We start from the raw sequence: 138,041 nt of genomic DNA, 5'->3' as shown, positions 1-138,041 counted from the left end.
GCAGAGGCAATCAAATACCATCAAAAGAAAGCTCTATTTGTGGGAAGAAAAGGACGCAAATTTCGTTTGGGTGCAATATTGCATGACCGCGCAATTACCAGTTAAAGCAGCGCAGTGCGAAATTGCAAAAACACCTCTGGTCCTTAAGGTATTTATTGGTCCGGAGCTGAAGTGGTTAAGCAGTTTGAGCCTTTTTCCATGAAACAAAGTTGCCTTTTTATTAATTTAGATCAGTAGCCTGCAAACTGTGGCCTGGGGGCCAAATGCTTGCATTTATCCGGCCCTTGGGACACTATTCCTGCCACTGATACAACACACTGTTCTTCCATCTGACACCAACAATGGGACATCATTTCTCTCACTGACACCAACAATAGGACATCATTTCTCCCACTGACACCAACAATGGGACATAATTTCTCCCACTGACACCAACAATAGGGCATCATTTATCCAGCTGACACCAACAATGGGACATTATTTCTTCCGCTGACACCAGCAATGGGACATCATTTCTCCCACTGACACCAACAATGGGACATCATTTCTCCCGCTGACACCAACAATGGGGCATCATTTATCCCGCTGACACCAACAATGGGACATCATTTCTCCCACTGACACCAACAATGGGACATCAATTCTCCCGCTGACACCAACAATGGGGCATCATTTCTCTGGCTGACACCAACAATGGGACATAATTTCTCCCGCTGACACCAACAATGGGACATCATTTCTCCCTCTGACACCAACAATGGGACATCATTTCTTCTGCTGACACCAACAATGGGACATTATTTCTCCCACTGACAGCAACAATGGGACATAATTTCTCCCACTGACACCAACAATGGGACATCAATTCTCCCGCTGACACCAACAATGGGGCATCATTTCTCTGGCTGACACCAACAATGGGACATCATTTCTCCCGCTGACACCAACAATGGGACATCATTTCTCCCTCTGACACCAACAATGGGACATCATTTCTTCCTCTGACACCAGCAATGGGACATCATTTCTCCCACTGACACCAACAATGGGACATCATTTCTCCCGCTGACACCAACAATGGGGCATCATTTATCCCGCTGACACCAACAATAGGACATTATTTCTCCCACTGACACCAACAATGGGACATCAATTCTCCCGCTGACACCAACAATGGGGCATCATTTCTCTGGCTGACACCAACAATGGGACATCATTTCTCCCGCTGACACCAACAATGGGACATCATTTCTCCCTCTGACACCAACAATGGGACATCATTTCTTCTGCTGACACCAACAATGGGACATCATTTCTCCCACTGACAGCAACAATGGGACATAATTTCTCCCACTGACACCAACAATGGGGCATCATTTCTCCCGCTGACACCAACAATGGGACATTATTTCTCCCGCTGACACCAACAATGGGACATTATTTCTCCCACTGACACCAACAATGGGACATCATTTCTTCCTCTGACACCAACAATGGGACATCATTTCTTCCGCTGACACCAACAATGGGACATCATTTCTCCCACTGACACCAACAATGGGACATCATTTCTCCCGCTGACACCAACAATGGGGCATCATTTATCCCGCTGACACCAACAATGTGACATTATTTTTCCCGCTGACACCAACAATGGGACATCATTTCTCCCACTGACACCAACAATGGGACATCAATTCTCCCGCTGACACCAACAATGGGGCATCATTTCTCCAGCTGACACCAACAATGGGACATCATTTCTCCCGCTGACACCAACAATGGGACATAATTTCTCCCACTGACACCAACAATGGGACATAATTTCTCCCGCTGACACCAACAATGGGACATAATTTCGCCCACTGACACCAACAATGGGACCCAATTTCTCCCTCTGATACCAACAATGGGACATCATTTCTCCCGCTGACACCAACAATGGGACATCATTTCTGCCGCTGACACCAACAATGGGACACTATTCCTCCCCCTAATACCAAAATGTGGTGATGTTTATTTCCACTGATGCAAGGAAAATTTACACTCCCATTGGCCACATCCCCCCCCCCCCAAAGAAAATATCATGGATAATAAACAAGACCTTTAGAGACCCCTGATTTAGATTATGAGAATAAATACACCATGTCATTTTTATGTGTTGCTTGTCCAACTATATCACCTTTATCCCTTGGCACTATTTCAAAACAATCTAATGTTAGGTTGTTCAGATATGTGAAAACAAACAAAAAAATAAGTAAAAAAAATTCCATGGGGTGTACTTTCTTTTTTATGCAACTGCATGTGGTTTTCAGAATTGTATAATGAATGACCTAACGGGTTCCAAAAACTTTAATCTTTAATAAAAGGTCTCACTTAAAGGGACACCAAAAAATACAAAGACTAAAATCAAAAAAAATTATAATTATGACTAACAATGCATAAATACTATAAAACCCATAAAACTACCTGATTTATTACAACTAAAAAAATACATAAACATTGCAGTTGTATGTTTTAATAAAATATGTTTCCACCAAGAAGTGCCTAGAGAAGTGAACAACTACTATAAAATGTGTTACAATACCAATTCCAAAACAAATATTGCACAATGTAATGATTACAGTGATATAAAAAGCACTACAGTGTTCTATAAACCACAATTAGTAAATCACATGTAACACAGCGAAAAACAAAGCAAAAGCCACATCCGAAATAAGCAAGGTTTGGCAAAGCTATTCACACCATATTTAAAACAATTAATAAACCATGACATCTAGATGACGGACACTCACAATTAACTGAAAAACAGTAGAAACGCTACAATGGCGTCACCGGCGTCTCTATCCATTTCTTGTATCATGTACTCAGTCTCTAACCATCTCTTGTATCATGTCCTCTGTCCCTAACCATCTCTTGTATCATGTTCTCTGTCCCTAACCATCTCTTGTATCATGTCCTCTGTCCCTAACCATCTCTTGTATCATGTCCTCTGTCCCTAACCATCTCTTGTATCATGTCCTCTGTCCCTAACCATCTCTTGTTTTATGTCCTCAGTCCCTAACCATCTCTTGTATCATGTCCTCAGTCTCTAACCATCTCTTGTATTATGTCCTCAGTCTCTGACCATCTCTTGTATCATGTCCTCAGTCTCTAACCATCTCTTGTATCATGTCTTCAGTCTCTAACCATTTCTTGTATTGTGTCCCCAGTCTCTAACTATCTCTTGTATCATGTACTCAGTCTCTGACCATCTCTTGTATCATGTCCTCAGTCTCTGACCATCTTTTGTATCATGTCTGCAATCTCTTACTTAACCACTTGCCGACCGCCGCACGACGATGTACGTCGACAGAATGGCACGGGCAGGCATAAGGGCTTACATGTACGTCCTTGCCTGCCCGCGGGTCGGGGGCCCGATCGGGCCCCTGCCCGGTGCCTGCGGCGGTCGGTATTCGTTCGGGAGCGATCCCGGACGAGGGGACGGCCATTCATTCATGGCCACCCCCTCGCGATCGCTCCCGACGAATGAAAATGTCCCGTGACATCACTTCCTCTCCTGTAATGTAAACACAGGAGAGGAAGTGATGTATTCTCTCCTCCGTGTCGGTATTTTTCGTTCCGGCACCGAGGAGAGAGCATCGGTGAGTTGCACAAGCACTACACTACACAGTAGAACATGCCAGGCACACTCACACCCCCCCTTTACCCCCCGATCACCCCCCAATTACCCCTGCCCCCCCAGTCACAGTGACACCAATTGCTTTTTTTTTTTTTTTTTGCATTGGTGTCATTTGTGACTGTAATAACTGTTAGGGCAGTTAAGGTTAGCCCCCTTTAGTTCTAATGTACCCCCTAACCCCCCCAATAAAGGTTTAACCCCGTGATCACCCCCCGTCGCCAGTGTCACTAAGGCTGGGTTCACATTGCAGCGGTTTATGAGAACGAATGTGATTTGCACCGCACTGCAGTGCAAATCACATCCGATCTCTGTGCGATTCGAGTTCAGCCATACAGATAGTATGGCTGAATTCGTGTCGCACCCGCCGCAAATTCGCACGGGACCCTTTTTTTGGCCCGCAGCAGAATCGGATCGCATGGGTGTTCACACCATGCGATCCGAGTTTGCAGATTGCACTGCGATATGCGAACTGATCTGGGGGTGTCATTAACATTTCACTGACACTCCCAGCAGTTTGCATAAGGCAGTGTGAACTGCCGCCGGGAGGCATGTGATGCTGGAACCCGCCGCGCATTCGTGGCGTTCCCACATCGCTCCAGTGTGAACCCAGCCTAATAAGCGATAGTTTTTCTGATCGCTGTATTAGTGTCACAGGTGACGCTAGTTAGGCAGGTAGGTATTTAGGTTCGCCGCAGCTTTTTATAGCACCAGGGACCCCCATATACTACCGCATAAAGCCCCCTGATTGCCCCCTAGTTAACCCTTTCACCAGTGATCACCATATAACTGTTACAGGTGACGCTGGTTGGTTAGTTATTTTTTTATAGTTTCAGGGCACCCGCCATTTATTACCTAATAAAGGTTTAACCCCCTGATCACCCGGCGGGTGTCATTTGTGACTGTAATAACTGTTAGGGCAGTTAGGGTTAGCCCCCTTTAGTTCTAAGGTACCCCCCTAACCCCCCCAATAAAGGTTTAACCCCGTGATCACCCCCGTCGCCAGTGTCACTAAGGCTGGGTTCACATTGCAGCGGTTTATGAGAACGGATGTGATTCGCACCGCACTGCAGTGCAAATCACATCCGATCTCTGTGCGATTCGAGTTCAGCCATACAGATAGTATGGCTGAATTCGTGTCGCACCCGCCGCACCCGCCGCAAACTCGCACGGGACCCTTTTTTTGGTCCGCAGCAGAATCGGATCGCATGGGTGTTCACACCATGCAATCCGAGTTTGCAGATCGCACTGCGATATGCGAACTGATCTGGGGGTGTCATTAACATTTCACTGACACTCCCAGCAGTTCGCATAGGGCAGTGTGAACTGCCGCCGGGAGGCATGTGATGCTGGAACCCGCCGCGCATTCGTGGCGTTCCCACATCGCTGCAGTGTGAACCCAGCCTAATAAGCGATCGTTTTTCTGATCACTGTATTAGTGTCACAGGTGACGCTAGTTAGGCAGGTAGGTATTTAGGTTCGCCGCAGCTTTTTATAGCGCCAGGGACCCCCATATACTACCGCATAAAGCCCCCTGATTGCCCCCTAGTTAACCCTTTCACCAGTGATCACCATATAACTGTTACAGGTGACGCTGGTTGGTTAGTTATTTTTTTTATAGTTTCAGGGCACCCGCCATTTATTACCTAGTCTCACTAGTGTACCCCTAAATTTAGGGGTGTCTACTTTCCAAAATGGGGTCATTTGGGGGGGGTTTGTGCCATCTTGGCATTTTATGGCCTTCAAAACTGTAACGCCCTTAGAAATCCTGAAGGCAGTGCTTGGTTTTCGGGGCCCCGTACGCGGCTAGGCTCCCAAAAAGTCCCACATATGTGGTATCCTTGTACTCAGGAGAAGCAGCAGAATTTATTTTGGGGTGTCATTTCACATATGCCCATGGCATGCGTGAGCAATATATCATTTAGTGACAACTTTGTGAAAAAAAAAAAAAAAAGTTTGTAATTTTCCCGCAACTTGTGGCAAAATATAAAATATTCCATGGACTCAACATGCCTCTCAGCAAATAGCTTGGGGTGTCTACTTTCTAAAATGGGGTCATTTGTGGGGGTTTTGTGCCATCTTGGCATTTTATGGCCTTCAAAACTGTAATAGGTAGTGAGAAGTGAAATCAAAAATTTACGCCCTTAGAAAGCCTGAAGGCGGTGCTTGGTTTTCGGGGCCCCGTACGCAGCTAGGCTCCCAAAAAGTCCCACATATGTGGTATCCCCGTACTCAGGAGAAGCAGCAGAATTTATTTTGGGGTGTCATTTCACATATGCCCATAGCATGTGTGAGCAATATATCATTTAGTGACAACTTTGTGTAAAAAAAAAAAAAAAATTATTTTTTGTCATTATTCAATCGCTTGAGGCAAAAAAATAAAATATTCAATGGGCTCAACATGCCACTTATCAATTTCCTTAGGGTGTCTACTTTCCAAAATGGGGTCATTTGGGGGGGTTTTGTACTGCCCTGCCATTTTAGCACCTCAAGAAATGAGATAGGCAGTCGTAAACTAAAAGCTGCGTAAATTCCAGAAAACGTACCTTAGTTTGTAGATGTGACAACTTTTGCGCAAACCAATAAATATACAATTATTGACTTTTTTTTTACCAAAGACATGTGGCTGAATACATTTTGGCCTAAATGTATGACTAAAATTGAGTTTATTGGATTTTTCTAATAACAAAAAGTAGAAAATATCATTTTTTTTCAAAATTTGCGGTCTTTTTACGTTTATATCGCAAAAAATAAAAATCGCAGAGGCAATCAAATACCATCAAAAGAAAGCTCTATTTGTGGGAAGAAAAGGATGCAAATTTTGTTTGGGTACAACATTGCATGACCGCGCAATTACCAGTTAAAGCAGCGCAGTGCCAAATTGTAAAAAGACCTCTGGTCATTTACCAGCAAAATGGTCCGGTCTGAAGGTGGTTAAGCACACTGCTAATAGTATTAGAAAAATGTCCATTTGGTGCACCTCTAGCAGGCATGATACAGGAGATGGTCAGAGACTGCAGACATGATACAAGAAATCAATGCATCCTCCCAGTGTCCATCAAATGCAGCTTTACCAGTGCCTGTCAGATGCAGCAGCCTGCCTGTGCCCATCAGATACAGCCCGCCAGTGCCCATGACATGCAGCCTGCAAATGCCCATGAAATGCAGCCCACCAGTGCCCATGACATGCAGCCCACCAGAGCCCATGACATGCAGCCCACCAGAGCCCATGACATGCAGCCCGCCAGTGCCCATGAAATGCAGCCTGTCAGTGCCCATGACATGCAGCCCGCCAGAGCCCATGAAATGCAGCCCGGCAGAGCCCATGAAATGCAGCCCACCAGATCCCATGAAATGCAGCCTGCCAGTGCCCATGAGATGCAGCCCGCCAGTGCCTGGCAGCGCGATCTCGCGCTGTGTGTCAGAGATCTGAATCGCCGTGCAGCTGCTCTAATGATATTCTGCCTCCTATGACACACGGCACAATGATTCCCGGAATTGGATCAGTGTGCCGTCTATCACAAGAGGCAGTCTAGGAGGCGGAACATCGTTACAGCGGCTGCACAGCGATTCAGATCTCTGACACACAGCGCAAGATTGCGCTACCAGGCACTGGGGAGGCTGCATCTCATGACACTTATGAAAAGAGCAGGAGGGAGGGGGGACAGGGCACGCCAGGATGATACATGTGTGACCCGTCCCCTTTTCAGCTTCATTATTGGCACTTTATTTTCTTTCAACCGCCAGCCGAAAACACAGTTTTCAGCCGATATGCTTCAGCGCACCACTACTTGTGACCATTTTCTTCCTGTCATCAATTGAGCTTTGTGTCCATTTTTTTCCTGGCATCTAATGACTTTTGAGCCCAGTTTTCCCTTACCATCTGGTGGTTTTTGTCCATATTTCCCCTGGCATCTAGTCATTTTGTGCTTATATTCTCTTTGACATTTGGGGGCTTTTGTACCCTTATTCTTCATAGTATCTAGTTGTACCCATATTCTTCCTGGCATCTGGTGGTTTTTATGCCCATATTCCCCCAGACATCTAGTAATTTTGTGCCCATATTCTTAATTCAATAACTTTTGTGCCCATTTTCCCTTTAGCATCTGGTGACATTTCTGCCCATATTCTTCCTGGCACCTAGTGGTTTATTCACATATTCCACCGGGCATCTAGTCATTTTGAGCCCATATTCCCTTTGGCATCTGGTGGGTATGTGCAAAAATTCTTCCTGGTATCTATTTTTTGTGCCTATATTCTACTTGGCATCTGGTAGCTTTTATGCCCATATTCTTCCTGGCATCTAATGACTTTTATGCCCATTTTCCCTTTGGTATTTGGGGGCTTTTGTGCCCATATGCAATTGGCACCTGGGGGTTAGCCCATATTCTCCCAAGCATGTAGTCATTTTGTGCCTGTGTTCTCTTTCGCACCTGGTGGCTTTTGTTCCCATATTCTTCATTGCATCTAGATGTTTTGTGCCCATATTCTGCCAGACATCTAGTAATGTGCCCATATTCTCCTTTGCATCTGGTGGCTTTTGTTCCTGTATACTTACTAGTATGTCTAGTTGTTTTGTCTAGTTGTCTACTTGTTTTGTGGCCATATTCCCCTTGGCATCTGGTGGCTTCTCCCAGGCATCTAGTCTTTGTAACCATTTTCTTCCTTGCATCTGGTGGCTTTTGTGTCCATTCTCTTCCTGGCATCCAATGACTTTTGTGCACATTTTTCCCTTAGCACCTGGTGTTTTTTGCCTATATTTTCCCTGGCATCTAGTCATTTTGTGCCTATATTCTCTTTGGCATCTGGTGGCTTTTGTGCCCATATTTTTCATAGAATCTAGTTGTTTTGTGCCCATATTCTTCCCAGAATCTGGTGGCTTTTAGGCTCATATTCCCCCAGGCATCTAGTAATATTGTGCCCATTTTCTTCATTCAATAACTTTTGTACCCATCTTCTCCTTAGCATCTGGTGACATTTCTAACCATAATCTCCCTGGCACCTTGTGATTTATGTACATATTCCACCAGACATCTAGTGATTTTGTGCCCATATTCCCCTTGACATCTAGTGGGTATGTGCCCATATTCTTCCTGGTATTTAGTTTTGTGCCTATATCCTACTTGGCATTTGGTAGCTTTTATGTCCATATTCTCCCTGGCATCTTGTGGTTTATGTACATATTGCACCAGGCATCTAGTCATTTTGTGCTCATACTCCCCTTGGCATCTGGTGGGTATGTGTCCATATTCTTCCTGGTATCTAGTTTTTGTGCCTATATTCTACCTGGCATCTGGTAGCTTTTATGCCCATATTGTCCTTGGCATCTAATGATTTTTGGGCCCATATTCTCCTTAGTATCCAGAGTCTTTCCTGTTTATAATCTCTCTGGCACCTGGACGCTTTTGTGGTCATCCGCTCCCTGGCATATAATGTATTGTGTGCCCATATTCTTCTTGCCACCTATTGGATTTTGTGCCCATATTCTGCCTGACACCGCAACCCCATTCATTACTGAATTCACCACCGGCCCAGAATTGGTCTCTATTCACACCTAGTACCCAGCTAGCAAGCAATTGTGCTTCATAGGGATGAGCCGAACACCCCCGGTTCGTAGCAAAACTTGCGAACAGACAAAAAATTTGTGCTAACATGCAAACACCATTAAAGTCTATGGGACACGAACATGAAAAATCAAAAGTTCTAATTTTAAGGCTTATATGCAAGTTATTGCCATAAAAAGTGTTGGGGACCTGGGTCCTGCCCCAGGGGACATGTATCAATGCAAAAAAAGTTTAAAACAGCCGTTTTTTCAGTAGCAGTGATTTTAAGAATGCTTAAAGTGAAACAATAAAAATGAAATATTCCTTTAAATATTGTGCCTGGGGGGTCCCCTTAGTCTGCCTGTAAAGTAGCACATTTCCCCCATGTTTAGAAAGTACTGCAGCAAAATTACATTTCTAAAAGAAAATTGTTCACTGCTGTAATGTGTTGCCAGATCCTGGTGGCACAGTGGTGTAGTGGTTAGCACTCTTGCCTAGCAGTAAGAAGGGTCCCTGGTTTGAATCCCAACCACAACACTACCTGCCTGGAGTTTGCATGTTCTCCCTGTGCCTGCAGGGGTTTCCTCTAGATTCCTCCCACAATCCAAAGACATGCAGGTAGTTTGATTGGCTTCTGTCCAAAATTGGCCCTAGTATATGAATGGGGACCTTGGATTGTGGGCTCCTTGAGGGTGGGACCAATGTGAGTGTGCAATGTACAGGGATAGGGGCAATTGTAGACACTCACTCAGGTTGGACTGGTGTCTATATTCAATCTTACAAACTATGAAAGTATAAAACATAAAAAAATCATGCCCCCTCCACTCTATACCAGGCCCTTCAGGTCTGTTATGGATATTAAGGTGAACTCCATGCAGGTTTTGGGTAGTATAGGTGGTATAGTGGCAGGTTTGGGTGATATAGTAGAAGGTTTGGGTGTTATAGTGACAGGTTTGGGTTGTATAGGTAGTATAGTGGATGGTTTGGATAGTATAGGGACAGGTTTGGGTAGTATAGGTACTATAGTGGCAGGTTTGGGTGGTATAGTGGAAGGTTTGGGTATAGCCCTCCTGTAGGCTCTTGACAACCTGTGTCAGGCCTGCTAGATGTAAACAAAGTTCATCCATCGGAGAGGCTCCCTGCTTGGGCTCAGACATGGCTGTCTGATACTGTCACCTACCTAGTAGATGAACCCGATATGCAGAGAGAGGCTTCTCTTATGCCCCTGATAGAGTGAACAGGAGTACAAAGTAGCACGAGTGCCTGGCAGGATCAACAGCTGGAAGATAGGTCTGGAGTTCCAGTGGATGCTGTAGCTGGGGGTCAGCAGACTGGAGACAGAAAACTTGGCTGAAGACTGGAACAGGCTTGTATCAGGAAGACACTCACAGGATACAGAGAGGAGGTTCCAGGGACTGGAAGACAGAAAGGTCAGGCAGGCCGGGTCATACACAGACAGACAGTACTGGAACAGATGCAGGAGACAGAAACAGAGTCACTGGACAAGCCGGGTCGGTAACAGGCAGGCACGGATGGACCAGAGGATAAGGCAGGTGTGAGGTCGGGAACATGCCGGGGTCAGATGCAGGCAGATAGCAGAGGTAGTCACAGGGCAAGCCGGGTAATCACAGGAACAGATCAGATAAGCAAGTAACTCACAGAGAATGCTGTAGATTAGACAGCAGAGCTTCGGTGTAACAGCTGAGGTTAAATAGCCCGCCTGGTGCAGAGGATCGCGGGCGCTCACATGTGCACTCGCGCATGCACATATGCACCCGCAATCGCGCACCAGCTTATGTAGAACTACTGCTCCCAGCAAGCATTTCCTGACAGTTTGGGTAGTATAGGGTGTTACAGTAAAAGGTTTGGGTGGTATAAGTGGCAGAACCTGGACTTGAACCCAGGACCTCAGCTGTGTCTGGCAATGAATCTTCTCTCTGAGCTATCTGAGATGCGGGACAGTTCCTTGTCAGATCCTTTAGACAACCCTGCCTTGTACCTTCATTTCAGCTGAACCTTGAACTCTTTGCTCCTCCCATGAACTTCCTGATATAAGCCATGTCTCTGCACTTCCTCCTTGCCAGAATATTGTGCTATCTCCAGCCTGTAGCTCGCTCCTGTCTTCCCTGCTGCCGCTTATATTTGCTACTGCTCGTTATCGACCCTTGGCTTGTTCCACGACTACGCTTCTGCCTGATCCCAACCTGCAACTACTCGTTACCGACCTTTTGGCTTGCTTACTGACCACGCTTCTGTTTGATCCTTACCTGCTCATACGCTACTGAACCCCGGCTTGCTCACCTCCTGGTGGGGTGATCCTGAGGACCGCGACCTGGTACTAACACGCAGCTAAATCCATCTCCACCATCTGGAGCTCTGGTGAAAACCGGTTAGTACTTAGACTCCGCACCTCAGGTGAGCCTGTGTCATCTGCCAGGGTGACTGCCTGCATTCCTATCCTGCTGGTTAGTGGTAGTCCTGCAACTGCTATAGCAATTGGTCTTCGAGCCTGAACCCTGATCGTGACAACAGGGTGGTATAGTGGCAGATGTGAGTAGTACAGGGTGGTATAGTGGCAGATGTGAGTAGTACAGGGTGGTATAGTGGCAGATGTGAGTAGTACAGGGTGGTATAGTGGCAAATGTGGGTAGTATAGGGTGTTATTGTGGCAGATGGGAGTAGTATAGGGTGTTATTGTGGCAGATGGGAGTAGTATAGGGTGGTATTGTGGCAGATGGGAGTAGTATAGGGTGGTATTGTGGCAGATGGGAGTAGTATAGGGTGGTATTGTGGCAGATGGGAGTAGTATAGGGTGGTATTGTGGCAGATGGGAGTAGTATAGGGTGGTATTGTGGCAGATGGGAGTAGTATAGGGTGGTATTGTGGCAGATGGGAGTAGTATAGGGTGGTATTGTGGCAGATGGGAGTAGTATAGGGTGGTATTGTGGCAGATGGGAGTAGTATAGGGTGGTATTGTGGCAGATGGGAGTAGTATAGGGTGGTATTGTGGCAGATGGGAGTAGTATAGGGTGGTATTGTGGCAGATGGGAGTAGTATAGGGTGGTATTGTGGCAGATGGGAGTAGTATAGGGTGGTATAGTGGCAGATGGGAGTAGTATAGGGTGGCAGATGTGGGTGGTATAGTGGCAGTAACAAATGTATGTTGGCATAGGACACACCCCCAGCCACACCCCCTTAAAGGAGAATTAACCAAAAAAAGTTAATTAAATCCACAAGGTCTTCTTTTTTTTTTTTTTTTACCACTACTATTCCTTTTATATTGGCTTTTAAAATGTACAAATGCAGCAATTTAGAAATCAGATGAAAGGTTTAGCACTGGGAAACACTTTTTGAAAGATATAAAAAGTGCATTTTATATACAACTATATAGATCAGACCAAATTAGGGGGAAATAGGGAAATTGCTCCAAATCAGGGACAGCTATGCTCTCCCCCGAAAGACAAGTGTAAAGTAGCATCTCACAGTGCGTTATGATCTTTAGGCCTCATGCACAGATGTGTGTTTTATTTTATTTATTTATTTTTTACTGCTTCCAAACGGCAGAAAAAAACCCCCAGGGCCCGTGTGTCCAGGAGCAGCAGCATTTTGGCTGAAAAAATACTTGACACGTGTAAATGTGATGCTTGAAAAAGTGTCTAATGCTTTTACAAGCGTTTAGGTGCGTTTACAGGAATTAATGCCCACGTGCTTGATGCCTCTAAAAGCATTAGACACTTTTACGAGTGTCAGGCTTTTTTCTGCCATGAAGCTAATGTCAAGAGGAGGAGCATATTTTAAACATCCTGTGTGCATTCGGTCTTATCGCTTTAGGATAATCATCCACACAGGACAGCAAGTGCCTGGTGGCTTTGTCAAAGTGTGTCACATGGCTGTTGGGTGCTGACTTTGTTCATTTATAGCTGTACTATGCGATACCGATTGTAACACACATTACATCCACAGCAAAGTCAGCACCCAACAGCCATGTGACACACTTTGACAAAGCCACAGAGCACCTGTTGTCCTGTGTGGATGATTATACTAAAGCTATAAGATGGTAAAAGGCACTGCAAGGACTTTGGATGATTGTATTAGGATATCACAACCGGTGTGACACCTCACTCACTGTGTGCTGCTCAGTGCCTGCTGCGCTACCCACCGCCGCTGCTCCGCTCTCACATCAGTTCCGGCACCTGAAAGAGCAGAGCAGCTGCAGCACTTTACAGATCACTCTGCCAAACACTGACACCAGGGAAGAAAGATAGCAGCCGGGAACTCTAGAGCATGCGGCTGGGCGCAGGATGGTGTACCTTCACCCCGAAAATGAAAAAATAGCCTCTCAGCTCCCCCTCCTGGGCCCCTCTATTGAACTGATGGGGTCCAGAAAATATATTTATTCACCACCTAAGCAAAAAGGAGCTGGGGAAGGAGCAGTACATGTTTATAAGGGGACAGGTAAAGTGCAGGCCCCCCCCCCCATGCAGCTGGGGCCCCTGGGCAATGCCCAGAGGTGCCCACTCATTAAGACGGCCTTGCTCCATTGTAGTGCTTACCCTAAAACCCCCCCAAAATATGTCCAAATGTTATTGTTGACCTTAAATTCATGCAGAGTGCAAGAGGCTTTTTTTGGGGGGCCAAAACTCATTTGGAACTCTCCCTCCCCCCCCCAACCACTAGTTAACTGATACCAATACTCTATATGCTGACTTTTCCAAACCCATACACACTATACCTATCTATTTTGTGTTCATATTTATGGATGAATTCACAAAAGCATGTAGTGCAAGGGTCTGCCTGAATACTTTCAAATGGTACTGTTTAAAACGTTGTTCTCCTATTATCTTGATAAGTAATTGCAGAATGTAAAGTGTGCTTCAATTTGGACAGTGTGTATTCATATTTTTGGATTATGATACTTCTTTCCTGTCCAGTGGGTTGACAATAGTGTAAGTAAGGAGGGGCTGGCCAAAGTAACACACGTTATGTATGCATTCAGCTCTCAATGAAGTGGAGAGGGTTACCTGTCCAAAACATACCCCCCCCCCCCCCCCACCTAAAATTTTTACAATTGGCCATCAGAGGGGGTGAGGAATCTGATAAGTGGACCTTATAATTTTAACTTTTAAATACTCATTTAAATAAATGTTATACTTATGTTGGCCAAGAATGTTTGTGTCTAATCTGCTTGCAATATTATGTTCAAAAGTACTCATTTTGATTTTCTTGTTTGGCTCCACAGTTTCCTTCCAACCCACAGGAATGGCAGACTGTGGCCTCCCAATTCGCCCAGCAGTGGGACTTTCCCAACTGTGGTGGTGCGATAGATGCAAAGCATATCTACATCGTCCCACCCTTTCCAACTCGGGGTTGTACTACTACAACTACAAGGGGTATAGTAGTATTGTGTTGTTGGCAGTGGTGTCTGCAACTTATGAGTTTCTCTATGTGGAAGTGGGGAAGAATGGCCGTATGTCGGAGGGTGGAGTCATCACCCAGACTGAATTCTACAGATGGCTCCAGAGTGGCAGCTTGGGCTTGCCACCTCCAGCAGACAACATGACGGGCCTCCCATTTGTGTTTGTGGCAGATGAGGCATTTGCGCTGAGGACCATCTGATGTAGTCATTCCCAATGATGACCCTCACCCAGGAGCAGAGGGTTTTTTAACTACCGGCTGGCCAGAGCCAGAAGAGTAGTGGAAAAATGCCTTTGGCATAATGGCCAGCCGGTTCCGGTTATTCCTAACGTCCAAAGATATGGCTGAATACAAACTAATATAATTTTATGCTGCTGCATTTTGCACAATTTTATGAGAAAAATGCAGCCAACTATCTGCCCCCCCCCCCCCCCCCCCCAAAGTGCCTGCGAAGTACGGCAAAGCTATGTGGAGTACTTTGCAGGTAGGGGGGCAATTTCTATGCCAGATCATTTTTAAAAGCTCTTTAAAATAAATTTGTTTGGAGAAACTGAACTCATATTTCATTCGGTTTACTGCTTGTGTTTCTTATCTGTCTCCTAGGTTCTCCAATGGCCTTTTATTTTTGCCCATTTTCATCAATGGTGCAATCATAACTTATTTTATACATGAAGTGACCATCTCTTCTTCCGCTATTATGCTCTGTTGTGCTATGTTACACACACACACAATGTTTTTGTTGTTATTGTATGTAACGCGTTAATGATAAAAATAATCCATCCTTTTCAACTCCATGAATTAATTGCTTGGAGTCTCTTAAATGGCCTGATTGGGGCAAATTGTAGAGTACAGTGGGGGTTATTTACTAAAGGCAAATCCACTTTGTACTACAAGTGCACTTGTAGTGCAAAGTTGATTTGCCTTTAATAAATACCCCCATTGTCCCTGTAACTACACCAACTTACTAAAAAAAAAATGGTATTGAGCATTTAAAGAAGAAGCCACACATTGCTGAGTATAAAACATTTTACTCCAAGCACATTCACATGTGCTTTATAAAAGGGTTTTTAAACAAACCAACATCTTTGGTGTATAACATATATGTTTGACAGTAGATATAGCCTTTTTTGTGGCTAAACAGGCATGTTTAAAAACATAACATCCACATCCCCCAACTAAGGAACTTACAAAGTTCAACTTTGATAAAGTGAAGGCCATATGAGATATTAATATGTCAAAACTGTTGATTTTGCCTTCATCAGATGGGGTGATGTCACCCCTGTAAAAGCCAAATTTTGAAGACTCGAAATGTTGATTTCCATCATGATCCCATACCTAAAATGTGTGTCTTTTCCCTACATCTATTTTGATAAAGCCACAAAACACACACTGTCTCACCATGTGCCATCTACCATCATGGAATATCAATGTACGCCTTTTGTGGGTGCAACCCCTTCCTCACAACTAATGTAGGTGAGAGGAAGGGGTTGCACCCCCGAAACACGTCCATTGATCCCCCATTATGTGAGCTAGCACCTGTTGACACACTGGGCCTTATTTCAGAAAGGACAATCCACTTTACAGTACAAGGCCCAGTGTGTCAACAGGTTCTAGCTCACATAGTGGGGGATCACCTACTTTAGTTGTGAGGAAGGGGTTGCACCCACAAAACACGTACATTGATATCCCATGACGGCAGATAGCACATGTTGACAGTGCTTCAGGCTCGTACTTGATTCCTCACATGCGTGAACTTTTGTGCACGGACTTGTGTACACACGCTCGGAATTTCCATCAACATAGTTTTGTCGGTGAACATTTGTTGAAAGTCCGCCAACAAATGTTCGATGGAGTATACACACGGTCGGACTTCCTAACAACAAGCTCAAATCGGACCTTTCCCTTCGGAAAGTCCGACTGTGTGTACGTGGCATTACTCTTTCCAAAATGTAAAAAAAAAAGTTTTGCCTGTAGTTCTACTTTAACCACTTGACCACTGGGCACTTAAACACCAGACCAATTTTCAGCTTTCTATACTCTCACATTTTGAATGACTCAGTCATGCAACACTGTACCCACATAAAATTTTTGTCCTTTTTTTCACACAAATGGAGCTTTCTTTTGGTGGTATTTAATTACCGCTGGGTCTTTTTTTGTGCTATAAAAGAAAAAAGACCGAAAATTCTGTAAAAAATTAATTTTTCTTTGTTTCTGTTATAAAATTTAGCAGATTAGTAATTTTTCTTCATAAATTTTGGCCAAAATTTATACTACTACATATCTTTGGTAAAAATAAGTACAAATTGGTGGATATTATTTGGTCTTTGTGAAAGTTATAGAGTCCACAAGCTATGGTGCCAATATCTGAAAATTGATCACACTTGAAGGACTGACGGCCTATCTCATTTCTTGAGACCCTAACATGCCAGAAAAGTACAAATACCCCCCAAATGACCCCTTTTTGGAAAGAAGACATTCCAAGGTATTTAGTAAGAGGCATGATGAGTTTTTTGAAGTTGTCATTTTTTCCCACAATTCTTTGCAAAATCAAGATTTTTTTTTTTCCTTTTTTTTTTTCACAAAATTGTCATATTATCAGTTTATTTCTCACACACAGCATATGCATACCACAAATTACACCCCAAAACACATTCTGCTATTACTCCCGAGTACGGCGATACCACATGTGTGAGATTTTTACACAGCGGGGCCACATACAGAGGCCCAACATGCATGGAGCACCATCAGGCGTTCTGGAGCACCCAGGACAATTCTGACATTTCTCTCCTACATGTAAAAATCATCATTTATTTGCTAGAAAATTACATAGACTCCCAAAACATTATATATGTTTTTTTTTTTTGTTTTTTTTTTAGCAAAGACCCTAGAGAATAAAATGGTGGTCATTGTAACTTTTTATCTCGCACGGTATTTGCGCAGCAATTTTTCGAACGCTTTTTTTGGAAAAAAAAAAACAGTTTTGTGCTTTAAAAAAAAAAAAAAACAGTCTGTCTCCGGAGTCTAGGCGAGGCGGGCCTATACCAAGCCTCACACTACAGTTCAGGAGGGCGCTGGAAACCAATGGCGGACCTCATGGACCCTACGGGCCCGTTTGGCCTGGATTTTCTGAGGACTCTCCAATTGTCACATTTTCTTTCCACAATTCCGCCTCCCAATGTGGACGCCCAGACGCTTACGGCCCTGGAGGTGCTATGCACTGACACGGGTACCATACCTCACACACTTTCGCTGACATATAACCTTTTAAATGCCCCCTCAGTAGACTTTGCACCCCCGGGATTACTTAATTGGGAAAAAGAACTAGTTTGCCAATTCAATGCCTCCATGAGGCACCGTATTCTTAGATTTACGCACAAATCCTCAATATGTGCCAAGATCCAGGAAACCAATTACAAAATCCTTTCACGTTGGTATAGGACTCCCTCGTTACTCCACCAGTACTACCCAAATACACCGGACCTGTGTTGGCGTTGCCACACCGATAAAGGGACAATGTTGCATATCTTTTGGTCATGCCCGAAACTAGCGCACTTCTGGAAAGTGGTGCGTGAGACCGTACAACAATTCATAGACCAGCCCATCACAGACGACCCAGCATTTTTTCTCTTACACGCCTCCAACATCCCTGAGAGGAAATATCAGAAATCGGTGATTCGCCACCTGCTTGACGCAGCTAAAGCCTGTATACCACTTCAATGGAAATCGGCTCTTCCGCCGACCATTGACCTCTGGCTTCGCAAGGTGGAGGACATCAGAAAAATGGAGGACCTTATCCTCACAGCACAACATAGAGAAGAGGCCTTCACTAAAACCTGGCAGGGCTGGACTGTGTTTATATATTCAGCTGCGGGCCAGGCCCTGAGAGGGTCTGACACATAATACTGCGGAACGAACCGATAGTAGGCTGAGCTAAGGGTTCGTAGATATAGATCCCGTATATGCGCATCTGATCAGATTTCCGCACGCTCTATGTTCGTGTGTCCCACCGCTCCCCACCTTTTTTCCTTCCCTTCACCCCCCACCCCTCTCCCGCTACCTCTCGCATACTTTCTGCTCTCCCGCTCCTCTCCTTTCCACCTGCCCCCCCCGTTTACCTCCTTTTTTCTTTCTCTCTCCTTCTCGCTCTATTCCCCCCCCCCCCCCATATAACCGAGTAGAGGCTCCTTTAAAATGACCTTGGGAGGTGTGCCCACGAGACAGTGATAATCTGCTGAATTCCACAAAATTGGTATTAACGGTTTTTGATATTGATATTAATGTTAGCAGAGACTTGTTGTTGTACCACCTGTTTTGCCTGCTACTCTGTTAGACACGTGGAATGTTTGTATCTTGTTGGTCTATGTGGACCCATCTCCTGTTATAAATAAACAATTTAAAAAAATAAAAAATAAAAAAAAAACAGTAAAGTAAGCCCAATGTGAAAGATGAAGTTACGCTGAGTAAATAGATACCTAACATTTCACCCTTCAAAATTGCACATGCTCGTGGAATGGCGCCAAACATCGCTACTTAAAAATCCCCATAGGCGACGCTTTACTTTTTATTTTTTTACTGGTTACATGTTTTGAGTTACAGAGAAGGTCTATGGCCAAAATTATTGCTCTCGCTCTAACGTTTGCAGCGATATCTCACATGTGTGGTTTGAACATTGTTTTCATATGTGGGCGGGACTTGTGTATGCGTTCGCTTCTGCATGCGAGCACATGGGGACTGGGGCGCTTTTAAAAAAAAAAAAAGTTATTGTTCATTTTACTTTATTTATTTTAGTTTGACATTTTTTTCCCAAAAATAGATTTTTTGATCACTTTTATTCCTATTACAAGGAATGTAAACATCCCTTGTAATAGGAGTATGGCATGACAGGTCCTCTTTACAGTGAGATATGGGGTCAATAAGACCCCACATCTCACCTCTAAGCTGGGAAGCCTAAAATAAAAAAAAAATAAAAAAAAAAAATTCTGTCTTTGATCGTATTGGTGAGTCGGTAGAAGCACCAGAGGGCGGCAGAAGGTGGGGATGTCCCCTCTCGCCTCCTGTAAGAATGATCAAGCAGTGGAACAGCCGCTATGATTGTTGTTATGGTGTAGACTATTGCCGGCTGAAAAAGCTGATATCTGAACGATGCCTGTAGCTCCACCCATCATTCAGATATCCCCGCACAAAGTCAAGGACATCATATGACGGCCAGCGGGCGGGAAGTAGTTAAAATGCATTTTTTTTTTTTTTTTAACACAAAGTTGTCCATTTATACAATATTTGTAACGCATAGCAAAAATGACACCCCAAAATAGATTCTCCTACTCCTCCTGAGTACAGCGATAACACGTGTGTGTGTGTGTGAGACTTCCACAGCCTGGCAACATACAGAGGCAGAGTACAGCCAAGCATGGTTGAGCATGGCTGGGTATCACCGGGTATGGCTGGATATTACAGACTATGGCTGGGTATTGCAGAGTATTGCTGAGTATGGCAAATTTATGGCAGGGTATTGCAGGCTATTGCAGAGTATTGTCAGGGCATTGCAGAGTATTGTCAGGGTATTGCAGGGTTAATTGTCAGTGAGCAGCGCTGTGGGCACTACAGATCCAACCCACAGCGCTACTGGCACCGATCTCTCCCCTCTCACTTTACCGATCGGTACAGAGAGGGGAGAGAGGAACCGGCGTCATAACATGACACTGGTTTGTTTACAAATGACTGCTCCGTCATGGAGCGATCACAAGGTAAACGGCCGCGATGAGCGGTCACGGATGGTCTCGAGTGCGTGCCCCAGAGCGGAATTCTGGGAGGACGTCATATGACGGCCTGCCAGAGTTAAGCAACCGCCCTGTAGCCGTCATTCCTCACTCTGTGAGGCCAAAAACAGAACTAATTAAAAGCTTGTGTACCTTTTTGGGCTTGTTCACACGGACGATAGGCGGCTGAGCCACCATGGTGGACCTTTACCTTTCCCTGCATCCCCCCCCCCCCCCACATTTGGAGATATATATCTATATATCGTGTGTGTGTGTGTGTGTGTGTGTGTGTGTGTGTGTGTGTGTGTGTGTGTGTGTGTGTGTGTGTGTGTGTGTGTGTGTGTGTGTGTGTGTGTGTGTGCCACGTGTTCTGCCACTGTGGGGGGGCCCCCAGACAAGCATGAAAGACTTCCGGTCCGGCGCCTGATGTACTGACCGCAAGGATGGTGAGCTCTAACACCGCCGGTAATGACTTCTGGTAGTTGCTCCAGTGACTGGCTCCAGGCTTGTGTGAGAAGTTTCAGGTCTCCAATGCTACGATTACCCTGTATAGCAGCAGCATCTCTCCCTCGTCCTGCCTCACATACAGATTAAAACTCCCTTCCCCCTCTGCCTCGGCTTGGCTGTCACAGACAGAAGGGGGGGAGAAAAGACACAGCACTCAACGGGATGGGACATGCTGATTAAGGTTCGTACTGACTCTGAATGCTCGGCACTTGCAGGGAAGGAGGGGCAGGGAAGGGAGCTAGTTGTCAAAGGAGGATGCTTGCTGGGTGCATTGTGAAGTTTGCACTAGATGGTTACAGTGCAATGTGCAGTATGCAATGGATGGGTACTGCTGTGCAACAAGCAGCATGCACTGGATGTGTGCTGTGTGACAGGCAGTGCACTTTGGATCAGGGCAGTGTGCACAAGAGTGGTATATTGCAATATGTAGTGAGCACTGAATGTGCGATGTGCACTCGATGGGTGCCATGTAATGTGCAGTGCGCACTGGATTTGTGCAGTGGATATGCCATGTGCACTGAATGGGTGCACTGCGCACTAGTGTGGCAGTGTGCTTGGATTTGTTCAAGTTGTGAGGGAAGCATACTTGCAGTGATTCGGGGGGATACGATGATGCTGTATGTGCAAGGGGGCACTTTGGGAGCAGACAGAACTTGTGCTAGAAGGGGGGTTAAATAAAAAATATGACCCCCCCCCCCCCCCCCAGCACCAGTTCTCTCTGCTCCTAAAATGCCCCCTTGCACATACAGCATTCTCTTATCCCCCCAAATCACTGCAAGTATCCTTTTCTGACAACTTTCTCCCTCCCCCCTTCAAAGAGAGTCTGTCTGCTATTGAGGAGATGATCATGGTTTCTGGGATTCCGGGCACCTTGCTAGAGATTTGGGGTAATCACTGCAGGACTCAAGGCCAGTTCACACCACGAATCACAAAGGAACGCACTCTGCATTTTTAAGCCATACACATGCCTTCCAGGTGCTGTGCGATTTCAACCCTTTAATTTGAATAGGCTAAAATTGTGTTGGTCTGCACCAAGAGCTGTCCATGTGCTACTTTACAAAACGCACTGCAACTGGATTGCATGGTACTGCTGGCCATACAATATGGTGCAGGCATTTGCAACCGGCATTTGGGGAGTCATTAAGTTGACAACCTCTGCAGATCGCTTTGGCAGTGCATTTTGAATGCAGTGTGGGAAACGCAGGTTTCCCTCAAGGCATTCTGGTGTGAACAGACCCTTAGTCCAGACACACAGGATTTCATTTGTATCTCAGGAAGGTCACACCAAAACCGGGACAGTTTAGAAGTATGGATTTGTATTAGAAGTAGAGAGGATTTGTGTTTTGGGGGGTTTGTACTGGGAAGGGGGATTTGAGTAGTAGGATTTGTGACAGAACTGAGGAGAATACTTATGCTGGCATGGAGGGAAAGAATTTAATGCTGGGGGAGTTTGACCCAGGATGGTGGGAAAGGGTTGTACTGGAAGGGAGGACCTGGGGGACAGGATCTGTGCTAGAAATTTGCGAGAGGATTTTTGCAGAGAGGGTGATTGGGTGGGGGTGGATTTGTACGCGTTGCACCCCATCACAAATACAGGCGTAATGTCAAAGAGGTTAGAATGTGAAGTGAGGGTGGGGGGTTGCATTGTGGAGGGAAGAGGGGTGGCAGGGCTTCAAAAATCAAAATGCACCTTCGCCTTTGTAGCCAAAAATTCTTGCATTGGCTCAGCTGGTACTGATAACCGCTGCCCAACTTGCCCCCCGCCACTCCCCATTGCTGCTAGCCCAATGCTGCCAGTCTGACCTTCCATCCTCCATTAGTGCCCTTAGTGTGAGCCACTTTCTGTCAGAGCTCTCCTCCTGCACCACTGTGGGTCATGTTCCTGGGGTCAGCAATGGATATGCTGGTTCTCCTGTCATGGGTGATCTGCTGAGGGTCCGCTCACTGAGCCTGTCAGTAACATCCTTTTTAGAAGCCTTTCAAATGCTGGCAGTGCAGCTCTTACATACCAGTAAAATCAATAACATTTTATGACACTACCTAAATACAGGTGGTACACAATGGCAGATCTACCAGGGTCACAAAGGTTGCACTTGCGACCCTGGTGTTCTGCCACGGTGGGGGTGGGCCCAAGATGGCAGAAAGGGGGCAAATGTGGGACCGTAATAAAGGGCCCCGGGACGAGAGGTGGGGGGGCCCTTCACGATTTCTTGCATCGGGGCCCTGAAGGTTGTAGTTACGCCTCTGTGTGTGTGTGTATATATGTATGTATATATATATATATTTCTCCAAATCTATATAGATATAGATAGATAGATAGATATATAGATCTGCAAAATGTGCCCTATGGCCAGTCTGAGCCTGCCTGACACCCATAAGTGGCGCTGGTCTGACACCCTCCCAATGTGTGGCACCCAAGGTGGACCACCCCCACGTTGGTACGCCATTGCTCCCACACCATTATACCCCCACCACCAGCCTGAAACATTAATATGGCAGGATAGATCCATGCTTTCATGTTGTTTACACCAAATTCTGACCCGACCATCCGAATGTCGCAAGCAATGTTTTTCAGACCAGACAATGTTATTCCAATCTTTTATTGTGCAATTCTGGTGATCCTGTGAGATTTGTAGCCTCAGTTTCCTGGTCTTTGCTGACAGGAGTGGCGCCCGGTGTGGTCTTCTGCTGCTGTAGCCCATCTGCTTCAAAGTTCGATGTGTTGTGTGTTCAGAGATGGTATTCGGCATACCTTGGGCGTAACAAGCGGTTATTTGAGTTAATGTTGCCTTTCTATCATCTTGAACCAGTATGCCCATTCTATGACCTCAACAAGGCATTTTCACTGGATATTTTCTCACCATTCTCTGTAAACCATAGAGATGGTTGTGCATGAAAATCCCAGTAGATTAGCAGGTTTTATAATACTTGGACCCAGGGCCGTCTTTAATATTGATTGGGCCCTGGGCAAAAATTTGCTTGGGGCCCCCCTCCCCCCATGCAGTTTCGCTCTCCACCTTCTCTGAGACATACAATAAATAGCAGCTAGACTTAAAATCAGTTTACTGTATCAGATCAGGCAGCTATTGCGATTGGTTGCCAGAGGTTACAGCATATCATTACTGCTTACTGACTGGTTGCTAGAGGTTACAGCACATGATTTTGGCTTGTTGATTGGCTGCTAGAGATTACTGTACAGTAATACTGCTCACTGGTTGCTGTAGGTTACAGCTCATCATCTCCTCACTGCAGGGGGCATGATATACATATGAATGCTGCCTTATTTACATATCAATGCAGTTGGCCTCAGCTATTTACATATGCATGTCACCTAGGGTTGCCACCTGTCCAGGATTCACCCGGACAGTTCGGGTTTGGAATCATGCGTCCGGGTTTTAGACTGCCTGAAACCCGGACACATTATTTAGACTGGACTATGGCTTCCCAGCAGGGTTGCTGGCTGCAGTTGTCTAGGCTGAGAGTGTCTGTTACACTCTTTCACACTGCCCAAAGTCAGCACTAACAATCCACCCCCAAACACACACACAGACAGGAGAGGAGAGAGGGCTCGATCAGCACCTCATCCCCCTACCCCTCTGTGTCTGCCCACACTCCAAACCCCGGTGATGTGCCTCAGAAAAGGAAAGTTGGGGCCAGAAATTTAAATTCAGCAGCCTCGGATACATCTGGATGAGAGGTGCTGACTGCCAAGGGGTGAGTGAGCTCACCATCCATCCCTGTCTGTCACTGAAGTCTCCCCCCTTCTCTCTCCTGCCTCTGAGTGAGTACATTAAGGTAAATCAGGGTTCTCAGAGCACCCCTTGTATCACAGTTCCCCTTTACACCAGAAGCCACAGTGTTCCCCCTTACATTAGAGTCCTCTCTGTACATCAGAGTTCTCAGTGTTCCCCCTTAAATCAGAGCTCTCAGAGAATTGCTTATGTTAGAGTCCCCAGAGTTCTCCCTTACATCAGAGTCTGCAGAGACCCCCCTTACAGTGAAAGAGAACTCTGCGAGTTCAGATGTAAAAGGGGAACTCTGTGGACTCTGATGTAAAGAGGGACTCTGCAAGTTCAGATGTAAAAGGGGAACTCTGTGGACTCTGATGTAAAGAGGGACTCTTGTTATTAACTTCATATGATTAGAAATGTTATTTAATGGCAAAATATATATAAAGTTTATACTATAAAAAAAAATTGGCGTGCTCCGCTAAAGTGTTCGGATTTGACTTGAAGAAAAGGTGGCAACCCTAATGTCACCGCTATTTACATATGAATGCTGGTTATTTACATGTAAACACAGGGTCTGCAGGTGAGTCACCTGTACACAACAACAGGACTAAAAACCTGAAGGGACAAGGGCATGTAAACTGGGATAGTTGGCAAGTATGAGGCAGCTGCTTTGGGCCCCACAACAATGACAGGGCCCAGGGCAGCTGCCCCTTTTGCCCTGCCTTAAAGACGGCCCTGCTTGGACCAGCCCGTCTGGCACCAACAACCATGCCACGTTCAATGTCACGTACACCTCCTTTCTTCCCCATTCTGATGCTCGGTTTGAGCTTCAGCAAGTCGTTTTCACCATGTCTAGATGCCTAAATGCATTGAGTTGCTGCCATGTGATTGGCTGATTAGCAATTTGTGATACCAAGCAATTGAACATATGTACCTACCTATACTAGTACAGCTCTCCTATAGATGATGGGTATGGTGAGTATGGTGGGTGATATGCTCCCCAGTACAGCTCTCCTATAGGAGGATGGAGATGATGGGGATGATGGGTGACATGCTCTCCTATAGGAGGATGGGGATGATGGGTATGGTGGGTGACATGCTCTCCTATAGGAGGATGGGGATGATGGGTATGATGGGTATGGTGGGTGACATGCTCTCCTATAGGAGGATGGGGATGATGGGGATGGTGGGTATGGTGGGTGACATGCTCTCCTATAGGAGGATGGGGATGATGGGGATGGTGGGTATGGTGGGTGACATGCTCTCCTGGGTATGGAGTGTGTCTGAGCAGATCTATGTGAATCAGCGCTTCAATCACGGCTGTGCACACAGGTAATCTGAGCCTGACAATAGAGGGGAGGAGACACGCCCTCTGTCTACTCTCTGCCCCGCCCCTCTCCGCACACCTCTACAGCGACAGGCCGGGTGCCGCCCCGCCTCTCCCTCACGCCCGCGCACGCCGCCCAGCCTCCTCGGGAGCGCGCCCCAGGCTGTGCCGAGCACTTGTCAGTGTGCGGGGCTCGGTGTGCGGGGTGACTGAGCGCGCTCTTTGTTGTCACCCGAATCCAACATGGCCATCGCCCACATCGCCACCGAGTACGTCTTCTCCGACTTCCTGCTCAAGGAGCCGCCCGAGTCCAAGTACAAGGGGCTGAGACTGGAGCTGGCCGGGGACAAGATCGTCTCCTGTATAGGAGTGGGGCTCCCCCTCCTCCTCATATCACTGGCCTTCGCCCAGGAGATCACCATGGGTGAGTGTGACACCCCCCTGTCATCTGTCATCCCTGTCCTCACCTGTCATCCCTCATCCCAGTCCTCACCTGTCATCCCTCATCCCAGTCCTCACCTGTCATCCCTGTCCCCGGTGTCACGTCCCCCTGTCATCCCTGTCCCCGGTGTCATGTCCCCCTGTCATCCCTGTCCCCGGTGTCACGTCCCCCTGTCATCCCTGTCCCCGGTGTCACGTCCCCCTGTCATCCCTGTCCCCGGTGTCACGTCCCCCCGTCATCCCTGTCCCCGGTGTCACGTCCCCCCGTCATCTCTGTCCCCGGTGTCACGTCCCCCCGTCATCCCTGTCCCCGGTGTCACGTCCCCCGTCATCCCTGTCCCCGGTGTCACGTCCCCCCGTCATCTCTGTCCCCGGTGTCACGCCCCCCCATGTCATCCCTGTCCCCCGGTGTCACGTCCCCCCATGTCATCCCTGTCCTCACCTGTCATCCCTCATCCCAGTCCTCACCTGTCATCCCTGTCCCCGGTGTCACGTCCCCCTGTCATCCCTGTCCCCGGTGTCACGTCCCCCTGTCATCCCTGTCCCCGGTGTCACGTCCCCCTGTCATCCCTGTCCCCGGTGTCACGTCCTCCTGTCATCCCTGTCCCCGGTGTCACGTCCTCCTGTCATCCCTGTCCCCGGTGTCACGTCCTCCTGTCATCCCTGTCCCCGGTGTCACGTCCCCCTGTCATCCCTGTCCCCGGTGTCAAGTCCCCCTGTCATCCCTGTCCCCGGTGTCACGTCCCCCTGTCATCCCTGTCCCCGGTGTCACGTCCCCCTGTCATCCCTGTCCCCGGTGTCACGTCCCCCTGTCATCCCTGTCCCCGGTGTCACGTCCCCCTGTCATCCCTGTCCCCGGTGTCACGTCCCCCTGTCATCCCTGTCCCCGGTGTCACGTCCCCCTGTCATCCCTGTCCCCGGTGTCACGTCCCCCTGTCATCCCTGTCCCCGGTGTCACGTCCCCCTGTCATCCCTGTCCCCGGTGTCACGTCCCCCTGTCATCCCTGTCCCCGGTGTCACGTCCCCCTGTCATCCCTGTCCCCGGTGTCACGTCCCCCTGTCATCCCTGTCCCCGGTGTCACGTCCCCCTGTCATCCCTGTCCCCGGTGTCACGTCCCCCTGTCATCCCTGTCCCCGGTGTCACGTCCCCCTGTCATCCCTGTCCCCGGTGTCACGTCCCCCTGTCATCCCTGTCCCCGGTGTCACGTCCCCCTGTCATCCCTGTCCCCGGTGTCACGTCCCCCTGTCATCCCTGTCCCCGGTGTCACGTCCCCCTGTCATCCCTGTCCCCGGTGTCACGTCCCCCTGTCATCCCTGTCCCCGGTGTCACGTCCCCCTGTCATCCCTGTCCCCGGTGTCACGTCCCCCTGTCATCCCTGTCCCCGGTGTCACGTCCCCCTGTCATCCCTGTCCCCGGTGTCACGTCCCCCTGTCATCCCTGTCCCCGGTGTCACGTCCCCCTGTCATCCCTGTCCCCGGTGTCACGTCCCCCTGTCATCCCTGTCCCCGGTGTCACGTCCCCCTGTCATCCCTGTCCCCGGTGTCACGTCCCCCTGTCATCCCTGTCCCCGGTGTCACGTCCCCCTGTCATCCCTGTCCCCGGTGTCACGTCCCCCTGTCATCCCTGTCCCCGGTGTCACGTCCCCCTGTCATCCCTGTCCCCGGTGTCACGTCCCCCTGTCATCCCTGTCCCCGGTGTCACGTCCCCCTGTCATCCCTGTCCCCGGTGTCACGTCCCCCTGTCATCCCTGTCCCCGGTGTCACGTCCCCCTGTCATCCCTGTCCCCGGTGTCACGTCCCCCTGTCATCCCTGTCCCCGGTGTCACGTCCCCCTGTCATCCCTGTCCCCGGTGTCACGTCCCCCTGTCATCCCTGTCCCCGGTGTCTCGTCCCCCTGTCATCCCTGTCCCCGGTGTCTCGTCCCCCTGTCATCCCTGTCCCCGGTGTCTCGTCCCCCTGTCATCCCTGTCCCCGGTGTCTCGTCCCCCTGTCATCCCTGTCCCCGGTGTCTCGTCCCCCTGTCATCCCTGTCCCCGGTGTCTCGTCCCCCTGTCATCCCTGTCCCCGGTGTCTCGTCCCCCTGTCATCCCTGTCCCCGGTGTCTCGTCCCCCTGTCATCCCTGTCCCCGGTGTCTCGTCCCCCTGTCATCCCTGTCCCCGGTGTCTCGTCCCCCTGTCATCCCTGTCCCCGGTGTCTCGTCCCCCTGTCATCCCTGTCCCCGGTGTCTCGTCCCCCTGTCATCCCTGTCCCCGGTGTCTCGTCCCCCTGTCATCCCTGTCCCCGGTGTCTCGTCCCCCTGTCATCCCTGTCCCCGGTGTCTCGTCCCCCTGTCATCCCTGTCCCCGGTGTCTCGTCCCCCTGTCATCCCTGTCCCCGGTGTCTCGTCCCCCTGTCATCCCTGTCCCCGGTGTCTCGTCCCCCTGTCATCCCTGTCCCCGGTGTCTCGTCCCCCTGTCATCCCTGTCCCCGGTGTCTCGTCCCCCTGTCATCCCTGTCCCCGGTGTCTCGTCCCCCTGTCATCCCTGTCCCCGGTGTCTCGTCCCCCTGTCATCCCTGTCCCCGGTGTCTCGTCCCCCTGTCATCCCTGTCCCCGGTGTCTCGTCCCCCTGTCATCCCTGTCCCCGGTGTCTCGTCCCCCTGTCATCCCTGTCCCCGGTGTCAGGTCCCCCTGTCATCCCTGTCCCCGGTGTCAGGTCCCCCTGTCATCCCTGTCCCCGGTGTCAGGTCCCCCTGTCATCCCTGTCCCCGGTGTCAGGTCCCCCTGTCATCCCTGTCCCCGGTGTCAGGTCCCCCTGTCATCCCTGTCCCCGGTGTCAGGTCCCCCTGTCATCCCTGTCCCCGGTGTCAGGTCCCCCTGTCATCCCTGTCCCCGGTGTCAGGTCCCCCTGTCATCCCTGTCCCCGGTGTCAGGTCCCCCTGTCATCCCTGTCCCCGGTGTCAGGTCCCCCTGTCATCCCTGTCCCCGGTGTCAGGTCCCCCTGTCATCCCTGTCCCCGGTGTCAGGTCCCCCTGTCATCCCTGTCCCCGGTGTCAGGTCCCCCTGTCATCCCTGTCCCCGGTGTCAGGTCCCCCTGTCATCCCTGTCCCCGGTGTCAGGTCCCCCTGTCATCCCTGTCCCCGGTGTCAGGTCCCCCTGTCATCCCTGTCCCCGGTGTCACGTCCCCCCCCCCCCTGTCCCCCGGTGTCACGTCCCCTCCCCCCCCTGTCCCCCGGTGTCACGTCCCCTCCCCCCCCTGTCCCCCGGTGTCACGTCCCCTCCCCCCCCTGTCCCCCGGTGTCACGTCCCCTCCCCCCCCTGTCCCCCGGTGTCACGTCCCCTCCCCCCCCTGTCCCCCGGTGTCACGTCCCCTCCCCCCCCTGTCCCCCGGTGTCAGTTCCCCCCCCTGTCCCCCGGTGTCACGTCCCCCCCCCCTGTCCCCCGGTGTCACGTCCCCCCCCCCCCCCTGTCCCCCGGTGTCACGTCCCCTCCCCCCCTGTCCCCCGGTGTCACGTCCCCCGGTGTCAGTTCCCCCCCCCTGTCCCCCGGTGTCAGTTCCCCCCCCCCGTTCCCCGGTGTCACGCCCCCCCCCCGTTCCCCGGTGTCACGCCCCCCCCCTGTCCCCCGGTGTCACGTTCCCCCCCCCCCCCCCCTGTCCCCCGGTGTCACGTTCCCCCCCCCCCCCCCTGTCCCCCGGTGTCACGTTCCCCACGCCCCCCCCCCCCTGTCCCCCGGTGTCACGTCCCCCCCCCCCCTGTCCCCCGGTGTCACGTCGTCCCCCCCCTTCATCCCTGTCCCCCGGTGTCACGTCCCCCCCTTCATCCCTGTCCCCCGGTGTCACGTCCCCCCCTTCATCCCTGTCCCCCGGTGTCACGTCCCCCCCTTCATCCCTGTCCCCCGGTGTCACGTCGTCCCCCCCCTTCATCCCTGTCCCCCGGTGTCACGTCCCCCCCTTCATCCCTGTCCCCCGGTGTCACGTCGTCCCCCCCCTTCATCCCTGTCCCCCGGTGTCACGTCCCCCCCTTCATCCCTGTCCCCCGGTGTCACGTCCCCCCCTTCATCCCTGTCCCCCGGTGTCACGTCCCCCCCTTCATCCCTGTCCCCCGGTGTCACGTCCCCCCCTTCATCCCTGTCCCCCGGTGTCACGTCCCCCCCTTCATCCCTGTCCCCCGGTGTCACGTCCCCCCCTTCATCCCTGTCCCCCGGTGTCACGTCCCCCCCTTCATCCCTGTCCCCCGGTGTCACGTCCCCCCCTTCATCCCTGTCCCCCGGTGTCACGTCCCCCCCTTCATCCCTGTCCCCCGGTGTCACGTCCCCCCCTTCATCCCTGTCCCCCGGTGTCACGTCCCCCCCTTCATCCCTGTCCCCCGGTGTCACGTCCCCCCCTTCATCCCTGTCCCCCGGTGTCACGTCCCCCCCTTCATCCCTGTCCCCCGGTGTCACGTCCCCCCCTTCATCCCTGTCCCCGGTGTCACGTCCCCCCCGTCATCCCTGTCCCCGGTGTCACGTCCCCCTGTCATCCCTGTCCCCCTGTCATCCCTGTCCCCGGTGTCACGTCCCCCTGTCATCCCTGTCCCCGGTGTCACGTCCCCCTGTCATCCCTGTCCCCTGTCATCCCTGTCCCCGGTGTCACGTCCCCCTGTCATCCCTGTCCCCCGGTGTCACGTCCCCCTGTCCCCCGGTGTCACGTCCCCCTGTCCCCGGTGTCACGTCCCCCTGTCATCCCTGTCCCCGGTGTCACGTCCCCCTGTCATCCCTGTCCCCGGTGTCACGTCCCCCTGTCATCCCTGTCCCCTGTCATCCCTGTCCCCGGTGTCACGTCCCCCTGTCATCCCTGTCCCCGGTGTCACGTCCCCCTGTCATCCCTGTCCCCCGGTGTCACGTCCCCCTGTCATCCCTGTCCCCCGGTGTCACGTCCCCCCCCCCCCTGTCCCCCGGTGTCACGTCTCCCCCCCCCCCTGTCCCCCCGGTGTCACGTCGTCCCCCGGTGTCACGTCCCCCCCCGTCATCCCTGTCCCCCGGTGTCACGTCCCCCCTGTCATCCCTGTCATCCCTGTCCTCAGTGTAATGATAGAGGTACATATGGATGGGAGTGAACTGTGCAAGACCCAGAGGGGCCCTCCCTGTACCCCCCCATGTCATCTCTGTCCCTGGTACAATGATGGGGGTACTTCAGAGCTGGGAGTGAACAGAGCCAGGCACAAACAGGGCTCTTAGATCTTTTTCTCTGTCATGTCTATCCTGGGCACAATGATGGGAGTACTCTGGTGCTATTCTGGATCCCCACTGTGTGCCTCCTGTCATCTCTATCCTCAGTGTAATGATATGGGTGCTCTAGGGCTGGGAGTGAACTCTGCCAGACACAGAGGAGTCCTCCCTATACACCCTACATATTTCTGTCCCTGGTACAGTGACAGGGTACTCGAGAGCTGGGAGTGAACAGAGCCTGGCACAGTGGGTGGCACAGTGGTGTAGTGGTTTGCACTCTCACCTAGCAGGTCGAATCCCAACCACGACACTACCTGCCTGGAGTTTGCATGTTCTCCCTGTGCCTGTGTGGGTTTCCTCTGGGTGCTCTGGTTTCCTCCCACGCTCCAAAGACATGCAGGTAGGTTAATTGGCTTCTGTCCAAAATTGGCCCTAGCATATGAATGGGGAGCTTGCATTGTGGGCTCCTTGAGGGTAGGGACTGATGTGAGTGTGCAATGTACAGGGATAGGGACAATTGTCATCTCCATCCTGGGTGCAATGATGGGGGTACTCTTGTGCTGGAGGTGTGCTATGCTGGGTCTTCTCTGTGTGCCAACCCATCATCTCTATCCGCAGTGTAATGGTGTGGGTACTGTAGAGCTGGGGGTGAACTGTGCCCGATCCAGAGGGGTCTTTCCTGTGTGCCCACCTCTCATCTTTGTCCCTAATGATAGAGATACTGCAGAGCTGGGAGTTGGCTGCGCAAGACCCAGAGGGGCCCTCACTTCTCATCACTGCCCCTGGTAAAGTGATGGGGGACTCTAGTGCTGGGAGTTAGCAGAGCCAGGCACAAAGGGGGGCCCTGGATCTTTCCTGTCTGTCATCTCTATCTATTATACAATGACATGGGTACTCCTGTGTCTGGCAGACTGCATGCCAAGCCCTGAACGCCCCTGAGTCTGTCATCTCTATCCTGGGTATACAGATGGGGTACTCCAGGGTTGGGAGTGTACCCTGCCAGGCAAAAAGAGGTGTCCTCTGTCTTTCATCTCCATTGCGGGTGCAATGACAGGAGTTCTCTGGGGCTGGGATTGACCTGAGTTATCTTCTCTGTGTGTTCACTTGTCATCTCTATCCTGGGTACAAAACAAGGGTACTCCAGGGCTGGCGGTGCAATCTGCCAGACACAGAGGCGTCCTGGATCTTCTCTGTATTCTGGTGCAATGTCGGGGGTACTCTGGGGCTGGGAGTGGACTGTGTGGTCATCTCTATCCTGGGTGTAATGACGGTGACTTTGGGGCTGGGAGAGAAGCATGTCTGATACATAGGAGGATCCTGGAATCTCCCACTTTGTCATCTTCATCCGTCGTGTAATGACAGGCATAGAGCTGGGATTGTCAAATATGGCTCTGATCCCCTCCATGTCTGGGCACACCGTCCTATATATATATATATATATATACAGTGCCTTGCCAAAGTATTCGGCCCCCTTGAACTTTTCAACCTTTTGCCACATTTCAGGCTTCAAACATAAAGATATAACATTTTTATTTTTTGTGAAGAATCACCAACAAGTGGGACACAATTGTGAAGTGGAATGAAATCTATTGGATTTTTGAAACTTGTTTTAACTAATAAAAAAATGAAAAGTGGGTCCGTGCAAAATTATTCGGCCCCCTTGCGTTAATACTTTGTAGAGCCACCTTTTGCTGCGATTACAGCTGCAAGTCGCTTGGGGTATGTCTCTATCAGTTTTGCACATCGAGAGACTGAAATTCTTGCCCATTCTTACTTTCAAAACAGCTCGAGCTCAGTGAGGTTGGATGGAGAGCGTTTGTGAACAGCAGTTTCTCTTTCCACAGATTCTCGATTGGATTCAGGTCTGGACTTTGACTTGACCATTCTAAAACCTGGATATGTTTATTTGTGAACCATTCCTTTGTAGATTTTGCTGTATGTTTGGGATCATTGTCTTGTTGGAAGATAAATCTCCGTCCCAGTTTCAGGTCTTTTGCAGACTCCAACAGGTTTTCATCCAGAATGGTCCTGTATTTGGCTGCATCCATCTTCCCCTCAATTTTAACCATCTTCCCTGTCCCTGCTGAAGAAAAGCAGGCCCAAACCATGATGCTGCCACCACCATGTTTGACAGTGGGGATGGTGTGTTGAGGGTGATAAGCTGTGTTGCTTTTACGCCAAACATATCGTTTTGCATTGTGGGCAAAAAGTTGGATTTTGGTTTCATCTGACCAGAGCACCTTCTTCCACATGTTTGGTGTGTCTCCCAGGTGGCTTGTGGCAAACTTTAGACGAGACTTTTTATGGATATCTTTGAGAAATGGCTTTCTTCTTGCCACTCTTCCATAAAGGCCAGATTTGTGCAGTGTACGACTGACTGTTGTCCTATGGACAGACTCTGCCACCTCAGCTGTAGTTCTCTGCAGTTCATCCAGAGTGATTATGGGCCTCTTGGCTGCATCTCTGATCAGTCTTCTCCTTGTCTGAGCTGAAAGTTTAGAGGGACGGCCAGGTCTTGGTAGATTTGCAGTGGTCTGATACTCCTTCCATTTCAAAATGATCGCTTGCACAGTGCTCCTTGGGATGTTTAAAGCTTGGGAAATCTTTTTGTATCCAAATCCGGCTTTAAACTTCCCCACAACAGTATTACGGACCTGCCTGGTGTGTTCCTTGGTCTTCATGATGCTCTCTGCGCTTTCAACAGAACCCTGAGACTATCACAGAGCAGGTGCATTTATACAGAGACTTGATTACACACAGGTGGATTCTATTTATCACCATCAGTCATTTAGGACAACATTGGATCATTCAGAGATCCTCGCTGAACTTCTGGAGTTTGCTGCACTGAAAGTAAAGGGGCCGAATAAATTTGCACGCTCCACTTTTCAGTTTTTTATTTGCTAAAAAAGTTTAAAATATCCAATAGATTTCGTTCCACTTCACAATTGTGTCCCACTTGTTGGTGATTCTTCACAAAAAATAAAAAATTTATATCTTTATGTTTGAAGCCTGAAATGTGGCAAAAGGTTGAAAAGTTCAAGGGGGCCGAATACTTTGGCAAGGCACTGTATATATATAGGATGGGGTTGAGTCCTTGTATCATGTATTGATTGGGGTTTAATTATTGGATGGGGTAGAGTTGATGCATTATATAATTATTTTAACTTCTATGTTGAATGAGGTTGAGTCCTTGTATCATGAATTGATTGGGGCTTTTTCATTGGGTTGAGCCCTTGCATCATGTATTGATTGGGGCTTCGTCTTTGGATTGGGTTGAGCCCTTGCATCATGTATTGATTGGGGCTTCGTCTTTGGATTGGGTTGAGCCCTTGCATCATGTATTGATTGGGGCTTCGTCTTTGGATTGGGTTGAGCCCTTGTATCATGTATTGATTGGGGCTTCGTCTTTGGATTGGGTTGAGCCCTTGCATCATGTATTGATCGGGGCTTCGTCTTTGGATTGGGTTGAGCCCTTGCATCATGTATTGATTGGGGCTTCGTCTTTGGATTGGGTTGAGCCCTTGCATCATGTATTGATTGGGGCTTCGTCTTTGGATTGGGTTGAGCCCTTGCATCATGTATTGATTGGGGCTTCGTCTTTGGATTGGGTTGAGCCCTTGTATCATGTATTGATCGGGGCTTCGTCTTTGGATTGGGTTGAGCCCTTGCATCATGTATTGATCGGGGCTTCGTCTTTGGATTGGGTTGAGCCCTTGCATCATGTATCGATTGGGGCTTCGTCTTTGGATTGGGTTGAGCCCTTGCATCATGTATCGATTGGGGCTTCGTCTTTGGATTGGGTTGAGCCCTTGCATCATGTATCGATTGGGGCTTCGTCTTTGGATTGGGTTGAGTCCTTGCATCATGTATCGATTGGGGCTTCGTCTTTGGATTGGGTTGAGCCCTTGCATCATGTATCGATTGGGGCTTCGTCTTTGGATTGGGTTGAGCCCTTGCATCATGTATTGATTGGGGCTTCGTCTTTGGAGTGGGTTGAGTCCTTGCATCATGTATTGATTGGGGCTTCTTCATTGGATTGGGTTGAGTTCTCACATCATGCTAGTGTCTAGCTCAGTCATCCTGATTAGTGTCAGAATTAAACTGGAGACACTGCATGTCCTGTACTTGTCTTTGGACCATTTGTTGGTTTATTGCTGGATTTTGTATTTGCATTTTGTATGACAGGGGCCATGTGGAAGTAAACTTTTTATTTATTTTTTATGGTTTAAAGCAGTATATCTAGTAGTAGTCAAATTCTACTGAATGTGTTCTGTAATAGGGCTGCAACTAACGATTATTTTCATAATCGATTAGTTGGCCAAATATTGTTTCGATTAAATCGGTTAATAACCTTTAAGAAAAAAAAAAAAGTGGGTCAAATTGACATTCATTTTCAACCAGTGACGGGAAAATTAGGAAATAATAGGAAACATCTTAGTCAAAGGAGTTTTCAGACAGTGTATGTGGTTTTCGTTCAGAAATCACATTCAATTTAAAAACAATGTTAAAAACAAGTGAAAATTTCAAACAAAGATTTTTCGTCTGAATATTCTCATCTGAAAATCGATCCGTGAGGCCAGCATAAGGCTCGGTACACACCTATGCAGTTTGCTTTTGATCTGTTTCTGTAGTACTTTTTGCTGTGCGTTTAGATTTTTGCGCACGTGATTTTACTGACATTTTAGCATTTTTTTATTTTTTTTTGTGCAGATTAAAAAACACAAATTGCTGCAAAAATGCATTACATGCTTTTCTGCAGCTTCTCCATTGAAGTATATTGAACCAAAGAAGCACCGCTTTGTGTTAAAAGTCCCTGACCCTTTCAGATGTGAACGTGTCCCATAGGAAACCATGGAAATGAACTGTAGTGCATTTCTGCAAAAAGCACCAATAAACACAAAAATGTGAACCAGGTCCAAGACGCTTAGTAACATAATGGGGTTAAAAAAAACTCAAATTTAGCGCTTTATAGTAGAAAAAAAAGCAGATAATCACTACTGTAAGGGGTTCATTTCTTTTTTTACTGTAGAACGGTGAAAGTAATATTTACAGTAGCGATTATTTGTTTTTTGTACTATAAAGGGCTAATTTTAGTTTTTTTTAACCCCATTATGTTACTGGCCGATTAATCAATTATGAAAATAGTAATTGATTCATTTCATACTCGATTAGTTGTCGATTAGTCGTTTCAGCCCTATTCTGTAATGTTGAAGCCTTGCCACTACTGATCTAAGTACCTTCTTCAGTTTTAATGAGCGTTCAGTGATTTTTAAAGCCCCATTTCTTAAAGCGGGGTTCCACCCTAAAGTGGAACTTCTGCTCATCGGAACCCCCCCCCCCCCCCCGTGTCACAATTGGCACCTTTTCAGGGGGGTGCAGATGCCTGTCTAAGACAGGTATTTGCACCCACTTCCGTGCATAGACTCCCGCGGGAGTCTATGCTGTTTTCTGTCCCACCGCGCTGTCTGCTGGGGGACACACACGGGTCCCAGAGACAGCGCAAACCATTCCCATTGCGCTGCGTGACTCGCGCATGTGCAGTAGGGAACCGGGAAGTGAAGCCGCAACGCTTCACTTCCTGATTCCCTCACCCAGAATGGCGGCGGCAGCAGCCAAGATCCGATCGATCGGTCTCGTCTGCCGACATCGCTGGATCCTGGGACAGGTGAGCGTCCATTTATTAAAAGTCAGCAGCTGTAGTATTTATAGCTGCTGGCTTTTAATATATTTTTATTTTTTCCACTGGAATCCCTCTTTAAAGTATTTACACTTCCTGATAGCACGGCGAGGCTCATCCCGATCATGTTACTTCCGGTTTCTGTCTGACCGCGGTGGGGGGAATGCATGCCGATCAACACAGCGCGAGCGGGGCGGTTATTCCTTCCATTACCTGGTGATAGATGCTTTAAACCTTCAGTGCCAAGGAAAGGCACCTACTAATGTAAGCGCCCATTTGGCATATGTTTTTAAAACAATTTTTTTTTAATTAAACTGTATCGCGCTATGCTCCTGTTTTTTTTTTTTTTCTCTCCCCAACTATCACTGCGGTGGAGTATTAGCAACACTATTTACAGCGCCCCCTATCATTATACACCCCATTTCTTAAAGTATGTTTTCCAACATTAAACCTGTTTTTACTGAATACCCCCAGATGTGTTTTCTTATCTGAAACCCTCCCTGGCACCCGTAGGTTTATTTCCAGCACCCCTTGCTTCTGCATAAGCTTTTAGGTTTTTTCATCAACTAAAATGCTTCTATTTATTTTATTTGCCAAAATTATATTACAAAGTTTACCTCAACGGAAGTACCCAGTGGGGGTATATATGCCATTGACTATATTTTTTTCTTTAAGGATCAAACCATGCAAAAGAGCAAATATTTTTTTTATTTTTTTTTTTATATTAATGTTGCAAAGTTGCACCACCTATGAGTATTCACTTCCTTTTTCCCTTAGTAAGGATGTTGGCGCCTGCACCCGGAGCCGAGGGTAGGCTTTGGGTGAGGACATCGCGGGCTCCCTGGACATTGAATTGTCCTTATATTAAAAGTCAGTATCTGTAGTAATTTATTTATTTATTTCCTCAGGCGGACCTCCGCTTTAAGGAGCTGAAGGACCCATTTACAGCCTTGCATTATGGTGACGTGTTGCATGCATTGTGGTGTCATTCATTTTCATTGTTACCCCAACGCATGCAGACAATTCGTGTTACAAATTTTGTCACATGTCTGATTTACGGAAAGTTTTTGCACATTGCCTTAAAGCAGAATTAAACGGCTGTGTGTGTGTATATAGCGCAAAAAAAGTAACGAACGCTTTGAAAACGCATCAGATCTCGATGGGGAAAAATATGCTGTATATCTTTACTGATATGGATTGGTTAATGTGTGATGGAAATGAAAAGGGTCAAGACACTCTGAAAATCAAAGTGAAATGATGCAGCAGGCTAGTCCATTTTGGTGAAATTTCATTGCAGCAACTCAAAATGGTTCTCAGTAGTTTGTATGACCCCCCCCATGTGCTTGTATACCGTATTTTTCGGACTATAAGGCGCACCGGATTATAAGGCGCACTAGCAACGACCGGCTGATAAAATGGATATTTCCATATATAAGGCGCATCGGACTATAAGGCGCACCGGATTATAAGGCGCACTAGCAACGACCGGCTGATAAAATGGATATTTCCATATATATAAAGCGCACCGGACTATAAGGCGCACGGTCGATTTTGGGAGAAAATTTAGGCTTTTACGTGCGCCTTATAGTCCGAAGGTTTACGTCAAGATGACAGATACTGTTAACAAAGAACTCCAGCGATGTCAACAGGTCATATATAAGGCGCACCGGACTATAAGGCGCACGGTCGTTTTTGGGAGAAAATTTAGGCTTTTACGTGCGCCTTATAGTCCGAAAAATACGGTACATGCCTGACCACGTCAGGTGACCTCCTAATGAGACAACGGATGGTGTCTTGGGGCATTTCCTCCCCAGATCTCCATGGACCGGGGCATCACTGAACTCCTGGGCAGACTGAGGTGCAACCTGGCGGTGTCGGATGGACCGAAACATAATGCCCCAGAGGTTTTCTATTGGATTTAGGTCAGGCAAGCATGGGAACCATTCAATGGTATACATTCTTTCATCCTCCAGGAACTGGCTGCATACTCTCCCCACATGAAGCCGGGCGTTGTCATGCACCAGGAGGAACCCAGGACCCACTGCACCAGTGTAGGGTCTGACACTGGGTCCAAGGATTTCATCTCGATACCTAATGGCAGTCAGGGTGCCATTGTCTAGCCTGTAGAGGTCTGTGCGTCCCTCTATGGCAGGGGTCTCAAACTGGTGGCCCTCCAGCTGTTGCAAAACTACTAGTCCCATGAGGCATTGCAGGGCTAACAATTACAAGCTTGACTCCCACAAGCAGAGGCATGATGGGACTTGTAGTTTTGTAACAGCTGGAGGGCCGCCAGTTTGAGACCCCTGCTCTATGGATATGCCTCCCCAGACCAGCGCTAACCCGCCACCAAACCAGTCATGATGAGCGGTGTTACAGGCAGCATAACATTCTCTGTAGATTCTCCAGACCCTTTCACGTCTGTGACATGTGCTCTGGGTGAATCTGCTCTCATCTGTGAAAAGCATAGGGTGCCAGTGGTGAACATGCCAATTCTGGTGTTCAAAGGCAAATGTCAATCGAGCTCCACGGTGCCAGGCAGTGAGCACAGGGCCCACTAGAGGACATCGGGGGCCTCAGGCCACCATCATGAAGTCTGTTCTACACCAGTGGCCTGCTGGAGGTCATGTTGTAGGGCTCTGGTAGTGCTCATTCTGTTTCTCTTTGCACAAAGGAGGAGATGCCAGTCCTGCTGATGGGTTCAGGACCTTCTACGGCCCTGTTCAGCTCTCCTAGAGACTGCCTGTCTCCTGGAATCTCCTCTGTGTTCTTGAGACTGTGCTGAGACACCACAAACCTGACAATGGCGCGTATTAATGTGGCATCCTGGAGGAGTTGGACTGCCTGTGCAATGTCTATAGGGTCCAGGTATCGTCTCATGATACCAGTAGTGACACTGACCCTAGCCAAATGCAAAACTAGTAAAAAATAAATAAATAAATAAACTGTCAAGAAAGACGAGTAGGGAAAAGAAATGTGAGTGACCTCCACCTGTAAGACCATTCCTGTTTTGGAGGTAGTCTCATTGTTTCCCATCTAGGGCACCTGTGACAGTGTCACTGATCTCTGCTCCCTGTAATCGGGAGTGGTGATCAGTAACGTGTCACACACAGCTCCCCCCCCCCCCCCCCCCACAGTTAGAATCGCTCCCTAGGACACACTTAGCCCCTACAGCGCCACCTAGTGGTTAACCCCTTTACTTCCAGTGACCTTTTTACAGTAATTAATGCAGTTTTTTTAGCATTGATTGCTGTATTAATGCCAGTGGTCCCAAAAATGTGTCAAAAGTGCTCGATGTGTCCGCCATAATGTCGCAGTCACAGTAAAAATCGCTGATCGCTGCCATTACTAGTGTAAAAAAAAATAATTAAAAAATATATCAATAAAAATGCCATAAAACTATCCCCTATTTTTTTAGACGCTATAACTTTTGCGCAAACCAATCAATAATCGCTTATTGCATTTATTTATTTATTTATTTTTTATTTATTTTTTTTAACAAAAATACGTTGAATACGTATCAGCCTAAATTGAGGGGAAAAAAATGTTTTAAATATTTTTGGGGATATTTATTATAGCAAAAAGTAAAACCTTTTTTTTTTTTTTTTTTTTCAAAATTGTCGCGGTTTTTGTTTATAGTGCAAAAAATAAAAACCGCAGAGGTGTTATCGAATACCACCAAAATAAAGCTTTATTTGTGAAAAAATAAAAAGGAAGTCACTTTTGTTTGGGAGCCACGTCGCACGACCACGCAATTGTCAGTTAAAGTGACACAGTGCCGAATCACAAAGTGCCCTGGTCATTAAGGGGGTAAATTCTACCAGGGCTGAAGTGGTTAACAACCCCCTCTGCTACTTAACTGACCAGATCAATATCTCAGGCATTTAATTGACTTGATGCTATACTCTGATTTAAAAAGTGTTCCTTTAATTTTTTTGAGCTACAGAATGGGGAAGTGCCTATGTAAACAAGGCATTTCCCCGTTCTGCCTTGTGTCATGAGAGATCACTGCTCCTTATCATCAAGAGCAGTGATTGCTGTCGTGTGAGTGGAAGCCCACCCCCCCCCCCCCCCGTTAGAATCACTCCCTAGGACATGTTTAACCCCTTGATCGCCCCCTAGTGTTTAACCCCATTCCCTGCCAGTGTTATTTACATAGTAATCTGCGTTTTTTATAGCACTGATCGCTGTATAAATGACAATGGTGTCAAAAGTGTCTGATGTGTCCGCCATAATGTCGCAGTCACGATAAAAATTGCAGATCGCTGCCATTACTACTAAAAAAAAATAATAATAATAAAAATGCCATAAAACTATCCCCTATTTTGTAAATATAATTTTTATTTTTTTTTAATCAAAAATAGGTATTCTTCTACATATCTGCCTAAACTGAGGAAGAAACTTATTTTTTATTTTTTTGGGGGGGGGCGGGGGGATATTTATTATAGCAAAAAGCGCCTATTGACCAACTCTATTGACAACTCAAATATGAACCAGTTCAGCAGGAATTTGAGGAAATTTGAGCCAAGGGTAACCCTGAAGGCACCACTCAACTCCACAAAAGTAGATTTTAAACTTGACTGAACCAGGTGAAAATGTATTTTAATTTTTTTTATTTTAGGTACTTCTATAGCGCTGTCAATTTACGCAGAGCTTTTACTTAACCCTATCCTCCAAGGAGCTCACAATATAAGGTCTCTAACTCACATTCACACATATACTAACCACTTGACAGCTGGGCACTTTAAACCCCCCTCGTGACCAGACCAATTTTCAGCTTTCGATGCTCTCCCACTTTGAATGACAATTACTCAGTCATGCAATACTGTACCCAAATTAATTTTTTGTCCTTTTTTTTTCATACAAATAGAGATTTTATTTGGTGATATTTGATCACCTCTGGGTTTTTTATTTTTTGCGCTATAAATTAAAAAAAGACTGAACATTTTGAAAAAAAAAACGCATTTTTCTTAATTTCTGTGATTAAAATTTTGCAAATTATAAATTTTTCTTCATAAATTTTGGCACAATTTATACTGCTACATATCTTTGGTAAAAAATAACCCAAATTAGTGGATATTATTTGGTCTGTGTGAAAGTTAGGGCGTCTACAAGTTGTTGTGGTGCAAATCGTAAAAAAAGAATCACACCTGATGTACTGGTGGTCTATCTCATTTCTTGCAACCCAAACAAGCCAGGAAAGTACAAATACCCCCCAAATAACCCTTTTTTTGAAAGTAGACATCCCAAGGTATTTAATAAGATGCATGGTGAGGCGTTTGAGGTTATAATTTTTTTCCCACAATTTTTTGCAAAATGAAGATTTTTATTTTTTTTTCCCACAAAATTGTCATTGTAATAGGTTATTTCTCTCACATGGCATGTGTATCTCACAAATGATGCCCCAAAATACATTCTGCTACTCCTCCTAAGTATGGCGATACCACACGTGTGGGACTTTTTCACAGGCTGGCCGCATAGAGAGGCCCAACATGCAGGGAGCGCCATCAGGTGTTCTAGGAGCATAAATAACTTGTTGACTACCTATTACACTTTTGAAGGCCATGGAGCACCAGAACAATGGAAACACCCACAAAATGACCCCATTTTGGAAAGCAAACACCCCAACGTATAATCTATGAGGCATAATGAGTCTTTTGAATGGTTCATTTTTTTTTTCCAGAAGTTTTTGGAAAATGTGGGAAAAAAATTCAAACACTTTTTTTTTTTTTTTTTTTACACAAAGTTGTCCATTTATAAGATATTTCCAACACATAGCATGTACATAGCAAAAATGACACCCCAAAATACATTTGCTACTCCTCCTGAGTATGGCAATACCACATGTGTGAGACTTTTACACAGCCTGGCCACATACAAGGAACACTGTCGGGTGTTCTAGGGACACATAGCATGCACATACCAATAATCGCACCCCAAAAAACATTCTGCTGAGCAAAGGGTAAAAAAAAAGATTACCTGTGGTTTTAGTAGCACAGTTGTCCACAGGAGGATAGCACTGGTCCAGGCAGCAGGCAAGGACTTGGTCAGCAAAAGCAAATGCAATTGTCCAGGCAACAGGCAGGAACACTCTCCATAGTCGGTACAGGCAGGGATACAGTCCAGGGTCATTGCAGGCAGAGATTGTCAGCAGTGGCAAAATATTGATCCTGGTAGTAGGCAGGAAACATGGTCCATCCATGTGGTGTGGTCAGTTCATGGGACAGGCAGAGGCATGATGGTATAGGTCCTACAGGCAGCAGGCAAAAGTAGGGTCTCGTTCAGGACAGAATGGGGATAGGGGCAGAGGCTTCTCCCACCCAAATCTCTTTGAAGCCTCCGAGTCTCCAGACCCTAATCTACAAATGAGAAAACAAAAAAATGTTTTCGCCATCCAGAAAAACAATTCTGGAGCCCCTCACATATGTGAGACCCCTGTGTTATGAATCCCACTAGTCCAGTGGCAGGGAACAAGATCAGTCCAAGAGGCAAGCAAAAAGGATGGTCAAACGGTCCAGGGTCAGTTCCAGATCAGGCAGAGGTATGTACAGAATCGGTAGGCAGAAGCGTGGTCGAATAACAAGCCAGGGTCCGTTACAGAGCAAGTAGAGGCATAAGGGGTGTGAAGGTAAATGGCAGGAAGTGAGGGTTATGGTTACCATACTTCACTAATAATGTAGGGAAGTATGGTAACGGCGGAAACAGCCAACTATGCAGAGGCTTGGTTGGGAAGGACATTGGGCGAAAAATAAAAAGTGGTGTCTCTTCTCACTCCTCCTTTGGTGCACGTTTTTGGCCTGTTGGTCTGGGAGGGATTGTTTTGGGAAAGTGTCGTTCGGAGAGTCTACTAATCACATCAGATTGAATGGTTTCTGGTGGGCCGTTTGGGAATGCAAGGACAGTGGTGATTTCCTCTTGGTAGGCAAGGAAGGATTTGGGTCTTTCAGTGGATTTGTGATAAATAACGTAACTGTTGTATATGGCCAAATTAAATAAATAAATAAATGGAAACTTTTTTTTATACCACTGGTATTTTCGTCTTGTAGCAAGGTAGGGCATCTGGTTGTTGAAGTCGACACCCCCCATGAACATGTTGTATTCGTGGATACATGTTGGCTTTTGAACTCGGCCATCACTCCTGTTGATCTCCACGAAGGTATTATTGTGGATCGATGAAAGAACATACACATCCTTTCTGTCCCTCCACTTCACAGCCAGAATTTCCTCATTCCGTAATCTCGCCGTCTCCCCTCTTCTTAGCTTCTTGTTGACGAAGCTTTGAGGAAAGCCCTTCCGGTTCGTCCTTATGGTGCCATATGCTGGAGTGTTCTTTCTGTGAAGGTTGTGGAACAGGGGTAAACTTGTATAAAAGTTGTCCACATACAGATAGTAGCCTTTCTCCAGGAGTGGATTTATGAGTTCCCGAACGACTTCCCACACGATTCCATGTATTCTGGCCAATTGGGATGTAGCTGGGTGTCCTTCCCTTTGTATACCATGAAGGCATAGTTGTACAAATTGTGCGACAGCACTACAGGGTATATCTTCACCCCATAGTGGGCCCTTTTGGAGGGAATCAATTGTTTTATGCCCAGCCTGCCAGTAAATGTGACAAGGGACTCATCCACGGAAATGTGTTGGTACGGGGTAAACAACTGGGGGAAGATATCAGAAAAATAGTTGAGTAGTGGCCGAATTTTATAAAGCTTGTCAAAATTTGGGTCATTTCGTGGAGCGCACTGGGTATTATCATTGTAGTGTAGGAATCTCATAATCATGAGATATCTGGTCCTGGGCATTACTGAGGAAAAGATGGGCATGTGGTGGATGGGGAGGGTAGACCAATACGAACGTAAAACATTTTTTTTTGCTTAGTCCCATACAGAATGTGAGGCCCAAATTTTTTTTAAACTCCTCCACTGTTAGGGCTCTCCACTCGTAGGGACGGGCATAATAGGACGTTGGGTTGCTTGCTATAAATTGTTGGGAATATAGGTTGCACTGGACCACAACTGATGCAAGCATGTCCTCAGTAAAAATAAGATTGAAAAAATCGATTGGTGAAAATTTTTCTGTGTCCACCTGGACTCCTGGCTGGGCAGTGAAAGGGGGAATGATAGCTTCTCCTGAATTGGGAGGAAGCCATAAGGGGTTCTAAAGGGAATAGGAAAGGCTGGCATAGGACCTAACCCTTTGGGACTGAGCTGATACCCCACTGGTACGTAGCCTTTGCCGAGGTACTGCGGTGCTGGTGGATGGCACTGCCTCCTCACCAGTACGCCTTCGTCTGGCGGGTGAACTCTCATCTTCCTCTGAGGCTGTCTGTGTTCCACTGGTTAGGATAGGCTCGTAGTCCACGTCAGACTCACAATCGTTGCTCTCGTCAGCCGCAAGAATATTGTATGCCTCCTCGGTTGAAAATAATCTTTGACATTCTCACAAATGGCACTGATGTGGCAGGTGACACTGTTAGGTGGCACGGATAAGTGGCACTGATGACACCTGATACTGGCAGATGGCACTGATGACACATGACACAGGGAGAACATGGAAACTCCAGGCAGGTAGTGCCATGGTTGGGATTCGAACCAACGACCCTAGTGCTGCCAGGTGGAAGTGCTAACCACTTAGCCACTGTGCTGCTCGAACAGAGACTGCATCCAATTGGATGCAGTAGTAAAAAAATGTGAATATTGTGTGAAAACCTAAAAAGTCCCCATAGTGTAACTAGAACCTAAGGCCTGGTTCACACCTATGCATTTTTCTTTTTTTTTTTTTATGCGTTTTCAGTTTTGCAGAAACCCACTACAGTCCATTTAACATGATTTCCTATAAGTCATGTTCACATCTGTGCATCAGTTCCATTGACTTCAATGGATCAAAAACCTGTATTGAAAAATGCGCCTGGAATGTGCAAAGGACTACCAGCATAGGCGTGAGCCGGGCGTTACTGACACGTCTGATCACGCTCTTCAGGGTTTTTAGACATGGGTTGGTTTGTGCAAAATTTGGTCTGTCTGATAACTCTGTACTCCGTGATAGAAATGATATGACTGCATCACTTTGCGGTCTTGTTTTTGCGGTGCGACTCATTTAGGCCTGATTCACACCTATGCATTTTTTTTGTGCTTTTTGCATTTTGCAGATTTGCACTACAGTCCATTGAACATGGTTTCCTATGGAACACGTTCTGTAGTGCAAATCTGCAAAAAAAAAAAAAGCACAAAAAATGCATAGGTGTGAACCCGGCGTTATGGTCCGTACACACGATTTGAAAAACGGACAAAAAAAAAGCACTTTCGAAGTGATCGTGCGATAATCGGATCGTTGGTACCGAGCTTTTGAGAGCCGATCTCGACAGTTCATCAGATATTATCCAATCGGACAAACACGAAAAATTTTCTCGTACGATTTTTGTTTAATCAGTACAGTTGTAATGCGAAAATACAATAGAAATACACTGCAACACATGACATCACTTCTGATTTTTTTTTTGTTCTGTTGTACGAGAATTTTCATCACTTTAGTAACCTCCATTTCTGATATGCAACTAGCATGCAAAATAAAACAATGGACAATCTGTCGTCTGATTTTTTGGGATTGTGTGTATGGGCCATTAGTTGCCAAGAACCATGCTCTACTGCCAAAAGTATTGGGACACCCCTTCAAATCATTGGATGCAGGTGTATACAATCAAGCCCCTAGGCATGCAGATTGCTTCTACAAACATTTGTGAAAGAGAATGAGTCACTCTCAGGAGCTTGGTGAATTCAGATCCCGTTCACACCGAGCCGTGGGGGGCGTCAGTGGTAAAGCGGCGCTATTTTTAGCGCCACTTTCCTGTCGTTTTAGCGGGGCGATGTGGGCGGTTTTAATCCCCCACTTGCGGCCGAAAAGGGGTTGAATCTGCCCGCAAATCGCCGTTGGAGCGGTATTTATTTTATGGGGGCAGGTGGAATCATTCCGCCTGCCTCCATTTATTAACAATATACATCTACTGATCACTTACATTGCAGATACAACATTCACGCATCCGCCCCTGAAGAAGTGAGCAGGGTCCCGTGAAATGCATAGGGCTTTATTGATACTTAAGATCAGAAAAGCTGCACTATAAAATGAATACGTTAATGCCCATGATCCCACAAAGTCCCAGGAAAATATTGCTTAAAAGATCACAGGGAAAAAAATACTGAAGCCACTGGTTGTTGAACACCGCAGTGCACATGCATGAACTACAAAAAGTGCCCAATCAACGTAAATGGTGCTTACCAGATGGCAAGCATTATAGGCAGTTGGCTAAACCCAGCCAAGGGCCTTTAAGCTTGCAGATGTCCACAACTCAAATGGGAACCAGGTACAACTGTACACTACGTCCGTCCGGGTGTCTGTACACTTTCATATATTGCTCAGGAGAAAGAGGACTGTCATAGTGTAGTATATTTAAAACTCATAAAATATATTTATTAAAGGTTGCACTTACAGTTTTATAATAGCAGAATGCATATATGAAACCATGCCGGCCGGCATGTACAAATGGAGCCTGTCCTCCTAAACAAATGGTGTGGTGACGTCCCTGCATGCCCTTCCGGACGCGTTTCGTCATCAAGTAGACGCTTCAATGGGGAACAAGTGATATTTTCCTGGGACTTTGTGGGATCATGGACATTAATGTATTAATTTTACAGCACAGCTTTTCTGATCTTATTATATTTAGTGTTGTCGCACTGTATGCTGCTGCTGTTTTGTGTTTTGTTTTTTCTCCCCCTTGTTATTTCAGCGCAGTTGCACCTTTTTCTTTATTGATGTTTGTTTTATGCCGGTACATGCTGGGTATTATTGATGTCTGCATTATGTTTACATACTTGTCCATATGTATGTACATTTTATTTTCTTATTGTGTATTTACTGACCTAGCAACCTTCAGGTTTTATTGTTGCTCATTGATGTATAACACTTGTAATAAATCTTTTGAATGTTTACTTTCATCTGTGTTGTGGTGCATTGGCTATTAGGCCGGGTAACTCACAATCATTGTTGTTGCCACTCCGTTACATACCATTTTGAAATTAATAAATATATTTTGTCTCAGTGTTCGCTGTGAACATTGGTTAAACCTCTCTCACCTCATCTAAAGTCCCAGGGCTATTTCTCTTGTTTTTTTGTTCAGATTAGCACAATGACAGTGTGTAGAGCGCTTCATGGAACGGGTTTCCATGGCTGAGCAGCTGCATCCAAGCCTTACATCGCCAAGTGCTATGCAAAGTGCCGGATGCAGCTGTGTAAAGCGCTCCACCACTGGACTCTAGAGCAGCGGAGACGTGTTCTCTGGAGTGACGAATCACGCTGCTTTGTCTGGCAATCCGATGGACATGTCTGGGTTTGGTAGTTGCCAGGAGAACGGTACTCACCTGACTTCATTGTGTAAAGTTTGGTGGCGGGGGGATTATGGTGTGGGGTTGTTTTTCAGGGGTTGGGCTTGGTTCCAGTGAAGGGAACTCTTAAGGCGTCAGCATACCAAGACAATTTCATGCTCCCAACTTTCTGGGAACAGTTTTGGGGATGGCCCCGTCCTGTTCCAACATAACTGCACACCAGTGCACAAAGCAAGACCCATAAAGACATGGATGAGCGAGTTTGGGGTGGAAGAACATGTCTGGCCTCAACCCGATAGAACACCTTTGGAATGAATGCCTTATAGCAGTGGTCATCAGCCCTGCCTTCAGGGCCCACTAACAGGCCAGGTTTGCAAGATAACTGAAATACATCACAGGTGATATGATTTGCTGCTCAGTGATTGCAGTATTCTAGTCTGCATCTCCCCAAGGTAATACATAAAACCTGGCCTGTTAGTGGCCCCTGAGGACAGGGTTTATGGCCACTGCCTTATAGAACACCTTTGGGAGTGGAGCCAGGTCTTCTAGTCCCCAACAGCGCCTGACCTCATAAATGTGCTTCTGGAACAATGGTCAAACGTAGACCCATTGACATGTGAAAAGCCTTCCCAGAAGAGTTGAAGCCGTTATTGCCCACCAAAGGGTGGGCCAATTTTGATATTGAACCCTACTGACTTTTGTCCTGTACACACGGTTGGACACTCTGACCACAAAATCCGTCAGATTTTTTCAGACGGATTTTGTCCGAAACTGGTGTTGCATACACACGGTCAGACAAAGTTGTCAGAAAATCAGATCTTTCGGAACGTGATGACACTCGTTGCGTACGATGGGACTATGTAGAGGCTAGTAGCCAATAGCTTTGGTCTCGTAATTTGATCTGAGCATGCGTGGCACTTTGTCCGATTGGAATTCTCTACAAATGATCGGAAAAAGTCAGATCAGATTATTTTTATTTTTTTTGTCGGAAATTTTTTTTAGATCCTGCTCTCAATTTTTTTCTGATGGAAAAAGTCCGATAGAGCCCACACATGATCAGATTTTCCAACAATATAATCCGATCTGACCTTTTCCGTTGGAATTTCCGACTGTGTGTACAGGGCATAAGACTGGGATGATATTAAAGTTCATGTGTCTGTAAAAGCAGACGTCCCAATACTTTTGGCAATATCGTGTGTTTTCACACTGGTTCATTGCGCTTCCATTGTGGTGTTAAAAATCTTGCTTGCTGCATTTTTGGTCTGTTTAAAAATACACACCAAAAATGCACCTCCCTGTTGAAATTCCTTGAAAACGCAGCAGGAACGCTTAAGTTAAGTGTTAAGTTTTGTATTTTTTTTGAGTCAGAGATCTATGAAAACACACCATAAGCACAGTAAAATCGTGGGGAAATTGGGTGCGTTTTTGGCGCCATTATGGACATCTGCAAACTGCCGAAAACACCATTTTGTGTTTCGGCCACAGAAATTTCTAATTATTGAAGGCTAGAATGAAATACATTAAAATGCCAAAACCCGTGTCTGTGAATTAATGCAGAAAAAAATTCCAAAAATCAGTACTATGACCTGTCTGTGGTTAATTCACCTCATCATGTGTGGTGAAAGCTTACCATCCCAGACAGGCCCTTCAGTCAGTAATGCCGCGTACACACGGCCAGACTTTTCGACAGCAAAGGTCTGACGGAACGAATCCGTCTGACAATTCGATCGTGTGTGGGCTCCATCAGACCTTTGCTGTCCAAAAATCTGACGGACTTTAGATTTAGAACATGTTTCAAATCTTTCCAACGGACTCCAGTCCGGTCGAAAAATCAGTTTGTCTGTATGCTAGTCTGATGGATGAAAACCGATGCTAGGGCAGCTATTGGCTATGAACGTCCTTATTCTAGTCCGGTCGTACGTCATCGCGGTCTAATCCGTCGGACTTTAGCGTCATTGTGTGTGGCCAAGTCCGTTAGTTCGGAAAGTCCGTCGGAAGTCTGCCAAAAATCCGTCAGGAAGACCGTCGGACCTAGTCTCCCGGAAAGGCCGGTCGTGTGTACGCGGCATTAGTATGACCCGTTTGCCCTGAGCTGTGACTTTGACAACAATTTGCATCACGTTGTATATGAAAAGAGCCAAGTGTGATTTTAGCTTTGCATGCGCAGTTCACAGAAGCTTTCTTTGCTGGGATCACCTGCTTCAGTCACCGGGCATTTTTATCCCCTCAAAACCCCACCGCGCTTTTTTTTTTTTCGGTTCCACACAATAGATCTTTTATATCTTGTAATCTGTCCTAACAATATTTATTTATATTTCAGGGTATGTTGATTTTTGCAGCACATTTTGGATACATATAGTTTTATTTCCCCGGTTTTTGAGGTAAATAATTGAAAAAAAAAGCATTTTTTGTAATTCTTCCCAACACTGTATTTTCAGAATGTTGGGGAGAATTACATAAAAATATTATTGGCGCACCCCCATATATTTTCTGCTAAATATAATTAAGTCTGCTTACTTAAAGTGTCATATATTAGTACAGGGCTTAACCACCCCCCCCCCCTTTTGTCTGCCTTTCCTGGCTATAATGGGCTGTCTATGGGCAGTTTAACTTTTCGTACGAGCGCCTCCTGGTGGACAACAAGGAGGGAGGGTCTTGCCTAGTTGTACGGGGTTCCCGGAAGCAGCTGGATGCTGTCACAGCGGGGTGCCCACACTTACAATGCCAGTGCTCTGGAGAGGAGGGGGAGAGAATCAAGGGTTCAGGCAGCCGCATCACTGGACCATTAAAGCGGACCTTCAGTCATTTTTTTTCCTCTTTCCATCTATTAAATCTTCTGCCCTTCTTGTTTTAATTTTGAATAGTAAAACATTTTCTTTTCTGCCAGTAAATACCTTATACAGCCCACTTCCTGTTTCTTGTCTGGTCATTAGCCTAGGCTTATGACATCATGCACAGATCTCTCACTCTCCTGAGAGTTTGCCAGGAAGTTAGGGGGGTTGAGTCATAAGAGGGCCAATGAGGGCTGGAGGTGTGCAGCTGTGTGTCTGTAAATCCAGAAAGTGAACAGGCAGCAGCTTCAGCTGCCCACAGTTAAAATGGCTGCAGCCAGACTCAGTGGAGGGAGATTTCTGCAGCATATTTGGCAAATACAGAATCACAGTATATATAAAATAATATGCGAAGTGATTGGAGGGAAGCTTCAGAATGGCAAAGATTTTTTTATTACAATAAACTGCAGTTCCTCTTTAAAAAAACAGAGTTTCATTCTCTTCTCAATGTTAAATTGTGAAAAACGCTTAATAGTTTGCATTAGTTATTAGTAGATTATACACACACTGTATATTTTTCTTAAGTGTTACATTTTTTCTTTCTTCATGGTAAGGGCTGTCTGGATCTGGTAAGTGGAGACCTCACCCAGCGCCCCCCATGCCGCTCTGCAGCAACAGATGACTTCTAAGGTTTCACTCACATGGACACACACCCCTACATCTGTGCAGAGCGTCACGTCTATTCCACCCCCAGGAATGACAGGCGCTCCGTGCAGATGGCCTGTGAAAATCAATGACAGCCTGAGAGATCTGGTGCCTTCTGTCTCACATGCCGCCGGTGTTTACTTCCATACCGGGACCGATGCAGATTATCTGCCTCCAGAGCTGTGCATTCGCCCCTGTTTGATTTTGACGGGCTTTGTGCACGGAGCGCCTGTCATTCCTTAGTCTCATAAACACAGCTTTCTGTGCACCATGTACAGTAAATTAAGCCCTAGGCCCCTTTCATGGAACCAGAGCGGGCGCATGACAGGCCCATGTCCGTTCAGTTTATGCATAGTGGGCACGGACACCGCCCACTCTGCTCTATGGGCGGCCGGGTGTAAACGGACTCTGCTGTGCGTTTACACCTGACTGCCCTCCGACCCTCCTAACCAGATGGAAGCAGATCACATTCTGCTTTTTTTTTTTTTTTTTTTTTTTTTTTTTTTTTTTTTTACTTTTTGGGTCAAATTAGATGTGGGCGGGTGTAGGCATTTGGCTTCACTTTGGTGGGTCATTGGCACACAATGTGAAGGCAGTCCATGAAAAAATGCACCTGCTTTGATTTTTCTTTCCTTCTGCGGGCAGAAGGAAAGAAAATCGTTCGATTCCCCGTCAACGCTGTCCATGTTGGTGGGGGAAATCCCTTCTGTAGCCATTCTTGGCTGGCAGAACACAATAATTGCTGCTAGCGGCTATAGCTGCCGGCAGTAATAGTATGTTAGAAATGTGACAGGCTGGTTGTACCTAAGTTGATCAATGGATGCTTGCCCATAGATGGTTTGAATCTTGGACAGTCCCTGCTTTACCGGCTGAGATTCGATCCATCTATGGCTAGCTTAAAGCCAGTATACACTGATAGAATTGGCAGGAACTACATGTATTTTGATCTGTGTGTAGCCCTCTCTGTTTGACAGAAGCCATATGATGTCCAATAGGATTAAATGCGTAGGGCAAGGGTAGTGGAATCATTGCATACTTACCTGCATGTTACAAGCTTGTTTATCCGAAATATTTGTAAGTGTAAACCCCCCAATTTTTTTTTTTTTTTACAATAAATATACCAAACGGTATTACACAATGTGCAGTTCTCTTTTTATCATGGCGTCTGTGTCTTGCTACTGGGAACCTTTGGGGTATATCGGATGGGACCTATCCTGCTTACAGTGTTCTGTGGCGGATTGCATTGAGGTTCATCCTCACCAATGCCTGTTGGACACACCTGCTATATAGTACGTGTGCCCATCGTCTCTAGTAAGCGTGCCAACCTTATCGCTTTCTACTGCACTTTTTGGGATCAATATTTTATCAATTGCCCTGTACATGTCAAGAGACTTTCTATGGTATTTATTCTTCGGATTAACTGCCTCTTGGTGTCTCCACATGAATTTGGACTTTTGGGATCACCGAACACTTTTGGCCTATTCACCAGGTAGACACAATTTTTTGCCATCTATGGCTTTTTCTTTTTACACAGGGATTTCATTCAGTACTCCAGCAGGCAAAGAGGTCAGTGAGTGTAGTGTGGACAAGTATTGGCGGGTGGAAGGGGAGGGTAGTGTGGACAAGTATTGGCGGGTGGAAGGTGAGAGTAGTGTGGACAAGTATTGGTGGGTGGAAGGGGAGGGTAGTGTGGACAAGTATTGGCGGGTGGAAGGTGAGAGTAGTGTGGACAAGTATTGGCGGGTGGAAGGGGAAGGTAGTGTGGACAAGTATTGGCGGGTGGAAGGGGAAGGTAGTGTGGACAAGTATTGGCGGGTGGAAGGGGAAGGTAGTGTGGACAAGTATTGGCGGGTGGAAGGGGAAGGTAGTGTGGACAAGTATTGGCGGGTGGAAGGGGAAGGTAGTGTGGACAAGTATTGGCGGGTGGAAGGGGAAGGTAGTGTGGACAAGTATTGGCGGGTGGAAGGTGAGGGTAGTGTGGACAAGTATTGGCAGGTGAGGGTAGTGTGGACAAGTATTGGCAGGTGAGGGTAGTGTGGACAAGTATTGGCAGGTGAGGGTAGTGTGGACAACTATTGGCGGGTGGCAGGGGAGGCTAATGTGGACAAGTATTGGTGGGTGGAAGGTGAGGGTAGTGTGGACAAGTATTGGCGGGTGGAAGGTGAGAGTAGTGTGGACAAGTATTGGCGGGTGGAAGGTGAGAGTAGTGTGGACAAGTATTGGCGGGTGGCAGGTGAGTGTAGTGTGGACAAGTGTTGGTGGGTGGAAGGGGAGGGTAGTGTGGACAAGTATTGGTGGGTGGCAGGGGAGGGTAGTGTGGACAAGTATTGGTGGGTGGCAGGGGAGGGTAGTGTGGACAAGTATTGGTGGGTGGCAGGTGAGGGTAGTGTGGACAAGTATTGGCGGGTGGAAGGGGAGTGTAGTGTGGACAAGTATTGGCGGGTGGAAGGGGAGGGTAGTGTGGACAAGTATTGGTGGGTGGCAGGTGAGGGTAGTGTGGACAAGTATTGGCGGGTGGCAGGTGAGGGTAGTGTGGACAAGTATTGGCGGGTGGCAGGGGAGGGTAGTGTGGACAAGTATTGGCGGGTGGAAGGGGAGGGTAGTGTGGACATGTATTGGCGGGTGGAAGGGGAGGGTAGTGTGGACAAGTATTGGCGGGTGGAAGGGGAGGGTAGTGTGGACAAGTATTGGCGGGTGGAAGGGGAGGGTAGTGTGGACAAGTATTGGCGGGTGGAAGGGGAGGGTAGTGTGGACAAGTATTGGCAGGTGGAAGGGGAGGGTAGTGTGGACAAGTATTGGCGGGTGGAAGGGGAGGATAGTGTGGACAAGTATTGGCGGGTGGCAGGTGAGGGTAGTGTGGACAAGTATTGGCGGGTGGAAGGGGAGGATAGTGTGGACAAGTATTGGCGGGTGGAAGGGGAGAGTAGTGTGGACAAGTATTGGCGGGTGGCAGGTGAGAGTAGTGTGGACAAGTATTGGCGGGTGGCAGGTGAGGGTAGTGTGGACAAGTATTGGCGGGTGGAAGGTGAGGGTAGTGTGGACAAGTATTGGCGGGTGGCAGGTGAGAGTAGTGTGGACAAGTATTGGCGGGTGGCAGGTGAGAGTAGTGTGGACAAGTATTGGCGGGTGGCAGGTGAGGGTAGTGTGGACAAGTATTGGTGGGTGGAAGGGGAGGGTAGTGTGGACAAGTATTGGTGGGTGGAAGGGGAGGGTAGTGTGGACAAGTATTGGTGGGTGGAAGGGGAGGGTAGTGTGGACAAGTATTGGCAGGTGGAAAGGGAGGGTAGTGTGGACAAGTATTGGCGGGTGGAAGGGGAGGGTAGTGTGGACAAGTATTGGCAGGTGGAAGGGGAGGGTAGTGTGGACAAGTATTGGCGGGTGGAAGGGGAGGGTAGTGTGGACAAGTATTGGCGGGTGGAAGGGGAGGGTAGTGTGGACAAGTATTGGTGGGTGGAAGGGGAGGGTAGTGTGGACAAGTATTGGCGGGTGGCAGGTGAGAGTAGTGTGGACAAGTATTATGATAAGGTAGTTATTCCTGCGCTGCCACTATTATGTGATGAATTGAGGAACTGCTGCGTTCACCGAGATGGATCGAACCGTATCCACTTAATTGTAACGCAAGGGTAAATTGGTGTCGCGCTGTTCTAATTGAGGGTATTATTCGGAAGGGGAAGATAGGGAATCATCCAACTCAAAAGAAAATGGGGGGGGGGGGGTAGTGTAGAGCTGAAAGATCTACAGAGTAGTAAGAGAGGTTTTTGGGATATATTATCCACTACCACGATATAGGCCTCTTCCCCTATAAGCATTGAAAACGTTAGGTATAGTAATATAAATGCCAAACACACAATAAAAATAAACCCAGAAATTAAAAATTACAAATTAGTAAACACACTACAGGGGTGTCTTCACCTAAACATCAGACAAAAAATAATATATAGTGCTTATTTAACCAAAATTAAACTTAGTGTAATCGTGATACACCAATAAAATCAATGTAGTCAAAGAAATCACAAAAGTAAACACAATGCAGAGCCAAACTGTGGCCTGCAGTTTAACCATAATATAAAGTGAAAAGACAGGTTCAGCGCCGTCACCTGCAACAATCCAAGCAACCAAAAGTGCTATGTGCTGATGAAAATGATATGAATAAATAAATAGTTACAAAGAAATATCTAATAGTGAAATGTATAAAATTAATTTAAAATGAGTGTGAAAGCAAGTGACTGAAATAAATTAATGGGCGTGAATTTCATGAGGTAGAACAAACAATTATGATGTGAAGAAAATTAATTAAAACATTTTTAAAATAAAAACAAATGCCTTAGGCCGCGTACACACGAGAGGATTGTCCGTCCAACTTAGTCCGCTAAAACGTGTTTCAGCGGACAGTCCGCTCGTGTGTGGGTTTCAGTGGTCTTTTTCAGCGGACAGTCTGGCGGACTAAGTCTTTCGGAATTTCCGTAATACAGTCCGTCCAACTTTGGTTTCAGCGGACAGTCCGCTCGTGAGTAGGCAAGTTCGACGGAGTAAGTATGGCGCATGCTCAGAAAGGATTTACACGGCCGAAGGTTGCATTGCAGTGTATAGGACGTCGTATTTCTAGTCCCGTCGTACGTGCTGTACACGTCATCACGCATGCTTTCAGTGGACTGTCTGTTCATCGTGTGTGGTCAAGTCCGTTCATTCGAAAGTAGGACGGACTGTCTGTCGGATTGTCTGACGGACTAAGTTGGACGGACAATCCTCTCGTGTGTACGCGGCCCTACAGAGCCTATTAATCAGGTGTGTAAGGTTTAGCTTATTGAAAAGTCAGACAATTCAGAAAAGTGCTAAGTGCAATATGGCTTCGATACCGATAAAACAAAGCTCTAGAGCAGCATATGTAAAAAACAAAAGTGCATACATTCAGATTAAATAAACACACTACAGGGCCAAGTTCATATGTGCAATAAACTGCAAGTGGATCAGTGGAATACCGCTTGGGCAAATCAGTCCAAGAACACTGGCGGTGAGAGGAAACAAGTGAGGGCACTTCAAAAAAATAAGTATATATAGTTCCTCAAAGTGCTCGTGCTTATGTTATAAATGTGCAATCTGATTGGAGAAACACCGCTTCCCAGTGAGTTCCTCCTTCCTGACCATACACTCAGGTGGGCAGTGGCCCCTTACCTTATGGTAAGGAGAAAAACGCCTTAAGCTGGAGGTCTCTTTAAGGTTCTTCCCACCAGGTTAAAACTTCTCCTTTCCAGTGTCTTTGGAACTCCAGGGGACCACAATAAATCAATAAAAGAGGGGTACCATGGTGTAGTAATTTTTTGAAATTATAATCAATTTATTAAGGAACTTAACACAGGGTACTCACAATTTTCATTCATAAAAATTCATTGTAAAAACGAGTAGCGAACTCACGTCACTATGCAGCAGCAGAGGGCGCCCTTCCCGGACAAGTGGACAAGTATTGGCGGGTGGAAGGAGAGGGTAGTGTGGACAAGTAAAAAAATAAATAAATATTAATATATATATATATATATTATATATATATATATATATATATATATTAATATTATAATATAATATTATAATAATTAGTTATTGGCAGGTGGAAGTTACTTTATAAATTCCTTGGCAGATCCGTTTCTGTGTTTTTCAGCTTCTTATCTGGAGTTACTTTAGTCTGTTTAGCATGCTGCAAATACTCAGCTGGTCCATTTTATTCTTATGTAATCGGACATTGCAGAAATATTTTTGCATTGAATCTTCCGCCTAATTGCTGATTATGTATGGGGTTTAGGCAGGTGGAATCCCTTGTAGGTTACACTCCCATTTCCAAAATTAGATTTCAGTTAAAGTAATTAACTATACTATTATTGTTTAGTAATATTTCAAACATATTAAATTAGTTACACCCACACCTCTTGTGCTCTACCCTTTATATCTCACCCCATGCAGCAGTAATATTTCTATTGAAGATCATGCAGTAAGACGCATGGATTCTGGGAAAAGCTGGCTGGGTTGTAATGTAATTATATGTTGGTAGGAAATGGCCCCGGTTTATGTTGAGTCACCGCGGAATTAAATATTAGAAGCTTTTTCACTTCTTCATTCTATGTCTTTCCTTTTGTTGGAGATTTTCGGCTTTTAGAAAAAGCCCTTAAAGTGGAAGTCCGGTCAAAATCGAACTGAGCTTAAACCTACATCCCCCCCCCCCCCCCCATTCTAAGCCCTATACTGGATTCTGGGAAGAGTCAAATCTGGCTGGGTTGTGATTACATGTTTGTAGGAAATGGTCCCGGTTTATGGAGAGTCACCGCAGCATTAAAGTGTTACTAAACTCACAACAGTAAAATCTGTCTGTATATGCAGTAAAGCATGCGTGTTCTCACTGTGGAAGCCCTTGTACACACGGTCAGAGATTCCGTTGGAATGTTTTCTATCGGACTGTTTTGTCGGATATTCCGACTGTGTGTGGTCTGCATTAGACTGTTTCCGTTGGAATATCCGACGGACCAACTTGCCGGTAAAATTTTCCAACAAAATGCTCCGATCGGACATACTCCGATCATGTGTAGCCTACTCCGAAGAACAAAGTGCCACGCATGCTCAGATCAAATTCCTAGACCAAAGCTATTGGCTACTAGCCTGAAGTAGTCCCATTGTAATGAAATAACGTCATCACGTTATGTACAATCGGATTTTCCGACAATTTAGTCCGACTGTATGCAACATCACTTCCGTACCTCTTCCGGAATTAATCCGTCGGAATTACTCCGACGGATTTCGTTGTCGGAATCTCCGACCGTGTGTACAAGGGCTAAGGGGTTAATCATCTGCATTGAGTAAAAAGGCTGTTTGATCCTGTCTTCTCTTAACCTCCCAGTCTTTTACTGTCCTCAATCCATCTCCTGGAGAGCCATGAAGGCACGCTGCACATGCTCAGTTTGGTGTGTATTGCTAGAGAGATGTGTTTTTTGTTTTTTTTGGGGGGGGGGGGGGGGGGAGGGTGCATGTAATCTGTACTGCCCAAAGTCAGGGTTCATGCAGCCTCATAAGACAGAGCAGAATGAAAACTCCTCCTTCAAGCTTTAGCCAGTGCTCAGCCAGATACTGATATTTACAAGACTGCTATATACTGCTGATGAGAAAAGGTATTTATTAGAACTGCATGATTCTGGGAAGAAAGAATTGCAATTTTTATTTTTTTTTGCTTAGAATAAAGATCACGATTCTTTCATGATTCTCGTGGCGTAACCTCATTTTTCACATTATACAAAAAAATTAGGCTAACTTTACTGTTTAATTTTTTATTTTATTTTTATTCATTAAAGTGTATTTTTTGTCAAAAAAAAATTGCGTTTGAAAGCCTGCTGCACAAATACAGCCTTCCAAAAGAAAAGCTGTTCTAGAACTTATAAAGTGCCAGAATAATAATGACATAATATATCCCGTTTACAAAAAATTAATATAACCGCAAATAGTGCAAAAAAATTTATATAAAATTAATTTAGAAAACATGAACAGTCCAAAAAAGAGGGAGAGAGACAAGGAGATGAATTTCAGTCCATTAAAGTGACTCCGTAAAAAACACCCTTCAGGTATATAGCAGGTGCGCCCAGAGAGAGAGGTTCATCCACCACCAGATTCAGTGAGGCTTACCAGCTAACAAGATCTCTTTTTAGGGAGATCATATGAGCTTGCAAACAAGACAATCACTCCTGGTCCCTTTAATAGGCTCTGCTGGTGTCTCCAATTCCTGTATCCCCTTCTCAGAGCGTTTCCCGTTCCACCATAATATAGCAATATCGCGTACATGCCACAGATCAGTTTGTCAGTTAAAGCGACACAGTGCCGTATCGCAAAAGTATGTGTGTGTATGTGTATATATATATATATATATATATATATAAATAATATTTCGGGGTTTAAGTAATTTTCTAGCAAAAATAATGATTTTAACTTGAAACTAAGTGTCAGAAAAAAGGTTTCGTCTTTAGGTGGTTAAACTGACCTCGTTTACAGACCGAAGTTCATCCCATTTAATCTAAAGAACAAAACGTTACAATGTTTATAGTTAGCTCAGCTGGCTGAGGAATGTTGTGAAACTTGGCAGACTGTTTTTTTTTATTTTTTTTATTTATTTTATTTTTTTTTGTTTTTAAAGTAGATTTTTATTAGGTTTTCACATATTACACAAAACGTAGAACGAACAGTGTCTTAGATGTCAACTGTAGATATAACAAACAGAGTAACTAACATCATAATGCTCATTATACATAAGACTATGTAAACAGCCAGATGATGTCCTTTGGTGCGAACACCTCTTAAATGAAGAGCTATGGAGCGCGACCCACGATTTGGTGGGGAACCCCTCTCCACCTAGACACCCCTTACGGGATCAATTCTGTGTCCGGGAGGAGAGCAGTGTCCCCAGGGAGCGGCTCAGGATCCCATTCGTATCGAGATCAAATTCTTTTCAAACCATAATACGGTAATAACATAGGTACGACAACTGGTTACAATATCATAACGGATGTGGAATAGAGATTCTCTAGAACAACGTCTGTTAAGCCCAGTGTAGTAGAATCTCAGGGTGGGTGAGAACAGTTTTCCAGCGGTAGAATGTTGGTGTGTGCAATCCACGTCGACCAGGGGGTCCAGTTTTGGAACACCTGATCCCTTTTGGGATTACTGCGTGCAAGCGTCGTTTCGTATGTGTAATGTAGATGTGTGGTGTGTATTACTTCCGCTAAAGTCGGTGGAGAAGGGTTTTTCCACCGTCTGGTTATCCCCAGTCTAGCTGCCAGCAAGACATGGGAGATAGAGTGTCTCATCTTTGTTGGGAGTAAGTCAAGACTCAGGGAGAGCAAAGCCAGGTCAGGACTAGGGGAAATTGCAACTTGGGATATGTCAGATATTAACTTAAAGGTCGACTCCCAAAAGGAAGCCAGTTTGGGGCAACTCCAAAAAATATGGAGTATATCCCCTTTATTCCCACATTGCCTCCAGCACTCCGTAGAGTGTTTATCAGAGAACTTTGATAACTTGTCTGGGGTTAAGTACCATCTTTGAGTGATTTTAATCATTAGTTCCCATAATGTGGCACATCTGGTGTATTGGTAAGTGGATTTGATTGCTTTGGCCCATTGTTCGGGTGTGTACGTTAGGCTGAGATCTCTTTCCCATTTAAGCATAGGAGCTGATTTATCAAGTGTGTGTTTTTGTTGGAGTATAGTGTAGAATAGAGATATGCCTTTGTGTTTGCAAGCCGGGTTCGTAAGAAAAAGCCACGCAGGGTGGGGGATTTTGCATGGCCAGTCTGGAGATGTGTGGAGGTAGTGCTTGGTTCTGAGGTACAGGTAGAGGTCTGAGTTTGGAAGATAGTATTCTTTCTGCAGGTCAGTGAATGCTTTTAGTCGCCCCGATGCGAAAAGATCATCAATATGTGATATACCTTTGGTTCGCCAAGATGCATAGGACACTAAGTCTATTTTCTCTTGGAGTACGGGAAGCGGAGTTTTTAACGTGGCCCTGATAGTATGATTGTTGGTGAGGTGTAGAAATCTGTTCCATGTCCTGAGGGTGGCTAACATAGTGGGGGGGAAATGTGGATTTTTGGTGATATGGCACTTGGAGGAGAGCAACCATACGTGTAGGTTTTTCCCCGGGGTTAGTGATGCTTCTAACTGTCCCCAAAGGGTAGATTGAGAGGGGGCTATCCATTCTCGCATTTGCGTCAAGATAGTGGCCATGTAGTAATCGTGGAAGTCAATGCAGCCTGCCCCTCCCGCCGCGCGATGTTTAATAAGGAGTTTGTGTGCACTTCTGGCCTTTTTACCTTGCCATAGAAAGGCTGACAGCATAGCTTGTAATGATTTAATAAAGGAGTGGGGAATGGTGATCGGTAATGTCCGGAATAGGTACAATACTTGGGGTAGATGAAGCATTTTGAAGGCTGCGAGGCGGCCCATCCACGACAGCTCAAAGGATGCCAGTTTGCGAAGATCGTTCTGTAGTTGAGTGCGGAAGGGGATGAAGTTGTGGGAGAAGAGGTCTGCCGTGTTATTGGTTAATTGAACCCCTAGATAAGTGATGCTCCCATCCGCCCATGAATATGGAAACAGGTTTCGTAGCTTGGAACTGGTGGAGGCATCAAGGCCCAAATTTAAGATTTGCGATTTGGCTTCGTTTACTTTATAAAATGATACTTTGCTGAATTGTGCAAGGATACTTTGAGCTGCCGGAAGGGAGGTGGTGGGTTCAGAGAGCATGAGAATCACGTCGTCCGCAAATAAACTTATTTTATGGACATTTTTGCCAATGGTTATACCCTGTATGCTATCAGTCATTCGAATGGATTGCGCGAGGGGTTCTATTACTAGATTGAAGATAAGGGGGGACAGGGGACACCCCTGCCTAGTGCCGTTGGAGATGTCAAACGGGGATGATAGTGCGTCTGCTGAATACACCCGGGCAGAGGGGAAGGAATAAAGAGCCATTATAGCGCTGTAAATGGGACCCATGAAGCCAAATTTTCCCAGTACCGCAGACAGGTACCCCCAGTGCACTCTATCGAACGCTTTTTCAGCGTCCAAGGACAGGAGTACAGAGGGGGCACCCGTGTGCGGCACCTGGTGAATGATATCCACCATTCGTCTGGTGGCATCTGAAGCCTGACGACCCTTCGTGAACCCGGATTGGTCTGGATGTATCAGGATTGGAATAATGTCCAATAATCTATTGGCGATCATTTTTGCGTAGATTTTTATATCAACGTTCAGTAGGGAAATGGGGCGGAAATTCTGAGGTACATTAGGCTCTTTACCTGGCTTTGGAAGAGGTATTACAGTGGCGCTAAGCATGTCTTTCGAGAATGTCGAGGATTGAACTGCCGAGTTGTAGACTTCGCATAGGACAGGAGCTAGTATTTTGTGGAATCTTTTGTAATATTCCCCACTGAATCCATCTGGGCCAGGGGCTTTAGCGATAGGGAGTTTTTTGATCGTAAGTTCTACCTCAGGGACCGTGAAGGGCTCGTTAAGAGTCGTTAGTTGGGTGGAGGATAGTGCAGGAAGATTAACTTGGGCTAGAAAGTCTAGAATGTCTGAGTGTGTGGGTTGTATGGTACTCTCATCCTTTCTGAGATTGTACAGGTCGCTATAGTACGTGCCAAATGCATCCGCAATTTCCGTGGGTTTGAGAACCTTAGCTTTAGTGTGAGGATGAAAGATATAAGGAATCTTAGACTTGGTCCTATGACCTTTTAATCTTAGGGTCATAAGTTTGCCTGCCTTGTTACCCGTGGAGTAGGTCGTTGCCCTGAACTTAGTGAACGCTTTTTCAAAGGACTCTAACATTAGAGACCTTAGTTCATGGCGGAGTTTAAATATCTGCGATTGTGTAGTGGGGGAGGGGCTATGTTTATTAAGAGTTTCAGCAGCCGCTATAGCAGTTGTCAAAGTGTCTAGACGTTGAGCTCTCTTTTTTTTCGCTCTGGCTCCTGCCTGTATGAGAACACCCCTAATAACTGCCTTGTGGGCGTTCCACACTACCTCCGGGTCAGACACAGATTTGGCGTTAATGGAGAAAAATTCTTCCAATTGGTGTTGGATATGGGTGGCTGTGGACGGATCGTTAAGAAGATAGCTGTTAAGTCTCCATAGTTTGGAGTTAGGGAGTTGTGATTTCGAGTCAATTGTGATACTAATAGGAGCGTGGTCCGACCAGGTGGTAGTGTGAATCACCGAGGCAGAAATTCTAGAAAGCAAAGACTTATCAGATAGAAATAGATCTATACGTGAGTAGGTGTTATGACGCGGCGAAAGAAATGTGTAGTCACGTTCGTCCGCATGACAGCACCTCCACACATCAAACAGGTCATTTGATCGTAAAAACCCATCTAGTGGTGAAGCAAGTCTTTTACAACCTGCTGTAGAATCTAAGTTGTAGTTAGGAACAAGATTGAAGTCCCCGCACCAGAGGACATGCCCCTGCCGGAGGGACTCAACCTTCCCCCATAGAGATTTAATAAACGACATTTGGCGATGATTGGGGGCATAGAGGGACACCAGGGTATACACATTGTTGTTAATTTTGCATATCAGGATAAGGTAGCGACCCTCAGTGTCCGTTACACATTTTTGGAGTTGAAAGTCAACAGTGTCACGTATCGCAATAAGAACTCCTCTTTGTTTCTTCGTGAAGGATGCTTTAAAGATATGAGGGAAAAGCTTATGCTGGCAAGTGGGAGGAGAGTCCGTATTAAAATGTGTTTCTTGTACACAGAGCACATCGCTGTTAAGCAACAGGGCTGTTTTCCAAAGGGATGAACGCTTAGCCGGGTGGTTTAACCCCTTTGCATTAAGGGAGAGGACTGTAAATGACATGTCGGCTAGTGTTCGTGAATGAGGAATAAGATGCACTTACAGCTGGAGGAAACCAAACTTACTACCACTAGTCACTGTCGTACCTTAGGTGCGAGGGAATTCGCGGTGGTGTAGCAGTAGCGAAGTTTACGATGAGAAGAGTAGGAGTCCGATGGGCGCACTTGGAGGTATGAGGGATCACCGGAAGTCACGTCGCTACTGAGACTGGTGTTCTTTAAAATCAGGAGCGCTGGTGTAGGCTGGGAACAAAAACACTCGGAAAAGGAAACAGAAAAGAAGAAAGAAAAAAAAAAAAAAATGAAGGTGAAAAGTTAACAATGCAGGATGCAGCTAACAGAAGCTGAGTGTCACAACAAAGCAGATCAGCTAACGCCCGCCTGAGCGGGAGCTGAATAGACTGGGGGGTAAAGTTCAGACTCAGATGAGGCAAGCCTCTAGCCGGCCCGGATTATGTACAGTAGCTCGTAATGGGAACGGGCAAGAGCTTTCATTTTGATTTGGGGTGAGGACGGTCCCTCTGACAACTTATAGGTGAAGAGGCCTGTTTGTTGGGACCTGGCTGGTGGTTCTGAGGGGAATCCTGGTGTACGCCTCAGGCATTAAGCAGCTTCAGACCTCCTTCCAGGGTAGAGATCGTGTGCGGGATGCCATTGAATGCCACCATAATGGTAGCTGGATGGCGCCATTTGTAGACTATTTTGTGGTTGGTTAAAGCTTTTGTGATTGGTTTCAGTTGCCTCCTTGATTGGAGCGTGAATTGCGATAAATCAGCGAACAGCTGGATGTCTGCATAGGGTGCTGGGAGCGTAACCATTGCCCTGGCTTTAGACAAGATCTGTTCTTTCGCCTGAAAGAAGTGGATTCTAAGGAGCACATCACGAGGGACTGATTCCGCTAGGTGCTTTGGCTTAGGGATCCTGTGTATGCGATCGATTGTCAGCTCTATGGGCGACAGCTCAGGGAGCATAACAGAAAACATGGTGCTAGCAAAGTTGTGGAGATCTGCGGGGGGAACCGTTTCCGGTATTCCGCGTATTTTCACATTATTGCGGCGTGAGCGGTCCTCGAGGTCCGCCAATTTATGTTTGTTCCAATCTGTGTCATCCTTCTGGGCCATGCAGGTATCTACTAAGTCATTGACAGTCTCTGTACATTCCTCCATTTTGTCCTCCATGTATTGCACCCTGTCCCCCATGCGTCTCATGTCTGCTGAGAAGTTGTGTATTAATGAGGATAAGTTGGACATTAGGGAAGACTGGAGGGATAGTAACATGTCTTTCATAGTTGAGTCTAGGACTGGTTGCCCTGATGTAGGAAAGGCCGCTATTGACGATTGCAGTGAGGCTATGGCATTAGCATTATGGAGGTCTGTACTCACAGTGGTTGCGGCCTGGTAAGCTGTATCCAGGCGCATCCGCGCTTTGGCTGGGCTCTGGGAGTTCGGAGTGAGCGGAGGAGATGCTGCCCGGGGCGAAGATGAGCTTTCTCTGGATGTGGCTTCTGGATCTCCGTCAGGAAGATCTGTGTAGGCCGTCGAACTCCGCGCTGTTGTTCCGGCGGTGCCATCTTGTCTGAGGCCTCCGCGCTGGAAGGAGAGGGCCGTCAGCTTTTGGACGTTCCTTTCGTCCTTTCGCTTGCGGGACGACATGTCGGCAGGGTCCGTCAGGCTACCGGAGCTCGGTAAGACGGCGATGGGTGGAAATTTGCCCGTTCAGCGGTGGTTGTCCGGTCGGCTAGCGGGAGCTTCAGGCACAAGCGACCATCCGGATTGCGCGCAAGCCACGCCCCCCCTTTTTATTTTTTTTTGACAGCAGTCGGCTTGAGCAGAGAACTCTGCATAGAAACGGGAAAATGCTTTAAGATTGCGAGGGGGGGGGAAAGGAATCACAATCTCTATTTATTAAAGATTAATCGGGCAGCTCTAGTATTTATCAGTTTATATTTCCACTAAAATACATTTCCATGTTCTGTGTACTGTGGGAGACAGATATAGTGAACGCAGGGTCCTGGGTTTAGTAACACTTTCATTAAAGTAGACCTATATATTTTTTTTTTATTTCCCCTCCGCTCCCTTCCATCTGTGTCTCATTGCAGAGATTTCCCTTCACTTCCTGTCCTATAGGCAAACAGGAAGTATGATTTAAAAAATCCCTGCATATTAAGGGAATCCCTTGGAGCCCCCCCATCACCAGAACTGGTGTCTCCTCTATTACTTTTTTTCGGGGACAACCCAAAAATTTTTGGATGGTCTTTTTACATAGTTACATAGTAGGTGAGGTTGAATAAAGACACAAGTCCGTCAAGTCCAACCTATGTGTGTGATTATATGTCACTATTACATTGTATATCCTTGTATGTTGTGGTCGTTCAGGTGATTATCTAATAGTTTCTTGAAACTATCAATGCCCCTGGCTGAGACCACCGCCTGTGGAAGGGAATTCCACATCCTTACCACTCTTACAGTAAAGAACTCTCTACGTAGTTTAAGGTTAAACCTCTTTTCTTCTGATCTTAATGAGTGGCCACGTGTCTTGTTAAACTCCCTTCTGCAAAAAAGTTTTATCCCTATTGTGGGGTCACCAGTGTGGTATTTGTATATTGAAATCATATCCCCTCTCAAGCGTCTCTTCTACAGAGAGAATAAGTTCAGTGCTCGCAACCTTTCCTCATAACTAATATCCTCCAGACCCTTTATCAGCTTTGTTGCCCTTCTTTGTACTCGCTTCATTTCCAGTACATCCTTCCTGAGGACTGGTGCCCAGAACTGGACAGCATACTCCAGGTGCGGCCAGACCAGAGTCTTGTAGAAAGGGAGAATTATCGTTTTATCTCTGGAGTTGATCCCCTTTTTAATGCCAATATTCTGTTTGCTTTGTTAGCCTCAGCAATGGTATGCAATGCCAAGCTGCTGCTATCATCTACTAGGACCCCCAGGTCCTTTTCCATCCTAGATCCCCCCAGTGTGCAGATTGCATTCATATTTTTGCCACCCAAATGCATTATTTTACATTTTTCTATGCACTAGGAAAAACTTTTTTATTTTACTTTCAATGATCTTGTTAAACAGGACAAATAGAGAGGGGTGACTCTCCCTCACGTGGGCACAGACCTCAATAAATCCTGATGGGTTTACTTCCTCTTTGTCTCCCTGCAAAGGTAAAGCATAATGGGCTAGTATGCATCGCATAGTAGCCCATTATGTGTCACTTACCTGACGCAGGAGTCAGCGATGTCACCGCTGTCCCCTGTAGTCCTGAGCATCCTCCTCCTTCCAGGTATCGCTGCTCCGGCCACTCACAGCGCTGGAGCAGCAATGACATCACTCCCACGCATGCGCACGGGAGCTGCCACTAACACATATCGCCGTTAGCAGCGGCATGCTCAGTGCGCCTGCGCGCCGTTGTCTACGTCGCATGCCCCGTAGACAGTGGTGCCTGTCTTTTTGTAAATATCTCTGTGTAGGTTTAGGAGATATTTCTTGGACCTAGAGGTAAGACTTAATCTAGGCTTACCTGTAGGTCAAAGTGGTTTGTAAGGGTTTACAGCTACTTTAATTAAATGCAGTTATTGATTTTGCTGTCACTATTTCATGCAGTAAATCAAATGATTTTTTTTTTCCTTTACCGCTCTTAAAGAACCATTTCCTAAATTGATGTAAAAAAAAAACACCCGAGGGTAAAGGCATTCTCTGGCTTTCGGCAAACATAAACCTGTCTAGATACCGGTTGAAACATGACTCCTTGGAACACATGCTTTCCCCATTGGTGGGGAGTCCAGGTTTGTGAATACACTTGAGCATTGACCTTGGATAATAGTTTGCTTTCTGAAATGTGTCCCTTTTTAAAATAAAATAATTCTCTGTGGGAATCGTACAGGTTTACACTTTAAAAAAAAAAAAAATCTCTGTACATGAAAAGAGGCATAGAAGTACTCTCCTCTTCTACTGCCTGTGCCACTAAACGCTTCTCCAATGCGGTGTCCTCATAGGCTGATATTTATTACGATCTCCCGTGTGCACTGCAGTGCTCAGTGCTTCCTCCTGCCGACCTCCTCTCATTATACAGAATACAGTAGTTGCATGGATATAAGCAGGATCACTGTGGGGGGAGATCCAGGAGAACGACGCTCCCGAAAGTGTTGGTCTCGTAAGAAACCTCAGCTTGGTGTAGGTAAGAATTCCTTTGCTTCTTTTGCCAAGGACTGACCAAGAAATGCTCAAGCAACAGGATTTACATAGTATATCAGTATATCAGCCCAGCAAGTAGTTGGTGATCCTGGGTAATGCAGGATTAAAGATGCCTCCATCCTTCTGGAGAACAAAGCATTGTCAGGGGCAGTACTGCTATCTCTTAGGCCCGGTTCACATTGGTGTGACATGGGATCCGACTTGCGAAAGCACAAGTTGCATGATATGTCTAATGCAGGCCATACACTGTTGAATTTCAAACAAATTTTCTTTTCAAAATAAGAAAATTCATTTTTTTATGATCCGATGATGCCACCATTGATTTTCGAAATTCGGCCGACCAAGCCTTCAATTTCACCTCATGTTGCTACAGAAAATAATTTTCTTGGCCGGGAATCTTCTTTTCTCTCCGTAAATTTTCTTTTCTCTCCGTACATTTTTCTTTTCTTATTACATTTCTCCCATGATTCTCCCATCATTGATTAGAAAATCGTTTTGTTTTTCCAAAAATTTCCAACATGTCTGATTCCTCAAATTTTATTTCCACACGAAAATCGGCTGTTGCTACAGCCCACTAATGGTGCGAAATTCATACGAAAATTCTTTCGAAATTCGAACAGTGTATTGGCGGCATAATTCAATCTTTCTCTATGAGAGTTGTCTTAACCACTTTAAGACCGGCCTCTTTTTTTAGATGTGTTGTTTACAAGTTAAAAACCATGTATTTTTTTGCTAGAAAATTACTTAGAACCCCCAAACATTATAAAAAAAAAATTCTAACACCCTAGGGAATAAAATGGAAGTCATTGCAATACTTTTTGTCGCACCGTATTTGCGCAGCGCTCTTACAAGCCCGCTTTTTAAAAAAATAAGACAACAGTTAGCCTAATTTTTTTTTATATTGGGAAATATGTTACGCCGAGTAAATTGATACCCAACATGTCACGCTTCAAATTTGCGCCCGCACGTGGAATGGCGACAAAATGTTACCCATAAAAATCTCCATAGGCGACATTTAAAAAATTCTACAGGTTGCATGTTTTGTTACAGAGGAGGTCTAGGCCTAGAATTATTGCTCTCGCTCTACCGATTGCGGTGATACCTTACATATGTGGTTTGAACACCGTTTTCATATGCGGGCGCTACTCACTGTGCATTCCCTTCTGTACGTGAGCTTGGCGGGACGGGGTGTGTTTAAAAACACTTTTTAACCACTTTCAGACCGGACCATTTTGCTGGTCAAAGACCAGACCACTTTTTGCGATTCGGCACTGCGTCGCTTTAACTGACAATTGCGCGGTCGTGCGACGTGGCTCCCAAACAAAATTGACGTCCTTTTTTTCTCACAAATAGAGCTTTCTTTTGGTGGTATTTGATCACCCCTGCGGTTTTTATTTTTTGCGCTATAAACAAAAATAGAGCGACAATTTTGAAAAAAACGAATTTTTTTACTTTTTGTTATAATAAATATCCCCCAAAAATATATAAAAAAACATTTTTTTCCCTCAGTTTAGGCCGATACGTATTCTTCTACATATTTTTGGTAAAAAAAATCGCAATAAGCGATTATTGATTGGTTTGCGCAAAAGTTATAGCGTTTACAAAATAGGGATAGTTTTTATAGCATTTTTATTAATAATTTTTTATTATTATTTTTTTTTACTAGTAATGGCGGCGATCAGCGATTTTTATTGTGACTGCGACATTGTGGGGGACCCATCGGACATTTTTGACACATTTTTGGGACCATTGTCATTTATACAGTAATCACTGCTATATAAATGCAGTGATTCCTGTGTAAATGACACTGGCAGTGAAGGGGTTAACCAATGGGTGGCAGTGTAGGGGTTAAGTGTACCTAGGGATGTGTTACTAACTGTGGGGGGTTGGGCTTTCATTTAGTGAACACTGATCTCTGCTCCAATCACATGGAGCAGAGATCAGCGTCACTAGTTGCTAGGCAGAATGGAGAAATGTTGTTTACAACGGCACTTCTCCATTCGGCCGCTCCGTGAGACTATCACGGGGATGCCCGCGGCGATCGAGTCCGCGGGTCCCGCGACCGGACTCACGGGGGTCCTGACCAGCGCGGGAGCGCGCCGGCGGCGGCGCGCTCCCGATGGCAGGACGGCAGATTTAAAGGGACGTACATGTACGCCCATTTGCCTGCCCGTGCCATTCTGTCGACGTACATCGTCGTGCGCTGGTCGGCAAGTGGTTAAAAAAAATAAAAAAAATTATTTTACCTTTTTTACTTTTACACCATTTTAAAAAATAAAAATTGTGTCCCTTTTATTCCTATTACAAGGAATGTAAACACCCCCTGTAATAGAAAAAAAGCACGACAGGACCTCATAAATATGAGAACTGGGATCAAAAGGATCTCCTATATACACTAAAATGCAATAAAAATAATAATAATTTGTCATTTAAAAAAATAAAATGGCCCTTTAAGAGCTATGGGCGGAAGTGACGTTATGATGTCGCTTCCACCCTGCAGTGCCATGGAGACAGGTGGGAGCCATCTTCCCCTCACTCGTCTCCATGCACAGCACTGAGAAGGATCCAATCGCGCTGCCGATGGCTCCGGTAAGAGGCGGAGGGCACCGATTAAAATCCGGTGAATCCGCCGCAGCGACCACTTTTATCTTGTAGCCGACTGCCGGCCGAACACGGAGATACTGGACTTATGGCAGCTAGCTTCTGCCATAACAACGATATCCGTCCCCGACGTAGGGACGTACATCGGCATGCGGCAGTCTGGAAGTGGTTAAAGCCGCGTACACACGACCAGACTTATGTCCGACAGACTTTCGAAGGAGTTCTGACGGAGTTCCGGCAGAGTTCTGACGGACTTTCCGAATGAGCGGACTTGGCCACACACAATCACACCAAACTCCGACGGATTCGAACGTGATGACGTACGACTCGACTCGAATAAGGAAGTTCATAGCCAATAGCTGCACTAGCGTCGGTTTTAGTCCGTCGGAATAGCATACACACGAGCGAATTTCTCAGTAGGAACTGGGTCCGGCAGAGTTCTGTCGGAAGAATTTGAAGCATGTTCCATTTCTAAAGTCTGTGAAACTTTTGCGAATCAAAAGTCCGTTGCAGCCCACACACGATCGAATAGTCTGCCGGAATCATTCCGTCAGACTTTGGATGTTGAAAAGTCCGGTCGTGTGTACGGGGCATAAGTGATCCAACACAAGTTGCTCCGACTTTAGAAAAAGCTCCTGTACTACTTGGTGTGACTTTGATACGACTTCAATGCCATAGAGTGTAAAAAGTCACATAAAGTTACTGGACAAAGTCAAATCAGAAGTCGTGTAACTTTCATGTTGGAGCAGTGTGAACCTGGGCTTATAGTTAAAGGGGTTGTAAACCCTCAAGGTTTTTCACCTTAATGCATTCTAAGCATTAAGTTGAAAAACCTTCTTTAGTGCAGCAGTCCCCCAGAACCCCCTTTTTACTTACCTGAACCCAATCGTCCCAGCGATTGGGGACGAGCATAGCAGCTCCAGCCGCTGTCTCTGGTCCTCATTGGATACATTGAAAGCAGTGGGAGCCATTGGCTCCCGCTGCTGTCAGTCAAATCTAGTGACACAGGAGGTGGAGCCGAGTCCTGCTGTCTGTGTCAATGGACGCAGAAACAGGACTCGGGAACGTGCCCGCACGCGTGCCCCCATGGAATGGAGCTCTCTGTGGGGGCATACGAGAAGAGGAGGATCGGGCCGCTAAAGGACTCCAGACGAGGAGGATCGGGGCCTCTCATTGCACTGGGAGGGGGGGGGGGGGTTGTGGTGTAAGTATGACATGTTTGTTATTTAAAAAATAATAATAATTTTACAACCTTGTTTAAGCTGGTCCTAAATGAATTGAAAATTGCCTGCTTCAGCAGGGACCGGACAAATTTTGAGCCATCTTTAGCCGTATCTGGCAAAGGACAATCTGATGGTTGACTTATGTTGAGCGGGACTGTTGAGATATTTTCTCAATTGGCGGGCTGCAGCACTGATCAGTGTATTCTGACAGTGGAGACGTTCCCGCTATCAGAATACAATAGCACAGCAGGGAGGTGTACCCCATCCTGCCTTAATACACAGAATTGTTAACACCTTCCCACCCAGGCCTATAGCAAAATGACGGCTCCTTTGTCCTGACTTTGTCATATGATGTCCTTCAGAACAAGCCGCTCATGTGCGCCCCCCAGGGACGCTCAGCGATAGGTGGTGCGATGTGTCGCTCGGACACAACGCATCTCCGATCATGGTAAAGACCTTATGGCGTAGGCTCTTTCCCACGTAATCAGCTGTGTCCAATCACAACTGATTACCATGTAAATAGGAAGTGAAGGTTATCTGCATTCTTCTATTAGCACTGATGGTGTGAGTAGAGGACAGCCGATAAGCGGCTTTCCTCACGGGGGGGGGAGGGGTGTCTGCACTGTGGTATTCAGTGCATTGATTATCAGTGCAGTCCCAAAGGCGTTGCCCAACAGTAATCTCCCTCCTGTGCCAATCAGTGCCCATTAAGGCTGCCTATTAGTGCAGCCTCATCAGCATCGAAGGAGAAAAATTCCCTTTTTATAAAACCCAGAAAATCCATTAAATACAACCAAAAGGAAAGCTCTATCTGTCTAAAATAAATAAAAAATGTTGTTTGGGTACAGCATTGCATGGCGGTGCAATTGTCATTCAAAGTGTGAAAACTGAAAATTGGGCAGGAAGCGGTGAAAGTGCCCAGTATTAAAGCGGAGTTCCACCCAAAAATTGAACTTCTGCTTTAAGGGAGGTGACCCCCTGATATGCCACATTTGGCATGTCATTTTTTGGGGGTGGGGGGGAGTGGATACCCTCTTTTCATAGGGTTCCAGCTCCCACTTCCTCCCTGTGCACCGTGGCATCGGAAGGGAGATAGTCTCTCCCCCTTCCATCTCGGCAATCATCTGGGACACGTCACAGGTCCCAGATGATTGCCCGGCCAGTAACGGCATGCGGTGGGGCTCGCTAATGCGCAGTGGGTGCCCGGCCGGGCGCCCACAGTTACAATGCGGGCGCTGCAGAAAGGACGGGGAGACGATCGGGGGTTCGTTCGCCCCGCATTGCTGGACCGTGGGACAGGTAAGTGTCCGATTAAGTCAGCAGCTGCAGTATTTGTAGCTGCTGATTTTTATTCATTTACACTAGAAGTCCTCCAAGTAATGAAAGCGGTGGTAGATGATGTCCTTATGTTTTTATGGAGGTTGTGGGAGTTGGGAAACTAAACAGATGGTTGGTTTCTAGTGAGTTTATCAAATTTCTTATGAAAACCAGTGGACTTTCCAGAATACTCCAACACTAAATTTGCTCAAAGCAAACTTCTCCCTACTTAAATTTAAATTTTAGATGTTCTTTAGCAAATCTGCATTCATCTCAAGCATTGTCCTTCAGCTGCTGGTTTGTGTACAGAACAATGATGCATCAGACTTTTTCTTACTCCCGGGGCCTCTGTCGGAACAATTTACATATAACATATGCCTAATTATCTTCTTTCAGAGACCAGACTGACAGCTTTGTCTGCGGTACAGGATCCAGACTGACAGCTTTGTCAGAGACCGCCTGTCCTGTCTACCAGAACATTGAATTGTTCCTTATTAAGCTCTCTAATTTTCATCTTGTGATTTGCTGACGAAAATTAACTTACTAAACGGTAACAATCAGAACATTCTTTTTTTCTTTTTGTAGAAATAAAAACATCATTGCGGAACTTTTATGTTCTGTCTCTCAAACACGTCATCTGCTATGAACGCTGGATGACGGCTATTTATTATTTATGGACCTCTATTAACTTTTTACCTACCCCCTATGTTCTGTTTAGTTCAGTCTTTTTGCAAAGGCGTTACATGTGTAATATTTTTTCACTTTTACTAAAGAGAACATAAATTAAAACGGCCACACTTAGGCCTGCTTCACACAAGCTCCAAGTTTGTATAAGAAAAGTGCGTAATTTTACAAAGCATTTGCAGAGCTTTTATTGAGCTTTTCTTGAAGCTTTTAACCGCTTGCTGACCCCGGCGCGACGATGGGTATGTGGGCAGAATGGCACAGCTGTGCAAATGGGCGTACCGTACATTCATCCGTCATCGCAGGCGCGGGAGCGTGGCCGCAGATTTGATGTCCGCCGGTGGCCCGCGATCGTGTGACGGAGAGGCAGAACTGGGAGATGCTTATGTAAACAAGGCATTTCTCTTATTTTCATCGACCGACACAGCTCCTCTCTGTAACAAAGTGGGTTGTTAGCCCTATCACTAGGAGATACTAGGCAAAGTTGTAATACAACACTACGGAACTCTTAGTTCCGCGGTCCCTTCGGCTACAATCCCCACACTCTGCCCTAGCAGCCTCAGTTTTATTTTGCCTAGTGGAGGAGATAGACCTAGGAACCCTGCGGGCCCATAGATCCATGTTTTTTATGCAGAAGCTTTGCTTTTTTGCGCAAGATGAATGATCCTGTGATCTTCTATCAACAGCCGGCTGGGTGACAGGCTGGTTCACTTATCCTTGTAGTCTCTCCAGCCCGGCCATCAAACGTGTGCAGGTCACAGCTACGGGTCTGAGGCCACAACATACGTCAGCTCCAGAGGTGGTCGTGAGCTTTTTTGCTCCGGGGCATACATATGACCGGGCTACTGATGTCTGCGTCACAGTATGCCGGGCCAGTAGCCTTCCCCGTACCAGGAGTTGGTCTACAATGGAATGTCTCCCAGCTCTTCAGGACTGTTATGTAAGGCTCTCCCTGTCTCAGCAGGGTTTAACAGCTGGGAATTCCCTGGGAGGTCGATTCGGGGGCCCCCTCACCCCCTCTATTCTTTTCCCTGTCCCTATCTCCCCTCCCCCCCCCCTGTTCTGTGCATGGGTACTGAGCGGTGTGCCCCTGGGCTCTCACCTGGGTTCTGGCTGGCTGAAGGTCTCTGGATCCTGAGTGCTTAACTCCCGGGAGGTGCCTGTGAGGTTTGCCTATGTGTCGGTGCAGAGCTGTATCACTGACACATGTTTGTCTGTGTCTCTCATGGTGCTGGCTGGCAGCCATTTTCAGTGTGGGCAAAGGACAGCATGCTTCTGGGCTTCAAGCTCCCATTTTCCCAGGGATTCCTTATTCAGGACACTAGCGGCCATTTTCTTGAAGCCGGACCACGTTTTTTTGTGCCCTAGCAGCAGCTGCATGTGCCCTGAGCTTCCTGTTTTGTCATTACTGAGCGCTGGATGGCCTTCTATGTAGTCTGAGCAAGTTTTTCAGATCGCTCAGCGATCATTCACCGATCCTTCTGACGGACTGCCATCGACACAGCTTTGGTTCCTCTGAATCTGGGAGCGTTAGGGGTCTACAGGCACTGCTGTATACAGCGCGGAACTCCTAACCCGCCGGGCGGTGAGTCCGGCGGGTTAGAACCCCTCAGTCAGTGGCAGCAAGGAGGGTGGGACTGTCACTGTCCTAAGTCCCCTTTGGGTGGCAGACAGGCTAGGGTCAGCATGGCTTCAGAAACTGGTGTTTCTTCCCCCGAAATCCAGGCAATTGAAACCGGGTCACCTGCGGATGGTGCAGTCCCCATGGACACCCTGACGGCGGTCCTCAATTCGTTCGTTGCCAAGATGGAGGCGGTGCGTGGGAGGAAAGGTGCTAAAAAGCGGCCCCTGCCCCTCCTCTGGGGAGAGCTCTGACGCAGACTCTGGTCCTGCTGAGGCCGGTGACCCCTGCTCTGTCTTCTCAGATGACGCTGACCAGGACTGCTCAGATAGTGAGGATGAGTCCCCGTCTGGGTCCGGGCGCGACAAAGTGCTTGTTGGAGCACATATCACAGCTGTGCGTGTTACCCTGAAGATTCAGGAGCCAGCGGATCCCTCTGCTGATGTACCAGTCCCTTTTGGGTCCCGCAAGCCAGCACATTCACCTAAGGTGTTCCCGTATCTGACTTCATTTACAAGGAATGGGGTCGCCTGCAACGGACCTTTTCGGTCCCCAAATACATAGCGGTGCATTGCCCCTTTGAGGAAAGCCTTCTCGAGAAATGGTCGGCTCCTCCGGTCGTGGACCCCCCAGTATCCAGGTTAAATAAAATAACCACAATCCCAGTGGAGGGGACTCCTGCATTCAAGGATCCCACGGACAGGAAGGCCAAGGCGGTGGCTTGTTCCTTGTTTACGGTTGTGGGGTCTGCCGTGGGACCTGTACTGGCATCCACACTTGTGTCACAGACACTGACTGAGTGGGCAAAACGTTTGCACCACGAATTGGGAGAGCAACAGGCTTCCCCTGTCTGCGTCGAACCAGCAGACCAACTAGTGCAAGGCCTTAAGTAAGTGTGTGACGTGGCCCTGGATACCCTCCCTCTGTTATCCAGGGCCTCCGTGTCAGCTGTGGTGCTGAGGCGCCTAATTTGGCTAAAATGCTGGTCTGCTGACCAGGCATCCAAAAAAGCCCTGACGGATCTTCCTTTCCTTGGCGATCGGCTCTTTGGAGCCTCCTTAGATGACATTATTAAAAGTGCCACCGGTGGTAAGAGTACCCTACTCCCACAGGCCAGGAAAGCTAAGGAGCCACACCATAGGCAAGGGCCTTCTTTTTGCGCTCACAAGCGGCTTTTCCGTCTGACAGGAGCTTCGACAAAACGCCCCCAGCCCGACAGGACGCCCACGGACGGTCAAAAACATCCCTGGAACCGCAAGCCTGATAAGCCTGCGAATAAAAGTGCATGAAGGTTTGTCCCCACCCATGTCTGGGGGGGGTCGCCTTCGGGAGTTTGCAGCCCGGTGGTCCATCTGGTTATCCGACCGATGGGTCTGCGATCTGATCTCCACAGGTTACAAGATAGAGTTTCTATCTTGGCCACCAAACAGATTCTTCCCCTCCAGCATACCCGTATCCCCGGTTTGCCGGTGAGGCCCTGTTGGGGGCGGTAAGGGATTTGCTGAATCGCGGGGTGATTGTACCGGTTCCGGACTTGGAACGCTTCCAGGGATTCTGCTCAAATCTGTTTGTGGTTCCCAAGAAGGAAGGGGTATGTCCAATCTTGGACTTAAAAGCCCTCAATCACTTTGTAAAAGTGCAGAGGTTCACAATGCAGACCCTGCAAGAATTTGGGTGGCCGTTGAACCTCAAAAAGTCGGTGATTGTGCCGACCCAGCGTCTGGAATACCTAGGTTTGCTGTTGGACTCTGGGGAAGCAAGAGTTTTTCTCCCTTCGGACAAATTGCAGACTCTCAGATCTAAGGTCAAACTGCTGATGAACCGCAAGTAATCGTCGCTCCATTTTTGCATGCGAGTACTGGGGCTAGTTATAGTTTCACTGGTTCCCACTTACCATGGTGGATGAAGTTTTTTATGCTGTTTGACCCAACCCTCGTTTTGCACTGCTTGGGGATGTCCCATTTTGTTACAGAGGGGGGCTGTGTCGGTTGGTGAATATAAGAGAAAATAGGATTTTTTGTACTCACCGTAAAATCCTTTTCTCTGTAATTCACCGACTGACACAGCTCCCGCCCCTCCTTTTTCTCTTTACGTTATACTGCTTGTTGACATACTGAGGCTGCTAGGGCAGAGTGTGGGGATTATAGCCTAAGGGACCGCCCCCCTGGGCGGAACTAAGAGTTCTGAAGTGTTGTATTACAACTTTGCCTAGTATCTCCTAGTGATAGGGCTAACAGCCCACTTTGTTACATAGAGGATCTGTGTCGGTCGATGAATTACATAGAAAAGGATTTTACGGTGAGTACAAAATAATCCCATTTTTCCTGCTCTGCCTAGAGACATGACAGGGATCTACTGCTCCCAGTGATCTCCGTAATGTTCTAGTGAGCCCATCCATCCCATAGTTAGAACACGCACTGAGGGAACACACTTAACCCCTTGCTTGCCCCCTAGTGTAAGCCCTTCCCTGTCAGTGACATTTATACAGTAATCAATGGCTGTTTTTAACTCTGATCGCTGTATAAATGTAAGTGATCCCAAAAATGTGTCCAATCTGTCCGCTGCAATGTCGCAGTCATGATAAAAATTGCAGATCGCCGACATTACTAATAATAAAATAATAATGGCATAAATCTATCCCCTATTTGGTAGACCGTATAACTTTTTTGCACAAACCAATCATATATTATTACCAAAAATATGTAGAAGACTACATATCGGCCTAAATGGAGAAAGAGAATTTTTTTTGGGGGGGGGGGGGGTATTTATTATAGCAAAAAGTAAAAAAATATTTTATTTTTCAAAATTGTCTGTCTTTTTTTATTTTATTTTTTTTATTTTTTTTTTGTTTATAGCACAAAAAATAAATGCAGAGGTAATCAAATACCACCAAAAAACAGTGTGGATCTCACAGTTCTTAGAGCTCCCTGAGCAGAGAGCTGGTGAATGTCAGTCAATGCTCTCTGCTCTGCCTCCCTTGCTCACTGGAGCGCTGGGCTGTGAAGGATTGGGAGCGGCTGGCTTAGCCTCTCAGCGACTCGCTGAGACGGGTGTCGGTCCAGGCATGTAGGTGGATCGTGGTCTTGATTTCATTGTTGCAATCTTGGCCCACACCTGGACCAACTCCGTGACAGCAGCCAACAGCGGACTTCAGCCTGCTGTCTGCTGAATATGGGTCACAGGAGTGCAGAACGGACTGAATAAAATAAGAACCCCAGCTGCGATCAAATACCATCAAAAGAAAGCTCTATTTGTGGGAAAAAAATTATAAAAATGTCATTTGGGTACAGTGTTGTATGACCGTGCAATTGTCATTCAAAGTGTGTCAGCGCCGAAAGCTGAAAATTGGTCTGGGCAAAGCAAAGCAAAAGGCATAATGAGCTAGTATGCACCGCATACAAGCTCATTATGAAATACTTACCTTAGAACGAGGCCCCGACATCTGGCCCGATCCACGCCGAGGGAGCTGACATGCTCCCTCTGCGTTTCTTCCGGGTATCGCGGCTCCGGCGCTGTGAGTGGCCAGAGCCGCGATATCATCACTCCCGCGCATGCGCATGGGAGATTTCATTCCGGCCGGCCGGCCACTGCCGGATTTTCAGGCCGAGAATCCCCTTGTGCGCATGCGCTGCTGACTGCAGGGGAATATCTCCTAAACCGTACAGGTTTAGGAGATATTTTTTTTTACCTACAGGTAAGCCTTATTATAGGCTTTCCTGTAGGTAAAAGTTAAAAAATTGAGTATACAACCACTTTAAGTGCCCAGTAAGCAAGTGGTTAAAGTAGACCTCACCTGGCTTAAGTGTGTTTATACTGTAAAATAATAATTGAAGCAGCTATGTGACACCTCTTCAGAGGCAAAAGGATCTCCTTAAAGTGTTCACTAAGGCAGGGGTTGACCAATTTGCTTGGAATCTAGGAGCCAGCTTAAAAAGTTAGGAGCCAGGTCCGTGACGGCGATCCGGACCTGTCCCTGGCCTGACATGGAGACGAGTGAGGGGAAGATAGCAGCGCCGTCGCCGCCCCCCCCCCCCCCCCCCCCGTCTCCAAGTCATTGCCCATAGCTCTTAGAGGGACATTTTATTTATTTTTTTCAAATGACAATTTTTTTTTCAATTGCATTTTAGTGTAAATATGAGATCCGAGGTCTCTCTGACCCCAGATCTCATATTTAAGAGGACCTGTCATGCTTTTTCTATTACAAGGGATTTTTACATTCCTTGTAATAAGAATAAAAGTGACACAACATTTTTTTTTAAAGAACAGTGGAAAAAAAAAAAGTTAAAATAAGCAGAAAAAATAATAATTTTTAAACGTCCTGCCCGCATATAAAATCGGTGTTCGAACCACACATAGGAGGTAGCGCCGTGATCGGTAGAGCGAGAGCAATAATTCTAGCCCCAGACCTCCTCTGTAACTCAAAACGTGCAACCTGTAGAATTTTTTTAAACGTCGCCTATGGAGATTTTAAAGGGTAAAAGTTTGTCGCCATTCCATGAGCGGGTGCAATTTTGAAGCGTGACATGTTGGGTATCAATTTACTCGGCGTAACATTATCTTTCACAATATAAAAAATAATTGGGCTAACTTTACTGTTTTATTTTTTTATTAACTAAATTATTTTTCCCAACAAAAGTGCGCTTGTAAGTCCGCTGCACAAATACGGTGTGACAGACAGTATTGCAACAACCACCATTTTATTCTCTAGGGTGTTAGAATAAAAAATATATATAATGTTTAGGGGGTTCTAAATAAAGGGAAGAAGAGGCAGGTAATATAAAACAGGCAGAGGAAGCTTCATTAACATTGCTGGTTTGTCATACCAACGGCGACCACAAGAGGGCGCCAGATTCCATAAGGAATCATAGGACCGCAGAAGGCCTCAAAGCCGCGGCCTAAATTTTCGGCCGTCGGCGGAACAGCCCGACGCGATCACGCTGGGGGGGTCCACAGAGACAGGATACCCCCAGCTGTGCTGCCCCAGGCGCGAGGTCGCTATTTCTAGTCGCCAATGCGACCTGGCGCCCGGGTTTTGTCGAGCCCTGCACTAAGGGGCACTCACATTGAACAAACGAACTGACGCGTTTTACACTTAACAGTGCTTAGTCATCATGACTAAGCACTGTTAAGTGTGAAACGCGTCAGTTGGTTTGTCCCTTTTTTTGCTGTGACTTGTATCTGTTGGACTTTTTACAAATAAAGGCTATATTCCGGAGTGCGGCTTTCCAGAACTTCCTTTTTGCCTCATCTTAACACCATTTAGTCTGCAGCCTGAAAGAACTCGTGAATGTTTGTATCATTGCTTTTACCTTTTTGATTGAATGTATACAGCAGTGCTCTTTGGACAGTGGACTGTTAGGGGACCACGGGGACCACTGATAAAACTGTTGTGAGATTTTTTTTTCTTTTTTCTTCACTGTAGACCAAACCTTTCCAAATCCTGACATATGAGCATCTAAGGTCCCGAGCCCCTGTAGACCTTTCCCCTTCACGTGGTGCTGTTGTTCTCTCCCTGTTTACTGGAAGGTCAGGCAAAGCTAATGTGGTACTTGCATGGAACACTCTGTATAAATTATGGAAGCGATGTTGGTCCATTAGTGTGCTGAAAGCTGCTTTTGTCTTGTACTCTAGTCATAAGACCACCACAATCGTCCTCTCTGTTATCTGGTATCATTCTGTAACAGGCAGCTCGCATTATGTGATTTGTCTGCATGCAAAGCTTCATCATCGGTCAATTAACAAATTGGCAACATTGTGACATTATTGGAGCTGTACTTAACTGCCCCAGCTCTCGTATCCTTATAACCCTTCATGGACTGGAGCAATTGAAAGTATTTAGGTTTGACCTCATATTATATGGTTTTGGTAAATCTAAGGGAAAATTGTATAATGTATGGCCAGCCTTTCTGTGGGTTTTTCCTTTTTTTCCTTTTGTAATGTCCTCTGTGGGTTGCGGAACCTCTCCTTTTGCCCCTCACATCTGTCTATTTGGAATGAGCAGTTCTTATTTGCAGTCATGTGCTCTGCTCCATACACGCTACAAATCTTTGGTCCCTAGACCACCTCTGCAGCATGCAAGAGAAGACGTCTATGTTCCTTCTTACAGTGCAAACGTAGGGACTGAACTTAGCCACCCTCCATCAGGAAAGTGGAAAAATAGCACTGGACCCTGTAGCGTTATCTTTGTGGTATTGCTATCCTAATGCATTGATGTTCATGTGAATAATCCGTCAGGGTTCTTTTTATTTTTAACCTTTTTAAATATTTTTTTATTACAGTTCTTTATTTTTTATCAGCCTTGTTTGGGTGGGGGTGGGGGGGGGGGGGCTTTGGCGAGATATCAGGGGTCTAAACACCCCTGATCTCTCCCCTTTGAGACAGGGAAAGGGACTGAGGATAGAGACTCCCCACTCCCTTTCTCTGCAGCCCTCAGCTGCACTGAAGATGAATGGACAGGAGTCAGAGGATCCTCTCCATTCATAAACACAGTTTACTTTGCTCAGTTATGAATGGACAGAGTCAGTAATCACTGACTCTGTTCATGCAGAAAAGGAAGGAGCCAGTAAATTACATATTTACCAGCTCCTTCCTCCGCTCTCTATTCTAACAGATCTGGGTTGGGGGGGGGGGGCCGGACGACCCGGAGGGGGAGCACAGAGGGGGACCAGAGGAGGACCCGAGCAGAGTCAGGAAGCCACAGGGGGACAGTCAGGATGATCGGTGAAGGCAGTTACAAGCACCGATCTCCCTGTATACCTTTTTAATAAAGCAGCTCAAAGCTGTGGGAGGGAGAGGAGGAGAAGCGGCTGCTTTATTAAAAGGTATACAGGTAGATCGTTGCTTGAAACTGCCCGCACCAATCGAATGTGAGGCTGCCTGCCCCCCCCCCCCCCCCCCGCGAAGCTGAGGATGCAGGTATCGGGTCAAGTATCAGAGCATTTGCACAAGTACAAGTACTTGTGCACCGATGCCCTAATCACTATATGTTGGCATGCAAAGTCCCATTTATGAGGGTTTGTGTTCTTTGTATATTTTATTTGGGGATGTTGGAAACCACCAGTTTCAATTCATATTAATCTTCAACCTTTTAATGTTATTTCTTCCAGTGTGAATATAAGCACAAGCCTGGCCAGCAGCTGGTTTGGCTCCGAAACGACTTCTATATTGCGTTTATGTATTTTATCGGTGGTATTAGTGGTTTGCATTAACTAAACCATAGCCTTTAAACCCAAGTGGTTGGCCTTAACCGAATAGATTAACTTAAAGAGGAGTTCTGTCTGTGGGAAAAAATATAAAAAGTCAGCAGCTACAAATACTGCAGCTGATGACTTTTTAATAAAAGGACACTTGCCTGTCTAGGGAGCCCCCGCTGTCGGCACCCCAGCCGATTTTTGGATCAGCTGTTGGGTGTTGCTGCCATCATTTGTGGTATGGGACCCCGGCAGCCTTTCGGCTACACAGCCGGTTCCCTATTGCGCATGCGCAAAGCATGTTGCGCTTTTTCTAATTGGCCTAGAAGCGGAGGAAGGTGGAGGGACGGTGCCCTGTCAGAAATGGGTACTCGTTTCCCCCCTCCCCTTGAAAGGTGCCAAATGTACTACTTTAAAAAAACTTGTAAAACTTTTATCAGATAATATATTAATTAAAAAAAAATAAAATCAGATGCAAGAACACGATAATATCCAAGAGAACATGGGGTCACTTTGCACTTATCGCACTTTACTCCCAGCGTGTTGTACAAAAAATATTAATAATAAAAATGCCATAAACCCACTAGTGATTAACCACTACAATACAGGGCACTTTCGCCCCCTTCCTTCCCAGCCCAATTTTCAGCTTTCATCGCTCTAGCGCTTTCAGTGACAATTGCGCGGTCATGCTACACTGTACCCAAATGAAATTGTTATCATTTTGTTCGCACAAATAGAGCTTTATTTTGGTGTTATTTATTCACGACTCCGTTTTTTTTTTTTTTTGCGATATAAGCGCAAAAATAGCGGAAATTTGGAAAAAAAACAATATTTTCTTTTTTCTATTTGAAAAGAAATCCAATAAAATCTAATTTTGTCATAAATTTAAGCCAAAATGTATTCTGCTACATGTTTTTGGTAAAAAAAATTCCGTTAAGTGTATAATAATTGGTTTGTGTGATCACGGACATATGTACGCAAATGATCATGTACATATGTGTGCAGGTGATCACGTACATATGTGTGCAGATAATCATTGGGACATGTGATTTTAGTGGGACATATGTGGGGGACATGTTTTTATTATTAGGGGCATGTGTTTTTATTATTTGGGGACATGTATGTTTTGGGGACATGTGTGTTTTGGGGACATGTGTGGGGACTGTGTTTGTACTGTGTGGTGTGTTGTGTGTTTACACTACACTGATGATCAGTGAGTAAAAAGCTGTAAAAAGCAGCCCATACTCACTGATCATCAGCCGGCAGCAGCGTTCTGCTCTCCTCTCCTCAGCGGTGACTTCCGTGTGAGGAGAGGAGAGCCGATTGCCTAGCAACCGCCTGTTTGTTTACATCACATGACGGCCGTGATTGGACACGGCCGTCATGTGATCAGGAGGGCCAATCACAGAGCCCTCCTGCCGATCTGAGATGTGCCGTGTCCGGGTGACACGAGCACATCGGGATCGCGCCGCTGCGCGGGCGCGCGCGCGCGCGATCCCGCTACTCCTGAATGACGTTCCTGAACGTCCTATCAGGAGTAGACGGCTCCCACCCGGCCGTATATATGCATTGGCCGGGTGGGAAGTGGTTAAATATCACTAAAAGAAAGCTCTATTTGTGTGGAAAAAAGGACGCAAGTTTCATATGGATACAGTGTTGGATGACTGAGTAATTGTCATTCAAACTGTGAGAGCGCTGAAAGCTGAAAATTGGTCTGGTCAGGAAGGGGGTGTAAGTGCCCAGTATTGAGGTGGTTAAAAAAAAAAAATTTAAGTTATACTTACCTGCTCTATGTGATGGTTTTGCACAGAGCAGCTCGGATCCTCCTCTTCTTGGGTCGTCCGTTGGCTCTTTTGGCCCCTCCTTCTCTCCCTCGCCGTTGCTCTGTGTGTCCATTCACACCCAGAGTACGCCTCGGCCTGCCCCCCACTCTCTCCTCATTGGCTCACCAGCTGTGATTGACAGTAGTGGGAGCCAGTGGCTCTGCAAGGACACACAAAAAACAATTTTTTTGTGTGTCCCATTCACACTGCAGTGCTGTGAAATCACATTTGTTGAAATTAATTTTGTTTTGGTCGCAGTCCAGTCATATGAGAGAACTGTTTTTTAGCTGTCAAAGGATTCATAATTTATAACCAGATCTTCGACTTTCGCTTTATCATTGGCACATTTTTGCACACATTTGCTGTACAGCTGAACTAGTTCAACTAACTTTAAAAAAAAAATAAAGTCTACATGACTGACATGATTTTTCTATATTTTTTATGTACTTTGAGTTTGCCATTAAACTGACGCTGCTCTTAAAAACGCTATGCTTTTGGTTAAAGAATTCTTGCTAATGGAATGATAACTGCGTGTAAAGTGTATGAACAACCACTAGATGGTGCTACAGGGCTAGAGCTTTATACATATTGAGGAACAGCAGAAATCTGAAATGAGCGCAGTGTTCTCTTCTCTTTGTCATAAATGTCACTTGGCTTTCTAGGTTGGTGTGACTCAAGAGAAAAGAAAAGCGCAGCGGGGATTGTATTTTCAACAAATTTGACTTGCTCACAGACTATAGAGGCAAGGTAGACATGAAAGCTCATTCTGATGTACAAAGTTTATTTAAACAGATAGTGAAACCTGCACCCGGGAGGACTAGACCTGATTCACCCTTAAAATAAGCATAAATCTGTATGTTATAATAAAGCACTACTCTGGATTAAAATAAAGTTTACATTTTTTAATTTTTTTTAATAATACCTGAATCCTCTTCCTTTTTAGTGGTGATCGGGGGTCATACGCTGCTCTCTGTTCTCTCTGCTGCTCATCCAGCCAGTCTTGTGTTTTGCCCCTTGTGTCATGACATAACACTTGAAGGCTTCAGCACCCTATGATGGACTCTTTTATACAGAGCTGCACAGAAATTAAAATTCCAGTGCCGAAACCAAAAATGCAGAATGCACTTGGCCGAAAACCAAAACAGACAGTTTTTTTTACAAAAAAAATGTAATTCATGTGGCTGGCGTGTTGAAGTCAATGGGGAGCGATTTTGCATTGCAGTCAATGGGGCATGATTCTGCATTGCAGTCAATGGGGTGCGATTTTTGCATTGAAGTCAATGGGACGCAAAGTCAATGACACGTCATGCCATTATTGGCAAAACGCTGATGACCCTATTTTCAGCTGATAAATTGGTGCATCCCTACTTTATACAGCCAATGGGCAGAGTTCATGTCACACACGTACCCACAATATAGACCACAAGGAAGTAGACCTAGAATCCAACACCTGTCCCATCAAAAAAAAAGGACAGGAGTTGAGTGGAAAGGTTTTTTTTTTTTTTCCCCTCCCTTTCCATACCAACTAAAGAGAGACATCCCTGGGGACATGAGATTGACAACAGGGACTCTGTCAGTGTTTCTGTGATGGGTCTGTTTTCTATCCAACCAGAGTTTATTAGACATTAAATCATTTATGAAATGTTCTCTATATCATGGCTCAATTCTCTATCCCCAGAGTGAAGTTGTCAGCACACTTTAAAGGGGAATTGAACTCTGGAAGCTGTTTCCCAAATCAAGGCAGACAAGAGGACACTCACCTGTGGTCTCACTTCAGCTGATCTTTTCCCTGTTAGTGACTTACCATGCCTTGTTCTGCATTGTGTCTTTGTGGGAGCATCCATCTTGGTAGAGGCAGGGCTTTGCTTCCTCATTTCAGAACCTCCAGCAAGCAGAACAGTGATCACAACAGTTAGTAGCATCTCACTCCAAATCTCTGGAGACTAGCAGTCAGAGGCAGCAGTGCCTTTGATCTCACACTGAACATATATAGCTATAAGGTTACAAAGCAGGAGTGCCTAGGCACCCTCACACAGCAGAAAGTACTCTATTTTTCAGAAGGAATTCAAAACCAAATGTACATTTTTCAGTGCACTGCTTATATACAATTAACCTCTCTAAATCTTCCCTATAACATAGCAAATCTTCATATGTAAGGTCAGTTCCACTTTGAAATTCTGCTTTGCAACCAAACCAATTACATTTTTTTTTTAACTCCAAGCAGTCAGTCGGGTTTGAAGTTGGCAATTCTTGTATGAAAGCCATAATGGTAGATTGTAGATCAATTAGTCTCTGGGATACCTCTGAAGAATAGATTAGATCTATGAGATCTGTTCTCCAGGTCTTCTGATTTGTAGTGGAGAGTGGCATTGTTGTCCCTTAACCACCACCAGCTCTTCATCATGTGCTGTAAGGAAGGTGACTGCATTGTCCCATCCCAGTCTCCAACTCCGTCCTCTGGCCGGTCTTCCTGATTTCTCTAGTGTGAGATGATCAATAATCGCTTTAGAAGTAGACTGGAGCTCTTTCTGTAGCATTTGGTCTATTTCAGATAGTAAGGCCGGCCATAGACGAGTCAAAAAAACAAACGTTATATTGATTGAAAAATGGAAATGGCGCATATGATTGATTGTTGGATTTTTTTAAGAAAAAAAAAAAAAATGTTGGATCAGGCACTTCTGATTGTGACACGAAAATTTTGCATTGCAGCTGGCACACAAATGATAAGAAAAACGAGACCTGAGGATCAACAAGACATTTTAGTTTGGTTTTCGACTTGTCTGAGGCCTGCATAGGTGTTAATGTCTCCTTAGGGGGCCGGGGAGCTCAACTGGCTGTCTCTGTCCTCACCCCTTGGGTACTGAAGACAGACCGGCAGTGCCATGCTGGTGGTATGGGGGCTGAGGGAAGTATTGGGAGTCCCTCTATTGCAGGCAGATCTATGCCCCTGTACTGATCAGTGGAGCAGCGCTATCCTAAAGCACATCCACCATTGTTCGCCTTGTGCATTTGCCCCCTATATTTTTATTTTCATTTTTTTTAACTGCTTCCCTCCTGGCCCATAGCAAAGTGATGGCTGAGCAGGAGCTTTGCCGTTCTGGGTGGATGTCATATGTCCCCCCAGTCACGCGCTGCTTTAATACATTCAATTTGCCATTTATGTTCATGCGTGTCATTCGTTCTCCATGGCTTCCTATGTCAAAGCTGCACAATTGAAGGACTGTAATTCTCATATGGTTAGGATTTCCATAATTAACAGCTGGTAACGCATTAAGAAAGCTTAAGTTCACCAAGAAAGCATCTATCCCTTAAATCCTGGCCTTTATGCTTCAAGGAGCGCAGTAAATGAGGAATGTGCTAAGCATAAGTGAACTCCGAGAGAAATGTATTGACTATTATTGTATGTAAAAGCCACAGCGGAATACATCATTTATAGATTGTGACCACTGGGGGGCGGTGTTGTGCAGTATAATGTCAGAGTGAACTGGTGGAATGGATGCAGAAAAAATAAAACTTGTATTAACCACTTCAGCCCCGGAAGAATTTACCACCTTCCTGACCAGAGCACTTTTTGCGATATGGCACTGCGTCGCTTTAACTGACAATTGTGTGATCATGCGATGTTGCACCCAAACAAAATTGACATCCTTTTTCCCCACAAATGGAGCTTTCTTTTGGTGTTATTTGATCACCTCTGCAGTTTTTATTTTTTGTGCTATAAACAAAAAAAAGAGTGACAATTTTGAAAAAGAAACAGTATTTTTTACTTTTTAAATATCCCCCAAATATATAATATAAACAATTTGTTTTCCCCAGTTTAGGCCAATATGTATTCTTCTACATATTTTTGGTAAAATAAAATCGTAGTAAGCATATATCGATTTGGTTTGTGTAAAAGTTATAGTTTCTACAAAATAGGGGATAGATTTATGGCATTTTCATTTAGTAATTTTTTTTTTTATTAGTAATGGCGGCGATCTGTGATTTTATCGTGACTACGACATTATGGCGTCAACATCGGACACTTTGTCGGACCATTGTCATTAATACAGAGATCAGTACTAAAAAATTTGCACTAGTTGATGTATAAATGACACTGGCAGGGAAGGGGTTAAACACTAGGGGGTGATCAAGGGGTTAACTGTGTCCTAGGGAGTGATTCTATCTATGGGGGGGGGGGGTGGGTGGGCTACCACTGACATGACAGTGATCACTGCTCCCGATGACAGGGAGCAGTAGATCTGTCGCATCACTAGGCAGAATGGGGAAATGCCTTGTTTACATAGGCATCTGCCCATTCTGGCGCTCCGTGACACGATTGCGGGACACCGGCGGACATCAAGTACCCAGGACCCACGAGCCAACAATACAGCATCTTAAAGGGGGCATGCCTATACGCCCATTCGCGTATATTGTTGTGCTTTTGTCAGCAACCGTTTAAAGCGGTAGTAAACTACACCATTTTTTTTTTTTATTTGTAGACCCTGTAAGGTAACTTCATTATTTGCTAGTATGCAAATCAGTCAGATTTGGCTCATAAAATGTGACCACACCTTTTTTTGTGACCAATGAAAAATCTTTATACTGGGCAACCCACTGCGTTTCAAATTATAAGTTTGTAAACCCTCACATAGATGATACACACAGATGAAACCAATCCTCCTACATAGATTTTACTGGTTTAGCTGCTGTGTGTATGTGTGTGTGTGTATATGTATATGTATATGTATATGTATATGTATATATATATATATATATATATATATATATATATATATATATTATAGCTGTTTAACCTACCAAAAGATTTGTTATCCTGTTCAGCCAGTCTTCTTCTAATTTTCACACCTGCCGGACAGCACAGTCAGAAAGAGGACACCATTATTTCCTGTTTGCAGTTTCTATATCGCCATGCCTGGATACTAAACAGGGAGCATAATCACAATGCTGAGTCAATGGTTAGTGAACAGACAAATGACACAGAAAGCCAAAGTTAAACCCAAAAGTATCACTGATTTTAGTGGGGGGGGGTGAATCTGAAAACTGGCTGAGCAGAGTTAAAGCTGAGCTCTAGGCATACAATTTTTAATTTAAATATATTCCTCATTAGACACCAAGGTTAAACAAAAATCCACTCTTTTGTGCACCTAATGCCCTTGCAGACACCGATATTAGTGTGTAACTCTAGCAGCAACCTTATCACAGTGCTGTGCATAGTCTCTGCAGAGAGCAGAGTTGTGGGAGGGGCCCAGCAGGCCCCACCCACTACAGGCTGCCTGCAGAAAACTACATAAGGGGGCGGAGACGAGACCAGTCACCCTGCCCAAGGAGAGAGAGTAGCAGTGAGTGGTCTTTATTATACGAAGCTCTGGCACAGAGGTAAAATTTCACGCTGGATTACTGCACAGATCTGGAAGAAATACACAAAGCACACCAAAATTTAAAGTGGTTGTAAAGCCTTAAGGTTTTTCTCCTTAATGCATTCTATAAGTGACGCAGCAGCTGGTCTCTGGAGCAAGTAGACAAGTGTGCCCCTCAGGGAAAGTGGCTTTCCGTGTGGACATCCACAGAAAAGGAGGCTCCAGGCTGCTCTGTGCAAAACCATTACACAGAGCAGGTAAGTATAAAATGTTTGTTATATTCAAGTGGAAGTAAACCCATGGATTTAAACAGTTAGCATTCCCGGCATGCCTTTTTTTTTTTTTCTAACTGCACATTGGCTGTGCTCTCAGTCAAACTATCAAACCATCCAATGGCCGGTGTCATAACGAATCACATGTGCAGCAAGATAGCAATTGGAGATTAAACAGAGGCAAAGACTGCAGCTTCCTTGGCTGAAAACGATAGGGGAGTTTACTTCCACTTTAATTACAAAAAAAAACAAGCCTTTATGCAGGCCATACACGGTCGAATTTCGAACGAATTTTCTTTTCAAAATCAGAAAATTCTTTTTTTTGTGATCCGATGATGCCACCATTGATTTTCGAAATTCGGCCAACCAAGCCTTCAATTTCACCTTATGTTGCTACAGAAAAGAATTTTCTTGGCTGGGAATCTTCTTTTCTCTCCGTAAATTTTCTTTTCTTATTACGTTTCTCGCACGATTCTCCCATCATTGATTAGAAAATCGTTAGTTTTTCTAAAAAATTCAAAAAATTTCCAACATGTCCGATTCCTCGAATTTTATTTCCGCAGGAAAATCGGCTGTTGCTGCAGCCCACTAATGGTGCGAAATTCATACGAAAATTCTTAGATACGATTTTCGAAAGAAAATTCTTTCGAAATTAGAACCGTGTATGGCCGGCATTAGTAACACTTTAAGGAAGAATACACATGACTCTTGTATTTAGACTATGTCTACTTATCCCCATTTATTACCTTTTTTGTATCACTTGACCCTCCCTTTTTAGATTGTAAGCTCTAATGAACAGGGCTCTCTGATTCCTTCTGTATTAAATGATATTGCAATTGTACTGTCTACCCTCATGTTGTAAAGCGCTGCATAAACTGTTGGCGCTATATACATCCTGTATAATTCCAGAGATCAGCTTTAACCTCTTCCTGACCAGCCGCCGCAGTTATACTTTGGCAGGTTGGCTCCCCTGCACGAGCCGATGGTCACGATGACTGCTAGCCACGAGTGATCATGAGCAGGAGACACAGAACATGTGTGTGTGAACACACACTTCCCTGTTCTGAGAGGAGTGACAGATCATGTGTTTCTATTAGCTAGGAACCATGATCCGTCACTTCCACTAGTCAGTCCCCTCCCCCTTCAGTTAGAATCACCTCCCAGGGAACACAGTTATCCCCTAGATCGCCCCTTAGTGTTAACCCCCTTCACTGTCAGTGACATTTTTACAGTAATCGGTGCATTTGTATACCATTGATCGCTGTATTAATGCCAATGGTCCCAAAAATGTGTCAAAATTGTCCAATGTGTCCGCCATAATGTCGCAGTCACGATGCACATCGCCGCAGTGCCGAATCGCAAAAAGTGCTCTGGTCAGGAAGGGCGTAAATCCTTCTGGGCCTGAAGTGGTTAAATATACTGTGGCAGATGTTATGTTGTATATAATGTACAGTGTTTTGGCTGTGTAAGTGTATCGGCATTCAACTGGGATAATCGTATTTCATCTTTAATTGTTTATGAGCATTCTGTGTTTTATTAATGCATTATGACAGGTGCACTTTTACATTGACTCGTATTCTCTGTTTGGTGACAGGTGCTCAGATCAGCTGCTTCGCCCCCAGCACCTTCTCCTGGAGACAGGCTGCCTATGTGGACTCCTTTTGTTGGGCCGCCGTCCAGCAGAAACATTTGTCACACAGCGAGTCGGGGAACATCCCTCTGTGGCTTCACAAGGTAAGAGTGATCAATGCTGTGCTATTACAGGAAGACCAGGGCTGTGATTAACCCCTTGATGCCAACGTAACTCAAATATGTGGCCTTCTCGGCTTCAAGGGGTAGTGCAGCTACGTTCATCACCCCAGTACTGTTTTTTTTTTTAGAGCCGACGATTGGCTTTCTTGTAATAACAACCAGTGTGGCTAAGCAGCCGCTTGCCTGTTATTACAAGCAGTGGGAGGGGACATTCTCCCCCCTTCTGCCAGCTCGCCCAGGCTCTCCTGTCCCACCGCCAGGCCTGAGCGACCAGAACCGGAATCAGCTTTAATCGGGTCTCAGGTCTAATAACCCGGAAGCGATGTCATGACATCACTTCCGGATAACTGGAGCCTTAAAGGTGCCAGATAAAAAAAAAAAAAAGACAATATTTAAAACAACCAACTTGGCATTTTGAATGCTTTTAAGGGCAAAGGAGGGGTTTGGGGTCTTATAGACCCCCCGATCCCTCCATAAAAAGTACACGACACTGCCTATTACTGTCACATGGGATGTTTACATTCCTTGTGACAGCAATAAAAGTGTCAATAAGCAGCTCTCCTCTCTGCTCCTCCACGCTCATTGGAGAGCTGAGCTGTGGAGGGGTGGGGATCGGTGTCTCAGGGGCTCGCTGAGATGGGTGAATAGTGTAAAGAAAGGGATGGACATTATATGCACGTATAAAAAATGATTACAAAATGTATTAAAGGTTCACAGATCATAAATACAGTTACAAAATTATAATATAAATATACAATACAGACAAAAAAAGAGAAGGGACCCAAGGGTTAACCCCAGAAGGAAGGGAAGTGCCACTTCTGTGTACTTCCTGTGGAGTATTGAGAACTAATTCTGAAAAACTTCCACTGGAGTGTGGCATAACACGATGGGGTGTTCACCTGTCCCGTTTGGTTTAAAAAGCGCTTATTGCTCAACATGTTTCGTGATTGAAAAATCACTTCTTCAGGAGCTTCTGTTAACCTTTGGGTCCCTTCTTTTTTTCTTGTCTGTATTGTTTATTTATATCATCATTTTGTAACTGTATTTATGATCTGTGAACCTTTAATAAATTTTGTAATAATTTTTTATACGTGCCTATAAAGTCCATCCCTTTCTTTACACTATTCAATTACAAATAGGATGTGGCACAAATTGTAACTTGGGTGTTTTGATTGCCACCCTAGGGCCTAGCAATCAACCTTTTTCTTCACCGAGATGGGTGTCAGTCCAGGCACTTGGTGGATCCAGACTTTATCGGGATGACGCGGTGCCTGGACTGATATTGGTGACGTCAGCAGAGAGCCTACTTCAGTCCACTCTCTGTTGAAAACTGGTCACAGGATTGCAAAACAAATTTCACTCCTGTAATCTATAGAAGAATCCCAGCCAAACGAGCTCTGGCTGTACTTCTCTTTTTATCTTTTTCAGCAATCTGAGCTACAGTAGTTTTTCTATTCAATCAGACTAAACAGGCTAGCCTTCACTCCCCAGGTGCATCAGTGAGCCTTGGTCAGCCATGACGCTATTGTGGGTTCACCGGTTGACCTTGTTTTGACCACTTTTTAGGCCCTGACCACTGCACACTGGAAACATCCCACAAGATCTACTGGTTTGGAGTTGCACTGACCCAATCATCTAGTCATTACAATTTGGCCCTTATCAAAGTCATTCAAATCCTTATGCTTGCCCATTTTTTTTTTTCTGCTTTCAATACATCAGCTTCAGGAGCAACATGTTCACTTGCTGCCTAATATATCCCAGCCACTTTCAGATGCCATTGTAGGGAGATAATAAATGTTCACGTTACCTGTCAGTGGTCATAATGTTATGTCTCATCAGTGTTTATACTTTGGAATCTGTCGCTTCACTCTGCATAGCCAAATCGTAAGTTCACTTTTTGCTGAGGACACTTGGATGAAGCCTTCCATTTACACATTTCTGGATCTTTTTCTAGATTCCTAGAGCTTTATAGCCACGCTGTGGAAACAACCGTTATTCTGAAACCAGAACAAAGCACTTATGACAAAAAATGTTGGCATCTGAGGCTTCTAACAATGCTTCTGGATCATTGTTTTTTTAACCACTTGCCGCCAAATCACATACGATTTGATTTCAAGTGGTTGTCCCGGGGTGATGCCCCATTATCGTTTTTATTTTTAGAGCCAATGGTCGGCTCTCTTGCAATAACAACCGATGCTCAATTGTTATTACAACCAGTGTCCCCTCCGCCGCTGCCTTCTACAACTCGCCCGGGCTCTTTTGTCTTAAGATAGACCCAAGCGACCAGCCGGCACTTCCACTGGCTGGCCGGAGACCCGAAGAAAGCCGCAATCAGCTTTGATCGGGTCTCGGCTGTAGTAACCCAGAAGCGACGTCATGACATCGCTTCCGGATTACTGGAGTCTTAAAGGCGTCTGTTTTAGAAGAATCAAAAGTATTCAAAAACGCAGATCTTGCCATTTTTTTTTAATGCTTTCAAGTGCAAAGGAGGGATTTCATTATCATACATCAAGGGACACAGAGCACCAAATAATGACTATCAGGGTTTATATACTACCTTTGTTCTTTTGCCAGTGTCTTGAAGGTAATGGTCACGGCTGTTGAAGCTCTTCAAATTTCTTCAATGATGTCCCAGTAAGGATGTTATATCGGATCCATTCAGATGGCAAAAAGGCTAAAATTAATGGTACCCGAGCCTCAGTTCAAGAACGGGGCTTTGCATGTAATGTGTCCTTTATGACTCTGGACCCTTGTTCAATGGTATTCCTGGTCTTAATTGGCCAAGGGTGCCTTACAGGTCCAAGGGGGGGGGGGGACCCGGTCCTTGAAGGTCCTCAGAGGCGCTACCTGCCGTGATGGGGGAAGATTGGGCCTGTCTCAGGTCCTGCAGCATGGGTGGTGAATACTCCCACTGGGATGCCTTAATATTATGTGTGTGTATGTCAGCAAGAGACCCTAGGTGCGCCATTGTGTCCCACTGTGTCTGGTGTTATAGGATGACAGCCGACTGTATGCTTTTATCCTGTATGTGTCCTGCACGTGCACCAGGGCCGCAATCAATTGCCACGGTAACACAGGGAGGTAAGAAACGTCATACATTTCCCTCTCCTGAGCCTGGCCCCAGTGGAGAGTCACTCGAGCACCAGGACTCTTTTAGCCAGATGGGTCCAGATGATCTGGAACCAGAATGGGCAGAGGACATGGAGGAAGTGGCCACAAAGGATAAGGAGGAAGGAGAGGCTGAAGATTCCTCGGCCGAGGATTCGAGTTCTGAGGGACCAATTTCAGCCTCCCAGTCCCAGAAATTGTTTATCCAGTCTCTAACTGAAATGGTAAGAGATGGGTTTAAGTTACCCCTGGTTCAGGACCTCGGACTCTCCTGTTCTACTTTAGGATCCTTGCAACCTCAGCAAGGTTCCCATGCGTTCCCTTTGCATCCATTATTGGAACAGGTGATTTACGCTGTCTGGTACCACCCTGACAGGATATACTTGCCTCCAAAGAGGTTTTCCCTTTTTATATCCTAGAGGAGAAATTCAGGAAGAAGTGGGTTACACCTTTGGTGGATGCAGCCATTTCTTCAGTGAATAAACGCTTAACCTTTCCTGTGGATAATGCCCAGGTTTTTAAGGATCCAGCAGATAAAAAACTGGAGTCCTTGTTAAAAGCTTCCTTTGCGGTTGCTGGATCAGCGGTACAACCAGCAGTGGCAGCTATCGGTATCTGCCAGTCCCTGAAGGATCGTTTAAAAGGCCGGTTAGGAACCTACCTTTTGAAGAGGAAGCTACCGAAGAATTGTCAGAGCTTCCTTGTGCTTTTATGTTTTGCAGTAGATGCATTAAAGGACTCGTTCCAGCAGATGTCCCGTTTGGCGCTACTTTCCATACATATGCGCAGGATCTTGTGGTTAAAGAACTGGTCTGCCGAAATGCTATGCAAAAAGCTGCTTGCAGCTTTCACTTTTCATGGGGAACGTCTTTTTGGAGAAGATCGGGATAAATATATCCAAAAAATCTCAGGAGGAAAGAGCTCATTACTTCCCGTTAAAAGGAAGAATAAGCAGCCTTCCTTTAAAATTCCCAACGCTCCAGGGCCTAGTGCTTCTTCTCCCAGGCGGTATTGACGGCCTCAGCCGCCTAGTTTAAAAAAACCTCAGGGTCAAAAAAGATCATGGACCCAAAAACCAGCCAAGTCCGATTTTCAAATCTACCCTGTGAAGGGGCGCCCCTGAGTGGGGGACAGACTTCGGCTGTTTTCAGGCACTTGAGAGAAACTGGTTCAGTACAGGGGGGTCATTTCTGCTGTAACAAAGGGCTACAAAAAGAGTTTTGGGAATTTCCCCCAACTCAGTTTCTGGGGTCCAGAATTCCATCAGAACCAGGGTAAAAGAAGCTCCTGTTCTTGGCTTTAGAGCGTCTGGAAAAACAGGGTGTAATTATCCAGGTTCCGCACAAAGAAAGGTTCAAAGGGCTTTACTCAAACCTTTTCACAGTGCCGAAGCCGAACGGGGAGGTAAGGCCCATTCTGGACCTCAAGTCCCTCAACCCCTTTCTAAACGCTTCCGTATGGAGTTGGCCCATTCAGTAATAGCATCCCTGAGAAACGGGGATTACTTGGCGTCCTTAGACATCAAGGAAGTGTATCTATATGTACCGATCGTCGGTCCACATCAGAAATTTCTGCGTTTCGCAGTAGAGGGGCGTAATTTCCAGTTTGTGGCATTGCCATTCGGTCTAGCCACGGCCCCTCTGGTTTTCACAAAAATTTTAGCCCCAGTTTTGCCATTTTTAAGGTCCCGGAAGATCTCGGTAAGATATCTGGATGATCTTCTGTTGAAGCACCAAACTTGTCCCATCCTAGTCAGAAACGTTGCAACTATGGTCCATTTTCTGCGATTTCTAGGCTGGATAGGGAATATGGACAAATCAGCCCTCCGTCCAACTCAGGTCTTGTTATATCTAGGCCTAATCCTAGACACCACTCAGAAAAAAATGTTTCTACCTCCCGAAAAAGTCAGCTCCATAGTGGAACTGGTTCGGAAAATAAAAAAAGAGGCCTTCAATTCGGTTGTGCATAAGGCTGATGGGCAAGATGGTGTCGTCTTTCAACGAAATCCCTTATGCACAGTTTCATTCCAGGATGTTCCAGAACAATATCCTGAAAGCCTGGGACAAGACGGTTTATACCTTGGATCATCCCATGTCTCTATCCCCACAAGTACAATGGGACCTCTCGGTGGTCAAAAACCAGCAACTTATAAAGTGGAAAATCCTTTCCGCCTGTGGCCTGGAAAGTGGTGACTATGGACGCCAGCTGTCTCGGCTGGAGAGCAGTCCTGGAGGAGGAGGCTTCCATCCAGGGAGTATGGTCCCAAGCGGAGAAGACCTTAACCATCAATCTGTTGGAAATTCGGGCTGCCCGCCTGGCTCCTATTCTGGACATCCAGGTTGCGGGGTCTTCCTGTCCGAGTCCAGTCAAACAACTCCATGGTGGTAGCATACATCAACCACCAAGGAGGCACCTGGAGCCAAGCAGCCCAAAAGAAGGTGAATAATGTAAACTTGGGCAGAGAGGCATGCGCCGTTTCTTTCAGTGGTCTTTATACCGGTGTGGACTATTGCCAGGCAGATTACCTAAGTCGACAGCAATTGTTGCCGGGGGAGTGGTCCCTTCATCCCAAAGTCTTTCTTCAAATCTGCCAGCACTGGGGGAACCCAGATGTGGACTTTCTAGCATCCAGATTCAATGCCAAGCTGGAAAGATTTGTATCCAGGACCAAGGCTCCACTTGCTGTCGGGACAGACCTGTTTGTGATTCCCTGGAATCAGTATTTCCTAATCTATGCCTTCCCTCTGATCCAGAATTCATCACACCTGCTACACAGGATTCAGGAAGAACAAAAACCAGTAAACCTGGTGGCCCCAGGTTGGCCCAGGAGGTCGTGGTACACTGAGATTGTGAAGATGGCAGTGGGAGACCCATCATGTCTCCCATGCCGTCTGGACCTGTTATCCCAAGGTCACATATTCCAACCTTCTATACGGTCGCTAAATTTGATGGCATTGCTATTGAGAACAGAATACTAAAAGACCGTGGTATTAGATGTTTCGTTTTGTCTACTCTAATAAACGATAGGAAACCAGTTTCTAGAAGGATTTGCTATAGGGTCTGGAAGTCTTACATTTCCTGGTGCGAGGTGAGGAAATGGCACCCTCGCTGGTATACGATTGGGAGGGTCCTTGCCTTTCTTCAAACAGTTGAGTTGAGTTGATGTTAACCTAGCTTCAGGGACATTAAAATGTCAAATCTCTGCCTTATCGCTTTTTTCCAGAGGCCAATTGCATCCCATTCTTTAGTGCGAACCTTTGTAAAAGGGGTAACGCACTTGAGGCCACCAGTAAAACCACCCTTATGTCCCTGGGACCTGAATTTGGTACTATCAGCCTTACAGGCTCAACCCTTTGAGCCTATTAAGCATATTCCTTTGATCCTATTGACTAGGAAATCATTTTTTTTGGTGGCCATAACCTCGCCTAGAAGGGTGTCAGAATTGGCAGGCCTTTCTTCTGACGAACCTTTTTTATTCTTGCATCCGGATAAGGTGGTCTTGCACCCCGTCCAGAGTTTTTGCCTAAAGTGGTTTTCATTTGAACCGGGATATCATTCTGCCTTCCTTTTTTCCAAATCCTAAGTCTAAGGAAGAAAAATCGCTTCACTCACTAGATGTGGTGAGAGCAATCAAGGTTTACTTAAGGATATCTGCTCCATTTCGGAAATCTGACTCCCTTTTTGTCCTGCCGGAGGGTCCCAAGAAGGGACAGGCAGCGACTAGTTCAACCATCTCTAGATGGATTCGCCAGGACATTATCCAGGCTTATGGTTTAAAGCACAAGGTTCCACCTCGGTATCTAAAATATCACTCCACTAGAGGAATTAATACATCATGGGCAGTGCGCCAGCTGGTGTCTGTCTGTGGCTCAGGTTTGCAAAGCGGGCGATTGGTCTTCGGTTCATACGTGCACCTGGTTTTACCAGGTGGATGTTAGATCTCAAAAGAAGCTGCAGCGTGCAGCGTGCTGCAAGCAGCCTTATAAATCCTGCGCCCGGATGGGGTCTAAGAATACCACCCCCCCCCAAATGCATTGCTTTAGGACATCCCAGATAGTCAGTCATTATTTGGTGCTTTGTGTCCCGTGATGTACGACAAAGAAAAATTGATTTTTAAAACAGCTTACCTGTAAAATCCTTTTCTTGAAGTACATCACGGGACACAGATGTCCCTCCTCTTTTTTTTTTTTTTTTTTTCTGGGATCTTCATTGCTTACTACAAAACTAAAGTACTTGGGAGGAACCTTCTTACTATTGGTTGTCAGTGTCCATTCACCTGAAAGTAGCATATAAACCCAGATAGTCATTATTTGGTGCTCTGTGTCCCATAATGTACTTCAAGAAAATAATTTTACAGGTAAGCTGTTTTAAATATCAATTTTTTTGGGGTCTTTTAGGCCCCAGATCTCTCCATAAAGAGTACCTGTCACTGCCTATTACTGTGACAAGGATAATGCAATAAAAGTGATCAAATAAAAAATGTAAAAAACAGTGTGGAAAAAAAACATATTAATAATAATAAAAAAATAAAAAATAAAAGTGCCCCTGTTCCCCCCATGCTAGTGCGGGGGGGGGGGGGGAACAGGGGCAAGATTTTTCCAAAAATTTAAAAACCGCAGTGTGCAGAGATGGACCTGTCATCTTCCTGCTCAGTGAGGATCAACGGAGCGATTCCCCCACTGAGCAGAGCGGGCTCCATACATGGACATTCAAAAAATATGGCTGTGCTAAAACTTATAAAACAAAATTATAAAGTGACATAATTTTTCTAATTTACAAAAAATCCCAAAAACATGCAAAAATAGTGCCAAAGTAATAATTTCCAGGAATATAAGCAGTCCAAAGAAAAGGAAAGATGGATAGGATGCTGAATCTTAGTCCATTTTCGGTGACTCTCAAAAACCACCCTTTACACACGTAGCAGGTGCACCCAGAGTAGAAAGAGATTATCCACCACCAAATTAGAGGAGGCTTACCAGCTGTCAAGATCTCTTTTTAAGGAGATCATACGGGCTTGTAAAATGTTACGTTCCTGGTCCCCACACTGGGCTCTGTTGGTAACCCCAATCTATCTGCTTCCTCTTTATGGTATATCTCGTTCCACCACATTCATTTAGTACGGCAAAGAGAGAAGAAAAAAAGCTCCCATAGCATAATTCCGTAAAGATTTATTAAAATATAAAAAGTAAAGTAACAACTCACGAATTCCCAGCAGAGTGTAAGCGTATAGCGTATAAAAAACGAGCCGGCCGGCTCTCTCTTGTTTGCACTGCCCGCCCTTCCGGATTAACGTGGAAATGCGGTGACGTCAGCTAGAGGTCGACCGATATGGGTTTTTCTCTGGCCGATGCCGATGCCGATATTTAGAAATCATGGCGGCCGATAGCCGATATATGATGCCGATTTTTTTTTGGGCCGATATGTTAGGCCGATTTTATTTTATTTATTTATTTTTTTCCTTTTTTATTTTATTTTTTAATCCCCCTTGATCTAACACACCTTTCCCACTGGGGCGTTTTTCAGGCGCTTTTGGGCTAAAAATAGCGCCTGTAAAATGGCTCCCCTGCAGTCTGTGTGAAAGACAAAGTGCTTTCACACTGAGGCGATGCGCTGGCAGGATCTTAAAAAAAAAGTCCTGCAAGCAGCACGTTTGGAGTGGTGTATACCGCTCCTCCACCACTCCTGCCTATTGATATGAATGGGCACCACTGCTGAAGCGCATGCAATGCGATTTGGCAGCAGTGCTTCATGGGCGCATTTAACCTCTTCCTTGGCCGCTAGCTGGGTTATATGTGCCCCACTAGCAGCCAAATAGCACCGCTAAAACGATGGTAAAGAGCCGCTAAAACTTGCGTTTTACCATCAACGCCTGCCCGCTCCAGTGTGAAAGCAGCCTTCATAAGTGATACAGAAAATTTCTTACATTTAAACATTTATTAAACAAAACAAACCTCCAATCAGTTTACTTGTATGTATGATTTAGATAAAAAAAAAAAAAAAAAACCTGTATATTAAATAAAAACAGGTAGTCAAAACTTTTGTACGAAAAAAAAAATGGGCTAACTTTACTGTTTTTATTTTATTTTTATTTTTTAAATAGTGTATTTTTTTCCTAAAAAAATGCATTTGAAAGACCTCTGTGCAAATGCCGTGTGACATAAAATATTGCAACAACCGCTATTTTATTCCCTAGGATCTCTGCTAAAAAAACTATATATAATTTTTGGGGGGTCTAAGTGATTTTCTGGCAGAAAATACAGGATTTTTACTTGTAAGCAACAAGTGTCAGAAAAGATTTAGTCTTTAAATGGTTAAACTGAGAACTTCTACACACAGAGATGACTTCATTCATTGAAGTGTAAACATTGTATCATTCTGTTCTTTTCTTGGCAGCCTGCCCAGAGAGGAGGAAAGGGTTGCTATGACGACTCAGTCAACTTACACTGACTGAAATGACTTCTGTAATAGAAAAGTCCCGCTGTAGTTCTAAATCGGCTTTTTATCAGCTCAAATCGGCCGATGCCGATTATTTAAAAAACGGCAAATATCGGCCGATATATCGGCCGGCCGATATATCGGTCGACCTCTAACGTCAGCACGCCGCTCACCCTACGTCGTTTCGTCAAAAGTGACTTCTTCCTGGGGTAGGAAGAAGTCACTTTTGACGAAACGACGTAGGGTGAGCGGCGTGCTGACGTCACCGCATTTCCACGTTAATCCGGAAGGGCGGGCAGTGCAAACAAGAGAGAGCTCGTTTTTATACGCTATACGCTTACACTCTGCTGGGAATTCGTGAGTTGTTACTTTACTTTTTATATTTTAATAAATCTTTACGGAATTATGCTATGGGAGCTTTTTTTCTTCTCTCTTTGCCGTACTAAATGAATGTGGTGGAACGAGATATACCGTAAAGAGGGAGCAGATAGATTGGGGTTACCAACAGAGCCCAGTGTGGGGACCAGGAACGTAACATTTTACAAGCCCGTATGATCTCCTTAAAAAGAGATCTTGACAGCTGGTAAGCCTCCTCTAATTTGGTGGTGGATAATCTCTTTCTCCTCTGGGTGCACCTGCTACGTGTGTAAAGGGTGGTTTTTGAGAGTCACCGAAAATGGACTAAGATTCAGCATCCTATCCATCTTTCCTTTTCTTTGGACTGCTTATATGCCTGGAAATTATTACTTTGGCACTATTTTTGCATGTTTTTGGGATTTTTTGTAAATTAGAAAAATTATGTCACTTTATAATTTTGTTTTATAAGTTTTAGCGCAGCCATATTTTTTTATTGTTGTATATTGTGTGTGTCTCGCATTGGGTTGCAGCAAGAACTTACTACTGTCAGTATTAACACTAATATCAAGTTTTTGTTTTATTTACACTTGATTTTTTCATATATATTTGTCTAGCACTTTGTTTAGACCAGCGCTGTTTTTCGAAGGTTTTATCCATACATGGACATGTCCGTGTGAAAGGGGCCTTACTGAACTGCAGCAAAAAAAAAGGGGGGGGGGGGGCTTATTATGTCACTTCCCACTTATGACATACAGCCGGTATATGATCGATTTTCTTTTTTCCCTCCACAGTTTTTCCCATATATTCTGCTGCTAGTGGCAATACTGATGTACCTTCCAACGTTATTCTGGAGGTTCACAGCGGCTCCTCATCTCTGCTCTGATCTGAAATTCATCATGGAGGAACTGGACAAGTCTTACAACAGGGCCATCAAAGCTGCCAACAGCATAACCAGCAAGAAGGATGGCGCCAGCTCCCCAGTGATAAATGACAGCCTGGCACAGAGGTAAATGTACCAGCCTGCCTAATGAGCCTTCTTATCTGAGTTACAAAAATATGTAAAGCTGAACTCTGAACTCTGCACAAAAACCTCTATTGAAATCTATTCTGGAATGGCCACACAGGTTATAAATCTACAGCGGGGACGGAAAGTATTCAGAACCCCTTACATTTTTCACTCTGTTATACAGTGGTGTGAAAAAGTGTTTGCCCCCTTCCTCATTTTCCTGTTCCTTTGCATGTTTGTCACACTTAAGTGTTTCGGAACATCAAACCAATTTAAACAATAGTCAAGGACAACACAAGTAAACACAAAATGCAATTTGTAAATGAAGGTGTTTATTATTAAAGGTGAAAAAAATCCAAACCATCATGGCCCTGTGTGAAAAAGTGATTGCCCCCTAAACCTAATAACTGGTTGGGCCACCCTTAGCAGCAACAACTGCAACCAAGCGTTTGCGATAACGTGCAATGAGGCTTTTACAGCGTCCTGGAAGAATTTTGGCCCACTCATCTTTGCAGAATTGTCCTAATTCAGTTACATTAGAGGGTTCTCGAGCATGAACGGCCTTTTTAAGGTCATACCACAACATCTCAATAGGATTCAGGTCAGGACTTTGGCTAGGCCACTCCAAAGTCTTCATTTTGTTTTTCTTCAGCCATTCGGTGGTGGACTTGCTGGTGTGTTTAGGATCATTGTCCTGCTGCAGAACCCAAGTTCGTTTCAGCTTGAGTACACGAACAGATGGTCGGACATTCTCCTTCAGGATCTCTTGGTAGACAGCAGAATTCATAGTTCCTTTTATCACGGCAATTCTTCCAGGTCCTGAAGCAGCAAAACAGCCCCAGACCATCACACTACCACCACCATATTTTACTGTTGGTATAATGTTCTTTTTATGAAATGCAGTGTTCCTTCTACGCCAGATATACTTGGACACACACCTTCCAAAGAGTTCCACTTTTGTCTCATCGGTCCACAGAATGTTGTCCCAAAAGTCTTGGGGATCATCAAGATGTGTTGTGGAGAAATTGAGACGAGCTTTGATGTTCTTTTTGCTCAGCAGTGGTTTTCTCCTTGGAACTCTGCCATGCAGGCCATTTTTGCCCAGTCTTTTCCTGATGGTGGAGGCATGAACGCTGACCTTAACTGAGGCAAGTGAGGCCTGCAGTTCCTTGGACGTTGTTGTGGGGTCTTTTGTGACCTTTTGGATGAGTCGTCGCTGCGCTCTTGGGGTAATTTTGGGCGGCCGGCCACTCCTGGGAAGGTTCACCACTGTTCCATGTCTTCGCCATTTGTGGATAATGGCTCTCACTGTGGTTCGCTGGATTCCCAAAGCTTTGGAAATGGCTTTATAACCCTTTCCAGACTGATAGATCTCAATTACTTTCTTTCTCAATTGTTCCTGAATTTCTTTGGGTCTCGGCATGATGTGTAGCTTTTAAGGATCTTCTGGTGGACCTTACTGTGTCAAGCAGCTCCTATTTAAGTGATGCCTTGATTGTGAACAGGTGTGGCAATAATCAGGCCTGGGTGTGGCTAGAGAAATTGAACTCAGGTGTGGACAACCACAGTTATAGTATGTTTTAACAAGGGGGGCAATCACTTTTTCACACAGGGCCATGATGATTTGGATTTTTTTTCACCTTTAATAATAAACACCTTCATTTACAAATTGCATTTTGTGTTTACTTGTGTTGTCCTTGACTATTGTTTAAATTGGTTTGATGTTCCGAAACACTTAAGTGTGACAAACATGCAAAGGAACAGGAAAATGAGGAAGGGGGCAAACACTTTTTCACACCACTGTATTGCAGCCATTTGCTAAAATCATTTAAGTTTATTTTTTTCCCTCATTAATGTACACACAGCACCCCATATTGACAGAAAAACACAGAATTGTTGAAATTTTTGCAGATTTATTAAAAAAGAAAAACTGAAATATCACATGGTCCTAAGTATTCAGACCCTTTGCTCAGTATTTAGTAGAAGGACCCTTTTGATCTAATACAGCCATGATTCTTTTTGGGAAAGATGCAACAAGTTTTTCACACCTGGATTTGGGGATCCTCTGACATTCCTCCTTGCAAATCCTCTCCAGTTCTGTCAGGTTGGGTGGTAAATGTTGGTGGACAGCCATTTTTAGGTCTCTCCAGAGATGCTCAATTGGGTTTAAATCAGGGCTCTGGCTGGACTATTCAAGAACAGTCAGAGTTGTTGTGAAGCTACTCCTTCGTTATTTTAGCTGTGTGCTTAGAGTGATTGTCTTGTTGGAAGGTAAACCTTTGGCCCAGTCTGAGGTCCTGTGCACTCTGGAGAAGGTTAATGTCCAGGATATTCCCTGCACTTCATATTTCCCTCAATTGCAACGTCATCTTGTCTCTGCAGCATGCTTCACTGTTGGGACTGTATTGGACAAGTAATGAGCAGTGCCTGGTTTTCTCCACACATACCACTTAGAATTAAGGCCAAAAAGTTCTATCTTGGCCACATCAGACCAGAGAATCTTACTTCTCACCATCTTGGAGTCCTTCAGGTGTTTTTTTTTTATAGCAAACTCTATGCAGGCTTTCATGTGTCTTGCACTGAGGAGAGGCTTCCGTCGGGCCACTCTGCCATAAAACCCCGACTGGTGGAGGGCTGCAGTAATGGTTGACTTTCTACAATTTTTTACCATCTCCCGACTGCATCTCTGGAGCTCAGCCACAGTGATCTTTGGGCTCTTCTTTACCTCTCTCACCAAGGCTCTTCTCCCCCGATAGCTCAGTTTGGCTGGACGGCCAGCTCTAGGAAGGAATCTGGTCATCACAAACGTCTTCCATTTTAGGATTATGGAGGCCACTGTGCTCTTAGGAACATTAAGTGCAGCAGAATCTTTTTGTAACCTTCACCAGATCTGTGCCTTAACACAATTCTGTCTCTGCGCTCTTCAGGCAGTTCCTTTTGACCTCATGATTCTCATTTGCTCTGACATGCACTGCGAGCTGTAAGATCTTATATAGACAGGTGCGTGGCTTTCCTAATCAAGTCCAATCGGTATAATCAAACACAGCTGGACTCAAATGAAGGTGTAGAACCATCTCAAGGATGATCAGAAGAAATGGACAGCACCTGAGTTAAATATGAGTGTCACAGTAAAGGGTCTGAATACTTGGGACCATGTGATATTTCAGTTTTTCTCTTTCAACTGCTGTCATATGACGGCCAGGTGGCGCAGCTCTCGTTGTGGAAGGGCGTCATATGACATCCTCCCATTTAAGCAGGGAATGCACGTGATTGTGTGCACGCATCCCTGTTCCTTTGGTGGCAGCGTGTCACGGAGACACCGCTTGCCACCAAGGGGGGTGAACAGCCATTGTGCATGGCTGTTTACCACGTGATCAGCCATGATGAAGTCACGGCTGATCACAGATGGTTCCTCCCCACTGTGCATTGTGTGCTGCGCGTGCACGTCAGTGGAGACGTGTTTCCGGGAACACTGCTTGTCACCGCACTGGCATTGGCTGTCTGTTTACCCACGTGGTCGGCTGTGATCCTTTCACAGCTGATCACTAAATGTCAACGAACTACAGTAACGAGATGTTACCGGGTTCGCACTCCGAGGAGGAGATTGCGGTAACATCTCGTTACTGCTTACAGTACACACCAACACACAGATTGCCCCCCATAAAGGGTACCTGTCACTCACAGTTCATCTGAGTACCCAAGTACCTGTCGCAGTCCATCCGAGTACCCGAGTACCTATCTGCAGCCCATGCCTCATAGAATATACATGTTTGCTTTCCAAAATGGGGTCATTCTGTGGGTAATTCCACTGTCCTGGTGCTCCAGGACCATTAAAAGTGTGATAGGTATGAATGAAATGAGGTGTGCAATTTATGCTCCTAGAACGCCTGAAGGCGTTGGGCCTCTGTATGTGGCCAGGCTGTGTAAAAGTCTCACACGTGGTATCGTCATACTCAGAAGGAGTAGCAGAATGTATTTTGGGGTGTAATTTTTGCTATATATGCGCAGAGTCCCCCTGCCTCAAAGCACCCACCCCCCCCCCCCCATATTGAGGGCATGCAGCCTGGTGGGGGGGGGGGGGTACGCTCGCTCGTCCCCTCCCTTTCCTGACCTGCCGGGCTGCATGCTCGAATAAGGGTCAAGTATGGATTTTGGGGGGGTCCTTAAAAAAGAAATTTGGCGTGGGGGTCCGCTCCGAATCCATACTAGACCCAAGGGCCTGATATGGACCTGGGGAGGGGGGGGGGGGGGCGGCAACCCCACGTCATGTGTTTTTATTTTATTTTTTATTCAGTGGGAAGTCAGCTGACAGCTGATGACTCATCGGTTGCTAAGGATGTGGCGGCCGGCTTCCCGACCCTCTCCTTAGCAAACCGCTATATACAGTATAAAAAAAAAAAAACACAAAACGCAAATTGCGGTTAAAAACGCGGTACTTGCGTTTTGGATGCAGGTCCATTGAATTCTGTTACATGCGAAACACTGCATTTTGCGGGGAAAAAAAGTCCCCGCCCTTTCCAAAAACGCAGAGGTACTAAAATGCATTGATGTGAACATGTTCCAGGGGAACCCATGTTAAAAAAAAATTTCCCTGCATTTCTGCAAAATGCATCAAAAAACAGTGTGAATCAAGCCTAAGACAAAATAAAAATATAATGCAAAATCGTAAAACACACAAAATCGCGTAAACCCTGAAGGTTGTGTAAACGTGTAAAAATAGGAATAACGAGGCCAAAAAATCCACTACCTATATGTTGACTTTCTCAAGCCAACACAAACGATCACTAAATGGTAAGGATAAATAAAACAATATAATCAAATTTCCTGTAAAAAAGGTTATCAGAGGCAACAATGCAAATGGAAATATTTTAACGTATAGAGTTCATGTTAATATATGCAAAAAAGTTCATGCAAACAAATATATATTAATATTGTAGTTCCGTTTGATCTCTAGGTTGCCTCTTGATTTTGGACCAACACTCTAAATAATGCCTTCATATACACAAAATGAGGAAAGAGATGGGGTACTCTTACCGACGGTGATGGATTTCACAGGCCATTAGCCGTGAGTCAAACAAGCTTATATCGACATACGGTGGATGTAGATCTGGTCCCAATCAGTAGGTTAATCCAACTTGAAGATGCACGCAGGACTGTACTCACCCAACAAAAATGCTGTTTTAACCGGAGATGCTGAGTACCTAAATCCTCATCCACAGTCCTCTCTTTTTTTTTTTTTTGTTCCTTGGATAAAAGGAATTTTATAACCGAAACGAAGAAAAACATTCTTTTATTTTTTGGTCTTTTTTTAATTTAGCAAAAAAAAAAAAAAGCCAGTGGTGATTAAATACCACCAATATAAAGCTCTATCTGTCTTAAAGTGATTGTAAAATTTCATTTTTTTAAGTTAAAAATAACAAACATCTTATACTTACCTGCTCTGTGAAGTGGATTTGCAGAGAGCAGCCCCAATCCTCCTTCTCGGGTCCCTCTTCTGTGATCATGGCCCCTCCCTCCTGTCTAGTGCCCCCACAGCAAACAGCTTGCTATGAACCCAAGCCAATCCATAGCTCCCTGTGTTCATTCAGACACGGAGCTGCGGCCCAGCCCTGCCCCCTTTCTCTCCTCATTGGCTGAAAGACTTTGACAGCCTTGGGAGCCAGTGGCATGCCAAGCTGCTGTCTCAGCCAATGATGGGAGGTGTCCCGGGCAGAAGAGATTTTCATGCAACATCACTGGACCTAGATGGGCTCAGGTATTAGGGGGCTGGGGGGGGGGGGGGACACTGCTGCCCACTGAAGGTTTTTTATCTTAATGTATAGAATGCATTAGAATAAAAAAACTGCCTTTGCAACCACTTTAAAAAATAAATAAGTAGCATGACCATGCAATTGTCATTTAAAAAGTGACAGCGCTGAAAATTGGCTTGGGCAGGAAGGGGATGAAAATGCCAGTTGTTGAAGTGGTTAAAGAAGATTGCCAACAGGCACAACGTTTTTATTATTGCAGAAGAGCATAGCATTGCTGCAATTTAGAGCCTGCCCGCTCACAATATTTTTAGCTCTACTTTAGGATCCTGCTCTACCGCTTTTCCAATTGGCCGATCCTTGGGCAGTCAGTTGTTTCCTTTTTGTTATGTTTTTTTTTTCCTCGGTTTTTCTTGAAGTGTACCACTGACTTTCACTTTCGTTCACTGACAGACACAGCTCCATTATTCTTGACCAGTGATTCTCAACCAGGGTTCAGTGGAACCCTAGGGTTCCTCCAGAGGTTGCTAGGGGTTCCTTCAGCATTGGGCAATTTCTGCCTCTCAGATAAGTTCCCACTGACACCATTGATCTTTTATCTGTAAGGAGGTAATTCTTCCCAAAGACCACAATTTGTAAGGACCATTCTTCCACTGACCATCATACTAATGTATCATGAGTTGTAAATTTCTAATTTTGAGCAGGGGTTCACTGAGACCGGAGAACTATTTCAAGGGTTCCTCTGTGTTGAAAAGGTTGAAAGGCTGTTCTTGACCATAGGGTTGTTACGCCACCTTCAGGAGAAGACTAGGCAGAACATGTTATACAGTTCTGCCCAGGGGGTGGTCCCTCCAGTAACAACCCCTCAGCCTGCTTCCTGCAGATCAGTCGTTTTTTCTGCTTAGTGAAGGAGATGGACCTAAGAACCCTGTGGGACCATCGGTCCTGGGATTTTTTTTTTTGCATACGTTTGCCTTTTTGCGCAAGATTTTTTGATCCTGTGATCTACTATCAACAGCCGCCTGGGTGACAGGTTGGATAACATTATCCTTGTAGTCTCCCCAGCCTGGCCATCGAGCATGTGTAGACCCTAGCTACGCACTGGGTCGGCCATGACATGCCCCTCAGGCTCCAGGGGCAGCCGGTGAGCGCAACGCTATAGGGACACACATGTGACCAGGAATACTGATGTCTTTGTCACAGTGTGCCGTGGCCAACAGCCACCCAGTACTGATCGGAGAGTGGGTCTGTGATGGGATGTCCCCAACTCGTCTGGATGGTAAGTACAGCTCTTCCTGCCTTGGAGATGGAGCAACTGGGCATTACCTGGGAGGTCAATTCGGAGGTCCCTTCCCTCCCTCTCTTCTCTCCCTGTCTCCCCCCCCCCCCACCGTGGGGGATGCTGCATGATGGGCTGCTGAGCGGCGTGTGGACCTGTAGCCAGAGGTCCCCTAGAGGGCTCTCGCAGAACTCGGTCAGGGTGGTGAGTCCTGCGGTAGGGGCCCCTCAGTCTGCAGCAGCTAGGAGGGTGGGACTGTGCACCTGTCCTAAGTCCCCAAGGGTGGCAGACAGGGTGGGTCAGCATGGCTTCAGAAACTAGTGTTTCTTCCCCAGAACTCTTTGCAATTGCAACCAGCTCATCTGCAAACAGTGCAGTGCCTTTGGACGCTTTGTCGGCGGTCCTTGAAACTTTCATTGGCAGGGTGGAGGCGGTGTGCGGGCCTAAAGGTGATAAAAAGCGGCCCCTGTCCTCCGGGGAAAGCTCTGACGCAGACTCGGGCCCCTGGTCTGTTGCTTCAGATGACGCTGACCAGGACCGAACAGACAAAGCGCTTGTTGGAGCACAGCTGTGCGTGATACCCTGAAAATTCAGGATACAGCAGGTCCCTCTGCTGAAGTAGCGGTCCCTTAAGCCAGCCCGTGCACCTAAGGTGTTTCCGTATCTGACTTATTTAGATAAGTTCATATACAAGGAATGGGGAAGACCGTAATGGACCTTTTTCGGTCCCAAAAAGTATGGCGGTGCGTTACCCCTTTTGAGGAGAGCTTTCTTAAAAAATGATTGGCTCCTCTGGTCGTGGACCACCCAGTATCCAGGTTAAATAAAGTAAGCACGATCCCGGTAGAGGGGAATCTTGCATTTAAGGACCCTACAGACAGGAAGGCCGAGGCAGTGGCCCATTCCTTGTTTACAGTGGTGGGGTCCGCGATGCAACCAGTACTGGCCACAGCACTTGTGTCACAGACACAACACTGAATGAGCAAAACTTTTGCACCGCAAATCGATGAAGCAGCAGGCTACTCCCGACTGCATGGAACTAGCAGACCAGTTAGTGCACGGCCTTAAGTACGTTTGTGACGCGGCCCTGGATACGCTTCCTCTGCTATCCAGGGCTTCAGTGTCAGCAGTGGTGCCGAGGTGCCTGATTTGGCTAAAATGCTGGTCTGCGGACCAAGCATCTAAAGCCCTGACGGATCTATCCTTCCTTGGTGAGTGGCTCTTTGGAGCCTCGTTGGATGACATTATTAAAAATGTCACAGGTGGGAAGAGTACTTTGCTCCCACAGGCCAGGAAGACTAATGCCGCGTACACACGGGCGGATTGTATGGCGTACTTAGTCTGTCGAAACACATTTCAGCGGACAATCCGCTCGTGTGTGGGCTTCAGCGGACTTTTTCAGCGTGAAGTCCGGAGTACTAAGTATTTTGTTTTTTTCGAAATTCTGTCCGTCGTACTTTGGTTTCAGCGGACAATACGGTCGTCAGTATGCTAGTTCGACGGACTAAGAATGGCGCATGCCCAGAAAGGATTTACACGGCGGAAGGGTGCTTTGCTGTGTCTTGGACTTCCTATTTCTAGTCCCGTCGTACGTGCTGTACACGTCATCGCGCAAGCTTTCGACGGACTGTTTGTGTATCCGTGTGTGGTCAAGTCCGTTCAGTGGAAAGTACGACGGACTGTCCGTCGGATTGTATGACGGACTAAGTACGCCATACAATCCGCTCGTGTGTACGCGGCATAAGGAGTCATGTTGTAGGCAAGGGCCCTCATTTTCCACTCAAAAGAGGCTTTTTCGTCCGTCCGGGACTTCGGCTAAATGATCCCAGTCTGGCAGGACGACCTCTGAGGGACAAAAGCGTCCCTGGAACCGCAAGCCTGCGAGCAAAAGTGCTACCGCATGAAGGTTTGCCCCCTTACCCCTCTCTCGGGTGGGGGGGGGGGGGGGTTTGCCTTCGGCTACAAGATAGAGTTCCTCTTTTGGCCACCAAACAGATTCTTCCCTTCCAGCGTACCCTTACTCCCGGCTTGCCAGGAGGCCCTAATGGGGGCAGTAAGGGACCTGCTAAGTTGCGGGGTGATAGCGCTTGTTCCGGAGTCGGAAAGGTTCAGGGGGTTCTACTCCAATCTATTTGGACGTACTCCTTCCTTTTTGGGGACTACAGTTTTGGACCTGAAAGACCTCAATTACTTTGTAAAGTACAGAGGTTCAGAATGGAATCCGTTCGCTCAGTAGTAGTCGCTCCACTCCATCAAGGGGACTCCCTGGCATCCTTGGACATCCAGGACACATACCCAGATGCCTCCAGCATCAGAGGTTAGTTTGATTTGCAGTTGAGGAAGCCCACTACCAGTTTGTGGTTCTCCCCTTTGGATTGGCATCAGCACCCCAAGTCTTTACCAAGGTATTACTTTATATTTCCATCGCACACGTTCCTGGATGCGCTCTCAGATTTGGGTGCTGTAGCAACAACCAGCTGGATACTGGTTCAAGTCATGGTGAAGATATTTGCCAGCACACCATGGAACAACACAAGTAGCGTCCAAACGGGTGATTTATTGCATGATCACAACACTATGTTGTTTCCAAGACTCTGCAGTGCTCAGCCAAGCCAAAGGATACAGCAGTCACTGCCGATGGTCTGCCTAGTAACCGCTGCTGCACTGTGCAAGCGCGTTCATGTCTGTGAGGCGGGATCTGCCTCACAACCTCTTCTTCCGCTGATCAGTATGTCATGATGTTACCCACAGCTGGTCTGCCCCCGCAGCAGCACCGTTTAAAGGTACCTCATGGCACTTAAAGTATATTATCATATTAACCCTTGCTTTGGCATATACATTTATATTGTGATTTGTGCTCATGTACCCTAAATATTTAACCGTTTTGGTGGGATTTGTGACGTTCTATCACTCGGGGGGGTTGGGAGGAGCTTGGTTTTTATTTATTTTTTATTTTTTGTCCTTTTTTCTGTTTTCTGATTGGTTGATGGCTCTTTAAATGTTTTTCACTGTCACTCTACACACATCACATGCCTGACGAAGGGGCCCTGCACAGCTCCGAAACGTTGCACTATCGCGTTGTGATCATGCAATAAATTGCCCATTTGGACGCTACTTGTGTCGTCCATGGTGTGCTGGCAAATATCTTCACCTTTACCAAGGTATTGGCTCCAATTTTGGCGTTGTTGCGACAACGCGGGATCACGATCATATGTTATCTAGACGATCTCCTCCTGAGAGCATCTTCCGTCTCAGAATAAAAGGAGGATGTGGTGATCACCATACAAACCCTGCAGGAGTTTGGGTGGCTGTTGAACCTAAAGAAGTCGGCGCTCATACCTACTGCTGGACTCCATGGAAGCAAGAGTGTTTCTCCCTTCAGACAAGCTGCAGACTCTCAGAACCGTGGTAAAACTATTGATGAACTGCAGGTGGTCGTCACTGCACTTTTGCATGCGAGTCCTGGGGCTCATGGTGGCCTCCTTTCGAGGTGGTACCGTACACCCAGTTTCACACCAGAGTCTTGCAGAAGGAGATCTTGACAAAATGGGACAAATCTCGGTTATCCCTGGATCGGCAGATTCGGGTGAGGCAGTTAGTCAGAGACTCCCTGCTCTGGTGGCTGAGGTCCCCGGCACTTCGGTCCAGGAAGTCGTTCCTACCTCCACATTGGATAGTGATCACAACGGACACCAGCCTGTCCGGCTGGGGTCGAGTACTGGGAGTATAGTCGACCCAGGGCCTCTGGTTGGGGGAGGAATCCAAGTTGCCGATCAATGTGCTAGAGTTTCGAGTGATCAGGCTAAGCCTCTCCACATGGTCGTTGAGACTACGAGGGCATCCGATGAGGATCCAGTCAGACAACACCACGGCAGTGGCATATGTCAACCATCAAGGAGGAACAAGAAGCGTGGCTGCAGCACGGGAGGTCGCTCACATCCTTCAGTGGGCAGAGCGCAATGTACCGGCCCTGTCGGACATTTACATCACGGGAGTGGATAACTGGCTGGCGGACTACCTAAGTCGCCAGATGCTGGACCCAGGAGGTATTGAGACGTGGATCTCCTGGCTTCCTGTCTCAATCGGAAGGTGCCGAGATTCGTATCCAGGGCAAGAAATCCTTGGGCAGATGCGTCAGATGCTCTGGTGGCTTCATGGGGTCAGTATCGACTGATCTACGCCTTTCCTCCGCTGAAGCTACTACCACGCCTGCTCCGAAGAGTGGAGACCAAGGGGATTCCATTAATATTGATCGGCCCTGATTGGCCTCGGCGCCCCTGGTACCTAGTGCGCCTGGTTGCGGACGCTCCCTGGCAACTACCGATGCGAGAAGACCTTCTGTCTCAAGGTCCGATTCTCCATCCTGCTCTACCATCGCTGGTTTTAACGGCATGGCTGTTGAGAGCCAGGTGCTAAGGAACCGAGGCCTGTCGGACTCTGTGATTTCAACTATGTTGAGGGTACAGAAATCTTCTTCTCGGAAGATATACCATCGAACCTGGAAGGCCTACATCTCCATGTGTGAGGAGAAAGGGTGGCATCTGTGCACAATTTCCTGTAACCAGGATCCTGCTGTTTCTACAGCGAGGTGTAGACCAGAAATTGGCCTTAAGCAACATTAAGGGACAAATATCAGCCTTGGCTGTCTTTTCCAACGACCCCTGGCATCTCATTCTTTAGTGAGCACTTTTATTCAAGGGGTCCGGCATGTAGTTCCTCTGGTGCGTCCACCTTTACCCCCGTGGGATCTGAACATGGTGCTATCATCGCTTCAGAAACCGCCGTTTGAGAACATCAGGGAAATTCCCTTGTTGACTCTTTCCCAGAAAGTGGTCTTTCTAGTGGCCATTACATGGGCCAGGAGGGTTTCGGAACTGGTGGCCTTGTCTTGCAAGTCGCCCAATGGGTTATCCATAAGGATAAGGTGGTGTTGCGTCCACAACCTTCCTTTTCTGCTGAAGGTGATTTTGACGTTTCACATCAATGAAGACATTGTGTTGCCATCTTTGTGTCCTAAACCGACACACCCTAAGGAGGTGGCCCTTCATTCCCTGGATGTGGTCCGAGCGCTAAGGGTGTATTTGTATACCATGGCTCCGTTTTGGAATTCAGACTCTCTGTTCGTTTCGGTAGCTGGTCCGAAAAAAGGTATGGCGGACTCGTCGGACACCATTTTTATGTGGATTAGACAGAGTGTGGTACAGGCCTACGCCTTGAAGGGGCAGGTGCCCCTCTTTTCCGATAGAGCCCATTCCACCGGGGGTATTGGTACTTCTTGGGCTTTTCCGACATAAAGCACCAGTCGCTCAAGTGTGTAAGGTGGCAACTTGGTCATCCGTTCACACTTACCAAATTCTACAAAGTGGATGTAAGCGCATCGTCTGATGCCTGCTTTGGCCGCAAAGTTTTGCAGGCGGCCGTGTAATGTTGCAATTCTGCACTTCTTTTTTTTTTTACTTTTTTTTCCTGTTTTTTAAAAGAAATACAGTTACTTTTGAGTATAATGCACTGTTGCATTGTTGACCGCAAGTTCAGATGCTGCTAGATAAGGTGGGGACTCCCTTGTTAGGGAGCACTTCTGGTTGTGGGTGAAGTTTTTTTATGCTGTTCCCATCCTATGACACTGCTTGAGGACGTCCCTATGGTCAAGAATAATGGAGCTGTGTCAGTCAGTGAATGAAAGAGAAAATAGGATTTTTGTACTCACCGGAAAATCCCTTTCTCTGAAGTTCACTGACTGACACAGCACCCTTCTATTGGTTTACGTTCTACTGCTTGTTGATGTACTGAGCTGAAGGAAGCAGGCTGAGGGGTTGTTACTGGAGGGACCGCCCCCTGGGCGGAACTGTAAAGTTCTTTTTTTTCACATGTATAACATGCCTACTCCTCTCCTGAAGGTGGCGTAACAACCCTCTGGTCAAGAATAATGGAGCTGTGTCAGTCAGTGAACTTCAGAGAAAAGTATTTTATGGTGAGTACAAAAATCCTATTTGTTTACAGGTTACAGAAACTTTTTAAACTACCAGAACACCTAGTTGCTGTTTTATTTTATTTTTATTTTATTTCTTTTTAAGCCGGCTCGTGCTGCTTCAATCTGACAGTTTCTTACTTTTTGTGATTCTATTTTTTACAGCGCGTGGGAGATTTCAGAAAGCCACTTCAAATACCCATTTGTCGAGCAGTATCTCAAGACGAAGAAGAGCTCTTATCACCTAATAATCAAGTACCTCATCTGTCGCTCTCTGACATTGACAATTATCCTGCTAGCTTGTATCTACCTCGGCTATTACATCAGCCTTTTTTCTTTGACCGATGAATTCAGCTGCAACATCCGAACTGGCATTTTAAAAAACGACACCTCGTTGCCCTCCTTAATACAATGCAAGTTGATTGCGGTGGGGGTCTTCCGGTTGCTCAGTTATATCAACCTGATTGTTTATTCTTTAATGATGCCCGTTGTGGTGTACACCATGCTGGTTCCATTTAGGAAAAGGTCCAACGTTCTCACAGTGTACGAGTTGCTCCCTACCTTCAGTGTCTATCAGTGTCCCTCCAAAAACTATGATGACCTCAGCCTATTCCTACTATTCTTGGAGGAGAATGTCAGTGAGCTGAAGTCCTACAAGTATCTCAAAGTGCTGGAAAATCTGAAGGGTACAGGAGAAGACTTTGATACTATGCAGCTCCTGACATCGCTAGGAACTGTGAAGACAGACACGGTTGATGGCAAAAAAGCCGCATTTAAAACTGGAGCTTTACCTCCTGCAGGAAAAAACTCTACAGAACTGAAAGGTAATATATAGAGTACTGTTTGTTTTTTGTAAAAATGAATTCATTCATGTTCATAATATTTCAGGAACAACTTTAAATGAAAGGTTTTACATGAGTGATCTGTGTAATTCATTTGAATCCGAGACACTACCTATATGTAATTTTGCTGAAGTGATCGTATCGGGCTGATGCTTGCACTTACGGGCATCAACCTGCTATCGCCAACCGGCTGGAGTTCGGAACAAAGCCGGGTTCGGCTTTGATCGGGTCTCCAATGTAGCAACTTGGAAGTGACATCACAATGTCGCTTCTGGTTTACTCAGCAGCCAATGGTGGCAGATTTTAAATATCCACAGTATTCAAAAATTCAGATTTTGGCGTTTTGAATACTTTGAAGTGCAAAGGAAGGGTTTGGGTTCCCCCGATCTCTCCATAAAGAGTACCTGTCACTGCCTATTACTGTCACAAGGGATATTTACATTCCTGGTGACCGCAATAAAAGTGTTCAGGAAAACATTTTTTAAAGGGACAGTCGCACGCCAAAGAAAGCACATACGCAAGTCACGCCTGCAAATGTAAACCGTGTTCAAATCACACATGTGAGGTATCGCCTTGATCGTTAAAGTAATAATTCTAGTGCAAGATCTCTGTAACTCCAACCTGGTAACGGTTAACATTTTTTAAAGCGTTACCTATGGAGATTTTTAAGTACCATAGTTGTTGCCGTTCCACGAGCATGTGCACTATTAAAGCGTGACATGTTGGGGTATCTATTTACTCAGTGTAACATCATCTTTCACATCGTACTAAAGAACTGGGCTAACTTTACTGTTTAGTTTTTTGTTTTTTATTAATTGAAGCGTATTGTTTGCAAAAAAAATTAGTTTGAAAGACCATTGTTCAAATACGGTGTGACACAAAATATTGCAACAGCCGCCATTTTATTCTCTAGGGCCTCCGCTATAAAATTATATATAATGTTTGGGAGTTCTAAGTAATTTTCTAGCAAAAGATTTTAACTTGTAAACAACAAGTCAGAAATAGGTCTGGCCTTTTGAAGTGGTCAATTCTCCAATGAAATGCAACTTTTAATCTCCTCCTTGTTTTTTTTTTTTTCTTTCTTTTCCTTTTTTTTATTGACGATTTAATTGGTTTAATACAATATTTCCTACTTAATCCAGAAACACTGCATCCTTTTAGCCTAAATATGAAACTTGATGGTTTTTGTACTTTATTTTATTGTTTCCCCACCTTCTTTCTGTTGTATTGCCTGAAATGCTTGAAGTGATGGTAAAAGCAATTTTTGTTTAAAAAACAAAACAAAAATGGTTTTGAACAGAGCAGCTTGGGTCCTTCTTTCCCCCCTCCCCGGTGGTTCCGGGGGGAGGCTGGGAGGAATTCTGCCTACAGAAGGTTTTTTTTCTTTCTTGTATAGAATGCATGAAAGTAAAAAACCTTGAGCCTTTACAACCACTTTAATAAAAATGATTGCACAAGAAATTGTAACCTTTAGACTCCATTCACACAGGGGCAACATGACTTCCAGCGAGACTTTGGGAGGCAACTTGGACACGACTTGAGTATGAATCACAGCACAACTTGAGGCAACTTAGAAGGCAACTTGAAGTTGGCTCCAGGACAAGGGACTTTGCCAGTGGTCAATCACATAATAATCAGCTCTGTGGGAGGGAGGAGTTTGCCTAGAAAACTATTTTTACTTCCTGGCAAGTTGCTTCAGTTAGAGCCCATTCACACAGGGGCAACTCCTGATCCGACTTCAGGTCGCACCTAGTCGCCTCAGGTCGCCTCAGGTCGGACAACATTTAAAAAGCAATGTAAGTGAATGAGAGCCGTCTTAATGCACACTACTGAAGTCGCTCCGACTTCAGAAAAGGTTCCTGTACTACTTCTATCCGACTTGTAGGCGACCGGTACCCATTGATTTCAATGGAGATCGCCTCCAAGTCGGATCTCCGTCTATACGGAGGCGACTTTGACAGAATTATCAGCTCTCAAGAGGGAACTCCACGGCAAATTTCTGAAAAAAATTTGGCGTGGGTTCCCCCTCCGAGAGCATACCAGGCCCTTAGGTCTGATATGGATTCCAAGGGGAACCCCCTACGCCGAAAAAACGGCGTGGGGGTCCCCCCAGATCCACACCAGACCCTTATCCGAGCACGCTACCCGGCCGGCCAGGAAAGGGGGTGGGGACGAGCGGGCGCCCCCCCCCCTCCTGAGCCGTACCAGGCCGCGTGCCCTCAACATGGGGGGGTGCCTTGGGGGAGGGGGGGCGTGCGGCCCCCCCACCCCAAAGCACCTTGTCCCCATGTCGATGAGGACAAGGGCCTCTTCCCGACAACCCTGGCCGTTGGTTGTCGGGGTCTGCGGGCGGGGGGCTTATCGGAATCCGGGAGCCCCCTTTAATAAGGGGGCCCCCGGATACCGGCCCCCCACCCTATGTGAATGAGTATGGGGTACAATGTACCCCTACCCATTCACCTGTGGAAAAAAAGTACAAAAAAAAACACAACACAGGGAAAAAATATTTTATTGCACAGCTCCGGGGGTCTTCCGTCTTCGGGGGTCTTCTCGCCGGACTCCTCCGCTATCTTCTTGTAGCTCTTTTGCTAGCGGAGGAGTCCGGCTTTCTTCCTCGCCGCCGACCTCTTCTCCCGACTTCGGGGGTCTTGTCCCCCTCTTCGGTTCTTCTGCCGGGCCACCGCGCCTTCTTATAGCTCTTTTGCAGGCGGTGGCCCGGTCTTCTGTCGCCGCCTTCCGTTCTTCTTCTTCTTCTTCTTCTTCTTCTTCTTCTTCTTCTTCTTCTTCTTCTTCTTCTTCTTCTTCTTCTTCTTCTTCTTCTTCTTCTTCTTCTTCTTCTTCTTCTTCTTCTTCTTCTTCTTCTTCTTCTACAACGCTCTCTCCGGCCACAATGCCAGGGACGCGCTCCGCTGCCACTTATATAGGGACAATAGGGCGGTGTCACATGGGTTGATGTCACATGGTAAGGGGGCGGGGTCACCATGTGACATCAACCCATGTGACACCACCCCATTGTCCCTATATAAGTGGCAGCGGAGCGCGTCCCTGGCATTGTGGCCGGAGAGAGCGTCGTGTCAACATCTCCTGGAGAAGAAGAAGAAGAAGAACGGAAGGCGGCGACGACAGAAGACCGGGCCACCGCCTGCAAAAGAGCTATAAGAAGGCGCGGTGGCCCGGCAGAAGAACCGAAGAGGGGGACAAGACCCCCGAAGTCGGGAGAAGAGGCCGGCGGCGGGGAGGAAGAAAGCCGGACTCCTCCGCTAGCAAAAGAGCTACAAGAAGATAGCGGAGGAGTCCGGCGAGAAGACCCCCGAAGACGGAAGACCCCCGGAGCTGTGCAATAAAATATTTTTTCCCTGTGTTGTGTTTTTTTTTGTACTTTTTTTCCACAGGTGAATGGGTAGGGGTACATTGTACCCCATACTCATTCACATAGGGTGGGGGGCCGGTATCCGGGGGCCCCCTTATTAAAGGGGGCTCCCGGATTCCGATAAGCCCCCCGCCCGCAGACCCCGACAACCAACGGCCAGGGTTGTCGGGAAGAGGCCCTTGTCCTCATCGACATGGGGACAAGGTGCTTTGGGGTGGGGGGGCCACACGCCCCCCCTCCCCCAAGGCACCCCCCATGTTGAGGGCACGCGGCCTGGTACGGCTCAGGAGGGGGGGGGCCGCCCGCTCGTCCCCACCCCCTTTCCTGGCCGGCCGGGTAGCGTGCTCGGATAAGGGTCTGGTGTGGATCGGGGGGGGCCCCCACGCCGTTTTTTCGGCGTAGGGGGTTCCCCTTGGAATCCATACCAGACCTAAGGGCCTGGTATGCTCTCGGAGGGGGAACCCACGCCAATTTTTTTTCAGAAATTTGCCGTGGAGTTCCCCCTTGAGCTCATTCTCTGCTTGGCCTCGGCAAAAGTCGCCTGGCCTGGGGCGACTTGTAAGTCGTCCCAAGTCGCGCTTGAAGTCATCACAAGTCGTTTTGAAGTCGTCCCAAGTCGCGCTGTGATCTTAACTCAAGTCGTGTCCAAGTTGCCTGACTCAAGTCGCCTACAAGTCGTGTTGCCCCTGTGTGAATGGGCTCTTAAGACGGGGGATCCGACTTGGAGGCAACTTCCATTGAAATCAATGGGTACAAGTTGCTTAGAAGTCGGTTTTAAGTAGTACAGGAACCTTTTCTGAAGTCGGAGAAACTTCTGTAGTGTACATTAAGATGGCTCTCATTCAATTACATTGAATTTATCATGTTGCGCTACTTGAGGCAACTTGGGACGACTTCAAGTCGGATCCAAAGTTGCTCTTGTGTGAATGGACTCTTATGGGACTCCTTATGAACAAATCTGTGTGATTACGAGACATTAACTTTGCTTCACAGAATAGGGAACAGATCTTCCAATTAGTGTGTCATCTCTGTGTATTTACAGTGCCTTGCAAAAGTATTCACCCCTTGGCTTTTTACCTATTTTTTTTTTTAAATTACAGGCTTTAGTTCAATGTTTTTTTTAATCTGAATTATACGTGATGGAACACAATAATCTACGTTGGGGAAGTACATTTAGAAAAATATATACATAAGACTATTTTTTAGAAATAAAAAAACTGATAATTGGCATGTGCGTATGTATTCACCCCCCTTTGTTATGAAGCCCATAACAAGCTTGGGTGCAACCAATTACCTTCAGAAGTCACAAAATTAATGAAATTATGTCAACCTGTGTGCAATCTAAGTGTCACATGATCTGCCATTACATATACACACCTTTTTGAAAGGCCCCAGAGGCTGCAACACCTAAGCAAGAGGCACCTTTAACCAAACACTGCAATGAAGACCAAAGAACTCTCCAAACAAATAAGGGACACTGTTGTTGAGAAGTACAAGTCGGAGTTAGGTTATAAAAAAAATCCAAATCTTTGATCCCTAGGAGCACCATCAAATCATAACCAAATGGAAAGAACATGGCACAACAGCAAACCTGCCAAGAGACGGCCGCACACGAAAACTCACGGACCGGGCAAAAAGGGAATTAATCAGAGAGGAAGCACAGAGACCTAAGGTAAACCTGGAGGAGCTGCAGAGTTCCAAAGCAGAGACTGGAGTATCTGTACATAGGACGACAATAAGCCATATGCTTTTTGGCAGAGTGGCCAGAAGAAAGCCATTACTTTCAGCAAAAAACAAAATGGCATGTTTTGAGTTTGCGAAAAGGCATGTGGGAGAATCCCAAAATGTATGGAGGATGGTGCTCTGGTCTGAGGCAAAAATTTTACTTTTTTGGCCATCAAAGAAAACGCTATGTCTGGCGCAAACTCAACACATCACATCGCCCAAAGAACTACCAGCAGTCGGGACTGGGAAACTGGTCAGAGTTGAGGGAAAGATGAATGGTGCTAAATAAAGGGATATTCTTGAGCAAAACCTGTACCACTCTGTGTCGCTCTGTGTGATTTGAGGCTAGGACGGAGGTTCACCTTCCAGCAGGACAATGACCCCAAACACACTGCTAAAGCAACACTTGAGTGGTTTATGGGGAAACATGTAAATGTGTTGGAATGGCCTAGTCAAAACCCAGACCTCAGTCCAATAGAAAATCTGTGGTCAGACTTAGATTGCTATTCACAAGTGCAAACCATCCAACTTGAAGGATCTGGAGCAGTTTTGCAAGGAGAAATGGGCAAAAGTTCCAGTGGTAAGATGTGGCAAGCTCATAGAGACTTATCCAAAGCGACTTGGAGCTGTGATAGCCACAAAAGGTGGCTCTACAAAGTAATGACTTTAGGGGGTGAATAGTTATGCACATTGACCTTTTCTGTTATTTTGTCCTATTTGTTTGCTTCCCAATACAAAAAAAAAATCTTCAAAGTTGTGGGCATGTTCTGTAAATTAAATGATGCAAACCCTCAAACAATCCATGTTAATTTCAGGTTGTGAGGCAACAAAACACAAAAAATGCCAAAAGGGGGGGGGGGGGTGAATACTTTTGCAAGGCTCTGTATGTGCAGAGAGATTTCACACCGAGCTCCTGTCTGTGGTCAGTTTAAATCACATCCATAGGGGGGGACATCCAGAATGATGAATTGTCTGTCTTTTTCTTTCAGATCTTCCCACATCCGATGGGGTGAAGGTCCCAGCAGAAGACAAAAATGTTCGACAAAGGCTTCTTGATTCGTCTTGCTAAGAGCACGCCCCTACAGTGTAGAAATGTTTACAGCCAACCATCCTTGTGACAAAACCACTGGAAGTATTCACTGGATCAGACTGACACTGGAAGAGACTCATTACGACTTACTCAGGAATTCAATTGTAGCTTTCAATTCCTTTAAGTGGGTAAAGGTCTTAAACTGAACTGGAACCAGTAACCGTGATTCCAAAATCATGTGGTTGAGATATAGACGCTAAGATTTTCTATTGACAATGGATTTTTTATTTTTTTTTAATATGCACAGTATAGCCTTCAATTTGGCTGTCTCTTGATTCCTATATTCATTATAGGAATTCTTGCTATTTATTTGAAACCATGGACTGAGCTAGTGAACACATTTTAGAAACACATAGCTAAAATATGTATGCATGTATGTATGAACGAACTGGTTTAATGGCTGAAGGAGTTTAATTCAATTCAGTCAACCATGTGATCTAGGCACTCCAACAGCATAGCCGGGTCTTGGGCTGCTCTGCTTACTACACTGTTATTAAAGCTGAGCTCCAACTTTTCATACACTTTACATAGTTTGGGTCAAGTTGGTCTAAGCCAACTCTGTTCTTCACTAACGTCAATGTGCTGTATATACTGTATGTAGCTGTGTTCCAGGCTCAAGCCGGGACTACCTGTCTCATACCCGGAACATAGTAGAGTGTATCTGAGTGGCGCTCAGCCATCATCAGCCTGCCTTTGACTCAGAGGAGGCTTTGTATTGATTGCTAGAATACATCCCTTTTTCTAAAGGGGCAAAGCGGCGATCAGATATACTATATTGTGTTTTGGGGTATGAGACAGGAAGGTCGAACACAGTGCGGTATGCTGTATGTAGCCTCAGCTACATACAGTATATACCGCACATTCAGCAGCCTCACGTGTTAGTGAGGGACAGAGTTGGCTTGGACCAACTTGGCCCAAAAAAACTATATAAAGCATATCAAACGCTAGAGTACAGCTTTAAGCAATTCAGCTTGATCCAGGTTCAGCCCAGCTAGCGATTGCATCATTAAATCCCAGCTTGGGAATTATATTAATAATAATAATAATAATAATCTGTATTGGGGCCACCCTACACTGCAAAGGTTACCTGATTGTTGGTTCTAGGGGTAGAGGAACCAGGTATAATACTTGCCTTAAAGTGATTGTAAAGTCTTTTATTAAAAAAAAAAAAAAAAAAGTTCTACTTACCTTTTAAGTGCAGTTGGTTTTGCACAGAGCAGCCCAGATCCTCCTCTTCTTGGGTCCCTCCTTCCTGTTCCCGCAACAAGCAGCTTGCTATAGGGGGCACCCGAGCTGATAGAATGCATTAAGATATAAAAAAAACCTTCTGCCTTTACAACTCCTTTAAGTGGGCCATAGATGGTTCGAATCTTGGCCGGTTCTGCAGGGATTCTTACCATCTGAGGGCAGGCCTGTACCCAAGTCGATCCAGCCACCTATGGCCTGCTTTACCATTTCCCCATATGACTAGACCCTGAAGCCTCTTTGATAGGGCACACTGGATCACAGTCACGTGATAACGTCAGTAAGTATTATATCTTATTCTCCATCCCCTTGAGCTAACAATCATTTTACCCTTGCATGGGGGGGGGGGGGTTTACTGCATGGTTAGTTTTTTTGTTTGCGCTTATGGAGTCACCAGAACACGGATGAGGTCCTACATCTCAGAGCAAAGCAAGGGCCCCAACTGGCTCCTTCCCCAAGGTCTAAATGCTGCTCTGCAGGACATTTTTGCAAAGCTAATATTGTGAAATCTTCCGGTACATGTACTAACTGAATGTTAATACATTTAGTCTTTTTTAATGAACCTATAACTGGTTTAATGGTGCTTTTTTTTTTTTTTATATCTGCTTGTTATCCAGTTGTAATAACAATTTTGAAAATGGCCAAGAGAATTCAATGGATAAATGGTAGTCCTCACTCTGCCTTACCTTCACTCAGAGGTCACCGATGATGACACTGGCCCTTTGTAAAGTGCGCTCACTTTGATGACTTTGCTCTAAAGTGCTCATAAGCCTGTTGCAGAATAAAGACTATTCCCTCCAATTTGGAAGCTTCCAATGGACATGTGGGCACAAACTCAACCAGCCAAATTGTACATTAGGCTGAGATGCTTCTACATCATCCAGTGGCCATGTCTGGACTTAGGAAATAACTATTGTCTTGCCATTGCTGTGGTCCTGTCCACCCTGCTATGTGCAGGCTTCCTATGTATGTTTATATTTTTATCTCAACTTGAGAACCTATTTAAGGGGTTTTTGCATGTAAGTAACTGACTTCTTTGGCTGAAACTGTCACTACAGAATATCACCTTTTTGTATCCTCCTCCTGTCCTCTTCTTTCATGTTCCTTTATCTTATGCTGACGTTTCCTCTGATGTCCTGGCTGCTCTCTGGATACAGAAGAATCCTATGCAGGGAACCATGGTTTCCTTTATAACTGAAGAAAGGAATTCTGCTCCACGGGGATGGTGGCCAAGCCTGATATGCCGTCTATCACTACATACTGTACATATTTTATTCTGTCTTTCCTTTTCTTTGTGATTAGTATTGTATAGACTAGCAATATCTTGTACTTGGATAGCTGTGCTACACCTTTTTACTGTATTGGATTGTAATTTCTGCAGTTTTTCCTTCTATTTTATTGCAGGCGTCAATTCTGGCCTAACACAAAGAAAGTGTAGTAAAAGAAAATCAGAGGTTGAAATTTCCTTGTCATTGCTGTTAATACAACTTGACTCCTAAAACTGTGAATGATTTAAAGCGGAGTTCCACCCTGGAAATGTATTTTTTCAGAATCGGACTGTAAACCTATAAAAAAAAAACATTTGGAGAAAAAAATTTTTTTATACTTCCCAGAATCGCCTTGTTGCTATGTAGTCCTCCTAATCTGCCGCTTCCTGGTCCGCGTGACTCCTGGTTACTACTGCCCCTGCCTGTGCTGTCTGTGGGCAGTACTGTGATGTTGTCCACAATGGGGTGGGACCTTCCTCCATCGCTGCCCATTGTTATGGTAACTTAACAATCTGCGCTACGGCCAGTGAATCATGCATGCACGAGATCGAGAGGTGCATGCTGGTTAGCCAGCATGCACCTCTCCAAAGCTAATACAGGAAGAGATATCGATTGGGCTTCACATGCCCACAATCATGATGGCAACAGCCACAACAGGAGGGAAAAAAACTTGAGTATTACATTTATATTTTAGCAACATCCACTATTAACCTTGTATAATTTTTATTTTTATTTTTTTTTTTATGCATTTTGCTCGGGTCAATAAAAAAAAAAAAAAAAAGTGTCCGGAACTCCGCTTTAAAGTGAAACCCACCATTCTGTTTGGAAGCCTCTTTTTGTAAGTCATAGCTTACACTAGGCTAGGAGCTCCCCCACTGGAAAGCAATGGGATTGGCTCAGCATTGTCATAGGGAAGGAGTCCTCTCCATACCCACTAGTACCAGGTGTTCTTTCTCTTTTTGCTTCTGCTGCCAGCAGCTGAATGGTGGGTGAAGGAAGGATGATTAGGTGTGCCTCATAAATGTGTGTGTATGTGTATATGTATATGTGTATAATATATATATATACACATTCTCACACACACCTGTAAAAAAGAAAATATATATTTGTGTGTATATATAATATTTCCAAAAGTATTGGGACATCCCCTGCAAATCATTGGATTCAGGGGTGTAAAATCAAGCACCTAAGTATGCAGCAGACGGCTTCTACAAGCATTTGTGAAAGAATGGGTCGCTCTCAGGAGCTCATTGAATTCAAGCATTGTGCCGTAATAGGGCCACCTGTGAAATTTCCTTCCTATTAAATATTCCACGGTCAACTGTTAGTGGTATTATAACAAAGTGGAAGCAACTGGGAACAACAGCAACTCCGCCACAAAGTGGTAGGCTACATAAAATGATAGAGCGGAGCCAGCGCATGCTGAAGTGCACAGAAGTTGCCAATTGTTTGCACAGTCAACAGCTACAGACCTTCAATTAGCACAACAGTGCGTAGAGATCTTCATGGAACGGGTTTCCATGGCCAAGCAGCTGCATCTGAGCTTTACATCACCAAGTGCAATGCAACGTGTCGGCTGCAGCTGTGTAAAGCGCTCCACCACTGGACTCTAGAGCAGTGGAGACGTGTTCTCTGAAGTGACGACTCGTGCTTCTCTGGCAATCCGATGGACATGTCTGGGTTTGGCGGTTGCCAGGAGAACGGTACTCGCCTGACTGCATCATGCCAAGAATAAAGGTTGGTAGAGGGGAGATTATGGTGTGGGGTTGTTTTTCAGGGGTTGGGCTTGGCCCCTTAGTTCCAGTGAAGGGAACTCTTAAGGTCGTCAACATACCAAGACATTTTGGACAATTTCATGATCCCAACTTTGTGGGAATATTTTGGGGATGGCCCCTTCCTGTTGACTGTGCACCAGTGTACAAAGCAAGGTCCATAAAGACATGGATGAGTGAATTTGGGGTGGAGGAACTTTACTGGCCTGCACAAAGTCCTGACCTCAACCCGATAAACACCTTTGGGGTGAATTAGAGCGGAGACTGCAAGCCAGGCCTTCTCATCCAACATCAGTGCCTGACCTTACAAATGCACTTCTGGAAGAATGGTCAAACATTCCAATAGACACACCCCTAAACCTTGTGGACGGCCTTCCCAGAAGAGTTGAAGCTCTTATAGCTGCAAAGGTTGGGCCAACTCAATATTGAACCCTACGAACTAAGACTGGGATGTCATTAAAGTTCATGTGCGTGTGTAAAGGGAGGCAGCCCAATATTTTTGCCAATATAGTGTATGTATAACACACTCATTCCTTCAAATTCCACCCAAAACAGACAGTAGGTTGGAATTACCTGCCATTATTTTATATCTGTTAGGAATTAATCTGCAGAAGCGTCACTCTTATCGCTACAAGCTGAAGTGGGACTCCTTTTATTGGCTTTGGAATGGCATTTAAAAGGAAGCTCAAATACATAAAAGTAGGTGCTACTAACTCCAACTATTGTAATGCGCCATTTTGCCGGTGCTTTGGCAGAGCCAGCTGACGCCTCATCCACACCATTCATAAAAGCAAAGAAAAGCCAGCGCTTTGATGTATACTCTACAGTGTTGTTTTTATTGGTGGGTGACAAATGACAGCCACAAGTCTCAACAATTCAGCCAAACTGGCCTTATTTATGACTTGAATAAGGGCAGTATGTCTGAAACGCAGTTTGTGGTTGCAGAAAAGAAAATCACATCTTCTATGGCCTGCCTTAGCCTGCTGATTAGGGTTGCTCATCCCTTTAACCACTTCAGAAGGATTTACCCCCTTCCAGACTAGAGCACTTTTTGCTTTTCGGCACTGCATCGCTTTAATTGACAATTTGCGCGGTCGTGCGTTGTTGCACCCAAATAAAATTGATGTCCTTTTTTCCCCACAAATAGAACTTTCTTTTGCTGGCATTTGATCACCTCTGCGGTTTTTATTTTTTGCGCTATAAACAAAAAAAAAAAGTGTCAATTTTGAAAAAAAAACACATTTTTACTTTTTGCTATAATAAATATCCCCCAAAAATATATATAAAATATTATTTTTCCTCATTTTAGGCCGATATGTATTCCTTAACATATTTTTGGTAAAAAAAAAACAATAAATGTATATTGATTGGTTTATGCATAAGTTATAGCGTCTACAAAATAGGGGATCGTTTTATGGCATTTTTATTATTATTTGTTTATTTGTAATGGCGGCAATCTGCGATTTTTAGTGGGACTGGGAAATTATGGCAGACACGTCGGACACCTTTGACACTATTTTGGAACCACTGTCATTTATACAGCGATCGGTGCTATAAAAAAGCACTGATTACTGTGTAAATGACACTGGCAGTGAATGGGGTTAACCACCAGGGGCGATAAAGGGATTAAGTGTGTCCTAGGGAGTAACTCTAACTGTGGGTGGGATGGGCTACTATACACATGATGGCGATCACTGCTCCTGATGACAGGGAGCAGTAGGCAGAATGGGGAAATGCATCTCCCCGTTCTTCCGCTCCGTTAAACGATCGCGGGCAGCTGGCGGACATCAAGTCTGTGGGGCCTGTAGTCACAGGGCAAACCCACTATGCCGCAACTTAAAGGGGACGTACCTGTACGCCCTTTTGCCCACCCGTGCCAACGTATACTGTGATGTGGTGGTCAGAAAGGGGTGAGGCAAATTTAACCCCCCTAGCGGTAATCCCGAGTCTGGCTCGGTTGGGATTTTAATTACAGGAGCGGTAACCCCGAGCCAGACTCGGGATCGCTTTGCTCGATGCAGGGGAGGACACAGGGAGAGTTACTCACCTTGTCCCCTGGATCCAGCGATGTCTGCCGCGCTGTGTGATCGAGCCATCCTGCGCTCGATTCACAGTACCGAATGCCGCCGAGCTCCGTTCCCTGCGACGTTACGGCACACGGGAGCGGAGAACGGCGGCAAATTCAAAAAAGTAAAAGTACACAAAACACACACAGCACTGTAATCTTACAGATTACAGTGCTGTATTAAAAAATACACACCCCCTTTGTCCCTAGTGGTCTGTGCAATGCCCTGCATGCACTTTTATATTATAAATACTGTTTTTTTCCTGCCTGAAATTTGGAGATTGTCCATAGCAACCAAAAAGTGTCCCTTTTTCAGTGTTTTAGGATTTGATTACATTATTGAATATTTTTTATTATTCTTTATTATATTATAAACTTTATCATACCCGGGATGTCTGCTAGACTCTGGTTTGAACAGATTTAAGAGCGTTATTCCTAAGAATTACAGGACTACAAAATAAAACGCCAGATTTCCATGCAAAATAATTGTACCGCTTTCAGCACCTTATTCCAGACTGAATCAGGACATTATGGCGAATACATCGGACACTTTTGACACATTTTTGGGGCCATTGCCATTTATTCATCGATCAGTGCTCTAAAAATGCACTGATTACTGTAGAAATGTCACTGGCAGTGAAGGGGGTTAACACTAGGGGGCGATCAAGGGGTTAACTGTGTTCCCTGGGAGGTGATGCTAACTGAAGGGGGAGGGGACTGACTAGAGGAAGTGACGGATCGTGGTTCCTAGCTAATAGGAACGCACGATCTGTCACTCCTCTCAGAGCAGAACACGCATGTGTGTGTTTACCCACACATACACACACTTCTGTGTTCTGTCCCTCATGATTGTTTGAGGCCAGTGGTCATCGTGACCATTGGCCACGAGCATCGGCACCACCGCTGTGCAGCGGGCGCACGCTCCTGCTACGCCGGTCCCGCGAGCCGACATATAGATACAACTGTTTGCGGGATCGTGCCAACCTGCCGCAGTAAAATTATGGCGGCTGGTCGGCAAGCAGTTAATCATCCACAGAACCTGTGTAAATCGTATGTGCTCGGGGGATGTGGTGGCAACGCTACTGCTGATTGGACAAAGGAGCAGCAGCAACTCACTGATAAATCATCAGTTCTGTCCACCCTGCACTTGCAGTGCCTGATAACCCCCTATAGCTGCTTCTCCCTCTTCCAGTCTCAGTGTAACTCTCCAAGGGATTAAAAAGAAAAAAAAAACTGATTCAGGTACTAGTGCTGTATGCAAATACAACTTTTTTATTTGCGTGTTTTTTTTTGTTTGTTTTTTTAAGGAATGCACGACTCTAATGTGTTTTTTTGTTTTTTTTTAAATCACTTAAGCGCAAAATCACATACCTGTACATAATTGTCCTCGGCTCTGGGGGTGTGTGTGCGGGCACCGCTGGAGCCACACTCCCACAGTGATTGGACACAGCGGGAGCCAATCAGCAGGGCTGGTGCCCACTGGGACCCGCCGATTGTTCATAGGAGAGATAGAGCGTTGGTCTGCCTATGTAAACAAGGCAGACAACTGTTCTATCACAGAAGAGAGAGAGATCTGATTCCTACTAATCCGGAACACAGATGTTTCTCTTCCTCTAGTCAGTCCTTCCCCCACAGTCCAGGGGTCTCAAACTGGTGGGCCCTCCAGCTGTTGCGAAACTACAAGTCCCATCATGCCTCTGCCTTTGGGAGTCATGCTCTTCACTCTTAGCCTTGCAATGCCTCATGGAACTTGTAGTTTTGCAACAGCTGGAGGGCCGCCAGTTTGAGACTCCTGCCCCACACCGTAAAAGTACACCCAGGGAACACAGTTAACCCTTTGATTGCTCCTGATGTTAACCTCTTCCCTGCAAGTGTCATTTATACAGGGGCAATGCATTTTTTATTTTATTTTTTAGCACTGATCACTGTATTGGTGTCACTGGTCACCAAAAAGTGTCACTAAGACCCCGTTCACACTGGAGGCGTTTTTCAGACTCTACAGAGCTAAAAATAGTGCCTATATAGCGCCTGAAAAAAGCCTCAGCTGCAAACCCAGTGTGAAAGCCAGAGTGTTTTCACACTGGAGCGTTGCGCTGGCAGGGCATCACAAAAAGTCCTGCCAGCAGCTTCTTTGGAGCGGTGAATACAGCAATCCTCAACTGCTCCTGCCCATTGAAAACAATGATAAAGAATGATGTGGTCCAAGGCACCAAAAGTAATTGCCCTACATCCCAAATTTGAAAACAATACCGCCAGCAAAGTGCAGCTGCGTTTTGCAGAAAGATTTAACCCCTTTCCAGCCGCTAGAGGGGGGGTTAAAGCCACCCCCGCTAGTGGCCGAACAGCGCCGCTAAAACTACAGTTAAAATAGCGCCGCTTTACTGCTGACATCCGGGGGGCTCAGTGTGAAAGGGGTCTTGGTGTCAGATTTGTCTGCTGCAATCCCGCAGAAAATCGCTGATCCCCGCCATTACTAGTAAAAATGATAAACAAAAGTAGATAAATCTATCCCAGTTTCTAGACTCTATAACTTTTGTGTAAACCAATGAATATACGCTTAGGGTTTTTTTTTTTACCAAAAATATATAGCAGAATACAGAATTTAGATTTTTATTTTTTCCCCAATCGTCTTTCAGGACAGCCACCTTTGAGAGACACTGGCTCCTCCCCTCTTAGGAAACACCGCCTTCATTTTCATGATTTAAGCCTCCTCCTCCCTTCGTTCCTCAGTTATGGTGTTTCCTCCGGTGGGGAGACATCGCTAAGGAACCTTAGCTGAATTCGGTTGGTGAGACTGAAGCTATCCGAGCGGAGCCCCGGCCCCACTCGGTTACCCGACCGTCTATCGGTCGGCCCTTGACAGTCGGATCAGCGGGGAGCTGAAGCGTTCGTACTGTCTATACACCCTAAACTTCGCTTGGGGAAAGCAGGAAGTTTTACAGGGTCGTCCGTCCGTTCACCCGCGGGTGTTTTAACGGAACAGGCAGTCCGGTCGGCTGGGGAAGCTGAACTTTTGACTGACCTTTTTCTATATACGCACTCCAATCTTCGCTTGGGGAAAGCAGGAAGTTTTTGGGGAGGTTCATCCCTGCGTTTCGCCCAGTGGGGCGCTGCAACGAGGACGTCCAAGCCCCCCCTGTGTATCCAGTCGGCTGGGAGCCAGAGGCCGGACCGGTTGGCGGGCGACGTCAATTCCGGTGGGGGCGGACCTCTTCGTTGGATCCGCGTCTTCCGGTTCCGGACGCGGCACGTGGAGGGGAACCTAGCGTTCGGCTGGTGCAGCCTCTCTTTCTACAGTTGCACAGGTAGCTGTTGGAGGCACGTTCGTACCACTCTTCCTCAACAGGAGAATGTCCAAAGCAGTGGCTTCGGGAGCTCCAGGAGTAACGGCACCAGCCACTCAAAGGTAAAAGCCCTGGCGAGGGGTTCCCTTACCTTACAACCAGTAGCTCCACTGGTGTTTTTTCCCCCTAGGTGGTCGGGGGGGAAGGGCAGTGCGTCTGGGATCCAGATGGAGATTGATCCTAGGGGAGGGCACTCCCGGTGGTCCTCTTAAGTAGTGCTGGTGTTTCTTTTTTTTAGGATTTTATGCTGCTCTTTTATCTCTAGGTCTCTGAAGGACATGAGCAAGTCTCCCCTTGGTTCTAGGAGGGAGCGTCCTTCATATAGAGCCTCTTTGGGGAATCCCTGGTTCAAAGGCACTTGGTAAAGAGTGTATTGAAGCACCGGATAGCTCAGTCAGACCTTTAACCTAAGGTTCCAGTGGCCTCAGAGGGTTCAGGTCCCTGTTTGAGCGCCATCAGGAAACAGGCAGCAGAACACGGTGCATATCTGGCGGCTTCTGGGAAGGTTCCAGTGGCCTCAGCTCCAGAGCACTCTTTCACCAGCACAGCAGAGTGTTCCACCTAACCCGATGGATGTTCCTCCTGCAGGTTAAGGGAGAGTCTAGAGGGTTCCAGAGAGGAAGTTGAGGAAGAAGTTGACAGTGCCGTCTCAGACTCCCAAGGGAATCTGATAAAGGTGAGGGCTTGGGTGGGGAACCCAAAAGAACCCCTCGATATAAACTTCCCCCTGGATGAAGTGGATAAGCTCTTGAGAGCTATTCATACCACTTTAGGAAGAAGGCATTGTCACCCCACGATCAGATGTACTAGGACCTGGGGGAAGCGGGTGTTCTCGGTTCATGATGTCTTGATCGATGCCATCAGGAATGGCGGGGTCCCGAAGGAAAACCTTTCTTTTCTGGTGCATTAAAGCAAAGGTTTTTTCTTGGGCGGAAGAGGAAGCTCTTGTCTGGAGTAGAATCTCCCAGGTTAGAGACTACCTTTCTTCAGACGTCCAGGCATACTGACCTGTCCTCAGGGACATGGGAATGCTTTCAGACCCTATGTTTGAAATGATGGACTCACTTCTGAAGGATGCATGGGCTTTTTCTCTTAAGAAAATATCTAAGCCTGCCATAGCGGCCACAGTGGTGGCTCATAATATGAAGTGTCGGCTTAGCCAGATTAATGCATGAAGCAATGACGGCAGAGGAGACTTTCTATCCTCCTTTCCCATGCTGCTTAAGGTGTTGGCATACGCTGCTTCGATTCAATCCAGGCGAATGTATGCAAGATCTTCGGCTCTGACCAACTCAGCCTGGAGGGCCTCAAGGCTGAAGACATGGCAGGGGGTCAAGGCATGGCAGGGGGACAAGGCGTCCAAAGCAAAGCTCTGGAATCTTTTTTACAGGAGGCTGCTGTTACTGCTACTGTTTACTGCTGTTTGGGCCAGGTCTTGAAGCAGGGCTAGATCGCACGGCTGATAAGAAAAAGGCCTTTCCCCTTAAGAAGAAATATGGGGAGCAGTAAAAAAGAGGCCTTCCTCCCCCAGTGGGAGATGATCACCTCCAATCAGTTTGTGTTGGGGATCATCGTAAGAGGTTACCGTTTGGAGTTTTCAGAACTCTCCTCTTTTGAGACTCCTTGTCACTGAGCTGCCAAAATGTGCCCTTCTTTCCTCTTCAGGAGTTAGAGGAACAGGAAGTGGTAATACAGGTCCCAGCAGGATATATAGAAAGGGTTCCTATTCTCACATTTTTGTGGTTCACAAGCCTTTGGGAAAAAAGTTCAGGCTCATCCTGAACCTGAAACGTCTGTGTGTCTTAGTCACCTACAGATGGCTTTCGTTGGTTTTGGTCACTGGGTGAGGGCACCTCTTCCACCAAAACTGTTTCAGGGCATGGATAGTATGGATGCATACCTGCATATTCCCATTGCAGAGAACCACCAGCGTTTCCTTAGGCTGGCAGTGATAACTTCTGTAGGGGTGCTACACATTCAGTTCAAAGCACTTCCCTTTTGGGCTATCCCTTTCCTCTTCCTATCTTCACCAAAGTGATGGTAGAAGTTCTGGCATTCCTGCGTCTCAGGGGAGTCTCGGTGATCGTGTGTCCTGAAGATCTTCTCCGGTTTGTACCTTCTCTGACGCAGTCGATTTGGGATCAACAGGTAACAAAAGACCTGTTAGTGAGCCTGGGTTGGCCTCTGAACCTAGAGAAACCCAACTTAAATTCCTTACCAGGGGGTCACCTTCCTGGGGTAGGTGCTGGGCTCAACAGAACAAAAGGTCTTCCCTCCTTGGAGAAGATCCAGAAGATAGACAGAGCACTGTTGTTTCTCCAGGGCAACTGTCAAAAACTCAGTTAGGCAGGTTGAGTTTACTGACAGCCACGCTCCTAGCAGTTCAGTGGATGGGGTCATGTTACCGTCCTCTGTAAACTATTCATCTTGAAGCTTTGGGACCACAGTCAGGGGTCTTGGGACTCTTTGGTTCCAACTCAGGTAAAGAGGTCCCTTTGGGAAAGGGAGCACGTTTGTTACAAGACCTAGAATGGAGTTTCCCAGTATCCAGGGTGGTTACAACCGATACGAACGGCTTAGGTTGGGGTACACACCTAGACTCCTGTTTGGTACAGGAAGGAATCTAAGAGATCCTCAAATTGGAGGGAGTTGAGAACAGTAGATCTGGTTCTCAGGACCTCTCAGAGTTCTCTGGAGACTTCATGTAAGAGTCATGGAAACAATCCCTTGGCAGTGGCTTGCGTCGACAGGACGGGGACTCCTGGAGCGGATCCTTATGGGTCCTGGCGAAGGCCATCCTCAGATGGGCCGAATATTAAAATCCTGTCTTTTCAGTGATCTGTCTTGAAGGAGAGCAAATCCTGATATTAGATTTCCTCAGAGCAACCAGGTTCTCAAGCAGGAGGTTCTTCGAATGGATCACCCAGAGTTGGGGGATTCCTTGCATAGACCTCTCTTTTTCTCAAGGGAAAATGCAAAGGAAGCCATCTCCTGTTCCATGAACAGGGGAGATGGGAGGTCGGGAGCAGACACACTAAAGCACAGAGTTAGGGTTTCTCTAAGTGCTATGCTTTCTCCCCTCCCGTTCTGATTCCTGCAGGGTCAGGGAAGTTTTCAGGTGGAGATTACTACCTATTTTCTAATCACACCTCTTGGGCCCAGGAGGCCGTGGTTCTCCATTCTGAAGGGCCTGTCAGTAGAACCCCCCCCCCGGGTTTTCCCGGTCTAGGAGTGTCCCTTCTCCCAGGGTCCAGTCTGCGGTCCCCAGGTGGATTCTTGCAGCTTGGCTACTGAGAAGGAATTGCTGAAGGGCAAAGAGGTCTCAGACTGTTTAATAGCCACTCTTCTGAATTGCAGGTAAATAGAAACTCAGACCATTTTCTTGAAGGTATGGAGACGATTCAACAGCTGATGCTCAGAGAACTCCTTCAATGTGCACAGCCTTGTAGCCGTTCTAGAGTTCCTGCAGTCAGGGGCAGATAAAGGTTTAGCCCCATAAACATTGAAGAGTCAGGTTTTCGCTTTTAGCGTATTCCTGGAAGGGCATCTAACATCAGACCTTGGTATAGTAAGGTTCCTAGAGCCTTAAGTAGGCAAAGACCAAGCCTTTGGTCGCCCCCTTCCCAGTCGGGGTCACTCATTAGTTTTACAGGTTCCCACAAAGGAACCTTTTTCAGCAATTGGAATCTGGCTGGTTATGGTTGATCACTCTCAAAACTGTGTTTTTTGTGGCGATCACTGCGGCAAGGAAAGTGAGTAAACTCGAAACCCTTTCTGTTAAGGCACTCCCTTTCCAGACCATTCAGTTTTTAAGATCATTCTGGCCTTTTTACCTAATGGTAGTCTCTAATCCTCAGAGAGTCCGAGAGATTATGCTGCCTATTTTTCGTTCAAAACCAGTGAGCGAACAGGAACACATCTTCTTGGACGTGTCCTTCATTATTTTGGTTACACAAAGCCAGTTCAGGAAGTCTGATTTACCTTTGGTGTTACTTCCAGGGGCTAGGAAGGGTTCCAAAGCCTTTAGACGTACGCTAACCAGATGATTAAGGTCAGCCATTGGGCAGACTTGCGCGGTTGGGGTATTAAAGCCTCCAGTTAGAATTAAAGCACACTCAGCCAGGACAGCGGCAACTCCGCAGACAATGTGGGCTGGTGTGTCTCCTGAACAGATCTGTAGAGCCGCAACGTGGTTCAAGTTTTCTACGTTCGTGAAGCACTATAGATTGGATCTTCTCTCAGCCAAAGACCAAGCCCTTTGGTCACAAGGTGCTGCAAGCAGTAGGTCCCACCCTAAGACAGGGTACTCGCTTATCCTCTCAAAGGTGGCTGTCCTGAAAGACGATTAGGGAAAAATGGAATTACGTACCGGTAATGTCCTTTTCCAGGAGTCTTTCAGGACAGCACCGGTTCCCACCCAAGTTTTTTGCAGATCATCGGGAACTCATTACATGAGGCCGTCAGGTAAGACTTAAAGGTTTGTTTATTTGACGTGTTCTTGTGTCTCCCCAGTTGGCCGGAGGTACTCTGGAAGAACTGAGGAACGAAGGGAGGAGGAGGCTTAAATCATGAAAATGAAGGCGGTGTTTCCTAAGAGGGGAGGAGCCAGTGTCTCTCAAAGGTGGCTGTCCTGAAAGACTCCTGGAAAAGGACATTACCGGTACGTAATTCCATTTTTTATTAGATGTGCTTTATAGCAGAAAGTAAAATATATCTTTTTTTTTTTTTTGTCGGTCTTTTCACACAAGTGATCAAATACCACCAAAAGAAAGCTCTATTTCGGGGGAAAAAAATAATAAAAATGTAATTTGGGTACAGTGTTGCATGACCGCGCAATTATCATTCAAAGTGTATTGGCGCTGAAAATTGGTCTGGATAGGAGGGGGGTTTAAGTGCCCAGT

The 138,041-nt window shown here is 46.1% G+C and overlaps 1 protein-coding gene across 1 annotated transcript; it reads left to right on the top strand.

The window, feature by feature from the left end:
• The first annotated feature begins 26,086 nt into the window (after positions 1 to 26,086).
• On the top strand, positions 26,087 to 126,152 carry PANX1 (pannexin 1). Its single transcript, XM_077484970.1, has 5 exons — positions 26,087 to 26,382; positions 92,362 to 92,501; positions 103,211 to 103,425; positions 116,585 to 117,243; positions 123,346 to 126,152. The coding sequence occupies exons 1-5, from the start codon at positions 26,202 to 26,204 to the stop codon at positions 123,423 to 123,425; spliced, it is 1,275 nt and encodes a 424-aa protein (XP_077341096.1). The 5' UTR covers positions 26,087 to 26,201; the 3' UTR covers positions 123,426 to 126,152.
• Positions 126,153 to 138,041: the final 11,889 nt, after the last annotated feature.

The sequence above is a fragment of the Lithobates pipiens genome, unplaced genomic scaffold, assembly GCF_037356315.1.
Source record: "Lithobates pipiens isolate NorthernLeopardFrog02 unplaced genomic scaffold, aLitPip1_a1.2 Scaffold_17, whole genome shotgun sequence".
NCBI lineage: Eukaryota > Metazoa > Chordata > Amphibia > Anura > Ranidae > Lithobates > Lithobates pipiens.
Note: the sequence above shows the minus strand (reverse complement) of the source record. Positions and strands in the feature narration are given on the sequence as shown.

What these genes read in the sequence shown, in the direction of transcription:
- PANX1 (XM_077484970.1), top strand. Translation starts at nt 26,202, where the DNA reads ATGGCCATCGCCCACATCGCCACCGAGTACGTCTTCTCCGACTTCCTG. An exon ending in CGCCCAGGAGATCACCATGG is followed by an intron (nt 26,383 to 92,361) that starts GTGAGTGTGACA and finishes GTTTGGTGACAG; the next exon opens with GTGCTCAGATCAGCTGCTTC. An exon ending in AATGACAGCCTGGCACAGAG is followed by an intron (nt 103,426 to 116,584) that starts GTAAATGTACCA and finishes TATTTTTTACAG; the next exon opens with CGCGTGGGAGATTTCAGAAA.